Consider the following 144,179-nt stretch of genomic DNA (forward strand, 5'->3'; position numbering starts at 1 on the left):
TAGTGCTCTTCTTCTCCCTAGAATCATCAGTTTGAACAACATTCTGTGTATGAAAATGCCTTCACACGTGCTGAGGATTCCAAGTAAGGGATTACAGCACCTGAGTAAAGCATAAAATTAGAAAAGATTCAATGAGGAGGATAGGAGGATAGATGCACATTACACTCATCACCCCCTCCCCAAGCCCAGGCAGCACAGTGGAAGGTAAGATCCCCACCTCACGGAAGGAGGATAGTGATGTCACCATCTGACTTCATGGCAGACCCCAGAGCCAGCCCATTCTAGCACCAGAACTACTCTGGTAGTCCTAGGTGGCTCCCTGAAGACTCCTGCGAACCCAGACCCCCAGATCATCCCAGCATCTGGTAATTCAGTAATCCAAATCCTCTCAACAAAGAGAAGCTCAGGACCAGATGGTTTTACGGTAAATTTTACCAAACGTTTTAAAAGAGCTAACACCAATCCTTCTCATAGTCTTCCAAAATTTGAAGAGGGAAGATTCTCAGACTCATTTTATGAGACCAGGCTTACTCTCATTCCAAAGCCAGAGGAGGACACTGCAAGAAAAGAAAACTCTAGATTAGTATCCTTGATTAATATAGATGTAAAAATTCTCAAAAAATTATTAGCAAACTGTAAGAGTGCTGGCAACACTGATTCCATCTTTAGCTGTCCATCTTGTTCATGCCCACACAGAGAACTCCCTTAGTTCTGCATGTCCCAGGCCTCCTGGAGGTTAATGCGGACCCTGACTGGAATGTGGGAGGGCTTGTTCTGATCTTCCCTAAAGATGGTGCCACTTTAGATAACTACCTGTGACCTCACTACCATGTGCCTTGATCCATAAAACTAGAGGTTAGGGTCTGATAGAAGTAGAGAAAGGACAGAGAACAGATGCTGCATAACACCTGAACTCCCTGTCCACTTGATTAACCCCTGTCAGTAAGTTACCCTGGATAAAATTCTGTGTAAATGGTGTGGAGTAGCTTGTTTCTTTTTTTTTTGGTCTAAGTCTGGAGGATACATTACTGACCCTCCTTCACTTTATAACACAAACTGAATTTAATACCATATTTAAAAGTATCATATATCGTAAGTGGGATTTATCTCTGGGATGCAAAGCTCGTTCAACATATGCAAATCAGTAAATGTAATATATCACATTAATAGAATAAAAGGTGAAAAATAATGATTATTTCAATAGATGCAGAAAATCGTTAAAATTTAATGTCCTTTCATGATTAAAACCAAAAATTGAATATGGAATATATCAACATAATAAAGGCCAAATATGAAAAACCTACAGCTAACATCATATTCAATGGTGATAGGTTGAAAACCTTTTTTCTAAAATCAGGCACGTGAGAAGGTGTCCACTCTCACCACTCTTATTCAACATAGTACTAGAAGTCCTAGCTAGAGCAATCAGGCAAGAAAAAGAAACAAAATGCATTCAAATTGGAAAAGAAAAGGTATAATTTTATCTGTTTGCAGATGATATGATCTTATATAGAGAGAATCCTAACAACTTTATGGGACTCCGGATAGCTCAGTCTGTTAAGCACCTGCCTTTGGCTCAGGTCATGATCTTAGGGTCCTGGAATGGAGCCCCATGTCCAGCTCCCTGCTCAGTGGGGAGTCTGTTTCTCCTTCTCCCACTGCCCTGCCCCCTGCTTGTGCTCTCTCTCTCTCTCTCAAATAATAAAATCTTAAAAAAAAAAAAAAAAGAAAAGAAAATTCTAAAGACTTCACCAAAAAAAAACTGTTAGATCTAATCAATGAGTTTGGTAAAGTTGCAAGATACAAAATCAATATACAGAAATCAGTTATGTTTCTATACACTAATAACAAAATATCTGGGGAAAAAAATCCCCTTCACTGCAGCATCAAAAACAAAAAATACTTGGAAATAAATTTCACCAAAGAGCTAAAAAATCTGCACATTGGAAAATATAAGACACTGATGAAGGAAATTGAAGAAGATGCAAATATAAATGGAAAGATGTTCATGTTCATGGGTTGAAAGAATTAATATTGTTAATATGCCTATACTACCCAAAGCCATCTATACATTCAATGCAATCCTATCAAAACTCCAATGGCATTTTTTACATAAATAGAAAAAAAAAAAAAAAACCTAAAATTTCTATGGAACCACAAGAGACCCCAAATAGCTGAAGCCATCTCAAGAAAGAAGAGCAAAGTTAGAAGCATTATACTTCCTGATCTCAAACCATACTATGTAGCTAGAGTAATTAAATCAATATGGTACTGGCATGAAAACAAACACAAGCCAATGGAACAGAATCAAGAGCCCAGAAACAAACCCATATGTATATGGTTAACTAATATTTGGCAAGGGAGCCATGATACTCAATGAGCAAAGAATAGCCTCTCCAATTAAAGTGATGGGAAAACTGGATATCCACATGCAAAAGAATGAAATCAGACTGCTAATAACACTACTCACAAAAATTTAATCAAAATGGATTAAAGACAAAAATGGAAGAGGAAGATCAAAAGCTATAAAACTAATAGAAGTAAAATAGGTTAAAATCTTCTTGACATTGATCTTAGCAACAATTTTTTTGGATATGATACTAGAAGCACAAACAACAAAAGCAAACATAAACAAGTGGGACTATATTTAACTACAAAGCTTCTGCATAGTAAAATAAGCATTCACCAAAATGAAAAGGTAACCTACAGAATGAGAGAAAATATCTGCAAACCATCTTTTCGTAAGGGGTTAATATCCAAAATATATAAGGAACTCATACAACTCAGAAAAAAATCCAGTTAAAAAATGAGCTAAAGACTTGAATTGACATTTTTCAGAAGAAGACATGCAAGTGACCAACAGGTCCATGAAAGGTTCTCAACATCACCAATCATCAGGGAGAAGCAAATCAAAATCACAGTGAGATACCACCTCACACCTGTTAGAAAGGCTATTATCAAAAAGAGAATAAATAATAAGTGTTGGCAAAGAGTGGAGAAAAGGGAAGCCTTATGCACTATTAACAGGAATATAAATTGGCGTAGCCACTATGGAAACAGTGCGGAGTCTCCTCAAAAAACTAGAGCTACCATTTGATCCAGCGATCTCACTTCTTTTTTTTTTTAAATATTTTATTTATTTATTTATTCGACAGAGATAGAGACAGCCAGCGAGAGAGGGAACACAAGCAGGGGGAGTGGGAGAGGAAGAAGCAGGCTCACAGAGGAGGAGCCTGATGTGGGGCTCGATCCCATAACGTCGGGATCATGCCCTGAGCCGAAGGCAGACGCTTAACCGCTGTGCCACCCAGGCGCCCCCAGCGATCTCACTTCTGGGTATGTATCCAAAGGACTCAAAATCACTATCTTGACAAGATATCTACACCCCCATGTTCATAGCAGCATTATTCACATTAATCAAGATATGGAAATAAGTCTGTGACTGGATAACTGGGGAAAGAAAATGTGTTATATATAAAACAGAATGTCATTTATCCATATAAAAGAAAGAAATCCTGTCTTTTGTGACAATATGGCTGGACCTCAAAGACATTATGCCAAGTAAAATAATTTGGACAGAGAAAGACAAATATTGTGTTTTCATTTATATGTGAAATCTAAAACTGAATTTTGGAAATAAATATTAGTATGCTGGTAGCTAGGGGCTGCAGAGAGTGGGGGAAATGTGGAGAGATGTTGGTCAAAAGTTACAAACTTCCAGCTATAAGATGAATAATTTTCAGGGATCCAATGTACAGCAAGTTGATTAGTTAACAATACAGTATTACATACTTAAAAGTTAAGAAAGAAAATTATAAAACTCACCACACACATAAAAAATGGTAAGTATTTGAGCTGGTTGATATGTTACATATCCTTATTGTGGTGAACTTTTCACAGTATAATGTATATCATATCATTGTGTTGTAACTTTAAACTTATGTTATATGCCAATAATGTCTCAATAAATCTGGAAAAAGTGAAATCCCTCATTATGTATGTATGTATGAGCATTGAATAAATTGTGCAAGGTTGTACATTAGACCTTGGAGAAATAGGGTTACCTAAATGAGGCAGGAATAAAAATGGAGATGAAACGAAACTTTTTCCACTATTTTTAATTTATAAAGCACACATTTATTGGTTTTGCAATTAAAAAATTGAGTGCAATAAAAAATAGAAAAAAGGTAGTTTGTGAACATCTAGAGAATTATAAAATGTTAACATAATTTCAGAACAATAAGAATTGTTCTCATCATACATCTTACTTCAGATTCTCTAAAACCGGACACTGAAATAAAGATTTGTGCTCAAGCAGTTTATTGGGAAGTGTACTAAAATATTCTTGGGAATGGGAAAGTGAAACAGGGGAGGGAAGGGAGTCAATATAGGGTATGTTATCAAACACTTGGGCACTGTGAGTTATACTGGCCAAGGGCTACAAAAGTTGGGGTACTGATATACCAGCCCTAGTCATATGGACACTGATTCCTGAGAGGGACATTAGATTTTGCCTTTTGAAAAACATTATGCATTATACATTAGCTTTTGTCTTCTGAAAAATTATTCTAATCAGGGTCCTACATCACTTTAGATTGTCTCGTCTGCAATTTGTAAACATTTAGTTCAATGTCTATGTGTGCATGTTTTCTCTTTTACTAAAGTGTAATTTAATAATCCACAGGTACACAGGTGAGTCTAAAGGCAGATAGACTGATTTCTTATACATACTTTGATGCCTTCTGTCTTTTAATCTAATAGCTGTCATATTATATATATATATATATATATATATAATCTTCTATGTTTATATCAATTCCTATTTTTAAAATAATTGTTCTCTTTTACAGATTTGGTTATTTTATTATTAGACACAATATCTGCAACATTTTGAAAGATTAAATACGTTTCAACATTTTAAAATTATCTTTCTATTCTCAAAATGAACCATGTCCATTTGAAAACTTGAGAAGCCTTTCTCAAATATTTGAAGTTATCTTGTTACCCAGTCTTTGTAAATGAACTACAAATAGAGTAATTTTTAATAATGAATCTATTTTTTTATTAAATTCCCATTTAAATTTTGTTGGCTTTATTGTTACATGAAAGGAGGAAATCTTTAGATTGATTGATTTGATCAAACTTTCTGGGCACTTGCCATATTCTTTGCTGACCGTCGATTTCACAACCAGCTGACTTCAAAATGACTAAGCAACAAGATGATTTCTCTCTTCCTTCTGTCTCTTCTACAGTCAGCCTTGTTTAGAATCTGTTTATTGATATTTCCATTGTAATACAACATGAGGTTGTTTTTACAGTACAGTGTCCAATAGGTTATTATTTCCTTACATTTGTTCAAGGACTAGTGAGATACATTTCTTTAAGTAGCCACAACAGAGTTAGTAGGAATATGGAAAATGGAAGTGATTAATAAGAGGATAGGTTCAAAGACTATTCTATTTCATTTTGAAAATGGCTGGAGAAAAGCTATGTATGCAAGGAACTCTGGTCGTCTAATTGGATCAAAATAATTAAAAACCTTTTTTCCCCTGTATAGCTCTAGCAGAATCAAAACCAGGAAATCTCTTAGGTATTCTGAATTGTAAATCTCATTTCTGAAGATGAATCTAGCAATGATAACACAGTGAGAAAAAGAACTAAAATGCAAATAGTAATAATTGATTATATGACTTACGCCCATTGCTAGTAACATCAGATTTCAAGAAGAATAAAATTCAACTCCCTTTCAATTCCTACTGTTTATATTTCCGCCAATCATAAACCTTGCTGACCTGGTTTTGTCATACAGTTCGTTCCCCAGGAAAACGAGACAAACCTGTGGGAGCTGAAGTGAATTTTACCTTCCCCGTATTCACTTTAATCCACATCAATATTTTAAAAAGGTTAATGGACAAGTGGTTATCCTGCTGTGTAGAGGTCTGTAAATAGCCAGACTAGGCCCTCTACTGGGAGGGGCTTTTTCGTTATAAGTCTGTTGTGAAAGAAATCCAATTCAGCCTAACTTTAAAAAATAGGAGCATTTACCATGTCTAATAACTGGGACCTCTGAATCGGATGGATCTAGGGATAAAAATGAGGTCATTGAGTTATCCATTTATGGGCTTTCTTCCCTCTACTCCCCTCCCCTCCCTTCTCTCTTATTCCATCCATTTCTCTTTCCGCCGCTCCCTTCTGTTTCCCTCCCATCCCCTTTCCTTGCCTCCTCCCTCAGTCCTCAACACATTGCTGTGCTGGCCTCATCTTCTTTTACTGAAGCCAGTTTTATAGCCCTTGGTTCAGCCTAACAAACTATGTTGACCTACGAGTTTAAAAGAAAACAACTATTTTATAATTTTTCATGATTCTGTGAGTCAGGAATTCTGACAGGGCACAGAGAGATGGCTTATCACTTACTCACTTGCTGAATGCAAGTTCTTGACTATCCAGGATGCTTTCTTCACTTATAGGTCTGGCAGTCCAGCCAAGATGGCAGAAATCATCCATAATAATGCTAAAATAATAATGAAATAATAATGACCCCCCCCCCACATTTTAATAAGGAAATTTGTAACAGCATTCTAAGTGTTAGATTTTATTAATCCTGTAGTTATACATCCTTTTCAGTGATTCTAAGTGATTTTATAGAAAGGACTATTTACTCTTTATTTTTAAAATTTACTTGTACCTATGGAAATATCGTGTGGTTTTTCTTATTTAACTTAGTGTGATATATTTTTTTAAGAAATTTTATTTGAGGATAGTTGACACACAATGTTACATTAGTTTCAGGTATACAATGAAATGATTCAACTTCTCTACGCATTATGCTGTGCTCACCGCAAGTATAGCTACCATCTGTCACCGTACATTATTATCATATCATTGGCTATATTCCCTATGCTGTGCCTTTTATTTCCATGACTTCATTCCATAACTGAAAGCCCATATCTCCCACTCCGCTTTACCCATTTTGCCCACCCTTCCAACCCTCTCACTCTGGCAACCATCAAACTGATGGTTTCTGTATTTACGGGTCTGATTCTGCTCTTTGTTCATTTGTTTTGATTTTTAGACCACATGTGAGTGAAATCATATGGTGTTTGTCTTTCTCAGCCTGACTTATTTCACTTAGGATTATACCCTGTAGGTCTTTCCAAATTGTCCCAAATGGTCCCATCCCATCCTTTTTAATGGCCACATAATATTTCATTAGGGGTGTGTGTGTGTGTGTGTGTGTGTGTGTGTGTGTGTGCATATGTATGTGTGTGTATATATACACAAAACATATTTCTTATCTATTCATTTATTAATGGATACTTTGCTTCCATATCTTGGCTACTGTAAATAATGTTACAATAAATGTAGGGATGCGTATATCTTTTCAAATTAGTATTTTCATTTTCTTTGGGTAGATACCCAGTAGTGAATGATTGATCATATGGTATTGCTATCCTTAATTTTTTGATGAACCTCCATATTTTTTTCTACAATGGCTATACCAATTTATCTTATGAATATAGAAATTCATTACTGACTGTATTTTACTATTCTTACAAGTAGGGTAAAACACAACTGCACCTTGATGTATTAAATTTTAATGAAAAGTTAATTTTGATTTATTAGTTATTTAAGATGTTTATATTCCCAAGTGAGATTTTCTATTCTTTTTCTTTCTTTTTTGGCTGGGATTATATTAGGTCATTGTATCTTTGCAAAATTAAGTATTCTTTCAACATTTTTCCTTCTTAAAGTATGATATTTTCTTTGGAAATCTTAGAAGAAATTACCATAAAACCATCTAGTTCAGGAGCTATTCTTTGAGACAATATTCTCAGAATGTTTTTAGTTCTTCCATAATTGTGAGTTTTGAAGTATTTTTACTGCTAGAGTCACTTTTTTATAATTTATATTTTTTACAGAAAAAAGATTCATTTTATTATCATGGATTTGATGTTATAATCTTCCCACTTGCCTCTTTGTACCCTAGCTGGGTTACCTATATGGACTATATGAGTGAGATCCCTTACTCTTTGGCTTCTTGTCAGGTTCAGTTAATGAGGAGCCCCATCAGGATATTGGAGTAGAAGGGGCGTTAGGTACTCATTATCCTGGTTTCTCACTGCAGTTCAGCTCAGGGTATCATGGTTACTGATGGTTGCTTTGGACTCAACACTCTTTGTAGGGTATTGCGTTAAGGTTTGTGGTTTCCTTGTACCCTGCATATATCTTTACTAAATTGTCCTTGAATTGCCTTAATTTTTGTGTGCCATATGTGTTGTGCTGATATAGAATTGAAGGTAAAGTCTGTCGATATTCATATTTACTTTTGTCATTGCTATTTGTGAGGGTTATTTTATGTGACAACTTAACTGGGCCATAGCATGCCCAGATATTTGGTCAAACATTATTCTGGGTATGTCCAAGAGGGTGTTTCTACATAGGAAGACTGAGTAAAGCAGATTTCTCTCCTTCATGTGAGTGGTCGTCAGCCACTGAGATCTATCTATTATCTATCTATCTATCTATCTATCTATCTATCTATCTATCTATCTATCATCTACCTATCTATCATCTATCATCTGCCTATCTATCATCTGTCTATCTCTTGATCTCTGTGTGTGTATAGTATTTTATCTTAATAGTAGCTTTTATTATATAAAGTCATTTTGTTATTGTTTTTCTAATATTAAGTTGTAAGAATTCTTTATATAATTTGAATATAAACTCCTTGTCAGATGGAACATTTGCAAATATTTTTCCCATTCCACTGTCTTCTCATTTCTTGATTTTTTTTTTCTGTGCAGAAGTCTTTTAGTTTGATATAGTCCCATTTGTTTATTTTTTATTTTGTTTCTTGTGCTTTAGGGGTCATATCCAAAAATCATTGCCAAAACCCATGTCAAAGAATTTTTTCCTATGTTTTCTCCTGGAAGTTTTGTGGTTTCTGGTCTCAAGTTTTTAATTCATTCCAAGTTAATTTTTGTGAGTAGTCTAAGATTGGGATCTCTACCACCATTCTTGTTTAATTTCCACCTCTTGGGCAATTATCATTCCAATTCCTAAATCACTTATTTCAATTTTCATAACTTAGTATTTTATCTCTTCTATTTTGTTTTTTGTTTGTTTGTTTCTTTTCCTTCCCTTTCCTTTTTGCAGTCTTTTTATAATATTTTGAGTTGAATGTTTAGTGTATTCTGCCTTTTTATCACTCACATTTAGAGAGGACAAGACATTTTATCTGAATACAACTTTCAATTACATATAACTTGGGCTACATCTTATAGATTTTACTATTCCATAATTTACTTTGATGTGATCATTAATTAGGAGAGGAGATCCTTCTTGAAAAAAGCTAAGATACACTAATTTTCCTACTAACCAACTTGACTATCTACAAGCATAATGTACATAAAACATGTACAGGATAGTATTTTTAAAATATGCGATTGATTGGGTTTTGAGAAGTGAAATCTCTTATCACTTTATAGTTTTGTACATTTCAGACAGAGTGTGGTCAATGTAATTTGCTTTTCATCATCAAACTTCTATTTGTTGCATAAAAAATGACAAATTTTCTGATTTTTCTGTGTGTGTTAAGGAGAAAGAAAGACCTGTGCTTTGTTTTCAGGGTACAGAATTCTAGATCTAGATGTAATATCTTAATTTAACTTCTTTATTATATTATTTCAATTCCCCATGGCCTAATTTATTTCTGTCTACTTGATTTATCATTAGTTGATAACAGTGTATCAGCACAATACATAACCATTAGGAGAGCAAAGATAATTTGAATAATAAAGCCACAATGATAAGAAGAATCCTAAACATTTGTCTAACCTATTTTGTCTCTCATAGACAACTTGCCACATAAACATTCATGTCACATTAGTTGTACTAGTTTCCTATCGCTGCTGTAACAAATTACCACAAACTTAACAGCTTAAAACAATACACATTTGTTCCCCTACATTTCTGGAGGTCAGAGGTCTGAAATGGCTTTCGCCGTGCTAAAATCAAGATGTTTCTGTAGGTTCTGGGGAAGAATCTTTTCCCCTTGCTTTTTCCAGTTGCTTGAGGCCATCTGCATTCCTTGGCTCATGACCCCATCTTCCAACTTCAAAGCCGGCAGCTGGTATTGTCAGATGGTTATTTCTGTCTTTCTCTTTGTCTAACCTCTGCTTCTGTTGTTACATTTTCTTCTCTGACTTGCCTACCTCCCTCTTTCACTTATGTGGACCTTTACCATTATGTTGAACCCACCCAGATAATTCAGAATAATCTTTGATCCCAAGATACTTTAGTTTAATCATAGCTGCAAAGTCACTTTTGACATGTGAAATAGCATATTCATATATTCCAGTAATTAGGACATGGATCTTTTTGAGAGGCCATGATTCTGCCTACCATACCAGCCACTTCTGAAAAATTTTCCCAAGCCTTTCAGGGATGTAGATCATATATCTACATTGCTGCAGGCATTTGCTTTTTATCATGAATAGAATGTATATATGCTGACCCAATGTTATCATCTATTTTTTTTATCTCAGAAGAAATGTTTAATAAACTGAATTTTAGAATCATTGTATGACTATATGATGGCTTTGACCTTTGGACAACTTCCTTGTGTTTTAGTAATGGTATCTTTTGGCTTTCATATGTTAATCTGCAATACATTTAATATACAATGATAATGTTTATCATGTTTTAAAATGTTCCAGAAAGTCTCTAATTATGATTAGTAACCTGCTAATTGGCAGTATGGAAAATATAAACTCATTGTAGGCTTTACAAAGGTAATTCTTTAATTAATTTACCCTTTTCCTCTGTCTACCAAAGAATAATAATATAAATGCCTTTCTTTCTGTGGTTTAAATGGACTATTTTTTGCTTCTTAGAGCTAGGAAGGAAGAAATATGACATAATATTTGTCAAAGATATATGACTAACATATGAATTAAGCATAGAAATGGCATCTTTTATTTTTTTTTATTTTTTACAGATATATGCAATCGAAATTAGGCCGATTAAAAATCCTGCAGTAGTCTTTAAGTGTTCAAGGGAAAGGAAGAGTCATCAATGCAGGAAACTTCATTGTTGTCTTAAGAAATTGCCGCAGGCATCCCAAACTTCAGCAACCATCACTCTGATTAGGTAGCAGCCATCAGCATTGAGCCAATACCCTCCACTAGCTAAAAGATTACAACCTTCTGAAAGCTCAGATGATGGTTAGTATTTTTTAGAAACAGGGTATTTCTTAATTAAAGTAGTCAATTAAAATATTATTCTTTAGATATAATGCTATTGTACATTAATAGACCATGATATAGTATAAACATAACTTTTATATGCACTGGGAGACCAAAAAATTATTAGACTCATTTTATTGCAATATTCACTTTATTGTAGTGTTCTGGAGAGGTATGCCTGTATTGATCTTTATTTTTTTCCATAGTTCTTCAAATCAGAAACTTCTGGGCATTCTCTTTTAAAACATTCTTTCATTTGCTCATTTATGGAGAAAATATTTATTTATCCTAGCCCTGATAGCTTACTATCTGAAGGCCTAACACTGTTTGACGGGGGGAAACATCTAAGATTGATCTGGCCAGAAACAACAGCAGTAGAAGTATCTTGTGAGTATTTAATCATTTTTTGAAAACTAAATTCACCATTGCAAATCTTCTAAAGGTCAAAGAAATAAGAAGATATGAAGGAAAACAAAACAAAACAAAAAAAACCTTAAGTCATATCTTGATCTTCACGGCTTTCCTGTTCAGTTACACAGGGATTGTTAGTATCAAAATATGACCTAAAAGGTGTGGGGGCATTCAAAATATACCATAACTGCTTATTTTTAATAGAGCGTTGTTGGGAGAATAATATAGATCTCAATAGTAATGGTATTACATGACTTTTTCTTTCTTTCTTTTTTTTTTAAAGATTTTATTTATTTATTTAACAGAGACAGAGACAGCCAGCGAGAGAGGGAACACAAGCAGGGGGAGTGGGAGAGGAAGAAGCAGGCTTCCAGTGGAGGAGCCTGATGTGGGGCTCGATCCCATAACGCCGGGATCACGCCCTGAGCCGAAGGCAGACGCTTAACAACTGAGCCACCCAGGCGCCCCTACATGACTTTTTCAATGGACAAATTGGAAGGGTCTAAATTTAAGCTAAAGAATTCCTCATTTTATTGTCAAATATTAAGTGGAAAACAACACTATCTAAACTGGATAATAAAGAGCTACCCAAGCTGTGGGACTAGGACACCTCTTACAGAATATAAAGTGGTGGGTAATATGCAAACAATGAATCATGGAATACTACATCAAAAACTAATGATGTACTGTATGGTGACAAACATATAATTTAAAAATATATAAAAAAATAAAGTAGTGGGTAAACTTTACACCGTGAACTTATGAAGTATGGACTTTTGGAATAGTTTCCACTTGACCAAGTAAAAATGGGAAATATGTAGGAGAAAGAAAAAGTGAAGAAGTAGGAGAACTCAGAAGAGAGAAGATGATCATGAGCAATTTAAAAGCCTCTTACTTTACATATTTTCTTAAAAGCTTATATTGAGTCACCAATACTGCTTTTTGGAAAAGGTATTGGTAGGTAAGAATTAACATTGTTTTTTAAGCCCTACAATTATTAAAACATTACAAATTTGAAGGATTCCCGGCATAAAAATTTGTTTTAATATTAAATACATACCAAATGATATTTATAACACACGTAGTTTAAAATAAAATATAACCAACAGTAGCATATTAATGCTCAGTTTAAGAAATGAAGCAATATCGATATACTTGAAACTCCTTGACTCCTTTTGCAATCTGATCCTCCTTTCTCTGCCTGTAAATGATTATATTCTCAATTGCACTTATATAAATCTTTTGCTCATGTTTACAATTTTACATTCAGTGTTACATGCTTATGAATGTCACATAAAATTGTGTATTGCTCTGAAGATTGCTTTTTAAAATTACTGATAATGAGTTTCTAAGGTTCATCCATGCGCATTTCCATAGGTTGTTCAATGACAGGGTAGAATATTCTAGTCTATGAATATACAACTATTTATAGCCCAAGCTCTGTCCATGGACATTTGGGTTATTTCCTCTTTTTTTTTCCTATTACAAAATAATGTTGTTCCCAAAATTCTTGGGTGTGTCTTCTGGTGCATAGAGGGAAGAGTTTTCTGCTGTGTACATCAATAGGAGTAAAATTTCTGGATCACTAGGAGTAAAATTTCTCAGTTAACTCATTTCAGTTGACTAAATATGCCAAATTGTTCTTCATATTGGTTACACTCCCCCAACATTCTTTTTTTATTTTAAGATTTTATTTATTTATTTAATTTATTTATTTATTTGAGAGACAGCATGAGCTGGGGCAGGGGGGCAGTGGTAGGCAGAGGGAGAAGGAGAAGCAGGCTCCCACTGAGCAGGGAGCCTGATGCGGGGCTCAATCCCAGGACTCTGGGATCCTGACCTGAGTCGAAGGCAGATGCTTAACTGTCTGTGCCACCCAGGCGCCCCTCCCCTCAACATTCTATAATGGGTTTTGATCTACATCATTTTGAATTTGGTATTATCAAATAATTTAATTTTTATCCATGCAGTAGATATTAAATATTGTCTATTTGAAAACTTTAATGTGCATTTTCCTGATTACCAGTGAGGTTTAATATCATTATTAGTTACTTGTTTTTCTTTTACGTGTTTTTTCATAATTTTCTGCACATATACTATTATGCTTGTCTTTGTCTTATCGATTTGCAGTTCTTTTTGTACTTTTGATACTAAACATTTATCAGTCATGTATGTTGTAATACATTTTCACTTTACTTATATGTGTATTGATGATTTGATATTCTTGATTTTGAGTAGTCAAGCTTATTAATCCTTACTTTTATTATGTTTCTCATGTCATTTTGTGCTTTGTTGTAAAATTTCTTCTTTATTCTCAAGTCTCTCAAATATGTGCTGTGACAGTTTGATTATGTGTCAACTTGGCCAGGCTACAGAACTCAGTTATTTAATCAAACACTAATCTGGGTGGTGCTATGAAGGTATGTTGTAGATAGACTAAGATCTATAATCAGTTGAATTTAAGTGAAGGAGGTTGCCCTTGAATAATCCAGATGGGCTTTATGCAATCAATTGAAGTGGGCTTGATCCAATCAATTGAAAATTAAAAACTGGGGTTTCCAGGAGAAGAAAAAACTCTGACTCAAGACTACAGTTTTAATTCCTGCATGAGCTTCCAGCCTGTTGAACTGCTCTGGATTTCAGACTTGCCATGCCAGTTCCCACAATCACCAGAGTCAATTCTTTTTTTTTTTTTTTTTTAAGATTTTATTTATTTATTTGACACAGAGAGACACCCAGCGAGAGAAGGAACACAAGCAGGGGGAGTGGGAGAGGAAGAAGCAGGCTCCTAGCAGAGGAGCCTGATGTGGGGCTTGATCCCAGAACGCCGGGATCACGCCCTGAGCCGAAGGCAGACGCTTAACGACCGCACCACCCAGGCACCCCCACCTGAGTTAATTCTATAAAATTAATTTCTCTTTCTCTCTTTCTCTTTCATCTGTTGCTTCTGGTTTTTTTTTCTGGAGAACCTTATGGATATATGCACTTATATTATTTTCAGAAATGTTTGTTATTTAATGACTCACATTTAGATCTTTTAGAAAACTAAAATTGATTTTGGTTGCATAATCAAGTAGGGATAATATTCCCAATATTATTTATTGTATAGCCTCTCTTACCAACTATAATGTATCAGTTCTGTCATAGACCAAGTTTCAATGTCCATGTGAATGTGTAACTGATTCTCCATTCTATGCCATCATTCTTTTCATTTTTACTGAGGAATTACCAAACTATTCTAATTACTATAGCTTTAGAAAAAAACCTTGGTATCTAGTGAGACCATAAAAATTGTAAAGTGCCATAAAATTATACTTCTGAGATTTTGATCACATTAAATGATATGAATCATGCTAGAGAAAACTGATAATTAAACATACTATACATTTTTACCAATAAAAGTTGATTACATAACCATTTATTTAGGAATTTTATAAGTTTTTATATATGGGATTTAAAATTTTCTCTTTCACATTCTTACATGTTTTGGGGTCTTTTTAATCTGCTTGCTATTGGAACTAGTACCATTTTTTAAATCACATATTCTGTCAATATAAATTTAATTAACTTTGTATTTAGATTTTTATATCTAGAAAACTTATTAACTTTGTTATTATTCTTTTGGGTTTATACATATATAATTATATCTGTGACTAAAATAATTTAATTATTTATTCTCTAATCATTATTCATTTTATTTCTTACAATGTTAAGTCCAAGGGTAAGGGTGAATATCTAGGTTTTCTTCTAATTAAAAGAGAATAATCTGAACTACCACTATTAAAAATTATATCTGCTTTAGGTTTTATTGAGCTATCTATTTGTAGATTAGGGAAATTTTCTTGTATTTACAGATTGATATAAATTTTGCATGGATTCCTTTTAAAATGTTTTTAGTGCCTTTTCTGCACCTGTTGATATTTCATTTGATTTTTCTCTTTTATTTAAAAAATAAACTGTCTTATTACCTTTCCAAGACAAGACTAACTTGGTCATTATATATTATGGTTTTTTGATCAATGAATTTAGTTTTCTATTCATATATATAGGATATCTGCATCTAAATGTGTGAGATTGACCTATAGTTTTCTAATTTTATAACTTTATATCCTTTTTAAATTTAATTAATTTTTCAGTTTTATTGAGATGTAATTGACATATAGCATTGTAAGTTTAAGATGTAAATGTGTTGATTTTGTGCACTTATGTATTGTTAAATAATTACCACTATAGTGTTAGCTAACACCTCCATCCTATCACATAATTACCAATTGTGGTGTGTGTGTGTGTGTGTGTGTGGTAAGAATATTTAAAATCTATCTCAGCACCTTCAAGTATATGGTAAAGTATTATTAACTGTAATCACCATGCTATACATTAGATCTCCAGAACTTATTCATCTTATAACTGGAAATTTATATTCTGACCAATACCTCCCTATTTCCTACCCCCTACTCTTGGGCAACCAGCATTCTACTCTCTGTTTCTGTGAATCTGGAATTTTAGATACCATATATAAGTAATATCATATAGTATTTGTCTTTCTTTGTCTGACTTATTTCATTTAGCATAATAGTCTCAATGTCTATCCATGCTTTTGCAAATGGAAGGATTTCCTTCTTTTTGTAACTAAATAATATTCATATATATGTGATAATATATATTCATATTATATATATGATACATATTCAGACATGTATTAGTAACATATGTGTTAGATATATCACATATCTATGAATCTATAACACATATTTATACATATGTGATATGTATATATCACATTTTCTTTATCCATTCATCTATTGTCAGGTATTGACAGGTTGTTTCTGTGTCTTGGCTATGGTGAATAATACTACAACAAACATAAGAGTATAAAATATCTCTTCAATATCCTATTTTCATTTCCTTTGGAGATATATCCAAAAGTGGTATTGCTGGGTCATATAGTACTTCTATTATTAATTTTTTTAAAGGAGCCTCCATACTGTTCTCCATACTGGCGGTACTGAATTACATCCACACCAGCAGTGCACAAAAGTTCCTTTTTCTCCACGTTCTTGCCAATGCTTGCTATCTTTTGTCCTTTTAATGAGCCATTCTAACAAGTGCGAGGTGGTGTCTCATTGTGGTTTTAATTTGCATGTCCCTGAATATTATTAATGTCAAGCACCTTTTCGTGCACCTATTGGCCTGTCTTCCTTTTTTCTTTTTAGTGCAAAAGGTCCTTTTATTTTACCACGGGTACAAGACCTGTGGGCAGAAAGAGCTGCACTGGGATTGTGAGGGGTAACTGATCAGTTAAAGGAAAGGTCTCCAGAACCTTGGAGGGCTAGATATTGTTAAGATAAGGTTGCTTTTAGTCTTTACTGAAACATCAACAGTAAGTCAGACATGAGTTCCTTGAGGAATGTCACATTCTGCATATCTCAGGGATTTACCAGTGGGCTACAAGGTGTAAAGAGATTTAATTTTGGCTACATTTTTCTTGCCTTTGTTCTTCTCATCATTTCCCCCCCTGAACAATTGTTGACCCTTAAATCTTTAAGGTTGCTGAGGGTGAAAGGTCTTATCTTCTGAAACTTCTTCCTGCTGAATAAGGGTATAGAGATGTTCCTACCTATGGGTCAACATTGGTCACTTGGGAATACAGGAGTTATGAAAGTCAGAGGCAGCTGAATCCAAGGTAGACATCATATATGAATCTCCTGTAGTAGAAGGGATCATCTGTTGGCTTGCAGTTATGGCAGTGAAGGGGTCTCAGCACCAGGCAGAGAGATACCAGACAAGACAACAAAATAAGATTAATATAATTATGAGAAAAAGGAAGCCCAATAAAAAGACCTTTGATAGTTGACCAAAATCCTCCTCTAGTCCAGGAGTTTAACCAATTATTAAAGGAGAGGGAGGGATCATTTAAAGCATCAATTTGAGTATTTATATCTTTTAGCAATTGTGTTACTTTTTTGTGATAATTTGGAATACATACACAACAGTGTTGCATGCCTTCTTTGTAATCAGGTTTTTTGTTTGTTTGTTCTGTGTTTACAATTGAGTTGTATATGTTTTGGATATTAACCCCTTATCTGATATATGATTTGCAAATATTTTGTCCCATAGGTTGTCTTTTAATTTTATTTTGCTTCTTTTGCTTTGTAGAAGCTTTTCAGTTGGGTGTAGTTCTACCTATTAACTTTTGCTTTTGTTGCTTTTGGTGTCACATCCAGGAAATGCCTATTAACACTAAGGTCAAGGATTTTCTTCCCTATGTTTTCTTCTAGAAGTTTTATAGTTTCAGCTCTGTGTTTAAATCTTTAATTCATTTTAAGTTTATTTTTGTGACTAATATATAATAGGAGTCTAATTTCATTGTTCTTCCTGCGGCTATTCAATTTTCCCAACACCATTTATTTAAAAGACTATTCTTTCTACATTGAATATCTTGTCAAATATTAGTTGACCATCTATGCAAGGATTTATTTTTTGGGCTCTTGATCCCATTGGTCTGTGTGTCTATTTTTATGCCAGTGCCATTCTAATCTGATTACTATAGCTTTGTAGTACAGTTTGAAATGAGGAAGTGTGATGCCTCCAGCTTTGTTTTTCTTTCTCAGGATTGCTTTGACTATTCAGGGTCTTTGGTTATTCCACACAAATTTTAGGATTGTTTTGTCTATTCCTGTGAAAATGTCATTGGAGTTTGATAGGATGCACTGATTGCAAAGATGGCTTGGGTAGTATGAACATTTTAACAATATTAATTTTTTTGATCCATGAACATAAGGTATCTTTCCATTTGTTTGGCCTTTTTAGTTTATTTCATCAGAGTCTTATAATTTTAGTGTACAGATCCTTTACCTCTTTTGTTATATTTATTTCTAAACGTTTTCTTATTTTGGCTGTTATTATAAATTGGATTGTATTCTATATTTTTTCAGGTATTTCATTATTTAGTATATAGAAACAACTGATTTCTGTGTGTTCATTTTGTATTCTGAAAATTTTGAACTCATTGACTAGTTCTAACAGTTTTTGGTGGTGTCTTTAGAATTTTCTGTATATAAGATCCTATAATCTGCAAGTAGAAATAATTGTATTTTTTCCTTTCCAATTTGGATTTCTTGTGTTTCTTTTTCTTGCCTAATTGTTTCTGGCTAGGACTTTCAGTACTGTGTTGAATAGGAGTTGTGAGAATGGGCACTCTTGTCTTGTTTCTGGTTTTAGAGGAAAATCTTTCAACCTTTCACCATTGAGCATGATGTTAGGTGAGGGTATATATGGCCTTTGTTATGTTTAAATGTATTCCTTTTATATCCAATCTATTGAGTGTTTTTATCATGAAAGAATGTCATATTTTGTCAAATTCTTTTTCTCCATCAGTTGAGAGATCATATATTTTTCATTCTATTAATATGTACCACATCCATTGATTTGTGTATGTTGAACCATTCTTGCATTCTAGTGATAAATCTTACTTGATCATGGTGTATGAAAATTTTAGTGTGCTGTGAATATGATTTGCTAATATTTTGCTAAGAATTTTTATATTTATATTCATCAGGGTTATTGGTTTATAGTTTTCTTCTAGTTTTTTTATATGATGTTGGTATCAGAGTAATTCTAGTCTCATAAATATGTGTGATAGTATTCTCTCTTCTTCACATTTTTGGAGAAGTTTGAGAAGGATTGGCATCAATTCTACTTTAAAATTTGGTAGAATTCACCAGTGAAATGATCTGGTTCTGAGAGCTTCATTGTCGGGGGGATTTTGGCTACCAATTGGCTACTTGTTCAGATTTTGGATGATAGGCGTGAGGATGACAAATCCCTGATACCTAGGAGGTTACCAAATAGTGGTATGAAGCAGCTGCTGTGATGTGATCAGTTACTATAAGTAAAATTTATCAATGGAATTTAGAAATGGTAGACCTATTTCCTGAGGAGTTGGTTCACTTGATATATACAAAAACACAGTATAGTGAGAAACAAGCCAATATGCTATACTTGGTTAATTTTTTTTTTCTGTAATAGATAAAATGAAAGTAAAGAATGGAGTTGGGATAGGTCTTGGCATCAGATTTTAGCCTGTCTGAGCTATGACCACTTGCTTTAGGGCTGTTTCTAATGGGAGAATGTGTTCTGGAAAACACAGATAGCACTTCTATGATCTATGGTCATCAAGAAGGTAGGCCAGGTAGCAGGTGCATGTTTATATGTTTGCAAACCCAAGAAACTACTGAAACTGGGGTTATCTTGTAAAAGAGTTGTTTCATTTTGTGGTTTAATATAATCAGCTTCCTGAAGAACCTTTACTAAAGTAAGTTATGAGAGTAACTAACTTCAATGCAAACCTTTTTGGTTTTAGTGCTATGGAATGGAGGAGCATGTTTGTGTTAATGCAGAACTTATATTTTGCTATTGAACAGTCAAAACTGGCTGCTGTACATTATTCGAACACACAACAGGTTTTTCCAGAAGGAACAGCTACCCTGGTGGACTGAGTAAAAGACACTGTTAAGTTGGTTTATCCTGAAAAATGGAATTGTCCTTTCCTTCCTTTAATTGATAAGTGGAACTCCCCAGATAAAGTGGCTAATATGCTGCACATTCAGGGCATGCTGGATTGGCTTTATGATTAGTGGGATGTTCATCCATTTAATATTCTTTTACCAAGTCATGGTAAATGCTTTGATTAAGTAGGCCCTTTTTGCATGGGTACTCCTTGTCACCTGCTGTAAAAATCAAGCAAAGATCCAAAAAGCTGTATCAGATTTGTTGTCTCAGTTTTCCCTATGAGACTTAAAGATTCTAAAAAATATTAGAATGATTCACAAGGCAATGGGGAATGACAAAGAGAATGGTCAAGAGATTCATCCCAACAGGTTGAAAGTCTTTAAATTGTTACTAAAGAATGGAAAGAATAAAATGACCATTGGTGAGTCCAAACAAAGGTCTTCAGAGATTTGATAGACAGATGGGATCCAGTCCTGGTCCTCCAAAATTGAAGAGCCCTAAGTGAATCTGTTCTATTAATCCTAATTTGGAGAAGTTAAAAAACACACACAAAAAAACAAGAAACAGAAGGCAAAGATCACAATGAGAAACCTGAATTTGAATTACCAGAAAGTGATAGTCTGGTAATTAAAGAGATGAAGATTGACCAGTTTCTTTGCTTGACCCTTGGCTGGGGCCGTAACGCCATATGAACATGTGTGGAAAAAAATGAACAGTGATTTGAAAAGAAACCTTCCTGGAACTTCTTGACATAGAACCCCTGTGCACTGTGATTCTAAAACTTTTTGGTGAAATCCTAACAGGGACCACAATTATAATGAGGGATATGGACATGTAATAGTATGGGATTAAGGTAAAAATTTGGATAAAAATTGAAATATTTGAACAGATTTTATGTGATGTGGTTTTGTCTCTTTTACTGAGATAAATATTTATGTCTGACTAGAAAATATTTCTCTTATCTAATATTGTAAAATAGAAGGTACATAAGTTTGTCCTTCAACTAGTATTAATTGGACATGCTAAATGAAAGTGTATAGAATATTACACAGTTGTTAATTGGAAAACAGTATTAGATACCTGGTGGAGAAAAATAAATTATCACTGTAGTTAGTGATAAGTTAGAATTTGGAGTACTGATACTGTCAAATTCTCTGTGCACTTAACCTGTGTGACCCGTGAGAAAGGCAGATGACTCATGAAGACGAAGAGTAGATTATCACAGCTTGAATGAAGTTGTACTTCCTCTAGCATCAGCAGTCCCCCATGTGGTTTCAAAAGTGTAAAAAATACAAGGTAAAGAAGACTGGAACTTGATGATTAATCCTACAAATGCTTTATGCTCTCTTCTCATATTATAAAAGAGCCAACCAGGTTGCTGCCATGTGGGAAGCATCCCAATTTACCTTTATTACATTGCCACGAGGCTATTGAATTCACCAGCTTATTGTCACAATTTGGTTAGAAGAGATTGGGACTTAAAGCAGGTACCAAGTATAGTAATACACTATCTTGATGTTATAATATCATAAACTGAAGAACATGCTAGGACAGCCTTAAATGTAATGGTGACACCCATGACTAAGTCTAGTTGATAAATCCAGGAACGATCTTAAGACTCACTTAAATGGTGAAATTACTATAGGGAATAACCTGGGCAGGAGACATCCATGATATTCCATGGGCAACCAAAAGTAAACTGCTGTATTTCCTACCTCTGACTCTAAGCAAGAAAAACAGCACTTTGTCAGTATGTTGGGATTTTGCAGGATACAAACTCCACAGCTAGGAATATTGTTAGCTCCTATCCATAAAACTGCCTGAGAGAAAGCAGTATTTGATGGGAGTCTGAATAATACTAGTGCATGTCAGAATTTTAAAAAAGCAAGTGTCTTAGTCAATGCTTCTGGACCTTTATCGTCCACACTCAGATACAATTTTAAAAGTATCTGTAACTTGCATTTCCGTAGACTGGAGGTTATGGCAAAATCCCATGAGTGCCTCTCAGCAGCAATAGCTGGGAGTTATACCAGAAAATATCTAGATGTGGCAGTATGGTCCAAGTCATTTAAGTAACAATTATTGACTTGCTATTGGGCATTACTGGAAACTACCCGTATTACTGAGGATCATAAAACTGGCCCTAAAACCTAAAACACCTGTAATGTCCTCAATAATGTCAGAGAAACACTCTAAGAAGGAAGTCAGTGTCCAAAAGAGTTCCATAATATAATGGAAATTGTTTATATAGAAACATGCTACTTGAGAAATGCAAGGAGGTATTTACCATATTCCTGAGCAGATAACATCTTTTCCTCTAGGGCTGACTTGAGACCATCTTGGTTGGCACCTGATATAGCCATATGAGTGGTGTCCTGTGAACAGATCTCAATTGATCAAAAGAAAACTGCTTGGTTTATGGACAATAGTTGCAAGCACCCTGTTTGAAAGGCCACTGCAGTCTGACTGACTCCTGTAGAAACTCTGTTTGATGAAGGTAACAACAAATCAACTCTGTGGGCTGAATTGCATGCCGTTTTCCTTGGAGAGATGGAATAACTGAATGAGAATAAGAACCCAGGTGTGTGTTTGTTTATTTATTTATTTATTTATTTATTTATTTGAGTAAAGCAATAGAAGTTTATTAAGTGAAGATATAGGTAAAGCTCTCAAGAGTGAGAGGGGTCCCAATGAGGGTCTTTAGAATTGGTCTTTTATAGAAAGCTAACCAGGGAACTTAAATCCTTTTAACATCTCTATTGATAACACCTTCAATGGCTTACTTCCTTTTTAGGGACTGGTTATGTTTAGATGTATATAAACTTATGAACAGTGTCCAATGGGCTGGCCATATGTTCAAGAAGATGAGCAATGGAAAACTGTGCTGTTAGAGGAATGTCTGTATGAGGCATGGAGCTAGGGAAATCACCATGGGAATCTATTTGGTGCATTAGGTAGGATGTCTTAATACGCATCAGAAGAACCCTTTTTCAGGATCAAAAGCTGATTGGCACCAGCAAGTGGGTATCCTGGTGCAGTTGCTGGAGGGGTCAGCCAGTTCATGAAAGAGAGGAAACGGAGCAGCTATAGCAATGCAGAGATGCCTGCTGCACTCTCAGAGACGCAAAATGCCAGCAAGACCTGTCCTGTCTGCCACCAAGAAAGACAATCTGCAGATGGCTATAGGATAGACTCCCCAGGTGCAGGGCCCTGAGACATAGCTGGTAAGTAAATTACATCAGGCAACTACCAGTAGCCCTGGGATGGTATAAATGCGTTCTGACAGGAATAGACAAATTCTGGACCAGGTTTTGCATACCCGATGGTTGATGCAAATGCTCACAACACTATAAAAAAAATTGGAACAGAAGATACAGTACCAATTTGGACCACCCAGTTATATTGCTTCAGATGAAGAAATACATTTTTATAGTTCATAGCATTCAACGAGGTGCAAAGAGTTATAACATCAAATGGACATACCACATCGCATATCATCTTCAAAGAAATTGTTTGATAGAAAACTGGGACAGCCACTTGAAACATTTGTTGTCTAAAGTGGGAGGATATAAAGGCATGAAGCCCTGACTTACATGCCTTTGTAAGTGTGCTTGTACTCAGTATGACGGGCACCAATAGAAGGAATTCACCCCAAAGGGAGGATTCCCCTACTTTTTTGGGGAATCTGGGGAAGAGAGTATGAGGGAAGACTATCTGATTCTTCCCCACATCATCTGAACTTTCTTTCTTTTTTTTTTTTTTTCCTACTCATGCAATGGTCTTGAGACTATGGTTGCAACTGTGGGTGCTGGAAGCAGGAATGACCCCTAAGCAAGAAAGTGTAATCACACATTTAAACTTTTATGCCAGAATTTTTAAGGGCCTGAGGGGGTGAAATGTGCCCTTGCCCCATGTGGAAAAATTGGAGTTGTCAGTAAACACAGCTATATTGTCTAGTGGTTGGGATAGTCTGCTAGTTCTCTACCTAGGCAACCCTCAACAGTCCGGATGAGAGTGGGCTGAAGAGAAGATAATTGCTAGACTGGTATTACTGTGTGGGCAAGCACACTGGCTGAACCTAACATTCCTTCCAAAAATGGAAAAGTTTGGGTTAAAATCAATGTCAAAAAGAAGGAGAAATGGTAGCTAAAAGTGAAGGTTATGCAGAGAGGGGAAAATCCATATGACATTGGTTCCTCGAAAAAGGCTCAGAAAAGAGAATGAGGTTGTCTCTTAGTACAAATATGCCAACTGCCTGAAAGTATGAAGCCACAGGTGCAAGGTCACCACTTTTTTGAAACCTGGCAAGGTTGAGTGGAAGCCTAGAACACTGCATCATTCAGGGAGACATTTTGGTCATACACTATGATGTGTCCTGGACCAATTTTTGATGACTGAATACAAATCTAGTCATCTGTCAGTATCATTTGATTCTTATTATTCAGGTTACATCTACTTCAAAAAATATGATTTGTAAAGAAATTTTCAGGGACTACTTTCTTCTGGGCCATTGGACCATTCTTTGTACAACTCCTGGCAGATTGATTACTATAAACTATAAATCTTGATCAAATTCTTAGAAAGGTGCTGGTCATAATAGACAAAATACAGCAGCTGCATTCTGACATGCTAATGTGCACTGTTCTCAAATACATATTATCCTCGTTTTTATGGGTGGCAACCTACTGAAAAGTTTTCTCGTTTTTCTTTTCTGGAGCAGGTTTATTTTTAGTTCATTTTTCTACTGTGCGTGTAACTCTTCAGCTAGGATTTTGTAGGGGTTTCCCATTAGGTTGTCAACATTGAGCAGGATAGTTTTCTCTTGTCCCTCATTCTCCTTCAACACATGTGCATCAAAACAAAAGCTCAACTTTGAGATTTGCAATATGCCATATGGTGAAAACCAGCATCACAGCTGATTTTACCTAGTAGATTTCAGCTATCCCCAATTTTTGATTCCTGATTAGTGCTTGTTTTCTCACTATCTCTTCTTTTTCTTTTTTTCCTCGCTACTTTTTATTCATTTTTTTCTCTAACTTTGGAATTTTGGGGTTTTTAAAAAATATTATTATGATGTGAGTTGTTGCATATTTATTCAAAAAGAATCATGTAATACCTTGTTTTCTCATTTACAAAAACATGGAGGTGTAATTCTGATTGTAGAGAACAGTAAACATTGAATGATCATACATAAAATATACTACCATTTTGTATACATATTATTCCAATCATACACATGCAAACATGCATGCATGTACATAACACCAGTTACTACATAAAAAACATTTTGTCAAGTTATTAAGCTTTTTTCAGAAACTTAATTCTTTATATCTTCTTAATTTTCTTATTGTAAAAGTAATGAATGTTAATCTGGGAAACAGAAAATACGGATAGCTAGAGAAAGAGAATTAAGAATTACCACCACTTGTTCATAGTAGCTGTCATTTGATCTTATGACAAACATGAGTTTATACTAGACATGCTATCTTGCAGCTTACTTTTTTTTTACTTAACAAAATATTGCAGATGCCGTTTTTAGCTATTGAACATATTTCCAAAGTATTTTAAATGATTCATAGGATTCCATTTTATGTAAGCAAGATACCTTTAAAACCAACCCCATATATTTGGTTTATCTATTATGAAATTATTATTTGTATAATGTATACATTTCCTTTACATGCATTGCATAAAATGGAACTGTTTAAAAATGTGTTTCTTATGTTTTTATTTTACATTATGCTATCATAACTCTCCTTGCATTTAAGTATTTACCCACATCTCAGATTATTTCCTTTGTATAGAATTCCAGAAGTAGAGTCATTGACACTCAAAATAGGAATGTTCTTAAGACTCTTAGTGACTATTGCCTAATTGTTTTTCACAGAATCTGTGCAAGTATCACTTCTCACCAGGATTTTTTGACCATGCACGTTTCAAGTTATGTTTTCCCTTCATTAATCAATTAAAAAGAAAATATTTGCTTATATTTTTACTTAAAAATCATTTTAAAGAAGTATTTTACTGTTTGTATTTCAATTTATTTAATTACTAGGCTAAATGCTTTTCATATCCTGATAAGGCATTTATTGTTTTTCTGCTACTAATAGTTAAAGAAATTAATTTTCTACTTGGTTTTAGTGCTTTTATTCTCATTTTGAGAATCTACATTAAGCCAAACTTTCATAATATTTGTGCAATTCTTTTAGTTCTTTATTTGCTGTTTAGTTAATTTTTAAATGATGTGGCAATGCAAAAACTTCAGTCTTTATATTCTCAATTTTTTAGTTAAATTTTGTTTCTCTTGTCATTTCTTCTATTGAATTTTGGCTGAGAAAGTCCTTCTCACCTTATATTATTGGCATTTTTCATTTAAAAATATATTCCAGTTGAAATATATTTTAATATATGTTATAAAATGTGGATCTGACTTTATATTTTTAATAGGTGGCCAAAAACTAGCCCAGGTATGTGCATGTCTTTAAACTCAGTTGGAATCATGGGATATGCCTTTTATTTTAGAATTTTGGAAAATTAAGAGCACAAAGCTAAAACACATGTATAAAAAGAAAAAGTGTTTTATTCTACCTTTACCATCGTTCATGTTTAAGTATAATATGACTGCTCAGCTTATTTTATATGCCTGCATCATCAAATAAAACACGACAGATTTTATTTCTTTCTAAGAATTTGTAAAGTTCTCTTTCTCTCTACTCTTATTTCTTCTTGACCAGTTTTGCCAGTTATAATATAGATTGCTTGTGGATGGATCTGTCTGAAAGGATATTTATATCTGAGCACAGCTAATTCTAGGCACAGATCTAATGTCAAAATAAAGTAATCAGTATATATCCTTGTCCCTTGCCTCTCTCCACCAGTTTCAGCTTCTGTTTCAGGGAGCAAAAATACAGCCCCTTCTTCTTCTGCAGTGACAATCCAGGTGAGATAACAGAGTGTTCAATTAGCTGAGCTAATGGACCAGCTCCCCCAGTTAAGCAGTGAGAATGGTTTTGAAGCCTTCATGCTTCCTGTTCAATTTCATTCTCTCTGATAACATTTTTAACTGCCTGACAAATCCTCTTTATTTAAAGGCATTCTTCCTGTACCTTATTAGTCAGAAGATATTCCAGTTAAATTCCCCCAAATGTCAACTTTGTTGGGCACCAAGTAGAAGACTTTGCATAAGTCTCACATACATTACATTTCTCCAGCCCATCATCTTACCTCTTCCATGTTTGAATTCATTCAAAGTGAGGGGAGGGCAGACTGCCAACTCTGAGAGAAATCCTTGCCATAGTCCTTCCCATAGTTTGCTCCAGATCTACTGTTTTCATGGAGAGGAAGCTTTCAAATGTCTGAGAGAAGGAAGTAAAATTGTCACTTTCCCTGAAATATACAGTGTTGACAGCAAGTGTGGTAATTAACAGAAAATAAGGAATGCAGACGCAGCAGTGGGACTGGTGGTTAGAAGCCATTCTTTTAACTCTGTCGGTGCTGGAAGAAGCTGTGATGAGCTGATGTGTTGTGGCATATGGAGGAAGATGTGAGTCTGACGATAGGCCCTAACACTTATAAAGGCTGACACTCCCCTCTTCTTTCAGGCTTTGTTTCCTTATTTTTATTTCGTATGGTTATTATGAGAATAAAATGAGTGATGTGTGAAAGGGTTTTATAAATCAAAAGTGTTGTATGAAATAAAAGGACATGTTGTTGTTATTCCTGATGTGCAAACAATGCGGGAAGGAGAGGATTTTATTTATAGACCTCTTCTAGGAGGCTTGTGGAGTCAAGTGAGGAGGACAGAACAAACAAGACCAGAATTACAGATTGTCAGTCATCCTACAGGTTATATTAAGGCATGTCCTTTAGAACCTGGTCAGAACATTTAGAATTTTATTTACTTTGCTTGAAATAGGTACCACGACAGCATGTGATTTTCTTACTAAGTAGATGAGTCCTAAAATCTAAGTCTTTAGGGAGAGGCTCATATGTCTATCTATCATCCATTGATTCATCCAAATGATTAATATGCATCCTGTCCTGATTTCCCGTGATGTACCAGGTTAAGCTATATGATTGCAAAGATTAAAAAATGCACGATTTCTGCTTTTGAAGGAGCTCAAAGCCCTAAAGCAGTTATAGATCTAGGTGTTCTTTTTTTTTTTTTTTAATAAACAAAATCTCAAAAGAAGGCCAGATAAATAAAATCAAAGATGATCTAAAAAACCACTCTTAGCTATAAATTTAAAGGCAATTCTGTATCATTTGGAGAGGTCTTTGATTTATCTGTTGTTTCATTTTATTTTCAGGCTATTTAATATTACTATAGGGTGGCGAGTATGTAACTCCTATTTGAAAGCTTTCAGATCTATTTAAACTTTTCTTATGAAGTCAAAACCACATACACTAGTTGAAATAATTATGCTTAAGCATCTTCCAGTAAATGAGGCCAAGTTCCTAGACTCAAAAACAAGATTATTGAAATGAGCCTAAAGCAGAACTTTCCAAAATACATTGGCCCTAGGCAGGCTCATGATTTAGTGTCTATTCAAAATATTTCCTTTGAGAATGGGTTTAACATTTATTTCATGGGGCTAAAGGAAACTTGGGTAAGGCACGTTTTGTTGTTGTTGTTGTTTGTTATTGTCCACTCTAGGGAAGGGAATTGATCATGTTATATTTCATTACTTATGTGAAAATTCATGCATGGAGATTGGAGTTAAGTGGCAACAAATTTTAGATATACTGAAGTTACATTTTAGTACTTTTTATAGATTGGTTTAGTTGGCAGCTGCCCAGCTGGCTTGCCCTTAATCTGGCTCAGAAAGAGCCATATACATTCTTCTTTTATGCTTTACCTTTTCTCAGAGAAAAAACAACACCCATCAGGGTAACAGATCTCAGTGTTATCAGTCTTCTTTTTCTTCCACTCACTCACCCTTGTGGAACTATAAAAACAGCTATAAAGTACAGGGTTATACTTAAATTAGGCTTCTCTTTTTTTTTCTTCCCTCCTTTCTTTTCTTCCTTTCTTCCTTTCTTAAGATGAAGAGAAATTTTATCAGAAACTATTTAAAAATGACATAAGAAAGTAAAAATGACTCAAGAAAGTAAAGATAATTTATATTTTAATGCATTTCTTTTCAGTTGCTATGTAGTATACCTACATGTACATATAGGTAAGGGTGTGTATACATTTTTACAGATTTGCCAAATTATTGTTTTGTAACCCTTTTTGTTTGCTTAAAATATAAGCATTTAAAAAATATTTTTCTACAACATAATATCTATATTCCAATGCATGACTTTACTAAGGTTGATTTACCAAGTCCCTGATTTTTTCTAAATGTACATTATAAACTGTATTGTTACATCTTATAGTTAAATTTTAATGTACGTAAATAATTATTTTATTTGGCCATACATTATTATAAATGGAATAACTATGTCACAGAATATTCATATATGAGGCATATAATGGCAGTACAAATTTCCAAATTCTCTTCTAGAAATGTACACATTTATACTTACATATGATCACCTGCAAATTTGCTCAAACTCCTATTTATAAAAAAAAGATTCTGCAGAGCATTTTCCTCTTTTTAAAAAACATAATATTCATAACAGAAGAAAAATTAATTTAACTCACTTTTTTACAAGTATGACTTTAATAAATGTTCTACTGATTCTAATGATATAGTCATGCAATGTCTAAAAAGACAGTCTAGTTCAGAATTTAAATATTAATTATAATTGCTTTCATAATGTGAATTGATAAGAAGTAACAAATATGAACAAAATCAAAGGAAAATAAAAATAATGCATTAGTAGCATTAGTATGAATTAAAATTAAATAAGGTACCATTCAGGGTAGAGAAAGCTATGCATTATGGCAGAAAGAGCACAAGTCTTATATTGCTGGCTCCACTGCCAGCAAGCGCCATGCACAGTCTTCTGCAAAACTGTTAGCTTGTTTAATAATCAATTTCCTATCAACAAAATTCTGACAATGATAGGGGGTTTTTTGTTTTGTTTTACCAAATTTGTAGGGTTTTTTGTAGGACTGCTAAAAATGCACTGAAAATGATAAAGCATGTTGAAATATGATATGTGAATAATAAGTCTGATTATGCTTGCAACACGAAGTGAACCAGTAGCAGCAGCAGCAACAGAGTATCAGAGCAGAACATCAAGCCCCACCCCACTCTACTGAATAAGAATCTACATTTTAGCAAGATCCAGTGATTTTTTTGTCACCTTAAAGCTTGAGAAGCACTGGCTTAGAAAAACCAAAGAAAAAAATTCATCTCTTTTAAACAAGAGATATTTACCTGAACTTTCTGTCAATCTCTTTTCCAAAGGCTGATGGTAGAATGAACATACTAATTACAGTACGAGGACCAGAATAAAATTGGGTGAGTTAAGAAAGGTCAGACAAACTATGTTTTAGAGTTGGCCTTTCCACTCAGAAGAAATATGCCTATTTTGAGTTAGGACTTTTTGAGCATTAAAGAATTATTAACATCAGGTGGTAGCAATTAGATCCATATATGTTGAGATCAAAGTCACCTATCCTGGTGATGGGGTGGGGAGGGGGAGAGTAGATGAGTCAGGGACAGCAATGAGTCCTTCATTGGTTAGGTTCCCATAACCTTTTGCACTCAACTTCATGGTGGCACTTACCATGCTGATTTTGTGAGATTCTGCATTCTTGTTGATATTTCCATTAGATTATACATTTCCTGAGGGCAGGACTGTGCTTTATTTATTGTTGAACCCTGGGAGACTACCCTAATATCTTGCACATAATAGGCTGAATGCAATATTTAGTAGTAATATTGGACAGAGCAAATTTACATGGAAAAAATCACAATATTTGCTGAATTACACGTCCAATCAACCTAAGAGCATACAACAAATGATTATTTGGAATCTCTATGCTTTTTTTTAAATCGAAGTGTAATTGACATATAATATTCTATTAGTTTCATGTGTACAGCAGAGTGATTGGGCATTTGTATACATTGCAAATTCATTACCAAAATAGGTCTAGTTATAATCTGTCACCATACAAAGTTAATACAATATTGTTGATTGTATTTCTCATGCTGTATATTATATCCCCATGACTTATGTATTTTATAACTGGAAGTTTATACCTTTTGAGCCCTTCACACATTTCATGCTTCTCCAGCCACCCACTCTGGCAACCACCACTCTGCGTTCTGTATCTGTGAATCTGGGTTTATTTTGTTGTTTGTTTTGCTTTTTAGATTTCACTTATAAGTGAAATAATGTAGTATTTGTCTTTCTCTGTCCTACTTATTTCACATGGCATAATACTCTCAAGATTCATTCATGTTGTCACAAATGGCTAGAATGCATTCTTTTTTATTGCTAAGTAGTATTTCATTGTATATATACCACATCTTCTTTATCCATTCAACTATCAGTGGACACTTAGATTATTTCCATATTTTGGCTATTATAAATAATGCTTCAACAAACATGGGGATGTATACATCTTTTCAAATTAGTATTTTTGTTTCCCTTGGGTAGATACCCAAAAGACAAATTGCTGAATCATATGGTAGTTGTTTTTTAAATTCTTTGAGGAATCTCCATACTGTTTCCATGGTTGCACCAGTTTACATTCCCACCAACAGTGCAGGAAGATTCCTTTTTCTCCACATGCTTGCCAATACTTGTTACTTCTTGTCTTTTTGATACTAGTTATCTCACTCATGTGAGGTGATACCTCATTGTGGTTTTGATTCGCATTTCCCTGATGATGAGTGATGTCTAGCATCTTTTCATATTTCTCTTTGCCATCTCTATGTCTTTGGAAAAATGTCTATCCAGACCCTATCCCCTTTTTAAATCAAATTGGTTTGGGTTTTTTTGTTATTAAGTTGCATGAGTTCTTTATATATTTTGAATATTAACATCAAATATCAAATATATGATTTACAAATATCTTTTCATTCAGTGGGTTGCCTTTCCATTTTGTTGATGGTTTCCTTTGCTGTGAGGAAGGTTTTTAGTTTAATGTAGTCCCATATGTTTATTTTTGCTTCTGTTGCTCTTGCCTTTGCAGTCAGATCCAAAAAACATTGCTAAGAATGATGTCAAGGTGCTTACTGACTATCTTTTCTTCTGGAAATTTTATGATTTTGGGTATTAAATTCAAGTCTTTAGTCCATCTTGTCTTAGTTTTTGTGTATGGTGTAACATAGTGGCCCATTTTTATTCTTTTGACTGCAGCTATCCAATTTTTCCAACATCATTTATTTCAGAGACTGTCTTTTCCCCATCGTATATTCTTGCCTCCCTTGTCATAGATTAATTGACCATGTACGCATGGATTTATTTTTGGGCTTTCTTTACTGTTCCGTTTATCATCATGTCTGTTTTTATTCCAATACCATATCATTTTGATTACTATAGCTTTGTAGTATAGTTTGAAATCAAGGCTTATCATACCTCTGACTTCGTTCTTTCTCAAGATTGCTTTGGCTACTTGGGGTCTTTTGTGATTCCATACAAATTTTAGAATTATTTGTTCTAGTTCTGTGAAAAATGTCATTGACATTTTGGTAGGGATTGCACTGAATCTATAGATTCTTTTGGCTAATAAGGACATTTTAAGAGTATTAATTTTTCCAATTCATGAACATGCTATATCTTTCCATTTATTTGTGTCTTCTTCAATTCCTTTCAACAGTATCTTATATTTTATAAGTGTACGGGTCTTTCACAGGTTAAATTTACTCCTAGGTGTTTTATTCTTTTGATCCAATTGTAATTGGGATTGTTTTCTTTATTTCTCTTTCTGATAATCCATTATTAGTACATAGAAATGCAATAAATTCTGTATATTAATTTGGTATCCTGAAAGTTTACTGATGTCCCTCCCTTTTGAGGGTAGATTATCTCTGCCCTATTCTTGGTCAAATGATATATTTATGTCCCCACATTCTACTGCAGAAGCATAAATCATCTCTGAAGACTTTCTCTGACAGATTCCTTTTCTCACTACCTACCATGGGCACATAGTGTTTGTTCTAATCAGACTCTTCTGAGATTAAATTTTGAGTGACCGATCAAAGATGGAAAAAAATGGCTATAATTTACTTCAGCAAAGGCTCCCTGACTAGTCCATGTCTGCTAGGAGTCCATCCTTAATAAATCTTTTATTCTAGTTAGCTGGGGTTTCCTGGGTTCTTGCCATTGCCAAGAAATTTCCACTGTTCTTCCTATTGATTATGACAGCTCTCATTAGCCACTGTTCACCTAATTTTCTTTTTCTTATAACTAAAAATCCCTAATCATTCTAGTGGCTAAGAACATAAGCTTCAGAAGCAGATAACCTAGGTTCATATCTTGGTCTTCCACTTACTAGTAGTTGAGTGAAATTTCCTTTATCTCTCTTTGCATATTTTCTCAGCTATAAACAGGTATATTAATATCTAGTACCTAGGGTTGTTCTAAGAATTACATTAGGCAACATAGATAAGATATATAATATAATTTCTTGGAACTCAAAAAGTTCTCAAAAATCGATAATGGTAGCAAGTTAATTGAACCTTAGTTTCCTCAACTGTAAAATAGGGAATAATAATACACTTTACATATGTTTTCTGGGAGAGTAGAAAAAAATATGACATGTATGGATTTATGTAAAGCATTATAACATGCCTGGTACTCATGTGTTATCTTTGGTGGATGATTCTGTAATGTTCCTTGGCTTGGCATGATGTCATCATGATCATCATGGGTATCTTTGTTATCATCAACATCTCACATTCGTATAGGAAGCATTTTGTTTTAAATATTATAGACAATATATCTGTAGTAATGAAAAGATATTGTTACTCATCTTATAGGTAAAGAATCTCAAGGTCAGAGGATTTAAGTGATTTGCCCAAAGTTTCTCAGCTAGTAGTAGGTAATCAGGGACCTAAAACCACTCATGTCTGAATCCAAAGCTCATGCTCTTTGTTACAAGGCTCTGAAGGGGAATGAAAAGTTCGCAGTTTGTCCAATGGGCCTGTCTTTCAAGCAGAAAAAAATGTCTAATTCTGTGAAGTGTATTAACCAACTAACAAAAAAAGAACCTTTTTGTCAAGGTCTCTGGTCCATCTTTTGGTTCTGAATTCTTTAAACCAGTTGAATTTCTCGCTTATTATTTGAAATACAGAGCATATCGTGTCACACACACAAAAATGTAAGAAGTTTCTAAGTAGAAGATGGAGTAGTTACCAAAGTTTAATTTTCTGTAAACTTTATGTGGAAAAAAAGGCAGTTCTTACAGCATTGTTTTTACAAAAAAAATAAAACTGAACGGTTAAATTTTGTCAAAATCTGTGCTTCTAAGTGCTGGAGCTATGAAAATTTGCTGTCTTTATTAGACAAGGTATCATGTAAAGGGTAAAGTGTATAAGTAAACATTTACTCTAGAACACAACATCTCCCAAAGGAAGGCTTTTTCTACATCTCTTTCTCATAATTTAACACTATGTCAGGGTGTTTTTATTTCTTACCGACTGAAAAATAAGAGTGATTTCTGGGGACTTGAAACTTACTGGGTTCAGATTCTGAAACTTAAAGGAATTTCCTTCATGTTGATATTTATTTAGTCTTTGAACAACTACAAACTTTCAAAACATGCAATATATGCACATGAAAGCTTAAATAGGTGATTTGAACCATGTACCTGACCTGTTTAATGGAATTTCTATGATACATTTTTCTCTAGGATATATCAATCCTTCTTAAAATCAGGGTTTTGTTTTGGTTTCTATATACAACTATAAAACTGAATAAGGCACACATTTATGTATTCACTAAACAAATACATCTTGATTTTCTTCTTTGTGCCTTGTGATAGGCTATGGCTGTGGATAGAAAGATGAAAGAGAATCAGTTTCCAAGAAACTCACAGTCTATAGGAGAAATTGCAATAGAGGCAATTATATTAAACTAGGTGATCTGTTATGATAGAGACACATAATTGCTTGGCCTGGGAATACTGAGGAACATTTAATCTGCATCTCATATTTGACTATAATATGACAAAGCTAACCTTCAGTCAGAGTTGAGTATTGATGGGAGTGTGAAGGAAAGCTATGTTCCTAGGCTTTAGTGTTAGGGTGATCACAAAATTCATCATTTAATTGTATTGTTTTCCACACATTGTTATAAGATTGATATATAGCCTAGTGTTTAAGAGTATAGCTTCTGCAATCAGATATTTTCATGTCTAAAACCTGTTTTACCACTGGCTTGGGCACATTTTTTACCATTGTAAAACTTCATATTCCTTAATTTTAAAAGGTAGATGGTAGTTGTTTCATCTCATATTAGCACCATTTGGGTATTAAATCAAACAATCTGCATAATAAATGTTTAACACATTTTCTGTCATGTGGTCAATAAGTGACAGCTACTATTACTGTTATTGTTATCATCAGTAGTATTTCCTCTCATAGATTGTACTTTTGTTTTATTGTGGATATGATACAGTTTTTTAATGGTAGAAAATTTGGAAATAAGAAAATGTAACCAGCATTTCTTCTGGAGGAAAAGAAGGATTCTTGTGCTGGCCATTAGGTGAAAAAAGGAAGCATATGAGGTACAGGCTTTCTGAGCAGCTTGGAAAGATGGCTGCTTTAGAGGAAAATGCCAGCCAAAGGATTTTCAACTTCCATATAGGGCATAACACTTGGTCTAACATAATGCCATTTTTATGGTTTTAACATTTGTCCACAAATTCCCCAATGCTCTCTATTTAGGAGGTAAAGCCTAATTCTCTTACCTTTGTAGGTTGTGTGGCCTTATTAGAAGTTATTCACTTCTAATAGACTATGGAAGAAAATGACAGTAATTCAGACAGTAGGTAATAAAAAGCCTCTGTAGATTCTGTGAAGGTTTTTCTGATTTGTCTTTCTCGGATTACTCACATTGTGAGGAAACTCTGTAGCCTATACAAGGGCCCATGTGGCAAAGAACTGAGGTCTCCAACTAATAGCCAGTGATGAACTGAGGCCTCCCAAGAACTTGGGTCTGAATCCTTCCCTAGTCAAGTCTCTGGACTGCAGCCTCATGAAAGTCCTGAGCCAGAGCCAGTCAGTTAATCAAATACCCCAACTGATTCATTCTAATTGATCCCAATTTATCTTGTCTTTATATATTCTCAGACACTTCCATCTCATCCATTAAGAGATTGTTACAAAGGAATTTTGAGATTCTTGTGAAACTAGCTCTCCTTCCCCTAGTGTTGGGAGAATACCTTTGCCCTACTTAAATATCTTTTTGGCAAGAATGCCACAAAATGATGTTGTGCCCTTCTCAGTGTATCACATGATATCCATATGTCTCGTTGATGATGCTAACTTTGATCACTTAATTGTGGTGATGTATTCCAGGTTTTGCTACTATTAAGTTATTATTTTTCACTTTATAATTAATAAGTATTTTGAAACTATACAAATATTCTGTTTTTTTAATTCATATATTTGCCTATTAATTTTAGCTTGGGATAATTATTACTGTGCTGTTTGCCAAACGGTGATTTTTCTATTTCTATCATTATTTCTACATTTATAATTGGAATTCTAGTATAAGGAAGAGCATTCCCTTCTCCCCTCTAGCTTATTTATTTAATTACATTTTAAAGATTTTTGGGTACTATTTTTGTAACTTACTTGCAAATATGAAAATATTTCAAAGTAAAAAGTTAGAAAGTTTTTAAAATCTTAAAAAATCTCTTAATGTTTAGTCAAGGAAGCCATTGAAGTGTCTTATAACTTTAATGTAGTGTAGGGCTATTTGTAAATTTAGATGTTTTCAAGTAATATGTACATCACTGAAATAGAATTGAGATGGTATTGTCAAGATCACCATTGACTCTGCCAATTATGATAATATGATTTCTATTAGAGGATAATCATCATATATAAAAGTTTGAGACAAATATTATAGTAGTTATTTCTTTCAATTATTGAAATCTATCCTAGTAAATTTACTTTCAAAGTGAACATCTCCCAATTCTAAATAATGAACAAATTTGTTTTTTAAAAAAGAACAGTATATTGAGGAGTCTTTAATTTTATCCCAGCTTTTCCAGTGCTGCTACAAGCATGAGGCATAGAGAAATGGCCAAAATAAAAAGGTCTTAAGTTTTTCATATTTTAAAATCTTTTATCTTAATATTCTAGATAGTATCAAGGAAACTAAAATTGATTAAACGTATACCATTTAGCTGCCTCTGTTATTCTATCTGTACATATATTAGACAATGTTTATTGACACTGATAGATATGTTCACTTATTAGATTAATGGATCCTCAACACAACTGCTATGGTGAATATTATCTTTATTTTAGATGAAAACATGAACTCAGAGAAGTTAGGTATCTTTTCTCTGTCTCCCTGCTAGAACTATGAGGATTGTGATTTGGAAACCACATAGTTTTTCCTTTGTATCACAATATCTTAGTCTATAATTCAATAAAGATCCATGTTTAAATTATGACGTATTTATTGAGATTGTAACAATTCTATGTATTTAGTCTCTGTTTTCTAGTGTTTTTTCTTTTACTAAGCTCTTTGTTGTTTTTTTCAAATTAATATTGTAATTTCTTGCTCAGAGTGGAAATTGAAACAAGTCCATTTTCTTGAAATGTAGTTTTGATGCAACTGTTTCACAAAGAGAAAAATAGAAAGGAAATAAAGATTTCCGTTACTGTGTTTATGATTACTTGACATTATTAGAAACTGACTATGTTTGGTAAAGTATGTTTTTTATTCTTTATAATATATTATTAAATATATTGGCATTTATCTTGCCAAGTAAAATGTAAGAGGAAAAAATAAGCTGAAAATATTTTCCTTTAGCTGGAATGTTAGTATCTCTATTTTCACTTGATCAGGATTAGTTGGCAAGAGGTGCCCTGGTGATGGCCCTTGGCTTTGTTTTGGCAAGGAGGTCTCAGAAAGATTTCCCAATTAGTTTGGATGCAATGAAAAGTGATGAAGCAGCATAGCTGGTTGGATATATGGAACAGGAATGCACATTAAAGGGAATTCATGTTGTACAATATACTTTCAAAAAGAAGATGCTTATTTGTACAGCTAGAATTGCAGTACCCTAATGTTTTCCTTTCCAAATGATGTATGATTATTTGTAGTCATCTGCATTGTTTCTAAGTTGAAAATATTGTAAGGACAGTGTGATGGTGAATTTTATGTGTTAGATTGATTGGCCATGGGGTGTCTGGATTAAACATTATTTCTGGGTGTGTTTGTAAGGGTGTTTCTGAATGCAAATGGCATTTGACCATATGGACTCTATATTGCCATCTTCAGTGTGGATGGGAATTATCCAGTCTGTTGAGAGCCTGAACAGATAAAAAAGATAGAAGGAAGGAGAAATTCATCCTTTATACTTGCCTCACTGACTGAGCTGAGGCATCTCACCTTATTTTCTCTGGCCTTCACACTGGAATCTAGATCATTGTCTCCTCTGGTTTCAGGCTTTTGGACTTGTACTGAATTATACCACTGGCTTTCCTGGGTTTTCAGTTTGCAAATGGCAGATTGTGGGACTTTTTGGCCTCCATAATTGTATGAACCAGTTCCTCACAACAATTTCAATATAATAAACACATATATATTATATGTGTAATATATATTATCATATATATACATATATTATCTTATATATACTTATTATATAAAATATGTGATAGATGATAGATAGATATCTTATTGGTTTTATGTTCTCTGGAGAACCTTGACTAATACAGGCAGGAACAAAATATTTTAAAACAAATGATCTACAGCACTTTGTACACAATTGCTATCCGATTAAGTATTTATTGACACTGACTAATGCCTTTGTCTAGAGTCAGTGAATTGATGTGCAATACCTTCAAGAATTAAAGTTAGAGTAGATTAAATCTGAGAGTTATTCACAGCATCCTGGCAAATGGCCTGGTTTCCCCTTCTTTGTTCTGTTTCTATCTGCATTACCTTGTGTTTCATTTTTTAAAACTGCAGGACTCTGATGACACTGTTCCAGTCCCATGTATAGCTCAGCAAACCTTTTAGAGCTAAACGAGCAAAGACATGAATCAGCTCATTAAGCAGATGCTGGGCTCTGGGTCTGAAAGAAATGGACAACCTAGGTTATAAATATTAATTGGATAAAATAGCAGTCAGGCAACACTCCTAATTTTGAAAAATGTGCAATAACAAAGGGTGTTATAAGTACATGTTAAATAAGCCACTCTGAAGACATCCTCTGAGAAAAATTCCACATAAAAATGCACAGAATTGTAACTTGTTAGGGTAATAGAGAGAAATACTCTGATTTTCCAAAGTATTTTTAGAATAGACACCTTATTTTTCCTTGTAATTCAATCAATTTAGAATGTCTATTCAGGAGTAATGTCAGTAAGAAATCAGAATAGGAAGTCTCAGCCCTTGTCTCCCACAGAAACACCAATTTAACAACAACATATGGACCAAAATACTTTTCTGAGAAGTTTTGAATCCAGTTAAGAAGTTGCAGTACTTCAGACAAGCACAAAACCAAAAAAAGCCACATTGAAATGGGTAAAAAGAACAATCTCACTTTACCCATATCAGCGCCACCTCCAAATGACCATAATTCAATGACTTGGTCTATGACCTATCTCTCAAGGAAAAAGAGAAAGTGGAGTGTGCATTCATTGCCCCAGGACTCTCACTGCATTGCCTGAAAAACGAGTTTCTTTCTTTTTTTTTTTTTTTAAGATTTTATTTATTTGTTTGACAGAGAGAGACAGCCAGCAAGAGAGGGAACACAAGCAGGGGGAGTGGGAGAGGAAGAAGCAGGCTCCTAGCAGAGAAGCCTGATGTGGGCCTTGCTCCTAGAACACTGGGATCACGCCCTGAGCCAAAGGCAGACAATTAATGACTAAGCCACCCAGGCACCCCTGAAAAACAAGTTTCCATCTTACCTCACCAGAAGTACTAACAGAACTAGCATAGTTTTGGCAGCTAAGAGCAAGGAAAAGTATAGTGTCTTGCTGTTGCTGGCAGAGCTGTGAAAGATTTGGAGAATGCGCAGAATCTGAGGCATAGAATCTTAGGGAGATGAGCAGACCATGCCTCCAGCATCCTGGTGTTTGGGTATGTTTCCAAAGGACTGGTTTCTGGCTTGTTGCACATGGAGAGCTGATGGGATGAGCATTGTTTGGGTGCCTAGGGACACTTAAAAACAAAGTGAAAAGGCAGGAAGCTTGCTATACCCTGCATTGTTCTACAAGATTGGGGCAAGGTGCAGAACCTGAGGCTTCTTTCCAAGAAGGGAGAAAGAGTGCAGCATGCCTCCAACATCCTGGGTTGCAGTAGAGCAGCCAGACACCCAAGGGAACAAGAGATTATGGACTCCTGAAAAAAGTTAAAATTCTTAAATTCCTATAATTAGGAATTCGTGCACAAAAGCCCACAGAAGATACATCCATAAAAAGGGTTTGAGAAGCTCCCAGAATGTATAGCTCAGGTGATTCGTGACTATCTTTCCCAGTTGAAGCCAACTGGTAAAGACTGGGACGAATAGCTGTTTCTTCAAATATGTAGATATCAACACAAAGCTACAAGGAACTAAGAGAATCGGAAACATGACCGATCAAAGGAACAAATAAATCTCCAGTAGCCAACCTAAAGAAATGGAAATCTATTTATTATTTGACAAAGAATTCGAAATAATCAAAGAAGCTGATTTATAAGAGAATTATAAATGAATTATAAGAGAACACAGGTAACTAAATGAAATTAAGAAAATGATACATGAACAAAACGAGAATATCAACAGAGATATTATTATAAAAAAGAACCAAAGAGAAATCTGGAGCTGAAAAGTATAGTAATTGAACCAAAAATATTGCTAGAATTATATAGCAATTGGCTTTATCAAGCAGAGGAAAGAATCAGCAAACTAGAAGACAAGTCATTTGAAATCATCTAGTACTAGAAACAAAAAGAAAAAAAAATGGAAAAGGGTAAAGAAAGCCTAAGGGATAGACAGATTACAAGCCATCCAATACATTATGGATGAAAATTTCCAAATCTGGGGAGGAAAATGGATACTCAGATTCATGAAGCCAAAAAAATTTCAAATATGATGTATCCAAATAATTCTATGCCAAGACACATTATAATCAAAGACAATTTTGAAATCCGTAAGAGAGAAACAACTCATCACATACAAGGGCACCCCCATAAAACAATCAGATTTCTCAGTAGAAACCTTGAAAGTCAGAAGGGGTATGGATGATATATTCAGAGTGTTGAGGAAAAAAAAAAAACCTAAGAATACTATATGTGGTAAAACTGTCCTCCAGAATGAAGAGAAAAAAACTTTCCAGGCAAACAAAAGCTGAAGGAATTCATCACCTCTAGACTTGATTTACAAATAATGCCACAGGGAGTCCTTCAGATTGAAATAAAAGCCATTGTACAACACCACAAAAGTATATGAAAGTGTAAAACTCACTGGTCAAGGTAAACATGTAAACAAATACAGAATACTTTAATGCTGTAATGCAGCTGTATAAGTCACTTTTAAGTCTAGCCTAAGAGTCAAAATACAAAAGTATTAAAATAGCTATTATTACAAAAATATGTTAAGGGGACCTGGGTGGCTCAGTTGGTTAAGCCTCTGCCTTTTGGCTCAGGTCATGATCCTGGGGTCCTGGGAAAGAGCCCTGTCCTGCCTAGGGCTTCCCTGCTCAGAAGGGTGTCTGCTTCTCCCTCTGCCCCTCCCCCCACTCATGCTCGCTCTCGCTCTCTCAAGTAAATAAATAAAATCTTTTTAAAAATATGTTAATGGTACACAATATAAAAAGACAAAGTGTGACATCAATAACATAAAATGTGTGGAGGTAGAAGGGAAAGTCTGGAGTTTTATATGCAATCGAAGTTGTTTATCAGTTTAAAATAGACCATTATAACTATAAGATGTTTTATGTAAGCCACATGGTAGTGAAATACCTAGAGGAGATGCGAAAAAGTGGGGGAGAAGAGATCAAAATATGTTCTAAAAAAATTGAATGATTCACGAGGAAAGAAAGAGAGGACAATAGAGACAAAAAACTATAAGACAGAAAACTGCAATAATAAGTCCTTCCTTGGTAATGATTGCTTAAACATAAGTGTATTAACTTTTCTAATAAAAAATATAGAGTAGATGAATGGATTTAAAAAACCGAAACTCAAGTATATGATGTCTACAAAAGACTCACTTTAGCTTTAAGGACCATATGGGCTAAAAGTGAATGGATAGAAAAAATCCTATATGTGAATGGTAACCAAAAGAGAGCAAAGGTAGTATATTTACCTCAGACAAAACATATTTTAAGTGAAAACTGTCACTGACAGAAAGAAGATCGTTATATAATAACAAAGCAGTCAATTCATCAGGAAGATATAAAATTATAAATATATATACACCCAACACCAGAAAACCTAAATATATAAAGCAAATATTGATGGATATGAAGGGAGAAATAGACAGCAATACAACAGTACTAGGAGACTTCAATACCCCCATTCAACAATGGATAAAACGCCCAGACAGAAAATCAATAAGGAAACAGCATACTTGAATGACCCTATAGATCAAATAGACCTAAGACACATATATAGAACATTCCAACCACCAACAGCAGAATACACATTCTTCTCAAGTACATATGGAACAGTCTTTAGGATAGATCAACTTAGGTCACAAAAAAACTGTTAACAAACTTAAGAAGATTGAAATTATACCAAGTAACTTTTCCAACCACAACGCAATGAAACTAGAGATCAGTAACATACGAACAACTAGAAAATTCACAGATATATGATAATTAATGTACTCTTTAAAAGAATTGATAGATCAAAGAAGAAATCAAAAAGAAAATTTAAAATCTTGAGGAAAATTAAAATGATAATATACCAAAATTTATGGAATGCAGAAAAATCTTTCTAAGAGAGAAGTTTATAGTGATAAATACCTACATTAAAAAAAGAAATATTTCAAATAAAAACTTTGCACCTTAAGGAGCTAGAAGAAAGAACAAGCTAGCCCAAATTGACCAAAAGGAAGGATAACAAGTATTAGAGCATAAATAAATGAAATAGAAAAACAGTGGGAAAAAATCAAAACTAAGGGTTGGTTTTTGAAAAGATAAACAAAATTGAAAAATCTTCAGCTAGAAAGGTCTAAAAAAAGGAGAGAAGACTAAAATCGTAAATGAAAGGAGACATTGCAAATGATACCACAGAAATACAAAGACTATAAGACTTCTATGAACACTTGTATGCCAACGAATTGGATAATCTATAAGAAATAGACAAATTGCTAGAAACATAGAACCAACCAAGACTGGATCATGAAGAAAAAGAGAAAATAATGAACAAATAGAAAATATGAAGAAACAAATAAGAAGAAGATGAGTCAGTAATCAAAAACTTCCCAACAAAGAAAAACCCAGGACCAGGTGACTTCCCTCACTGGTGAATTCTATTAAACATTTAAGAAAGCATTAATATAACACCTTGTTATATGTCAAATAAATTTCAATTTAAAAAACCCAAACATCTTTATTACATGTACTTTAACCATTTCTCTTAATGCATTACAGAAAAGCTATCACATTCATTATCTGAAATAATGCTTATGTCAAAGTACCTTGCACAGAACACTCATATACTCGTGGTTAATAAAAATAATAATAATAATAATAATTCTTCTCAAACCCTTCCAAAAAATTGAAAAGGAGAAAATACTTCAAACTTGTTTTACAATGTTAGAATTACTCTGATACCAAAGCCAGATAAGGGAACTACACAAAAAAAGAAAATTACAGTCCAATATCTCTTGAACATAGGTGCGAACATTCTCAACAAAATACTGGTAAAAAGAATTCAACAGCACATAGAGTGGATAATACTCTATGATCAAGTGGAATTTATCCCTGAGATGTGAGGATGGTTCAACATATGCAAATTAATAAGTGTGATACATGACATTAATAAAATGAAAGATAAAAATCATATGATAACCTCAATAAACACCAAAAAAGATTAGACAAAATAAAACATCTTTTCTGGATAAAAACTCTCAACAAGTTGGGTATAGAAGGAATTTACCTCAACATAATAAAAGCTAACAATTGTTAGCTAACATCATACACAATTGTGAAGGATTAAAATCTTTTTCACTAAGATCAGGAAAAAAGACAATGGTGCCCATTCTCACTACTGCTATTCAACACAGTAGTGAAAGTCCAAGCCAGAACAATAAGGTAAGAAAAAGAAATAAAAGGCATCCAAACTGAAAGGAGAAGTAAAAATTGTCTCTGTTCGAAGAGAACATGATCTCATACAGGTATACGTCATTTTAATGTGCTCACTTTATTGCACTTTGCAGATACTGCCTTTTTTTTTTTCACTAATTGAAAGTTTGTGGCAACCCTGAGTTGAACAAGTCTACCAGCACCATTTTTCCAATGGTATTTGCTTACTTCATGTCTCTGTATCACATTTTGTTAATTCTCACAGTATTTCAAACTTTTTCATTATTATTGTATTTGTTACAGTGATCTGTGATCAGTGATCTTTGATGTTACTTTTGTAATTATTTTGGGTGCCATGAACCATGCCTATATAAATTGATAAATGCTGTGTGTGTTCTAACTGCTCGAGTAACCCACCATTCTCCCGTCTCTCTCCCTTTCTGTGGCCTCCCTATTCTCTAAAACACAACAGCATTGAAATTAGGCCAGTTGATAACCCTATATTGGCTTCTTAGTGTTCAACTCATACATCTCTAACTTTAAATCAAAAGCTAGAAATGATTAAGCTTAGTGAGGAAGGCATGCCAAAAGCTGAGATAGGGCAAAGCTAGGCCTCTTGTGCCAGTTAGCAAAGTTGTGAATGCAAAGGAAAAGTTCTTGAAGGAAATTAAAAGTGCCACTTGAGTGAATTCATGAATGGTAAGAAAGCAAAACTGCCTTATTGCTGATATGGAAAAAATTCTAGTGATCCGGATAGATCAAATCACCCACAACATTCCCTTAGACAAAGCCTAATCCAGTGCAAAGCCTGGACTCTCTTCAATTCTTTGATGTTTGAGAGAAGTGAGGTAGCTGCAGACTAAAAGTGTGAAGCTAACAGAGGTAGGTCCGTGACGTTTCAGGAAGGAAGCCAGCTCTATAATATAAAAGTACAAGGTAAAATAGCAAGTACCGATACAGAAGCTGCAGCAAACTATCTGGATTTAGCTAAGATAATATATGAAGGTGGTTACACTGACCAACAGATTTTCTATGCAGACTAAACAGCCTATTACTGGAAGAAGATGAGATCTTACACTTCTGTAGCTAGAGACGACAAGTCAATGCCTGGCTTCAAACCTTCAAGGACAAGTTGACACTCTTGTTAGGGTCTCATGTAGCTGATAACTTCAAGCTGAGGCCAATGGTGATTTACCATTCCAAAAATCCTGGAACCCTTAAAAATTATGTTAAATCCACTCTGCCTGTGCTTTACAAATGGGACAGAAAATCTTGGATGACAGCACTTCCGTTTACAGCATGGTTTGCTCAATATTTTAAGCCCCCTGTGGAGACCTACTGCTCAGAAAAAAGTTACTATCGAAATATTACTGTTCATTGACACTAACTCTGCTCACCCCAGAGCTCTGATAGAGATGTACAGTGATATTAATGATTGTTTTCATGCCTGCTAACACAACATCCATTCCACAGTCCATGGATCAAGGAGTCATCTTGACTTTCAAGTCTTAGTATTTAAAAAAATGCATTTCTTAAGGTTATAGCTGCCGTAGATAGTGATTCCTCTGGTGGGTTTGGGCAAAATAAATTGAAAACCTCTGGAAAAGATTCACCATTCTAGATGCTATTGAGAACATTTATGATTAATGAGAAGAAGTGAAAATACCAACATTAACAGGAGTTTGAAAGAAGTTGACTCCAAACCTCATGGATGACTTTCAGGGGTTCATGACTTCAGTGGAGGAAGTAACTGCAGATGTGGTGGAAATAACAAGAAAACTAAAATTAGAAGTGGAGCCTGAAGATGAGATTGGATGGCTGCAATCTCATGATCAAACTTGAGCAGGTAAAGTTTCTTCTTATGGATGAGCAAAAAAAAAAAAAGTGTTTTCTTGAGATGTATACTTCACTTTGTGATGATGCTGTGAAGATTATTGCAATGACAACAAAGGACTTAGAATATTACATAAACTTAGTTGATAAATCTTTGGCAAGGTTTGAGAGGATTAACTCCAATTCTGAAAGCAGTTCTACTGCAAGTGAAATGTTATCAAATGCATCACATGCTACAGAAAAATCATTTGTGAGAGGGATAGTCTATAAATGCTGCAAACTTTGATAAGGTGTTATTTTAAGAAATTGCCACAGCCACCCCAGCCTTTAGCAACCACCATCCTGATCAGTCAAGAGCTATCAACACGAAGAAAACATCCTCCATAAGGAAAAGGAATATGACTTATTGAAAGCTCAGATAAAGGACAGCAATTTTTAGCATAACATTTCTTTTAATTAAGGCGTGTGCATTGTATCTTAGAAATAATGCTATTGCACACTTAATAGGCTATTGTAGAGTGTAAACATATATTTTTTAAAGATTTTTTAAAATTTATTTGAGAAAGAGAGAGGGAGAGGGAGCACAAGCAGGTGGAGGGGCAGAAGGAGATGCAGACTTCCTGCTGAGCAGGGAGCCCAAAGCAAAGTTTGATCCCAGGCCCCTGGGATCATAACCTGAATCAAAGGCAGACACTTAACCAATTGAGGCACCCAGGTGCCCCTGAACATAGATTTTGTACACAGTGAAAAACAAAAAAAACCAATCTTTTGAATCACTGTATTGTGATATTTGCTTTATGATATTGGTCTGGAAGTGAATCACAGTATCTCCAAAGTATGCCTGTATATAATATCACGTCGTCTATAAATAGTGACAGCTTTACTTCTTTCCAATTTAGATGACTTTTTTTTTCTTACCTAATTGCAGTGGCTGGGATTTTCATAACTGTATTGAATAAAAGTGGTGAGAGTAGGCATCCTTTTCTCTTCCTTTTCTTAGCGAAAAAGCTTTCAGTTTTTTCTTGGGTACAATGTTAGCTGTTAGCCTTTTCCTATGTTGAGGCACGTTCTTTCTGTACCCACTTTGTTAAGAGTTTTTGTTATAACTAATTGTTGAATTTTGTCAAATGCCTTTTATGCATCTATTGAGATGAACATATGATTTTAATTCTTTGTTTCATTAATATGGTATATCGCATTGATTGTTTTGTGAATGTTTATCCTTGAATCTCTAGACTAAATCCTACTTGATCATGGTGTATGATTATTTAATGTATTGCTGAAATTGGTTTGCTAATATTTTGTTGAGGATTTTCACATCTATATTCATCAGGGATATTGGCCTTTAATTTCCTTTTTATTGGTGGAGTGTATCTTTCTCTGATCTTGGTATCAGGGTAATGCTGACTTCATAAAATGAATCTGGAAACATTCTTTCCTCTTAAATTTTTTGGAATAATTTCAGAAGCATAGGTACCCTATTTCTTTTGGTCACATTTGTTTTTTCTAGGGATTTATCTAAATGGGATCATAATATGTAGTCTTTGGTTTCTTTCACTTAGCATAATATTTTATGTTTATTTGTGTTGTTTTTTGTTTAAATAGATGCTTCTTTTAAGTTTTTGAGTAGTGTTCTATTCTATGGAAATAAAACAGTATGTTTATTTACCAGCTGGTAGACATTTAGAATGTTTCTAGTTTGGGCCATTACAAATAAAGCTGTTATGAAAATTTAGAACAAATCTTTGTTTGAACACAGGTTCTTTCTCTCTCTCTCTCTTTCTTTCTCTTTCTATAAATGCTTAGGAAAGAGATTGCTGAATCTTATATGATGAGTATGTATTTAAGTATATAAGAGACCTACAAACTGTTTTCCATAGTATTATGCCATTTCACATCCCCACGAGCAACAGAACTCCATCTGCTCCACATCCTTATTGATCCTTAGTATTGTCAGACAGTTTAATTTTAGTCATTCTAATGGGAATATAGAAGTATCTCATTGTGGTTCTAATTAACATTTACTTAATGACTGATGATGTTGGGCATCTTTTTGTGTATCTTCTTTGGATAAGCATTTATTCAAATCTCACCCATTTTTATTGGGTTTGTTGTATTTTTATTAAATTGTAAGAGCACTTTGTGTAATCTGGTTATAAGTATTTTTCATACATATGCTATGTGATTATTATTATTATCATTGCTTTTATTCTATAGATTTTCATTTTCTTGATGAGTATCTTTTCATTTTCTTTGGATGAAGTCTAATATATCAACTTTTTTTGCTTTTGTGATCTGTCCTTTTCCAGGACAGGAAATCTACTTAGGAAATATTAACATAACCCAGTGTCATGAAGATTTTCTCCATTTTCTTGTAGACCTTTTGTAGTTTTAGCCTATAGTCTAAAGACAGTGATGAACATTGATCTAATTTTTGTGTATGGTGTGATGATCAAGGTCCATTTCTTTTCAGAATATATGAACAATTGTTCCATTACCAAATATTGAAACTACTGTTCCTTACTCACTGAATAATATTGTATGTTTGCTGAAAATCAATCACTGTGTATGCATGAGTCTATTTCTGAACTCTATTCAACCCCACTGCTCTCTCTGTATATCCTAGGTTAATACCACTCTGTCTAGAATTATTATAGCATTATAGCATGTCTTGAAATCAAGTAGTAGAAATCTTCCAATTGTGTTCTTCTTTTTAATAATTATTTTAGCTATTCTAGTTTTTTTGCATTTTCCATAGAAATATTAGAATCAGCTTACAAATTCCTTTCAAAAGTGTTTGCAGAGATATGGGGGAGATTGCATTAAACCTATAAATTGATTTGGAGAAAACTTAAATTTTAACAGTAATGAGTCTTCTAATAGTTCAGAATCGTTTATTTCTATTTATGATTTCTCAAATGTAATTCAGCCAAACTATCATTTTCAATGACTCCTACTCTTTAAATCTTCTAGATATATAGTGAATTTCTAAGATAAATCTATCAAATATTACTTTTATGGTATTCACACAAATGATATAATTATATTTCCTGTCTTTTAACTAGCAAAATCACTATGAAGTCCTGAGTATTAGGGACTGAACACACTAAACATATTTCTAACTATCAGTAGTGATGAAATTCTACTTGGAAGAGAATATGGTATTTGAACTCATATAAGCTAGACGGTCAGTTTTTACTTAATTTACATTTACTAAGTACCTCCTGTGTATTAAATGTTGTTTTAGATACTAGAGATATCATAGTTAACTAAGACCAAATTCTCATACTAGTGATGCTTTAGTTCTGAACTTTTATGCTGGTAAAGTATCAATTGATATATCAAGTTGATTATATAGTCAGGTAGTAACAATTCAAAGCAAATCGTGGAGCAAGATCAAATCATTGAAGAGTACTCTGAAGATTATACTTATTAATGGAGAAGAGGCTTTAAAATTATAGTCATAAAAATATCAGCTTCATATAGATCTATGTATTAACATTTTTGAAAATCTGATATTGAAAGGATGGATGGCTCTAAAATATCATTTGTATCTCCATGATAACATTAAGGGAAAACTTTGATAGTAAACTAGTTTAAAATCTATCTAACAACACTAATCATTAAAGTGACCTTAATTATATAGCCTGAAGTTTGAAAATATGGAATAAAATGTAGTGGAAACTATAATGTGATTCACCCTGGGTTTAGCTTTAGATTCTAAAAAGGATGTCATAGTAATTCAACTAAAATTTTGCTTGAGCTATGTCTAATTGATGCTGAATCACTAATTATGTGATTGGGGAGAGTGGACGTTTCATTGTATGTTTCTGGCTACAGTGACTTACATTAAACCTTTCTGAAAAACATAAAACTGAATGGCGTTGTTGGCATTAGAACTAGGGAAATGCAACAGAATACTTAAAAGAAAGTGAAACTATCGTTAATGCTGTGGATATTTATTTATTTATTTATTTATTTATCTTAATGCTATAGATTTTAAAGAGATAAGTATTAATGTTGCTAACATTATCCCCCTAAAAATAGCCCTACATTACTAATTTTCAGTATAGATTTAAGAACACTTTGGAAGGCAAACTTTGAAATTCATTTAGGAATATAAATTTTTAAATTAATATTTATTACTTAGTGTATATATTTTATTACATAGGTTATTTTATTTAATACTTTCAGCAACCCAATAAATGGTATTACTGCCATCCACTTCATAAAGAAGAAAACAAAGTTTGGGTAAATTAATTTATTCTTGTAGGTTCACAGCTGGTAAGAGAGAGAGCTGGCTTTTGGGTTCAGGCACAGCTAGATTCAAAGTTCATGTTCTTTCACCTTGCACAACTCTGGACAACAGTTAATACACAGTGAATGATAAATAGTAGAGCTTATGAAATTTTATCATTCTAAAAATGAATGTTTCCAAAATAAACCTCAAAAGCCATATCATTATCAGTAGCTTTGCTTAAGGAGTTGAAGGAAATAATGTAGTATGTGATAGAATGTAGTTGGTTGGTTGCCTTAGTTCCTTCTCTTACAGAACTAGAAATTGCTTAAATGCTATTACCTGTTTTAAAAGGGAATACTTCTGGGGCGCCTGGGTAGCACAGCGGTTGAGCGTCTGCCTTCGGCTCAGGGCGTGATCCCAGCGTTGTGGGATCGAGCCCCACATCAGGCTCCTCCGCTATGAGCCTGCTTCTTCCTCTCCCACTCCCCCTGCTTGTGTTCCCTCTCTCGCTGGCTGTCTCTATCCTGTTGAATAAATAAATAAAATCTTAAAAAAATAAAAAAATAAAAGGGAATACTTCTGACGGTCCTTTATACCATTACGGTTTTAATATTTTTGATTAAGTTATTAAATATAGAATTATGAATTCAAGGATAACAAAGTTAACAAGCTTTGTATTATCGTCGCTACCAAACTAGCACAAAAATAATGCTATCAATGTTTTAAATGAGAAAAAAATAAAATTAAGAATATATATTAATGTACCGCTGTGAGAAAATTGAATAATAAGCACAGCACTAAAGCACAATAAAAATAAAGACATATAATAGAAATTTTTGGGCCAAAAATAATAGGAATATAAAGTAAATTTTATTTAGCCTTAAAATAACTTTGAAGTGCTTATTATTGTAAAAATAGAAAATATTGAATTTAAACTTATTACATCTGTGGATAATGAAATAGTTCTTGTTGCCATTTTGTAGAGTCAGTTAAATTGAAATGTTTTTAAATTTGAGGAAAAGGATTGATGAAAATGGGGAAATGAGTTAAATTTTAGATTAAATATAATATATTCAGGGAAGGATGTTAGGATACTTTTATTGCTCCAAATAAGATTTATAAGGGGCTGAGAATAGACTAGTGCAGATCCATCAATAGCACATTATCAGTAGGAGATACTTTTTAACATAGCCCAGAAGATTAGGGAAGGACACACAGAAAGTTAAAGAAGATATTCAGAAGAATAACAGGAGAGTAGATTTATATGGTAACTTTCATAAAGTAATGACTTTGAAGTGCCTTTAAAAAGAGAAAGATAGCAAGCCAACTGTTTTTCATGTACATTTAAAGTAATAGGTCCAATGGCCCAGGAATACGAAATTGTGGAGGAGAGAGCTACTTCTTCACAGTACACAGGGCAAAAAAATGAAAAGGGAGGTATGTCCAGATTGATACCAATCCATAATCGATGATCCATGCTAGACTGCTGAACTGGACTTGCTAAATAAATGGAAGCGAAATTTTAGAAGCAGTTCAAGGCAAACAGGGATGTGCTCCATATCTCTCCCCTGGCCAGGAGAAACTAACATAGTATTAGCAAAATAGAAAACTAACTCAGTTTCTTGGAAATGATGGAATAAATTAGACTGCCCTTTCCTTCCAGTTGCAGTGGGTACAATATTTTGTTTGGAAACACACTTAAGTTGTGTTCACTTCTCATCTGATCTCTCAGTTAGTCCAAATCTCATGATTTGTCTGGAAGGCAGCAGTATCGCTGGCTGAGGGTTGGAGCTTTTAGGAGCAGCGACTGGCCCATTTGTAGGCTGCACTATGTAGTGATTTTATGATGCTATAGTCTAATCAGAGCAATTCAAAAATTATTTCAGCACTGACGTGTAGCAGGTGAGGATTTAAGTTTATAGACTCAAAAAATAAAAGTTTAAAACAACAGATCTCTAGAACATATTCATCTTATTTAACTGAAACTTTATGCCCAGTGATTAATAACTCTTCCTCATCCCCTCCACCAGCTCCTGGAAACCATCATTTCACTCTGATTCTTTTAGATTGCTCATGTACGTGGAATCATGCAGTATTTGTCTCTGTGTCTGGCACATTTTATTTAGCATAGTATCCTCAAATTTCTTGCATGTTGTCACATTAATGCAGAATTTCCTTCTTTTTTAAAAGCTGAATAACATTCCATTGTCTATATACCATATTTTCTTTATCCTTTCATCTGTTGAATGACATTTAGGTCGTTTCTATATTTTGACTATTGTGAATAATGTTGCAAAGAACATGGGAGTGTTAGTATTCCTTGGAGACCCCGATTTCAATTCTTTTGGATAAATACCCAGAAGTAGGATCTCTGAAAGCTTCTTTTCGAGAATTATAAAGATTTTTCAATTCTATCTTTCAATGTTCAGTTCAAAATTTCAGTTTTCTGGACTAGTTTGAGCACCCTTTCTCACAGTCCCTGGCCAGCTCCTGTGCAGTACGTAACTCCAGAAAAGCCCTATAGAGACCATGCTGTGCAAAGTGTCTCCCAAAGCTCTGCACTGCAGTGCCCTCCTATCTTGTCAGGATGAGAAAAATAACCTCAGCCAGTTTGGGACTGCTATACCCTATTCTTCCTGAGGGTGTCTCTACATAAAAGGGCATGGGGATCAGCATCTGATTTTTTGTGTGTCATTTGCCCATGCTCACATCTCTGAAATATTGTCTCATGGTTCTTTGCTCAGTGATCCTTGCAAGTTGTTGCTATATGGGAAATTCTATGAGGAAGGATGGGTCAGGCCCTCTGTTGGATGTAGGGGTGAAATTACAGTTCATAATTGATTGACAATAAGGGGAGGTTTTTTGGTTTTGTTTTTTTTACCTTAGGACTCTCAAGGTTTTTTATCCAGAGATTTTGACGTTACATCAATAGTGTTATTTCTTTGGACTCTGCCAACAGCATTTGCCAGCAACTGCTGGCGGATTAAGAACAAGTTGATAATTTGACACCTAAAGTACTAAATGAATTTGTTCTGCTAATCCTGGTTCAGTATTGCTGTAATTTTATAAAATTTCACTATAATTTATTGTTAACTCTGAACTGAAGCTTAACACATAAATAACTGATTTTGATCATGTGTATTCTTTGAAGCTATAATTAGAATTACTACTTACCAGTATTGCATTTCTCTCTTCTGGTAAACTCAGTTCTTATCTCTATCTATCTATCTATCTATCTATCTATCTATCTAATCTATCTATCTATCTATCTATCCATCTATCTCTTTGTTTTTGGGTAATAAAAATTGTAACTCGAACTGACTGATTTTTTTTTATTTTAACCTGAGACCAATATTTAAGCATGAATCGCCACTCCTCTAAACCTTCTGGTAAGTAACTTTCACTCTGGGCAAGTCACTTAACCTTTCTGGATAAATTTCTTTATATGCAAAAATAATTTTGAAACAATCTCTAAAATTTCTCTGAAATCTATAATTCTATGAATTTATGATGTTCATCTATTGACATGCTGATACTTAAGTATAGACAATTACTACGTGGAAGGTTGCGCAATGTCTGGCCTCAGAGTCAGAGCTGCTGTAGTAGCTACAGTACTATTTAAGGCCACGAAAGTGATTTAATCAGAGTACCTCTTGCTCAACAGACCAAGTGCTGTAATAAGTAGTAGCAAGTTTAAATAGGAAGCCTCATTTAGAGGTAAGATCTCTATTTCATAGCTAAATAAATAACAACAAAAGTCAAAATTCACAGAATAGGAAACAAGGAGTCTTACAAAATGATTTGTAGAAATTAGAGAGGAACTAAGTCTTCCAGGGTCTTATATCAGTGTCAAGAAATTAGTAATAAAGCAAAAATTAAGACACATTGAGATGTTTTAGGCAAAAACTCAGGTTTGAAGTTTAGGTTAACTACTTATGACAGTGAGAGTGGATCTGGAAAGGCTACACCAGTGGAAGAGAAAAGGAAAGAGACGGGTCTCAATTGAGGCAGTGGATGAGGAGACAGGATCACAAGCAGAACTAGCTATGAGCAGCTGTCAAAGAAGATGTCAGGGGAAATTACAGAATAAAAGACAGACACTGCATTCTGAAATTCTTCATTCATACCTTTCCTGTATCTTCAAACAGATAGTCCACAACTTGAGTTTGAGGCTATGATACCTATTTCTTTTTTTTAATCTCCCATAACTTCTAGCAGAGACTGGACTCGGTTTTTGCTCAGTAGATAGTTTTCATCTGTCTTGACCAGTTACACCAGAATAAGATCTCTATGAGCCAGTATTTTGACCTGATAGTATTTTGTATACTTGTGTGTTGTCACCCTTTTCCAGAGGTTTCCTGACATAGTATTGGCAATTACTAGAAGCTTTGTGAAATTCGGCCCTCCTTATTATAACATCAATAAACCTGACTTGATAATAGCTATTGACGTCAATAAAGTTTAAGTGTTTTACCACAGTCATTATGTCATTGGTGCTAATTGACATTAATACTAAACCCAATTTATGACTATTTTTATTGCTGTTTTATGAACTCATGTTCTCTGTGAAGGCAAGCAAAACACTGCATATAATTTCCCTGTTCCCTCTATCTCAGTATAAAGAATATAGTTGAATCTTTTTGGAGTTTGAAACTTGTCAGTTCACTGGAAGTGTGTTAAACTATGGCATAAATGCATATGCACATAATGTTTCTGATCCATTGGCATTGACTAGTGGCTCTCAAACTCACAGGCCTATGTAAGTAGCATAGTTCATGAAATAGTCTCATTGGTTCAAAAAGTCTAATTAGTAATTTAAAACATACACACACAGTTATGTGGGAAAATTGTTATTCAGTATATGCCAGTTGGGAAGTCAAATCCTTTAAGATATGAAATTCAAGGTAAATAAATAGTTAATAGCATCCTTGGAAATTTAAAAAAAAAAAAAAAAAAAAAAAACGATCCCAGACATAGGATAAGTCAAGATCTCTGAATGCATGCCTAATCAGAAAACAAGTAGCTGGAGAGAATTTCTCAACACATATTCATTAAGCAACACTATTCATCAGGAATTGTTTTTGGTACCCATGATACATCAGGGAGCAGAACAGAAGCATATCTCTTCTTAGTGGAGCTTATGTTCTGGTGATATTTTATACGTTACTGCCAAAAGGCAATTTATTGGATTGTAGTGGGTTGTGGAGTTAAGAAATATTGATAATCTAGAAAGAAGGAGGAAGTGTTTCAATGATAATATTAAAAATGACTATAGAAATCAGAATGCGATAGAGATTTCTGGGTAGCTGTCATAAATGCCCTGCTTCTATTAGTAATTTTCTGCAAAGCCTGTCTCCTTTTCTAACAATTTCTATTTCTTGATATGAAGACCCTTTGCAAGGTAGGGTACTTCTCATTTCCAGAGAACTATATCATTCCTCTGGTGACTGAAGTTATTTTGTGGGTGGCCTATTTTATGCCTCTTCTCTTCCACATAAGTGAAATTGTACTATATGCTGTGTGCTAAGTATTGATTAACCGTACTATGAAAGAGTAAGAAATGATACATGCTGATGACCTGCATGAGGGTTTACTTCTATTAAGCTATATGCTCTTGTTTCTTTTAAGACAAAGTATCAAGTAAAAGTTCTGTTGGAAATTATATCTCTGGAATCTACTCCTTTCAGAGAGAACAAAGCCATAAACTATAGGCGATTTGTGGCTCTTTCATGAAAGCACCGTGACATCAAAACTGGCTCCATTTTATTTTATTTGGATGAATAACAATATTTTAAAATAAAATTTCATTCACTGAAATGCTCATAGAGATGCTAGAGTGTCACAAGAGTTAAATACTTAAAAAAAAAAAAAACAGGTGAGGTGGCGTACTGAATTATCCTGATAATTATAACTAAAAGAACATGCATTTTGTGGAGAAATTTGGCCACCACGTTACAGATCACATGTCTACATAAAATAAATTCATAAGGTTATTATTGAATTATTTTCATTTGTTACCTCCATAGACATAACTTTAAAGCAAATAGAGCTAATTGCATGCATATGGTATTAATGTTTAATCACCATGGTATTTTTCATTATCAGTGAATGTTTTATGTGAATTTTGTTTTTGGAATTTTTCTTCTGACAACCACAAAATAATGAAGAAAATACATGATAAAATATTATAGGGGCCCCAGGGTGGCACAGTCAGTTAAGTGTCCGACTCTTGGATTTGGCTCATGTCATGATGTAAGGGTCTTGAGATGGAGCCTGGTGTCAGGCTCCAAGCTCAGAGAGGAGTCTCCTGGAGGTTCTCTCTCTCTCTCCCTCTGCCCTTCCCTGCACTCACTTGTGTGCGCTCTCTCTCCCCCTGTCAAAAATAAATACATCTTTAAAAAAATATTATATTCACGTTTATTTTGAGGTTGGCCATGGTCACAAAGGGACTCAAACTGTTTAAGTAGGTCTCTGATTTTCCATTATATATAAATGTGTATGTAGTTATTTCATAATAATAATAAAAAATTTCAATATTTTTTACATGCAAGTGTTCTACTCATGTAGTAGTTTCAGTATTTTATAACAGATTGTGAAAACACAAATGAAGTATGAAATGAATTCATTTTATAGGATGAAGGCGATAGGAGTTGTCTTATTTAGTCTATCGGGTAGTTTACTTTATAGGTAGAGAACATGTGTTCTTTATGTTTCCCAGAGGCTGTGGTAAGGAAACTGCTCAGGGACAGATTTCTGCCCAGTTAGTGGTTTCAGGGGGCCAGGCTACACCTCTCAGGATTCTGTGTAGGAAGGCTGAGAAGAGAATCAGTGAAAAGATGGGATGCCATGCAAAGCATGACCTAACCCCTCTCCTGTAACCTCCAAAGCTTTAGTAAATTTAATTAAAATCACAAGATGCATGACTTAGTGATTTTTTTTTAATGGATACTGAGACAAGATGGCAGGAGCAGAGATAAGGAAAGAGTGGTGAAGTAAGTATGCATGAATAGAAAATAGGAGATTTATACCATCCTAAATTGTGATAATAGAGTTTGGATGAAGTTCACAAGAGAAAAGTTGGCTCCATTTGACATGGCTTCAATTATATTAAGCAGGAACCTCCTTTATTCTGCCTACCGATGGCTCTCTTCTCACCTCTGTGACTTGACTTATCTTTTATACTCAATACTTTGTCAGATGCTCTGCTTTCATAAAGCAGACTTCCAGCAGGTATCCAAATAGTTATAATTTCTTACTTCTATGTATTGGTGCTTCTGTGCTAATTTTCTTATTTAGTTTAGCAATGCCGGGTACATGTCTTCTGTCCTGGCACTATGTAGAACAGTTGTGTAATGGTGACTGTAATAACAAGTTACATTTACCACAATGCGACCTTGACTTAGTAAGAAGTGAAGCATTTTACCACAGCTGCTTTCACCAGCAGTGCATGCCCCTCCAAAAGAATCAGCATAAGATAACATGTGTTTTTTTTCTGTAATTCAACTGATTTAAATAAATCCAGAGGGTATGTACAGTTAAGGAAGTGTTGTTACACATATGAGTTTATATACTAGGAGTTTGGATTCAGAAGACTGGCATAATCAGAAGCTTGTCAGTGCAGATCTTTAGGGCCATATTCAATATTTGTGTCTATAAATCTAGTTTGGCAGATTTAGTCAGTTTTCCAGCCAGCTGTAGAAAGGCACAAAATAGATATATTGAAATAAGAATGATTTTTCAGGTCTTTTGGTGTATGTACACTCCTGGAACGTCCCTTTCTCTTTTCTTCTTTTTCATTAGAGGATTATTTCTCTCTCCATTTAGAAGCTCCTCATTCAGCAACTTTTCTTGTAAGAAAGGCCACCTTACATGATGAGCGCCTGTGTCTGCCCATACTATGATGTGAGTAGCAATCTCTCTCATTTAACAAAGTAAAATGCAGTAAGAAAACAAGTCTAATCTTTCTAATAAAACAAGTATTAAATGTAGCAGGGTACATTTCTTCCACATTGGAGATGTCTAATTAAATAGATGTAAAGAGAGACAGATTGAATTAAGAGATTCGTTCTCCCAGATTGTGTGCTACTTGGCCACAATTAAATTCTGATTTTATCTTTGGCTATGCAGCCTTGCTTGGATTGTACAAGACTATTTGTCCTTCACTGCGTTGTGTTTTGCAGTGAGGCCACCAAAGAGATCCCCGGTCTTTAATAAGAAAAGGAATCTTTTTAATGTTTAGGGACCTTGAGACCAAAAATATTTGTTTCAATGGAAATCATACCTGAGAAGACCTGGGATGAATGTGGCAATGCAGGACAAATACTGATTTAGAGAGTAGACCGTTCAAGTAAAGGGAAGGAGCAGAGATGAAGAAGCCCTAGAGCATGGGAAATAGAAATAGCCAGAGCCCAACTACCTCTTCCACAACTGAGAATCAGCAGGAACTAAAGAAAACAGAGAGGAGTGGTGACTCAGCAACAAACCAGATTAAGGCTCCTGAACTCCCTGGTATCTTTCTTCCTCCCTCATTTCCTTTCTCCTTATCTTCCAGCCATCCTTCATAGACCCTCTTTCCAGTATTTGTTGAGCAATGCCTTATTGCCAAACTTTGGGCTAAGTGCTGGGGATATAAGTTGGCAATGACCTTAAAAAGCTAACTGATACCTATTTTAAAAGTATGAGAGGGTAAGGAAAAGATTAAGAATAAATTAACCCTTCTTGGATATAGGGGGAGAGCATGGTCCTTATAGGGGTTTGCAAGAGAGCTGGTCTGATTAGAACCCAGAGTACTTGGTTGTGTGTGTTGGAGAGAGCAGTGCAGCAAAGGGGTGCATTACAAAACATAGTGTAGAGAAACAAAGTTTGAAAGATAAACAGGGACTGGTATAAAGCTGATCAAAAATATATAATAATTTGGACATTATCAGGAGAACAATGGAGGCCTGCTCAAGTAGTTTAATTAAGAACTGACATGATTAGTTTTGGATTTTTGCAAGATAATTTGGCTGCCATGTAGAAAGAGGATCAAGAGGAAATGAAATTTATCTATTATTCATTAAAGTATTAAAACTGGTCAGGGAGCATCTTCACAGACAAGTCATCTCTTCATTTACTTAAAAAAACTAAAAGAGATTTAAGGTTTTGTTTTGTGACTTAGAAACATCATAGATTTAAAAAAAGGGAGAAATACTATAGTTAAGACAAGAATAGGAGAAAGAGCACCCATATTTGTGCATGGATGGGGCTTCTCAGATTTGAGAATTATTTTTATAGCAATTTCTTTATCCCATAAATCTCTAGACACACACACACACACACACACACACACACACACACACACTTTCTGTCACTAAAACAACAATTATTCTCATTTCCATTTGTTCTTTAAAAATTATTTTTTTTACATAATTTTTTAAGAACATGATCCATACAATGGTTTCTCATAGTTACTTGTCATGGTTAGTTGTCATGTTACTTTCTATATCTAAGAAGGGTTAATTTATTCTTAATCTTGTCCTTAGCCTCTCATACTTTTAAAATAGGTTTCAGTTAGCTTCTTAAGGTCATTGATACCTTATATCCCCAGCGCTTAGCCCAAAGTCTGGCAATAAGGCATTGCTCAGTAACAAGGCCTATCTCTCATTTTAGAGTCATCCTTGGTTATGAAGACCAAAACCTTTTCAGCCTGGCTAACACTAAGCTCTGAGCTATTGCCTAGAGATCCCCAACTGATAATAGTTATTCGCCATATTTGGTTTATAAATATACTGGTTTTCATCACAGGGCCATTATTTCCTGCTTAAAAATCTTTGTCAATAGTGTCAAGAGGATAGTGAGAAGAACGACTTCAAGGGGCTGATAGGAGTTTGCACATTGGAGCTTTTCTCTTTCCCAGACCAGTCATGGAGTCTGCATTTGGCTTTGCTTCCTCAGGAGAATTGTGTGTACTGCAGAATTATCACACAATTTAACACAGCTGGAACTCTGGCCTCAAGAGAAACCAGAAAAAGATTGGGGAAGATAAAGGGTAGGCAGGTCAAACATAGACTAAGAAAGGGTCCTGGAGAATAAAGAATCTCATTATAAGTTCAGGGATATTTTAAATCTCTGAAATTTTCTTTTCATACTCAGCTAAATTCTACTAGGATTGCAAAGTAGTAGTATTTGATTATTAGTCTCCCTGTGACCACATTTAATTTAGTTTTCTAAATGATTTTCTACCTTACTACCTCTTCATCTTTGCACTTTCTTTTGAGTTGCAGAGTATAAAATATTTGTCATTTGTCATGTGAAGACAATGAGGTGCAAAAATATTAAATAACTTATCCAAGGTCATATAATTAATGAATAACAGAACAATGATAAGACTCCAGTAAAACTCCTAATCCTAACCTCTTTTCACTCAGTGATGATCAAAACAGATTTGGATATAATCATTAAGTTCTGTAAAGAATTAAAAACAGTCATTTGATCCATTATGTGGGGTTTGATTATTTGAGCATCACTCCTCACCCCCACCACCTGTGAAGACTGAGCAAATACTAGCAAAGATGAGGAAAATATTTGAATATGGGAAAATTTGATTTTGTGAGGAAATTTCTTATCAACAACTGATTTTCTTGTTTTTCTTCAGTAGTTTTCATCTTTCTATTTCCTTGATTTCTGCTCCTATTTTATTCCTTCCCACTACTTACACTGAGTTTAATTTGCTCTTCTTTTTCTAGCTTTTTTTTTTTTTAAGATTTCATTTATTTATTTGAGAGGGAGCAAGAGAGAGAAAGAGAGTGCACAAGAGCAGGGGGAGGGAGAAGCAGACTCCCCGCTGAGCAGGGAGCCCTGACATGGGGGGCTCCACCCCAGATGCTGGGATCATGACCTGAGCTGAAGGCAGAGGCTCAACCAACTGAGCCACCCTGTTGCTGCCTTTTTCTAGCTTTTAAGGTAGACGTTTAGGTCATTGATTTTATATATTTATTTGTTTCTAATATAAATATCTAAAACTATAAATTTCCTCTGAGCACTGTTTTGGATACATCCTACAGGTTTTGATAAGGTGTATTTTCATTTTCAACCAGCTGAAAATAATTCCCAATTTTCCTTGATATTTCTTTATTTGCCCATGTATTTTAGAAGTATATTTTAGAATAATATCCTTATACATTAATATCCATACATATAAGGGATATTCCAGATGTGTTTTGTTACTGATTACTAATTTAATTCAGTTGTGGTCATAGAACATACTTCTTATGATTATAATCCCTTTTAAATTTATTGAGAATTGTTTATGGACCATGTGTATCTTGGAGAGTGTTTCATGTGCTTTTGGAAAAAATATGTATCCTCTAGTTGCCGAGTGGAGTGCATTAAACTGTCAATTGGATTCGTACTTATTTTGTGTCTACTTGTTCTGTGAATTACTGAAGCAGGAGTTTTGAAATTTCTACCTCTTATTATGAATTTATTTATATCTCCTTACATGTCTGTCAAGGTTTTTCTCCTTGTATTTTGAAGCTCTTATTTTAGTTGCATAGACATTAGGGTTTGTATTTCTTCTTGAAGAGTTGACCCTTTTAAATGTATGGTCAATTCTTATTATTCATGGTAGTTATGTTCTGTAATGTCACTGTGAATACTGAATTAGTGGACACTGAGCCATTGCTGCTAGGGAAAATATACACATATATGTGTATATATGACATCAATTAAATCCTAAAAACAACATGTCCTGGTAGATTCTACATAACAGAAAATATGGCTCAAAAGTCTTAAATGACTTGCATGAGGCCATGCCACCAACAGGTGCCAGAGTTTGAAATTTAAGCCCTATCCTTCTGGCCCCAGAGATGGAGTTTCTTGTACTACACCACATTGCCCTTTACCATCTCTTTACTCTGGTGTATGAGAGCTGGGAAACAAAGGAAAAATATTACTTTGTTCAACCTCAGCTAGGAATGTGCATGGCAGAAGACTAAAATTATTCCCCACCCTGCACATGTCCACCAGTGACCATAAAAGTATGGGGAATATTGATTTTCAGGTTATAAATAAATTTTAGCCAGTGTCAGATTCACAATATGAAATCCACACATACTGAGGATCAACTGTATCTTAGAAAAAGTTGGTAGGTAATAAGTAATATTCTTTGTTCTGAAGTCTCTTTTATCTAACCTTCAAATAGTCATTTTACTTGTCTTAAAACTAGTGTTTTTGCATGGTTGATCTTTTTCCATTTTTTTTTACTTGCAATTTAACTATATATTTAGTGTGAGTTGTTTTTAGATAGCATATAGTTGAGCCTTGAATTTTTATAAAATCTAACAACTCTGTCCTATTAATGTTTTATCCATTTACATTTAATGTAATTACCATTATGTTTTTTATATACCATGTTGCTATTTATTTTCTATTTGTGCCATCTTTGCTTATTCCTGTTTTCCTCCTTTCCTTTTTGAAAAAAATTTTGCCTTAAGTGATTTTTATTATTACGTTTGTCTTTACTTGTCTCTTACTGCTATACCTCTTTTTTTTTTTCTTTACTTTTTTTCTCTTGGGCAGAGGCTCATGTGCATCTTTGAGCCTCTTAAGGAGTCTATGAGGTCAAAATTATTTTCACAGTAATGCTAAGAGTTATTTGCATTTTCCCTCTGTTTATTTCACAAATGTACCATGGGGTTTCTGAGAAGATATATGCCATGTCATGTTACATCAGATTAAAGGTGAAGGAGATTTGAGAATCTTTCTTCTTAGGCCAACATTAAGAAAATTTGCAAAATGTGAAGTAATGACATACTTTTCACTCTTTTTTGTTTTGTTAGATATAGTAATTTTTCATAAAAATACTATACTTTGTTAACATGAGTCTATTATTACTATTTTTAAGCAAATATTTAAAAACTAATATATAATGTGATAAAAACTGATAGATAAAATCCATACAAATAAATTCTTTAGAGTCCTCAGTAATTTTAAGACTATAAGGCTTTGTGAGATCAAAAAGTTGGAGAAATTCTTCTGTGTTTTATCAAATGAGTGTCTAACTTATTACCGTCTGCCTGAAAATAATATACTATATAGTATGTAATATAAAAGCATTGCAATAATATCCTTTTTTTCATCTTCCTTTTTCTGTGTTATTATTATTTTTTAATTTAAATTCAATTTAATTAACATATACTATATTATTAGTTTCTGAGGTAGAATTCAGTGATTCATCAGTTGCATACAGCACCCACTGCTCATTACTTCGTGTGCCCTTCTTAATGCCTGTCACCCACTTACCCCATCCCCCCACCCACCTCCCCTCCAGCAACCCTCACTTGTTCCCTATAATTAAGAGTCTCTCATGGCTTGCCTACCTCTCTGTTTTCCTCTTATTTTATTTTTCCTTCCCTTCCCCTATGTTCTTAAATTCCTATATGAGTCAAATCATATGGGATTTGTCTTTCTCTGACTGACTTATTTCACTTAGCATAATACTCTCTAGTTCCATTCGTGTCCTTGCAAATGACAAGACTTCATCTTTTTGCTGGCTGAGACATATTCCATTGTATGCATATACTACATCTTCTTTATCCCTTCATCTGTCGATGGATATCTGGTCTCTTTCCATAGTTTGGCAATTGCAGACATTGCTGCTATACACATTGGGGTATATGTGCCCCTTCAAATCACTATGTTTGTGTCCTTTGGATAAATACCTAGTAGTGCAATTGCTAGGGCATAGGGTAGCTCTATTTTTAAGTTTTTGAGGAACCTCCATACTATTTTCCAAAGTGGCTGTACAGCTTGCATTCCCACCAACAGTGTAAGAAGGTTCCCCTTTCTGCCCATCCTTGCCAACATCTGTTGCTTTCTGAGTTGTTAATTTTAGCCATTGTGACTGGTGTGAGGTGGTATCTCATTATGGTTTTTATTTGTGTTTTCCTGATGCTGAGTGATGTTGAGCATTTTTTCATGAGTCTGTTGGCCATTTATATGTCTTCTTTGGAGAAATGTCTGTTCATGTCTTTTGCCCATTTCTTGACAGGATTTTTTTCGTTTTTGGGTGTTGAGTTTGATAAGTTCTTTATAGTATTTGGATACTAACCCTTTATCTGCTAAGACATTTGCAAATAGCTTCTCCCATTTTGTAGGTTATCTTAGTTTTGTGGACTCTTTCCTGTGCTGTGCAAAAGCTTTTTATATTGATGAAGTCCCAATAGTTCATTTTTGCTTTTGTTTCCCTTGCCTTTGAAGGTGTGTCTAGCAAGAAGTTGCTGCGGCCAAGTTCAAAAAGGTTGTTGTCTGCATTCTCTAGGATTTTGATGGATTCCTGTCTTGCATATAGGTCTTTCATCCATTTTGGGTTTATTTTGTGTAATGTGTAAGAAAGTGGTCCACTTTCATTGTTCTGCATGTGGCTGTTCAATTTTTCCAACACCATTTGTTGAAGAGACTGTCTTTTTTCCATTGGATATTCTTTTCTGCTTTGCTGAAGATTAGTTGACAATAGAGATGAGGGACCATTTCTGGGTTCTTTATTGTTTTCATTGATCTATGTGTCTGTTTTTGTGCCGGTACACATAGTCTTTGTGTACTGCTTTGTGTTAGAGCTTGAAATCCAGAATTCTGATGCCTCCAGCTTTGCTTTTACTTTTCAACATTCCTTTGGCTATTTGGGGTCTTTTCTGGTTCCATACAAATTTTAGGATTGTTTGTTCCAGTTCTGTGAAAAATTTTGGTGGTATTTTGATAGGGATTGCATTGAATATTGAATCTTATTGCTCTGTGAAAATACAAATTTCCTTCAGGTGTCATTTTTCTCCTGCCTGAAGAATTTCCTTTAACATTTCCTACAGTGTGACCTGCTGTCAATTAATTTTCCCCAACAGGGAAGTCTTCAGGAGTTACAAATATAAGATAGTTTTGATGAGTGACTAAATTAGAGACATAGCAAATAGAAGAGAGATATTTTAGAACCACAGTTGGTAATATTTGGCAACTAATTGAATGGATAGGGTAAAGTGTGACATGCTAAAGTGCCTCTTCTGGGGTGCCTTGGTGGCTCAGTCAGTTAAGTGTCTGCCTTTGGCTGGGGTTGTAATCCCAGAGTGAAGGGATTGAGTCCCACATAGGTCTCTTTTTGCTCAGCGGGGAGCCTGCTTCTCCCTCTGCCAGCCACTCCCACTGCTTGTACTCTTTCACTCTGACAAATAAATTAAAAAAAAAAAAACTCAAAAAAGCAAATATTGGGAAGGTATATCCAAAAGTATTATTATTTTTAGATGATAAGATTGTCATCTGGAAAAACCAGAATTCACTGAAAAATCACTATCCTTAATACATGAGTTAATGTGTACATGAAATCAATAGCTATCCTGACTACAAGAAATAATCTATTAGGAAACATAATGGCAAACAACAGCAGCAGCAGCAACAACAATTAAAATTATTAAAGATTTATTTATTTATTTTAGAGAGAGCGAGCAGCAGCAATTAAAATTATTAAAGATTTATTTATTTATTTTAGAGAGAGCGAGTGCATGCATGAGTGCGCGCAAGTTGGGGGAAGGCCAGAGGGAGAGGGAGAGAGAGAATCTCAACAACTCCCCACTGAGCATGGAGTCCAACAGGGGGCTTGATCCCATGATCCATGAGATCATGAGCTGAGTGGAAATCACAAGTCAGATGCTTAACCAATTGAGCCCCCTAGATGCCCCAACAACAATTAAAATTCTTTATCAAAATAGAACAACTAATTAAAATACCTGAGGTAAGGAGCTACTAATAAGAAATGTAAAAAGCTGATAAAAAGAAAACTGTAAAGGACTTGAAGGAAAAATTAAATAATTAAAAAGATATATCTTGGAATTTGAGGCTTCATATTGTAATTTGCCCATTCTCTCCAAATGAATCTATAGGTATAATTAATTCATAATAAAAATTAAAACGGATTAATTTGGTAACTTTATTCTAAATGTTTGTTGTGAATGAATGAGAGTATGATATAAGCCAACTTTTTTAAATCCTAAGGAACCTTGTCCTCTCAAATATTAACATATATTATAAAGTCATAATGATCCTAGTACAGTAATGATTATTCAGATTAGTGTAATAGAATGAAAATCATGACCACATTTAAGTTTATATCAGGATTTATTATATGATGAATATGGGCCAACTTGGAGGAAATGAGAGATTAATAGTATTGGACAAGAGCTATTGTTTGGAGAAAAAATAAAATTAGATCTGTATTTCATAATACATGTTAAGATAAATTCCAAATAACTTAAAGATTTGAATATAAATGTAAAACCACAAAATTACTAGAAGAAAAATACAAGTAGATATCTGTGTGATCTTGAGTTTCAGGATTTCTTAGCATAATAACAAAGAAAAAAAATTAAGAAAATTACTTATTTTGGCTCATTTAAAATACATGGCTAAAAATATTTAAAACCAAATACTATAAAATTCCATTTATGAATTTAAAATAAAACCAACAATTCATAAAATCCTGTGATGGACAATGGCTAGATATAATTAATATGTGAATTCAATTTACTAATCAATATGGAAAAGATGTCTATACACTAAAAAATTGGGCAAAGCATATAAACTGGTAATTTGTTAAATAGCAAAAACATTTCATGAAGTGACATATGAGAAGATTTTTTGGCTTCAGTAATAAAAGGGGGCTATTAGGGATAATAATTAAGCCACTAGAAATAGCACATAGGATAAGTTAGACAAGAAAAAATAAAACCCTAGAAGAAGAGCAAGGAAAATGTCAAAGATAAGATGTGCAATGAGTTAAACTACTTTTTATTATAAACGCTTCACTCCTTTGAGGGGAATATACTTTCTTCTACAATGAAGACAGTCTGAGCCATGTAATTTTCTTTGGCTAAAGAAATGTCTACTTCAGGCAAAAGTTCTAAGAGCCATTTTGTTCTTTGCAAGATTTTCTTTTTATTGGCTACCATGTTGGAGATTGCACCAAGCAGAGGCTCCTGGTGTGTCATACAGCAGACCTGCAGCCAAACCACAGTGGAAATGTAGTCTTGGTGAGAAATAGACCTTTATTGTTGTCAGCCACTGAAGTGATGGGTTTGTTTGTTACGTCAGCATGATCATATTCTGGTCTACTTTATGTTTTACGTTTTTGGTTTCCTGTGGGAAAGTTGACTGACACATAGAGTAGAGATTCTAAACAGAAAAGATAATCTACCTAAAGAATGTGTACAAAGAAGAGAAGATTTGGTAGGAGAGAAGTCGTAAAATATTGGTTTGATATGAGTAGAAAGATTTAATAGAAAGTGATGAGAAATGAATGTAATAAAAAGGAAAAAATAATAGTAGAGTGTGAAATGCCTGAATGAGAGTTTGTATTTAATTGAAGACTTGAATGGCAGTGCTTCAGTTTGGAGACTACTACTTTTTTCTTCTTCCTCTTATTATTGTTTCTATTTATTATTATTGTTGTCATTGTTATTATCATCTGAAGTATTTATATGGGAAAAGGGATAGTTATAAGGGAGAAGTGGCTCTCCAAATTATCAGTGGATAAATATGTTCCATACTACCACTGTTCCAAATACACCAGTCATAAAACTCACATGACCCTTTGAGTTTTTACCAATGGAATCCTAGTAATACTTCTTGACATGTCAACTGTCCATTTTCCAAAGTGTCAAAAGAATGGAAAGATATCCACAGAGAACGCAGGTGACAGAGAAGTTATGTGGAAGCTTTTTAAATCATAAATAAGACTAGCATGCAGGTGCCCACAGTTCTAGCCTACTGCTGGACCTAATAAAATACACTGGCTCTGCAGTTATGAAGTTTGGAGTTGCTATTTTTGCACAAAAATTTCAGACCCATGGTGGGAGACTGAGACATAAACTGTGTTTGCCTCTTTGAATGGTAAATGACATGCTCCTTTGCAGTGTGTTTAGTGTGAGAACATTGTGAGGCTATGTGCAGGTCACAATTACTGGTAGTAGCTTAGCAGCTTTGAGATATCCTATGTGTGAGTACCAACTGCTTCCATGACTTTCTTTTTCACTATTTAATTCACTTTTTCTTTTAAAAAAAATATTTAAATTCAATTTAGTTAACATATAGTGTATTATTAGTTTCAGGGGTAGAATTCAGTGATTCATCAGTTGCGTATCAGGCCCAATGCTCATCACATCAAGTTCCCTCCTTAATGCCCATCATCCAATAACCCCATCCCCCAACTCACGTCCCCTCCAGAAACCCTCAGTTGTTTCCTAGAGTTAAGAGTCTCTTATGGTTTGCCTCCCTCTCTGTTTTTATCTTATTTTTCCTCCCCTTCCCCTATGTTCATCTCTTTTGTTTCTTAAATTCCAAATATGTGACTTTACTCTTATTCATAACCACCTTTTCTAACCTTCACTGTATTGTCTTTGACTTCCTTAAGGTCTGTGGATACCATGTTTCTCTCTTTAGCCATTGTTTTTTTCTCTGCATAATCTTTCTGGTGGTTCTCCCTGGAGTTCAGTATGAGATACATTCGATAATGCCTATGTTTGTGTCTCTGGATCATACTTTTCTAGTGAGATCCAGGATTGTATCTTTATTTCTCTGATATCTCAAATTCGAGTTGTCCTAAATGAGTTTATAATTGTTTCCCTAATGCACAACTAATGGTACTATCATTCACCAAAACACTAAGTCAACAGCCAGGATATCGCCCATAGTATTCCTTTTCTTTGCTTCTTGTAGTTTATTAGTTTTTAAGTCCTATCAAGCATATTTCTTGAGTATTTCTTGCATTTATCCTCTCCTCTCCATTTCCATCTGTATTGGTTCTTATCACCTCTCATATAGATTATTTAAATAACCTCAAAAGGTCTCCATGGTTCCAAACTTCTCCATCTCTGATTTATCCCCTCTCTATACCAAGAATTATGATTCTAAAACATAAATCAGGTCCAATTATTTCACTTCTTAAAAGCTTCCAATATTTATACGTTACCTAGTGCAAGACATTCATATTTATGCTTACACAAAGCCCTTTGTGGTCTGTTACCTTGTTGAATTCTTTTTATTTATTTATTTATTTATTTATTTATTTATTTATTATTTTTTTTTAATGATTTTTTATTATATTATGTTAGTCACCATACAGTACATCCCCGGTTTCCGATGTAAGGCTCGATGATTCATTAGTTGTGTATAACACCCAGTGCACCATGCAATACGTGCCCTCCTTACTACCCATCACCAGCCTATCCCATTCCCCCACCCCCCTCCCCTCTGAAGTCCTCAGTTTGTTTCTCATAGTCCATAGTCTCTCATGTTTCATTCCCCCTTCTGATTACCCCCCCTTTCTTTATCCCTTTCTTCCCCTACCGATCATCCTAGTTCTTATGTTCCATAGATGAGAGAAATCATATGATAGTTGTCTTTCTCTGCTTGACTTATTTCACTTAGCATTATCTCCTCCAGTGCCATCCATGTTGTAGCAAATGTTGAGAACTCGTTCTTTCTGATAGCTGAGTAATATTCCATTGTATATATGGACCACAACTTCTTAATCCAGTCATCTGTTGAAGGGCATCTCGGCTCCTTCCACAATTTAGCTATTGTGGACATTGCTGCTATGAACATTGGGGTGCATATGGCCCTTCTCTTCACTACGTCTGTATCTTTGGGGTAAATACCCAGTAGTGCAATGGCTGGATCATAGGGTAGCTCAATTTTTAACTTTTTAAGGGACCTCCACACTGTTTTCCAGAGTGGCTGTACCAACTTGCATTCCTACCAACAATGTAGGAGGGATCCCCTTTCTCCACATCCTCTCCAACAATTGTTGTTTCTTGCCTTGTCTATTTTTGCCATTCTAACTGGCGTAAGGTGGTATCTCAGTGTGGTTTTGATTTGAATTTCCTTGATGGCCAATGATTTTGAACATTTTTTCATGTGTCTGTTAGCCATTTGTATGTCTTCATTGGAAAAGTGTCTGTTCATATCTTCTGCCCATTTTTTGATTTGTTTATTTGTTTCTCGTGTATTGAGTTTGAGAAGTTCTTTGTAGATCTTGGATACCAGTTCTTTATCTGTAGTGTCATTTGCAAATATCTTCTCCCATTCCGTGGGCTGCCTCTTAGTTTTTCTGACTGTTTCCTTGGATGTGCAGAAACTTTTAATCTTGATGAAGTCCCATAAATTTATTTTATCTTTTGTTTCTCTTGCCTTTGGGGATGTGTCATGAAAAAGGTTGCTTTGGCCGATGTCGTAGAGGTTGTTGCCTATGTTCTCCTCTAGAATTTTGATGGATTCCTGTCTCACATCGAGGTCTTTCATCCATTTGGAGTTTATTTTTGTGTATGGTGTGAGATAGTGGTCAAGTTTCATTCTCTTGCATGTAGCTGTCCAATTTTCCCAGCACCATTTATTGAAGAGACTGTCTTTTTCCCACCGGATGTTTTTTCCTGCTTTATCAAATATTAGTTGCCCAAAGAGCCGAGGGTCCATTTCTGGGCTCTCTATTCTGTTCCATTGGTCTATGTGTCTGTTTTTGTGCCAGTACCATGCTGTCTTTGTGATCACAGCTTTGTAGTACAGCTCGAAATCCGGCATTGTGATGCCCCCAGCTTTGTTTTTCCTTTTCAGCAGTTCCTTGGAGATTCGGGGCCTTTTCTGGTTCCACACAAATTTAAGGACTGTTTGTTCCAGTTCTTTGAAAAATGTCCTTGGTATTTTGATCGGGATAGCATTGAAAGTGTAGATTGCTCTGGGTAGCATGGACATTTTAACTATGTTAATTCTTCCGATCCATGAGCATGGAATATCTTTCCATCTTTTTATGTCTTCCTCAATGTCTTTCAAGAGTGATTTATAGTTTCTAGAATATAGGTCCTTTATGTCTCTGGTTAAGTTAATTCCAAGGTAACGTCTGGTTTTTGGTGCTATTGTAAATGGGATGGATTCCCTAATTTCTCTTTCTTCGGTCTCGTTATTCGTGTATAGAAATGCAACTGATTTCTGAGCATTTATTTTGTATCCTGCCACGTTACTGAATTGCTCTATAACTTCTAATAGTTTGGGAGTGGCTTCTTTTGGGTTTTCCATATAGAGTATCATGTCATCTGCAAAGAGAGACATTTTGACTTCTTCTTTGCCAATTTGAATACCTGTGATCCCTTTTTGTCATCTGATTGCTGTTGCAAGGACTTCTAGTACTATGTTGAATAATAGTGGCGAGAGTGGGCATCCTTGTCGAGTTCCTGATCTTAAGGGAAAGGCTTCCAGCTTTTCCCCATTGAGAATAATATTTGCAGTAGGCTTTTCATAGATGGCTTTTATGAGATTGAGAAATGTACCTTCTATTCCTACACTCTGAAGGGTTTTAATCAGGAAAGGATGCTGTATTTTGTCAAATGCTTTTTCGGCATCGATTGAGAGGATCATATGGTTCCTGAGTCTTTTCTTGTTGATATGATGAATCACGCTGATTGATTTGCGAATATTGAACCACGCTTGCATCCCAGGTATGAATCCCACCTGATCGTGATGGATAATCCTTTTAATGTACTGTTGGATTCTATTAGCAAGTATCTTGTTGAGGATTTTGGCGTCCATATTCATTAGGGAAATCGGTCTGTAATTCTGCTTTTTGATGGGGTCTTTGCCTGGTTTGGGGATCAAGGTAATATTGGCCTCATAGAATGAGTTTAGTAGCTTTCCTTCTGTTTCTATTTTTTGAAATAGCTTTAGGAGAATAGGTATTATTTCTTCTTTGAATGTTTGGTAGAATTCCCCAGGAAAACCGTCCGGGCCTGGAGTTTTGTTATTTGGAAGGTTGTTTATCACTGACTCAATTTCTTCATAATTAATTGGCCTGTTTAAGGAATCAATTTCTTCCGGTTTCAATCTTGGTAGTTTATAGGTTTCCAGGAAGGATTCCATCGCTTCCAGATTGCTTAGTTTATTGGCATATAGCTGTTGATAAAAATTTCTAATAATCCTTCCAATTTCAATGGTGCTCGTCGTGACCTCTCCTTTTTCATTCATAGTTTTAATAATCTGGGTCCTTTCTCTTTTCTTTTGGATAAGTCTTGCCAGTGGTCTGTCAATTTTATTGATTCTCTCAAAGAACCAGCTTCTAGTCCTGTTGACCTGCTCTACTGTACTTCTGGTTTCTGCTTGATTGATTTCAGCTCTAATTTTGGTCAACTGCTTCCTCGTGCGTGGATTAGGCCTGTCCCTCTGTTGCTGTTCCAGCTTCTTGAGGTGAGAATATAAAAACTGCATTTTAGATTTTTCTATTCTTTTGAGTGAGGCTTGGATGGCTATGTATTTCCCCCTTAGGACTGCCTTTGCAGCATCCCATAGGTTTTGGACTGTTGTATTTTCATTCTCATTGGTCTCCATAAATTGTTTAATTTGATTTTTGATTTCCTGGTTTATCGAGTCATTCCTGAGCAGGATGGTTCTTAGTCTCCAAGTGTTTGAGTTTCTTCCAAATTTTTCCTTGTGGTTGAGTTCCAATTTCAGAGCGTTGTGGTCTGAGAATATGCAGGAGATAATTTCAATCTTTTGGTATCGGTTGAGACCTGTTTTGTGTCCCAGAACATGGTCTATTCTTGAGAATGTTCCATGGGCATTAGAATAGAATGAGTATTCTTTGGTTCTGAGGTGTGGTGTTCTATATATATCTAAGAGGTCCAACTCGTCGAGTATGGCATTCAAAGCCTTTGATTCTTTGCTTAGTTTTTGCCAGGGTGTTCTGTCTATTTCTGATAGTGGAGTGTTGAGGTCCCCTACTATTAATGTATTTTTATTTATATGTCTCTTTATTCTGGTTAAGAGTTGGCTTGTGTATCTTGCTGCTCCCCTGTTGGGGGCATATATATTTATAATTGTCATATCTACTTGTTGAATACTTCCCTTAAGAATAATATAGTGCCCTTCTGCGTCTCTAACTATAGTCTGTAGTTTAAAATCCAATTTATCTGATATGAGAATTGCTACCCCAGCTTTCTTTTGAGGTCCATTTGCGTGAAAGATGGTACTCCATCCCCTTACTCTCAGTCTGAATGCATCTTTGGGTTTGAAATGAGTCTCTTGTAGACAGCAAATGGATGGGTCATTTCTTTTTATCCAATCTGCAACCCTGTGGCGTGTTATGGGATGGTTCAAACCATTTACATTAAGGCTGATTACTGAGAGATATGATTTTAATGTTGCCATGTTGCCAGTAAAGTCTTTGTTTGTATTGGCTGTGACTTTCTGTTCTGTATCACTCTTGGGGCCTTTTTACTTTTATAGAACCCCCCGTAATATCTCCTGTAGGGCTGGTTTCGTGGTTACAAAATTGGTTAGTGACTGGCGATTCTGAAATGTCTTTATTTCTCCATCAATTCTGAATGACAGCCTTGCTGGATAAAGGATCCTTGGCTGCATGTTTTTCTCTGAAAGAGCTTTAAATATGCTTCCCCAACCCTTTCTCTCATTCCAGGTCTGTGTAGACAGGTCTGACGTAATTCTGATGCTTTTGCCTTGGTACGTGAGAAATTTCTTTGCCCTGGCCGCTTTCAATACTGTATCCTTGCATCTAATATTTGCGAATTGCACTATGACGTGACGTGGCGTAGGTTTGTCGTGGTTGAGCTTGGGAGGGGTCCTCTCTGCCTCTTGGACATGAATGTTTGTTTCCCTTGCTAGATTAGGGAAGTTTTCAGCTACAATTTGTTCAAATATCTCTTCTAGACCTCTGTTTTTCTCCACCCCCTCGGGGATGCTGATGATTCTAACATTGGATCGTTTCATTGAGTCAGTAATCTCCCGTAACCTACATTCGTGGGCGTGGATTTTTTTAAGACCATCTTCTATTTTCATTTTTTCCTCTATTAACCCATCCTCCAATTCACTAACCCGTTCCTCTGCTTCTGCGACCCTGGCCGTCAGAGCCTCTAGTTTTGCCTGCATTTGGCTCATAGAATTTTTAATTTCTGTCAGATTCGCTCTCATTTCTGTCCTTAGGGATTCTATATTCTCAGTAACCTTTTCGTTAATAGTTTTTTCAATTCTACTCATCATTTTGACCATCGTTACTCTGAATTCCATTTCTGATAATTTGGTTACATCCATATCCATTATTTCTGTGGCAGAGGCCACAGACTCACTGTCTTTTCTTTGCTGGGGGGGGCTTCTCCTTCTTGTCATTCTGATGAAGAGAGGTTGCGGGGTTTCCAGAGCCCAAATTATTGACTGGGTCCCAGGCCGTGCCCCTTGTTTTATAGGGATCTTAGGGATGTGGGCTTCTTCTTTAAAGATTTTATTTATTTATTTATGTGGCAGCCAACCAGCGAGAGAGGGAACAGAAGCAGGGGAGTGAGAGAGGAAGAAGCAGGCTCCCAGCGGAGGAGCCCGATGAGGGACTCCTTTCCGGAACGCTGGGATCACGCCCTAAGCCGAAGGCAGGCGCTCAATGACTGCGCCACCCAGGCGCCCGGGTTGTGGGCTTCTTGATTTTTCAGCCTGCCTTCTGTGTTCTGGGGGAGGGGCCTGCCACGCCGATACTCAGGCAGCCCTGTTTGGGTAGAGTCTCGGCGTCCCCTGCGAGGGGGGATGGGGATGGGCACTCCCTGAGCCGGTATTTCCAGGCTTTTGTTCTCTGGCGGCTTTCCCTGGCGGTCTGCTGTGCCTCTTCTGAGAGTCAGAGCAGCAGCGGCCGAATTTCAGCCTCTGTCACAGATCAGAGGGATTGCGGCCCGTTCTCTACTAATGTTCTGGCCACTTTAACTCTGTTTCTGTTGGTGCTGCTCAACCCTGCAGCGTCCCGGGATGTGCGCCCCACACCCGGCGTCCCAGCCCTCACTTCCAGGGCCGGCGCGTCTCTGTCCTTTGTGTTTCTAATGCCGCCAGCCGCCAGCCGCCAGCCGCCCCGCGCGCTCCCGGATCTCCCGGTCTCAGTCTGGATCCAGTGAGTGCACCGGGATTCCGGGGTTCCGCGAGATGCCTGGTGGCGCGCGCACCCGGCTCACGGTCTCAGTCTGCTGTTTTGCGGGTGCCGACCGCGAGCCCCGCCCGCTCCCCCGTGTAAGTGGCTACCGCTTCCCGGCGCCCAAACATGGTGGCTCCCTCCCCCTTCCGTTTATCTTCCGATATCTGTGCACAGTTTCATGGCTCCCCACTTCGTACCTCAATACTCAGCGCTGGAGATGTTCATTTGTAGAGATCCAGATGCGTCTTCCTGCGTCTCAGGCTGGTTCCGTGGTTGTTTAGGCTGGTCTGGTACGGATCCAGCTCGACTCGGAGGACCGGCTGAAAACGGTGTCTCCTACTCCTCCGCCATCTTAACTCCTCCCCTCTACCTTGTTGAATTCTAAGCAGCATTTTCACTCATATCACTCCATGCCCCTAGAGCAAGCACATTCTGCTGCTTCACACCTATTGGCTATGTACATGCTTCTCACTCTGAAATAGCCCTCTACCTACTGCTCACCTACCAGTCAGACTCCTACTCTCACTCACAATCAACCTGAACACTCCCTCCACAAAGCCCTGGGTGGAAAGTGCTTGTATGTTGGGTTGTTACTGTATCTTCCTTCCCCTACCCTCATTTTAGCCATTATCACAGGCAGTCCTTTGTTTACTGATCAATTTTTACAATAGATTGTTCCTTTAGGAAAAAAATATGTCTCTATATATCCAGGACTCTGCTCAGTACCTGGCACATAGTAATCAATAAAAAAGTGCTAAATATATGAGGGAATAAATAGATGCATAGATTTTTGGTAAAATATCAGTATATCTCTTCTTCCTGCTGTAGTAAGAACGATAGTTTGAGAATATCTTAGAGACTTCTTAATTTTATTTGCCCATTAAATTAATAAAATCATGGCACTTTAAGCTGGTGGGGTAGCAATGGTAATGGGTAAGGGCTGAGGACAGGCAATATTAGACTTCTTATGCTTATTTATACTCTTATGGATAATTATAAATCATTTTTTTCTTCTGGTTAGTGTCTTACATGCTCAAAGAGAGACAAAAATGATTGATGTTAAAAAGTTTTTCTTTGATTAGAATTTAAAGATTCTTTAGGTCTTCTGAGGAAAAAATATTTATTTATTTTTCAATGTAGAAATAAAAGCAAAATCCGTATTTTTTTTGAATCTGTATAAAATTTGTTCTTTTGATACAGTAACCTACATTTAGGTTGGTTTGAAAGTTGTTTCTATTTTAGGCAATTCAGACCTTACAAGTCATATAATGATGCATCTCCTCAGTTCGTGGGACCTGCAATCATAAAACACTCTTGGAGGTGAAACACGGTGGTGGTAGGGGAGTTGTTTTTATTTAATAAAAAATATTGTTATACAAAAAGCAAAACTATTATTTCAAACAAGGCATGTAAGGATTTGGTTAGATCTGACTCAAATGAAAATGAATAAACTAATTTTGATTCAAAAGCTGCAGACTTTGCTTAGTTGTGAAATAAAGGTTTTGTGAGGTTGTAGCCATGGCAACCAGCACTGAGGGAGCTAAGCTTCCAGTGCCTTTGTCCTCCATCACTGTCAGGTTATAGATCCCCTATCTAGAGGAATGGTATTGGCAGCTTGGTAGCGAGAAATCACCAATTGAACCATTTACCACCATTAAGTCTGTATTTTGTATAATTAACTAATGATTATAATTCTTAAGTAACCTCCTATCATATTAAAAATTGGAACTGTTTCCAATAGAAAACCCAAAGCTTTTGGTCTGCCTTTTAATACATACATTTATACACACACACACAATATATATATATATATATATATAATATATATATACACATATATACATAATATATATTATGTATATATACACGTATATAATATATATTATGTATATATGTAGCATATATTATATATATGTTTTCTCAATTCATTGTGTTTCTATATGAGTCTGTTTGTGTTGGAGAGCAGGTATGGTCATACCATGAAGAGTGTCCTGTCATTATTTCTTTCACCCCTGTCTTGATTACTCCCTCAACATGCCCACACAATAAGTTGTTAGCATGGTAAGAGAAAATTGATGGCACAACACTTTGCTCAACGTAGGGAAAAGACCCAGGAGGACACACAAAACCTTTCAGGAAGTTTATCTGAAATTCCTTTGAGTAAAGATTGGGTCTACTGCTCCTGAAAGGCTCCTAAATGCTGGTAATGGTTTTTGAAACAGAATGGTAGTTTGGACTTTCCAAAGCCTTCTTTTTACTTCTTCTCTTCCACTTACCTCCCTTCATTCTCATCCCTACAATAAGCATATAATGAATTCTTATAGATTGGTTGTTAACCTTTCTTAATGATAGTGAAGGTAGGAAAGAATGTTGGAAATATTAGAAAAGTGGAATAATAGTAATATTATGATAATTTCCAGATCTTTATGTGAGATTTTGTGCTGAATACTTTATATACTACTAGTTGTTTTAATTTTGAGTGATCCAATGAAACATTATTATCTTCATATTACAAAGGAGGAAGTTGAGTCTCAGGTAGGTTTAACAACTTGTTACAAGGTCAACAACTAGCTTGTGTCAGTACTAGAACTTGAACCCAGACTTGTCTGGCTCCAGTGTCTGGATTTCTTAACCTCTTTATTGCCTCCCATCTGCAGATCTATAGGGATTTTTAGCTTTCAGATTGATGTTAACATGCAATTTCTCTTCTCAATAATTCCTTTTGGATTCCTATTTTTTATGAGGCTAGGTTTATTAATTTAGTCAGTAAATATTTATTGAATGTCTACTATGTGTCAGGTGATATTTTAGACATTTAGAATATTTGTAAGAAAGATTAGCACCCTGACCTTAGGGATCCTGTGATTTAATGGAGGCCAAAATTCAAATAGAAAAACAAACAAATAAAGAAAAATTTTAGCGGCAGTTATTCATATTCTGATGGAAAAAAAAAGAGATAGAATGTGTCTTGAAGTGTGTATATATAATCATGGGGGCGGGCTATTTAAGAAGATGAGCCCATTAAGGAATAACTACTTATGAAGGAAACAGTTGCTCTAAAACCTGAGTGATGAGAGTTAGACATCACATTGTGGATTAGGCTAGAAGACTAACCAGGCAGAAGTTCTGAAACACACCTAGCATGTTTCAGCAATCAAAAGAAAGTCAGTATGAATCAGGCAAAGTCGAGAAAGGAAAACAGAATGGTACAATCTAAGACTGGGGAAGTAGACAGGGGTCAGATCATATGGGATAATGCAGACCATGAGTAAAAGATTAGATTTTATTTTTAAAGCAAAGGGGGAAATTTAGAAGATATTAAGCAGGATAGTGGCATGATCTGATTTATTCCTGTAAAACAATGACTGTGACTGTTGGGTGGAGAATGGATTATAAAGCAATGGACAAGAACAGGAGCAGGGAGATCTGTGAAGAAATTCTTGGTGTAATCTTGATTAGAAATGATGATAGTGTGGATTAGGTTGGCGATAGTGGCACTGGAGAAAACTGCACAGATTCAGGATACGTTTTGAGGGCACTGCCAATAGGTCTTGCTGGTAGATTGGGTATAGAAGTACGAAGGATAGGGAGGAATTAAGAGCAATTATTGATTAAGGGCAACTCTGCAGTTTTGGACTTGAGTAACAAGGTGGATGACTGTGACATTTACAGAAATGTGGACAGCTGAGCAAAAAGCAGGTTATAGAACTGGGGATAATTGAGAGCTTCATTTTAGGATTAAGTCCAAATTCTTTAGCCTGGTACCCACAATGTGTATTTATGTCTAGTTAGGTGCTGTCTACGTAGCAGTATTTAATAAATGTTTATGGGGTTGACCTGTGGAAAAGTCAGTATGCTTACCTAGTTTTTCTCAAATTCAAGTGAAATCATTCACTGAGAAAAGCTTGCTGATTCAAAAATCGTATTGCCCGTTTGGGGAAAAGGTCAATTCTGCCCCATTAATCACTAAATAGGCATAATCACTTACTCTCTAAATTGTAAAATTGCCTCCTCATAATTCGCCAGACTTCTGCAAAACCCCTATTAACCCACTGCAAGAAATATTCACTTCCTAAGTGAATACAATATTTGTATATCAGCTGTAACTAGAGAATCCCATTGTCACTTTATGAAAATTAGCTTTCTTTTCCCTTGAGGTATATTGCAGATTCTTGCAAATAATATAAAATGTGACCTATGTTCCATATGATAAGGGAAATATCTCCAATCATCCAGATTGCTCAACAAGACAGACTTATTTTTTTCACTCTTATTTTAATTGCTGTAATGTCAGCCTCAGAGCTCATTAAGTTTTTTAAGGCACCATATCTTGGGTGTAAAATATTTTTGTTGAGAAAATGAATTTTTTCCTTCCTTGAGAATAGCTCTCTAATTAGAAAGCACATACCATTAGTGCAAGTATATCACATTAAACATACACTCTGATGAATTGATAATTCATCTCAATCTCAAATTATAATCATTTTATTACCTTTCTGCAAAAATGAAACCTCTAGTGAAAGGAGAAAAGCATGAAGATATTTTGAAAAATAAGACTGCTCTTGGCTCACTGAGGTCTCCTGAACAATCATAGTTGCCTAGATGGTTTATAATAATTTGATAATTTTCCCTGATTCTGTCAGCAGCCAGTCAGCATTTGAACCTACTGCCTCCAACCTGCCACCCTATCAAGACTATTACATAACTGTTTAAAAATTATTTTGCTATAATCTCAAAATTTTTAAATTGCTTTGAAGGGGCTGCAATAAAAGTTGCATCTGTTATCATTAAAATATGCTCCATTTATTCTAGATGTTGGGGTGATTGTATGAAGAGCGTGGTCTATATCTTACGCAGACGCTGAATAGCACCAGCAGAGAATGATCGCCTGCTGTTGTCACAGAATCAGCAGTTTAAAGCAGCATATAATACATTAGCTTTCAAATTTTCTTCATTAGAAACTCTACAAGTTTAATTTACTCAACTGTATGGAGGTTAAAGACCTGCTGGTAAAGCACTCATCATTAACAGCGATTATTCATCCTCACTTTTGAGTAGACAGATTCCACTTTTGGAGATTTTTCTCTGCTAGGGAGAATTAATGGGAGCTGAGAAATCACAGTGGGAAGCTCCAGGCCACTAAAACTTGAGACGTAAAAATGGAGAGGACCCTAGGAGTCTCTCTCAGGTGGGCAGCGTTGTATCCTTGTCAGAAAAGAGAGGCAAGAAGGGAAGCAAGAGTGATCTAGATGGCCTTATTTCCCTCAGCTTGACCCTCAGGTTTCATCCTGAATTTAAGCCCTTGACCTTCCTTTAAAAAAACAAAACAACAACAACAACAAAAACATTAAGTTTAGAAAACTTGAAACTAAATTCGGCCCCATTGAGATACAAATCATCCACAATTCAGGAATGTATTTCACAAGGACCTGAGCCATCCCTTGGAACTGTAATCACCAAGAAAGAGAACACTCCAGTCTCCCACTCTCTCTGTGAAGGTGGGAGCCCAGCTCTGATTATCAACAATTAGCAAACAGTGTTGGCCTAATTACATTAATCAAACTTGTGCCTACTTTTTGGAGATTTTTTTTCAGAAGATCTTTTAAAAAGCTCCAGTCTTAATTGGGAGATGGATCTAGAATATTCCTCTCTACTCTTTCAAGCAGCGAGAATCAGTGAGGCAAGCATCAGTCTTTCAAACTGGATCCGGGTTGGTGGTACAGCGGTGAGCACAGGTGACTTTCAAACTGGATCCAGTGACATTTGCATGAGAATCACTTGCACAACTAATGAAATGTGGATTTCTGGACGATTCCAGAAAATTAAGCTTAACCTATCTGGGCATGGGGTCTCAGAATCTCTAAAATTTCTCACTTCTTTCTTTTACACCCTAAGATCTGAGTATAACTCTGCACAGGAAATCATTACAGTAAACATCATAATAAAAAAAAGTAGAATGTAAGGAAAGTCTTGAAAATATAGAACTTCAAACAATGGAAAGGAGAATTTTAATTCTTTTTTATAGTTAAGAAAGCATTGAGGTAGAGGTTTTCAAGATACATTGTAGTGAAGAAAAAAAAGATGTATTGTACTGAGTCAGAAAAGTAATCGTAAAATCACTTGATTTTTCTTCCTGTGTGCAGTTTTTCCCATAAAGAACCTCATCAACTGAGAATGTATTGTGCTCTTCCAGAATTTTTCTCACTTGTTCATCAGAACATTCAATGATTATGTTTAGTAATGCTACTTTGTGTATCATTCTGAAGCTCTAACTGCAACTAAAATTTATTTCTTCTTACTCTGGACGTTGGGTTGTGGGAAACTAATGTTATAGTAGAAAAAGAAAACTCTTCCCTTTTATATTTATTTGTCTGAGAGAAAAATTACACTTAAAAAATTTTAAAAGTTGTTTTTAATCCTTTGATTTCTGGAACAAGGATGATGGTGTCCAGAATGAAAAATTCCCCTGGTCAACTGAATCTTAGCACAGTGATTTGGTTAATTTTTAGAGCCCTTTCTCTGGACAATATTTTTTCTCTTGATCCCTATCATTATATAACTTCCATCTCTTTAAAATCTGAAAAAAAAGTTCCATTGGCAACTATTACACTAGACACTATGAATTTGTTTTATTATTTTTTTAGAGAGAGAGAGAAGGGAACAGGGGGAGGGGCAGAAGGAGAAAGAGAAACCTAGGCAGGCTCCATGCCCAGAGCAGAGCCCGATGCAGGGGGGTGGATCTCAGGACCCCGAGATCATGACAGCCAAAATCAATAGTCAGATGCTTAACTGACTGAGCCACCCAGGCGCCCCTAGACAGTATGAATTTATTATATCGCTTGCTTCTTTCTGATATTTCCACTGTAGGAAGTTTTCCATTATGGAATAAAGTATTTTTCACCACCAACAAAAAGGAGGAAGTCATTCTGATAGCAGGAAGGCCTTTCTGGTGCCTCTAAGATTTACCTGTCTCCTCCTACCACACCATCCTCTCTAAAACCAACGTTTCCCTGAGAACAACTGTACATCCCAGGCCATTCTCCTTGGTACAAAGAAAGTGGCCCCCTCATGGTAATTAATACAGAAAACCATGAAGGAAAAGAGGCAGAAAACCAACTAAGGGAATGATGATAAACAGCCCTCCAGGTGGGAACTTTTCAGTCTTGTTTCCCTATCGTTTTTCCCATTTCCTACCCACTGTCTCAGGATGACCTACTTGGATATGAATGTAGATTTTCCCTGCCACCGCGTCCTACTGTGTGGGCACGAGAACTCTGGCATGGAATGCAGGACCCGTGGATTATCTCTGACCTGAATGAGGGCCCTGTATGAAACGCCACACTATACGGGATGGAACGCTGGAAGAAAGCAAACCCGCTAAGGAGAAGACTTCTCCATACACAGAGATCTTCTGATAATGAGCAATCACTGCGGCAATACAGGAAATGGTAAGTAGGTTGACTTTTTTGCTTTAATGTTCTCCTTGTTTGCATCTGTCCTGGTGTGGAAAGCCCCCCCTCTGTGTGTGAAGCTACCCTGCAGCCTTCAGTACAATTAAAGGCTCAGTGAGCAACTGAAGCTTAAAGAGCTCAAACAGAGCCTTCGTTTTTAGGAGTAGATGAGCAGGGGCTCTGTAACACACGCAGATGGGGAGAAACACGGTGGCCTAAGACACGAAAGCTTCTACCCCCCAGAAGAAGATGTTTGAATGCTCAGAGAAATGAACTTTGGATGTTAGCGATGCTTACAAATTGCCTATGTAACTTTTCTTTTTTCTTTTTTTTTTTTTTTGTAAGGCTGAAGATGGGAGAGTTTTGCTGATTAATGTAATAAAATTATGAGATTCTATGTGGTTGTAGGATAGAGGGATAGGGTGAGCAGTAAGTCGTGAGAGAGTGCCGACTAGAGGCTTTTGGGAGGTGATCAGAGAAAACAAGAAGACATGGGCTCTGCAGACGGACAAGAATAAGAACAGTAATAAAATTTTGCATCTGACCAGGATCTGAGAAGTGAGGAGGCAGAAGTGGATCAGTGGAAGCCTTCGTGTCTGGCAGAGTAATCCATTTTTTTTTCTTCAATATTTATTGAACAAGTGCTATAAGTCAAGGGTGCTGGATCCTGAGGCTACTGAGAAGAATGAGACATGCTTAGGGATTTCCCAGGCAAAGAAAGGGAGAAAGAGTAGCTCAGATTGAGGAAACAGAACACCCAAGGGTATGTTGTGGAAGAGAATATTTTGTGTAGAAAACACTGAATATTTCATTTATGGGGAGAAGACAGAAATGGATTGAGAGAAAAATAGGGAGGAAGATGCGGCAGACCAGCAGATGTGTAGGAGGGCAAGAGAGGTCTGGAGTTCTGCACTGGACCAGTGTTGGCAGAAGTGATAGGTGGAGGGTGTGGATGTACAAGTCAGAAGGTCAAGAAGGAACACCAGCCACATGAAATCAGGTGCACTTAATTCTGAAATGTAGCTCCAGGCCATCACATGCTTTTTTGATATTCACTGAGACTCCAAATCACAGAAACTAAATCCAGATTGTTAAAAAGCAAGTTCCTGCATATATGTACTTGGAAAAGATGATTTAACTATGGGAATTCACCAAATCACCAAAATCAATTGCGCTTTTATGGGCATGGTACGATACTATGCGCACTTAGTATGGTGAAGCACTTATTGTCAAGAAGCTTATAATTAAGCAAGGAAGAAGTTTGTGCACTTCGATTATTTTAAGAGGCTGTAGCATGCTCGTGTCTCAGGATAGTGATCCAACCAAGGGCCTGCTAGGTACGAGGCAGTGGGCCCAAATGTTCATTGGGAATTCCCACACTAAGTGAAGTAGAGATTATTACCTAATTTTAAAATGAAAAGCATGCTTTAATAGCCTATAAAACTTCTCCAAGGATACCCAGATAATTTTTTTGTGTCAGAGCCAAAATCAGTTCAAGTTTACCTAACACTAAAACCTGCCTTTATCCTCTAATGTGAGCTGCCTCAAATCAAGTATAATATAAATATTTGCAATATAAAGAAGAAACCTAAATTTTTCTTTTTTTTTTTTAAGGTTTTATTTATTCGAGAGAGAGAGAGAGAGCGCATGCGACAGAGAGCACAAGTGAGGAGGAGAGTGAGAAGCAGGCTGCCCTCTGAGCAGGGAACCTGACGTGGGACTTGATCCCAGAACCCTGAGATCATGACCGGAGCTGAAGGCAGACGCTTAGCCGACTGAGCCACACAAGCACCCCATAAACCTAAATATTTCTTATGCTACGTCTTGTTTAAAGAGTGCTGTGAGGACTTTTCTGGAAGGAAGGGACTCCAGGTGCAGAGACTGGTGTAAAGAAAGGCTATGTAACTGATTACCCAAACCCTCAGCTGGTGGCTTATAGCTTGGTCAGTTAACTATCATCCTGGATCTCTTAGGAATTGAATCAAGAAAATGACTCTCTTACCACTCTTACCACGCTCATAAGACACCAGTGTAAAAGCCACAAAAGCCACATGTTACATTTATACTAGGCCACTAATCAGACTAGACATTCACTTCTGATGCACACATATTCTTTCCTCATCAAAAATTACAGAGAAATCAAGCAGAAAGTTGCTTGTTAACAAAGCTAGGAGATGGATGAATTTCTAAATGCCTATCTAAGATACTATCAAGATTAACTGCGTTCATCCAGTAAGGAATTATAGAACACCTTGACATGAACTATCATATTTAAGTACTGTGCTAGGTCTTGAAGGACAATCTGGAATCAAAAGATCAAACATCACAGTTACTTTCCTCTGAAGCTCTCAGTCTGCTGACAGAGGCGGCCAAGAAATAGACAATTCATTTCTTAATGGATACACCTGGAGAGCCCTTTGCTCAAGATGGGATCAGGTGGGGGACGTTACGGAGGCCCTCTGGAGTACGCAACACCTGAATTACATCATGAATGATGAGCAGAAATTCCCTGAAGGAGGAAGGAAGGGGTATAAGAGGAAAGGGAGAATTCAGATGGAAACAACAGCTCAGCTCGGGACCGGGAGCACCGAAGGGCTTGGAATCTGCAGACTGTAAGTAGCTCATCTTGACTAGAGCCCGGTCTAAGCGTGGTGCTGGGTGCAGGGACATGAGGCGGGGTTAAATAACAAAGAATACATAGTGTTCATTACATGCTGGTATGTTTGTGGGAGGAAAGCAGAATTAACTTTGCAGATAAGGGGCTCCTTTCTCTTTCAGAGCCAGTTTTTACCTTGGGTTTTTTGTTTGTTTGCTTTTGTCGTGGTGTTATATGTGTATATTAACATTGTCATTCAAGTTTTATATTTCTCCATTTAGTTTGTTAATGCTGTATTTATGGTTTTTTGAGTGCAATGTTTACATTTTAACTAAGTTTTTATATTTGTTGATTCACAGTTGTTAATAGCCTTTTTATTCACGGTGGTTATACCATCTTTTTTTTTTTAATATTGGATATTTGTGATAAAAATCCTTTGTGGTTTTTTTTGTTGGTGTTGTTTTGAGATTTCATAACATTATGTTTAGATGTAGGTGGTTTTTAAATTTATTACTCTTGTTACTTTGAGTATAAACTTTGGCATTTAAGAAAAGTTCCAGAGAGTTACCAGCCATTACCTCATTTTATTCTAAAACTTTGATTAGATGTTTTATAGAGCTTTTTACTCTAAATGTCTTTCATATTTTTTTTTTTCTATGCTGCCTTTTGGGTAATTTCTTGAATAAGTCTTGCAGTTTTCTAACATTTTCCTTGGTTTTCTGAAATCTCACATCTAATATGTTCGTTGAGCTTTAAATTATCATAATTTTCAGTTCTGGTTTTTTTGGGTTTTTTTTTTCAAAACTGTTTTGGAGATCTTACATACTCTTCTCATTTTTAGTATTCGGCTCCTATTTCCTGGAACAAATAAAACATTAGTTTTTAATTATGTGATGAATCTAATATTTGAATTCTTACAGTTTTGATTCTAATGACTGGTTGTGGTTGCCACTGGTTTTTTGCTCTTGGCTTATTTCCTTATGAGTTTTGTGATTTATTTACTGTGCTTATATTCCTGGAAATTTTATTGTTTGGGATCTTTAGACACCTGAGTCAAAAGCTGGTGCTCTAGAATGTATTTTCTACTGTTTTTGACAAGCACTTCAGAGTATTACCATTCTGGGATTAAAGGTCATTGCTGTTTACCATCATAAGGGCTACCTATGGTTTTGTATTTTGAGGGGAGGTTTTGTTTTTGTTTTTTCCTAACCCAGTGCTAAGATTTGAGACAGGTTTTTTTCATACTTCCACTTCAAGGAAAGACATGGATTTATTTCTGGTCCTTCATTAAACTGACAGGTGATTTAGGTTGACAATTAAATGTGGTGGTCTTCTTTTAGACTGTTGACTTCAGGAGATTCCTAAACTAAGTCTCTTTGCACTTGAAACTCTTAACCCCCACCTGTAAAGCATGGAAGTTAAAAATCAATAGGAATTGGCAAGGACTCTAAAAATCGAAGACCAACTTCAGTGTTCTGTTTACCTCGGTGGGTTCTGTTTTTACTAAGATTTTGGTCTCAGAGGAGCTCTTTTTATTGTTGAAGACTAATAAATGCACTTAAAAATAAGCTTTAAAAACATATTATTCCAGACATTTTAAGTTCTCAATGGGAGCATATTAGCCCGATATATTGCCATCATTGAACCACATGCGTTTTTATTTGTGGGTAGCTGATAGACTGTGTGTGTGTGGGGGGTACAGCTGGCATTCTTAGAATTCCCCCCCTTTTTTTTAATGCATCAACACATGGTTAAAATGTAACTCATCAGAAAGAATACATCAGCTTCTTTTCCTTTCCTGTACTTGATGAATATTGTAATATCAAACTGCGACTAGAAATAAGGTAGTATTAAGATAATAGGTAGAGAAGTTGGCCTATATTGAAAGCAGGGAAGAAATAAACTCTGGCATGGAGCTGTTACTCACTGAGTACTCAAATAACAGAAAAGCAGCCAATTAAGCTGAGTTTATTACTCTTCAGATATTCCACTAATGGTTTTCTGGCAGATAATGATGTTCTTGTTTGTCAGCTTTTAGAAAGGATGAAAAAACCTAAGATAAAAAAGAGTGGGTCCGGTTTTATTCTAGCCACCTGTCATCCGTGTAGATAGTGCATCTGCAGTGTGATTTCATGAGGGAGCAGTGGGCAGAAAGGTGGAGACTTTCTGTTACGTGGATGAGCCAATAGGCCGCAATCTCCAACGGGAAGATTAAAATCCTTCAGTTTGGCCATTTAACCCTGTGGATTCAACAGAATCCATTCAAAGCACAATGATGCCATTATTGCTGACATTGTAGAGGCCCAGCAGAACGAATGGGGGGAGGGGAAAGAATCGTACCTCCTTAGAACTGTGAACTAAATATGTATGAAATATCCCACACCTTGGCTTCACCACCTCCTCAAATCTGGCTCAGGGGATATTTGGAAAATACAGATTTGACAAGTGAAACATAAATATCCTATTTAGTTTCTGGGTAGCTAAATATATTTTTGTTGTTAACCTAGAGAGATGGCAAAAGAGAAAATCAACTATTTAAGTACCCTGTGGGTAGCCTGCTCAGGAAAATGACAAAACAAAATAAATGGCCGTTTTCATATTGCTCCCCAGTGCAGCTAGAAAGGAATGGTATTATTTCTTGAGTCTGACATAAATACTGGATTTCCAGATCGCTAGATTTTATACGTGTATTTCCAAGTGTTATGTTTTTTTGCAATGTTCTTTGAAAAATTAACAAAAGAAAATGACTTCAAGGTGCACAAAATCAATTTTTCAAATAAGTGATCTGTGGGGGAGAAAAGGAAATATATTTGAGGAATTAAAATTGTAATCATCACAGATGTTTTTTGAACAATATTACATGGAACTTATAAACGTTCACTAGTTTTTCTTAAAACAGCAAATATCTGGATCAGTTATATAGTTGATAGCTGAAAAGATGAATTTCTATGTAATTAAAATTCCTTGTAGAACAGAATATATTTGCAGACAGCATTCATGGAAAATAGTAGTGAGATAGTTTCCTCATTATAAAGTGATTTCACTCTAAGGAAATCCAATGGCAACAATGCCATTGTAGTCGCCTATTCTTTCCTGGTTGGAGGATTTTAAAGTTGTCTGTCACTAAGATATTAAAAACTCCAGTGATTACAGGAATTATTAAGCTCAAAACACTAGATCTGTTTTTAGGAGAATACTTTTGTTACCTGGTTTATTTGATTTGTTTAACTAGGTTTTCCTAATCTTTATGTAATCAGTCCATACATTTATGATTCATACACTGAATACACCTTGAAGTCAGTTTGCAAGGAATAAAACATGGTGCTAAACAGAATATAAAATCTGGTTTTTAGTTGTAGTTCTTCAAAGAGCAAGCTGTGCAATCTCTCAATTTTGAAGACTATTCTGGACTTAAGCTTCTTGACCTATGAATGGAGGAGATTGCACCAAATGTCTATTCTCATCTAAACTTGATAAAGTTTAAGAAGTGTTATTAACTAGGATGAATCAGTTGCAAAAGACAGATGGCTGTGTCCAAGGTTTTCACTGAGGACCTCCACAGTCAACTTTTTGTTGCCCATCTCTTGCCTTCCAAATGCTTTCCTTTGCTTCTTTTCCAGGCCAGCTATTTTCACGCATTAATTATGAAGTTCCAGATTTAATCATTCTACATACAATGCCAGAGAAAGAGAATATCTCCTTTCTAATTCTCCAACGAAATCCTAGAATTTTTTTTTTAAAGATTTTATTTATTTATTTGACAGAGATAGAGACAGCCAGCAAGAGAGGGAACACAGCAGGGGGAGTGGGAGAAGAAGAAGCAGGCTCATAGCGGAGGATCCTGATGTGGGACTCGATCCCATAACGCCGGGATCACGCCCTGAGCCGAAGCCAGACGCTTAACCGCTGTGCCACCCAGGCGCCCCACGAAATCCTAGAACTGATACTGACTTATCTGACTTGGGTCATGTGCCCATCCCTGTCCTGTGGCCAAGGGAAAAAATTTTCTGATTTCTTAGGCATGGGTCATGTCTCTACCCTTAGGTTGAGGAGAGAGAAATGCCCCTTCTTCTCAAGCCACTCAAACAAGATTATTTGGCTCCTATAAAAGAAAATTGAGGTTTTTGTTACCTCAGATGGAAAGGGAAAAGGTGTACCTAGAAAGCAAAACAGATTCTCAGCACAGATGCTCCTTATTTGAATAAAACATCAAACTCACTCATTTTAAATCGTATTGACATTGACAATATACTTTGCTATGTTTCTCTAGCTTAAAATAATTTTTCAAAAACAGCAAATTAGTGTAGAAGGAATGATAGTTTTAAAATCAGCATTTTGCATACTTCAATGTAAATAGTTTCTTTCAACAATAATCATTACCCTAAGCTATAACATTTAACCACAAAATGCCATGTGAAAATTGAAGTGGATCTTGAATTTAAAAAAAAAATGCTATAAAGTCCCTTTTTGGAGTAATAGGGAAAACTTAATATGGGCTACATGTTAGTGATATTAGTGATGGTTTTTGATACTGGTGTTTGGTTATTGGGGAGCATGGCTCTATTAGTCAATCTATACTGAAGCATCTTGGAGGCGGGTAGCTAGGATCTGCAACTTATTTGAAATAGTTGAGCAGAATAAATATAACACATACTTCTGTGTATATTCACATATGTATCTATATCAACTAAACATAGAAAAAGAAAAAATCTATTTCATTTTTAAACAATTTGAAATTGTGTTAACAATGAACATATTAATATACTTTGGGAATGCCTTTATGAATCCTATCACTCTAGTCCTTACATCCTTTTTGATTCTTCTGTCCTATCATATTCCCTAAGTTAAAGAAAAATAAATAGTGCTCAGAGATCACAGTTCATGTGTGAAGATTCTTTGTTGTCAATTCATAACCATATTTTAGCCATGCCAGTTACTATTAATAGTCAGTTATTTGCCACTTCTATTCAGTGAATTGTTCCAAAAGAATCAGTGAAATTTGGAATGACCTCTTCTGCTATGTAACATTTATAATTTTTTGAGCATTTGCTGTATGACAGCTTAACATTAGATGACCTAATACCCACTGGAAACCAATGATTTAAATAAGAATTATTGCCCTAATCCCTCCCCTAGTCAAATCTTCATCAGATGTCTCTTCACTGAATTTCTACTCCAGGCTCCCAATAGTTTCCAATACTGTAACTGTTGAAAAGATCCTCTCCACAGCAACTAGAAGGACCTTCCATAGGTCAGGGACAGGGATTTCTGTAGTCAGAAAATCCTCAGCCTTGGTCAGTGCCTGGCATACTGATTGGATGGATGAATGCCACTTACCTCTTTCAAACATTTTAATGGCTTACCTTTGTGCTTAATACACAAAGCCCTTACCTTGGTTCACAGGGCCTTCCATTAGTTTTTTCTTTGCCTATCTTTCTTCTTTGTACTTAATTCCTACTATCCTTCTCTGCTCAACCAAACTAAGTTTGTTGCTGCCTCCACGTTTATCATAATTTTTGAGGGGGCAGAGGTGTATTACCTCTACCTGAAATCATCTGCCTCCAGATCTTCCCTTGGTTGGCTCTGTCTTTTCATATACATCTCAAGTCAGTGGCTCTTCCTTAAGCCTTCTTGACTGCCACCCAGTCTTAATACCTCTACCTAGACACTGTTGATCACATCATCCTCATTTGTTTTCTTCATAGCCCTAATGATTGCGCTTATTTTGAATGAAGAAAACATGGCGCATAGAGGTCAATAGCACATATTTGTGATGATTTGAACCCAAATATATGTTGTTACATTTTATGCACATTCATCTTATGTATGAATTAACTCTTACGTTCCAACCAGAGCCAAAATTGGGCACATTTATCTTTGGGTATTTTCTCTGATTCTGTTTACTGGAGTACATTATACCCTCAGTTGTAGATTCAAGTAGAACAATGGAAGAGCGAAATATTCTTATTTCCATTGAAGTACCACTTCTTAAAAATTTTTCTGATATTTCAGGCTGGCCTAGTCTATACCTTCTCTTGTTTTCTCTTGAAAACAGTGAGAAACCAGAAACTGTAATTAAAATTCACCCTAGAACTTCAGTTGTAAGGGATAATTCTGTGCAAAGCTCTCTTTAGAGATGGACCAAGAAGGTCCCATTAAAAATTCAGATTACATGTGTTTCAGTCCTTTCTTTTTCCTAATGAGATATATGAAATTACACAAATGTGCTACTAAATAGAAAGCATTACAGTTGTTTCCCCCACAGACACACACACAAATAGAGTAGGTTTATGTCATAAACTCCATATCTATTCTAAAGTCCTGGTATTTGTAACAGTTCAAAAATCTTTGACCTACATTGACTCAAAATAAATTTAAAATAGTCCAAGGAGGAAGGCATGTCAAAATATCCCTTTTCAAAAGATTAGGACATCGAGGCACAGCATGGTAAGAAAGCTACATAGGGAACACATCTATGTAGTGATGGAAAACAAACTAGACCAATCAGAGCTGGAAATTAGGTCTCTTGATTCCTTATCCAGGATTACTCTTTTCATGTGAGATAGATAGGATATAGATAATAGTACCAATAAGTAAATGTTTTTAGAAAAAAGTTAAATGGAAGTATTTTAAAAAGTAAAAGAACACAAAATCAGACTTTAGAAGGTTTATGACCTCAATATTTTGAATGAGATGCAGAGAGAAGAACTTTTCATTGTTGTTAAGCGCCTAAAAAGAACAATAGAAGTAGCCATATTATTAGGCATTTGAAACGAAGCTGTTAAAGCAAAATGCCTATCAGAGTAAAGGCCTGTACTAAATCTCACTTTTAACATTTATGAAAACTGTACCCTTCCTGAACATCAGGAAGTATCTCTTTTTCTTTCTCACTAACATCATAATTTAGACTTAAGTGATCATTGAGTCTGAATAGGAGTAAATTTTACTGTTTGATTCTTCCCACAAATGATATATGTGGATAAACACTTAAAATTCAGCTAATAATCTATACAGTTTTTCCTTCATAAATGTTAAACTTTCTGATGAAGATGATAATATAAAGATGAATTTATGAGTTAGAATCCCTTTAGCAAACGTGGCACAAATTAGAGATAATCAAAAACTTATTTTCAAGGGTGTGAGGAGGGTACAGGGTAGCCTTATTCTGAACTCCTTCTGGACACAAACCTGAAGCTAGATGCAAAGCCGGTCTCTGAGGGCAATAGGCAGGATGGGGAAGGGTGAAATAAGACTGGAATAAGCAGAGTGAAAGTGTCCAGCAGAGTGATACTGGTAATGATGATGATGGTAATGATAAAGCTAGTATTTACTGAGTAGTTGACATCTACGTACCTCTGTACTTACCTTTTCACATTGTTCGGCTCAATCCTCACATATACTCAAGAAGTCAGTATGTTTTCCGGGTGATAAAACTAAAATTTTGAGAGGTTACTTGATATCTAGTGAATTTCTTAAAGGTGCATTTGCGATGATCCTTTACCTTAGGACAGAGAGTCCATGAGGAAAGAAGAAACAAATGTCAGTCTATGGAAGCATGAATTCCCCCACAGGATATTGTTATGATCATTTCTTTTGGAAAAATAAAGTAATACTGGCATACGTATTGGGTATATATTTTGATTTAAAATATGTAATAAAGGACAGATAGCTTTTTTATAGCTAGCTAGACCTGAGAAGAAGAATGTTTTGATAACAAAATTTGCCAAATGAAGTCTTACTGGATAAATGCAGTACATAAGCCAATAATGATGTCTCCTAGCCTACCACCAGTCTTCTGGTTAAGCAGTAAGGGAAGAAAAACCAAGGAGATAGAATTGTTGGAAATAGCAACTATAGAGGAAGGAAACCAGTAAGAAGTTAACCCTATTCATGCTACTTGAGACCTGAGACCTAGCCCTTTATTACTGGGTCTCCTGCAATAGGAAAAAGGGAGGATCCACACAATGGACCCATCCTCTGTCAAGTCATGAACACCACTGTGTTCAGCCTGGCCAAGACTGTGGGTGTGATGATGGGTGGGGGAAAAGGAGGGAACGAGTGAATGCTTTTGTTTTCTTTCTTGCTTGGAATATTCAACAAACTGACTTTCCTTACTTCTTTACTAAGTGACTAGAATAAACATGGCTAAAATTGAGCCACATTTGCAGAGCTAGAAAAGATCTGGAAAAGATAGCACAGAAACCCTTATTGTGGCAGTTTCCCAGGACCATTAGATAATAAATATTGGAAATGGATTTTGGACCCTCATGTGCTTTCAACGTTCATCCGCTTGCTCCTTTGTCCCATTCTTTTAGCCTTTCTTCTGCATCTACATGAGGGAAGCAAAGTACAATTAAGAAATTACTAGTTTTTGTATAGTAATGTGAAAATTGGTTACTCTCTTCCACATTCTACTGTGTTCTATAAGGATACATAAAATGGGTGTGAACAATAGCCCCACAGCGCATGGAAATGAATGATTTATAAAGGAGAAATGTAAAAACAATTTTATCTAAGATAAGTGGCACTAACTCCTTTATCTGGGGACTTTATCATAGGCCTCTTTAAACTCCATATAAGTTGCTTATATCCTGTAGTAGTATCCTATTTGACCAGAAAATATGAACAATGCAGATAGACCCAAGTCCTTCAAACCTGATACTCAAGGACTGTGAAGGTTCATGACTCAAAATTAACAAAACCATATCCACTTTTGCTGTACCCCTGCCAGTCCAGCTCCTGCCTCTGTAAGTTTTACTTCTCTATAAAATGGGTATAGAAAGCTTTAGGGGTTTTCAGGAGATTGATCAAGTAATTTGTAGAAAGTACTTTTAAATCCTCAGAGATTCTTACAATCAATTCATTGTAGATATGTCTCTATGGTTTATTTGACCAGTTGAAAATTTGCAGGCCATATCATCACAAAAAAATATCTGTTCTAGTTTACTACTTGAGAGATGGAAGCATGTGTCCTGTGTGCTATTTTATTGATAGAACATTTTGGTTGAGCTCCGTGGAGAAATGGAAACCATGAAAGACATGATTACTTTGCTAGAATGACACTTGTGGGAACTGCACCACTTTATGGGTCTCTTAGATGTTACCATATAACACAGCAAACCCTCCCACCCCTTTTTGGGGGAAAAAAAATAGACACTATGACTAGAATAGACAGAATTTTCTAATCTTGTCTTTCTACACTTTTCAGCTTTAAAGTACTTGCTATTAATTATGTGCTGAATTATTTTTAAATGTTTTGAGAGAGCGAGAGTGCACACGAGCAGGGGAAGGGGCAAAGGAGGAGAGAGAGATAGAGAGAGAGAGGCAGATTCTTGACTGATGCAGGGACCCTGAGATCATGACCTGAGCCGGAGGCAAACATTTAACCTACTGAGCCACCGGGACGCCCCACATGTTCTGAATTCTTAAAGAGCCTAATGTTGACAGTACTGTCCTAACCCATCTCCATAGGATGTCTTGGCTTCCTCTAGAGCATGCACTCACTTCTCCATGTATCCCGGTGAATCTGCTTGGATTAAAAACAAATCAAAACAGCTCACTGATGAATGGAAAACAGACGGCTGATATTCAGCTTTCCTTGCTGGCTACGGTCTGTGCCACGAAGCATTACTCACAAAATGGGCTTTCTTCCTGGCGTTGTTTTCCTTCACGTTTCAGTTACTGAGTCTGTGAATATGGATCAGAGCTTGAAAAAGCCCGTGATTTGCTCTGAAAAAGATTGCATGAAGTGCATCAGTGCTTTCCTGGCTGAAAACATCTGTTAGGAGGCACAAATTTAGCTTCTCATTGTTGGCTTCCCTGAGTATCAGACAGAGTTTATTATTTAACTGATGACTGGGGAAAAATGGGCTCTTGCAACAATCCGGCCACAAACTGAAGAACGTTTTTGTATTTGTTATTTAAAATACCCTGAAATGGAAGGATTTGGGAATGAAATGTTGACCTATAGCCCTTGCCAGCTAAGAAATCAACTCTAAGAATATTTTTAGAAATACATATATTTCCTCTTTAACTGTACACTTCAGGAAGCTACTTTGCTTCCTTAAGAACAAGACAAAAATTATTCAAAAATTGTGTTTTAAAATATGAAGTATTTGGGGGCACCTGGGTGGCACAGCGGTTAAGCGTCTGCCTTTGGCTCAGGGCGTGATCCTGGCGTTATGGGATCGAGCCCCACATCAGGCTCTTCTGCTATGAGCCTGCTTCTTCCTCTCCCACTCCCCCTGCTTGTGTTCCCTTTCTCCCTGGCTGTCTCTCTCTCTGTCGAAAAAATAAATAACATCTTTAAAACAAAATATGAAGTATTTGAATTTGGTTAAGATAAAGGAAAAAGGATGGAATTGCTTTAGGAGTTTTATTGGAGAGTGAAAGGTAGTACACTGAGATCAAATTACAGTTAATAAATACCCCAGTACACCATAATAGACACTGGTGGACCCCGTCGCATGAAGTATATAGTATTAGTTATTAATGGCAGCATTCCCAAAATTCGGTGCCTTACCTAAATGTTGAGGAAACTGGAATGGAGAATAACTTAACATCCTCCACAAAATTGCTAAAGGATGCAAATGTTCTTGAATATATTATTTCATTATATTCTAGAAAAGTGTATTTCCAACCATGTGATCATATATTTTACTGTCTGCAAATAGCTTATTCTTCTGTTTCTCTAGCCTGGTGCAGTGGTGTTCAAACCTGACTGCTCATTGGATTACCTAGGAAACATTTTTAAAACCTACCTGAGCCTAGGCCCCAATCCATATGTGAGTCAATTTTTCTTTCTTTTTTTTCTAAATTATGTTATGTTAGTCACCATACAGTACATCATTAGTTTTTGGTGTAGTGTTCCATGATCCACTGTTTGCGTGTAATACGCAGTGTTTCTTACATTGTGATGGAGGCCTGGATAAGCAACTGTGCACTTAAAGACTAAAGTTTTTTTGTTTGGACTTCTTTAGCTGAACCCTGAAGTAAATAGACATATACTCCCTCAGTCCCTTTGAGGGATACAAACAAAGTCGAGGTTATCCATTCTTTCTTTTCTCTTTAATTCACTTTTTATTTTCATTTTATATTAAAAATTTTTTAATTCAGGTTTAGTTAACATATAGCATTGAATTAGTTTCAGGTGTACAGTACAGTGATTGAACACCTTTATACATTACCTAGTGCTCATCATGATAAATATAGTATTAATCCCCTTCAACCATTTTACCCATCCCTCTACCCACCTCTTCTCTGGTAACCATTAGTTCATTCTCTGTAGTTAAGAGTCTGTTTCTTGGTTTGCCTTCCTCTTTTTTTTTGGATTTTTTTTTTTCCTTTGCTTGTTTTGTTTCTTAAATTCCATACATGAATGAAGTCATACAGTATTTGTCTTTCTTTGACTGACTTATTTCACTCGGCATTGTACCCACTAAATCCATCCATGTTGCTGCAAATGGCAAGATTTCATCAATTTTTTATGGCTGAATAATACTCCATTGTATATATATGCCACACCTTCTATATCCATTCAGCTATTAATGGACATTCGGGTTGCTTCCATATTTTGGGTATTGTAAATAATGCTGCTATAAACATAGGGGCGCATATATCTTTGCAGATTAGTGTTTTCATATTCTTTGGGCAAGCACCCAGTAGTAGAATTGCTCGATCAGATGGGTAGTTCTATTTTTAATTTTTTGAGGAACCTCCATACTGTTGTCTACAGTGGCTGCAACAGTTTGCATTCCCACCAATAGGGTAGAGGGTTCCCCTTTCTCTGAATCCTCACCAACACCTCTTGTTTTTTTGTGTTGTTGATTTCAGTCCTCCTGACAGGTGTGAGGTGATATCTCCGTGTGGTTTTGATTTTTATTTCCCTGATAATGGGTGATGTTGAGCATCTTTTCATGTGTCTGTGGGTCATCTGTATGTCTTTTTTGGAAACCTGTCTATTCATGTCTTCTGCCCATTTTTTTAACTGCATCATTTATTTTTTGGGTGTTGAGTTTGAAAGTTCTTTCTATATTTTAATATATTTTATATATATTTCTGTATAACCCTTCATTGGATATGTAATTTGCAGATATCTTCTCCCATTCTGTAGGTTGCCTTGTAATTTTTTCCCCCTTCACTGTGCAGAATCTTTTTATTTGATGTAGTCCCAATAGTTTATTTTCGTTTCTGTTTCCCTTTCCTCAGAAGACCTCAGATTTTGCAGCATCCTAAAGAGTTCTGAACCATTTTTATTTTTATTTGTCTACATTATTTTTGATTTGCTCTTTTATTTCTTGGTTGATCTATTCATTGTTTGGTAACACATTATTTAATCTCCATGTCTTTGTGTTCTCTCCAGATTTTTTCCTGTGGTTGATTTCTAGTTTGATAGCATGTGGTTGGAAAAGATGCATGGTATGACTTCAGTATTTTGGTATTTGTTGAAACTAGTTTTGTGGCCTAACGTGTGATCTATTGTGGAGAATGTTCCATGTGCACTTAAAAAATGTGTACTGTCATGTTTTAGAATGGAATGTTGTGAATATATCCATTAGATCCATCCGCATGTGTCTTCAGGTCTGAAATGGGTATCTTGTAGGCAGCCAACGGATAGGTCTTTTTTTAATCCATTCTACCTCCCTATTATTTGGTTGGAGTGCTTAGTCCATTTACATTCAAAGTAAGTATTGATAGGTATGTGTTTGTTGCCATTTTGTTACTTGTTTTACAGTTGTTTTTGTAGTTCTGCTCCATTCCTTTCTTTTCTTCTCTCATGGTTAGTGGATTTTCTTTTAGTAATATACTTGTTTTCCCTTTTCTTCTTTTTCTTTCTTTCTTTTTTTGATTTTTTTTTTTTTTTTTTTTTTGCTTTGTGGTTACCATTAGTTTTATATATAACATCTTATGCATTCAGCCCTCTATGTTCAATTGATGCTTAAGCTTGCCCTCATTTTGTACTCCTTCTGCCCCCACACATTTTAGGTGTATGTTGTCATATTTAATATCCTTTTATTTTGTGAATCCCTTCTCTGATTTTTATGGGTACACTTAATATCACTGCTTTTGTGCTTCCTACTTTTCTTATTCCTATTAATGGTCTTTCCTTTCCATTCACGTAGTCCCCTTTAACATTTCTTGTAGGGCTTGTTTAGTTGTGATGAATTCCTTTAACTTTTGTTTGGGAAACTGTTTATCTCTCCACCTATTCTGAACGATAGCCTTGCTGGAGAGAGTATTCGTGGTTGCAGGGGTTTTTTCTTTCAGCACAACGAATGTATTAGGCCACTCTCTCTGGCCTGCAAAGTTTGTGCTGGATCAGCTGATAGCCTTATGGCGTTTCCCTTGTATGCAACTATTTTCTTTTTCTTGCTGTTTTTAAAGTTGTCTTTTCATCAGTACTTCTTGCCATTTTAATTACTACATCTCTCATTGTGGATCTGCTTGGGTTGATTTGGTTGGGGGTTCTTTGTGCCTCTTGGATCCAGATATCTGGGTTTGGGAAGTTTTCAGCAGTTATTTCTTCAAATAAAAATTTCTCCTCTTTGTTTCATCCTTTTGGAATCTTAAAAATCTGAATGTCAATATGATTGATGGTGTTGCTGATTTTCCTTTGCTTATTTCCATTTGTTAATATTTTTTTTTCACTCTCCTGTTCAGCTTAAATGCTTTCCATTACTCTGTCCTCCAGATCCCTCACCTGTCCTTCTGCTTCTTATAGTCTATTCTTTCTAGTGTATTTTTAATTTCAGGTTTTGAGTTCTTCATCTCTGATGGGTTCTTATGTTTTCTTTATTGAGGGTCTCACCGAGGTCCTCCACTTTTTTCTCAAGTCCTGTGACTGTCTTAAAAATATTACTTTAAATTCTCTATTAGGCATATTACTTCATTTTGTTGTTTCTTGCTGTGACTTTGTCCTATTGTTTTATTTGGAACATTCAGCTGTCTACTCTTTTTTTTCTAAGTCTATATATCTCTTCCTGTGAGTTAAAAAAAAAAAATCCACTAGGTGTCCGGCTCTTGGAAGTAGTGGCTTTGTGAAGAATAGGTCCTGTAGTGCCCTGCTGTGCAATGTCTCCCGTTCACCAGAATCTGGTGCTTAAGGGTGTCTCCTTTACATGTTATGTACGCCCTACTGTTGCAGTAGAGCCATGTTTGCCTCCAGTTGAGTCATCTGCAGTGGCCCTCTTTGCCTGTTAGGGGCAGGGTTTGATCCTTGTGTGGTTTGTAGGGCAGTGTGGAGCTTCCTTGGGCTTGAGTTGAGTTAGACCAGGCATTTGCCTAGGATGCAGTAGCACGAAACTGCAGGGAGCTTTCCTTGTGTTGTCCCCTGAGGAGAAGCGTTGGTTGGTGGGTGCAGCCTTCAGTCAGACCAAATGTCTGACCCCAGCTTGCTGCTGGGGCCACAGTCAGACTGGTGTGTGTAGTTATCGTCACCTCTTCTTGGGTCAGGAATCACTTTGTGGTGATGCTGACCCCTGTCAGGGCTTCTTGTATACTGCCAGACTTGTGGTCCCATGTTGGTTTGGCCCCGGTTAGGCATCTATTAGAGGGGGTTAGTCTGCAGGCGGATGGGGGGGGGGGGGCAGTGTGCCTGGTGCCGGCAACATCGATACTGGTCCCCAGTCTGAGGGGGCCTATGGTTACCTATGAAAGTTTCTCCAAGGCAGGCCTGGTTGGAGAGGGCTAGCAAGCTAGGTGGAGAGTGTTTGTGCTGTGCTCAAACTACAGGTGTCCATGTATCTCTTCTGGGGGGCGCAGGAGGATAATGGTGACTGCCAGGTCTTTCATTCTTGGAGAAGTCTCCAAGTGATCCCTGCCCCTCTTAGCACATGCTCTGAAATTAGTAAGTAAATATACTTCCTATATGCCCCAGGCATTTTTCAAGCTGCTGCTTCTGTGTTATATCTCAGTGGAGCTTTTTGTTGTGCTGTCTCTGTAAGGGTAGGGACTCCACCTTTCCAACTCTCCCAGGGCTGAGCCCACTGGTTTTTAAAGTTCCAGGTGTTAAGCCCCACTGATGGTTAGGCCCCTCTGGTTTTCAAAGTGAAATGTTACCAAGATCTGTCTTCCTTGTGTAGGTCCCCCATGCCTGGGGTGCCTGGGGTGGGGGTTTGGTCCTCTTCCTGCCTGTTGCATGCCTTCCAACTTCCTTTGGCCTATGACTGTGTCTCCACCCTTTCTAACCTCTTCGATATGGTGTCTTCTCTACATTCATCTGTGGAGAGTCTATTCTGCCAGTCTTGATGTCATTTTTCTGGGTAACTTACACTGATGTGAGTATTACCTCGTTGCATCCCTAGGTCTAGGTGAGTTTAGGATCCTCCCATTCAGCCGTCTTCCCCAGAAATCACCACTTGTTGTTATTTTTAAATGGTTTCAAGTGAGGTTGTGGATTTAAATGGAGTTGAAGTCAAATTCTCCACTTCATCAAACTTCTTGGTTTTTATTCCTTGATTCAACCTCTTTTTTTATAAGAAATATTTTGATCCTCCTTATACTACCTTGAAATAAATTTTATTCATAATGTAATATATTTTAAAAAACTAAAAACATATCCCTGAATGAAGATAATAAAAGGAAAGTAATTTAACATGAAATAATGTGCTGCTTACTATTTTTAGACTAAATACCCAGGTATGACTACACTGGAAGATGGTGTAAAGCAGCCAGCTGCTTGTACCTATAATTAACCTTGGAATCACTGAATGCCACAGCTATGCATGCACATGATACAGGTGTGTTACACAGGCAGCTTGTGTACCTTGAGCAGCACTGTAGTCAAGTACATAGTTTTTCCAAAGGTGAAGCTCTTGATACATTTCTGAACAAAACAGAATTTTCCTCTTGATTTACATGTAGTTGCAATAGCAGAAAACTCAGTGTGTATTAAAATTTTGCAGAAGATAATTTATATGTATTAAATGGAGTTACATTCTGGGCTGTAATTACTATAAACAGATCATTCACTTACCTGACTGTTCAGAGCATCCAAAAGCCATGTGGAGTGCCTTACTCTTCTTCTTTGCATGGGACTCTCTGGTAAATTTCAGAAAGATGAGAATATCTAGCCCTGGCACCCTGAATGAGAGTAGAATCCCCACCCCCATCTTGGGATAACCAAAAGTTCCCCAAGAAATTCACCAAATATAATGTAGGGGATAGCAGGACCATTGTCAAGACCTACTATAATGCAGTAGACTGCCTAAAGATCTCCCCTAAGGCTAACTCTTTATATGTGAGTCTTGTGGTTTTATCTTGCAGGCATACTGTATAGTGGTTAAGTGGGTAGCTAAAAATTATTGTTATTATGTGCTTAGTCAAGATCTATTGTTATGCATTTAGTCAAGGAGCATATCCTCTGAAGCTTTCTGTGTTTAAAGTAGTATCTCTTAAAATAGAGATTAATTACACAGAGGCAAAAGGTGAAGCTGTAGAAGAAATGTGATGCTGATCTCACTCCATTACTTTAAAGATTGGAACCCAGTGACACATACTGATGTTCTAGAAGAGAATAAAAATCTATTTTTCTGTCTAAGATGTTCCTGTGACACTTGAAAAATTCTTAACAGGGATTTCTCCTTGACTGTATGCTGGCACACAATGAAGCTAAAAATAGTTTGTGCTTCAGGCATTCTTTTTCTCTAAGTGACACTGCAAAGGAGAGAGTGACAGGTGTTTCCCTTCAGTTACTTAGAATGTGTTCTCCCTTTTGTTTCTGTCCTAAACAATGGCCACCAAAGAAGTCCACTTTGAATTAAAACTCTGAAAACTGAAGAAGTGGGGTATTTATCCTTGTCATTTTTCCCCACTATGATTCACCATTCACTTTTTATTATAACTAGGTTTATTTAATATTAAAATATTTTATCTCTCAAAATATAGAACACATTTATACTTCAGTTGTCAAGGAAGCATTCTTTTACATTGTTCATGGCTGTGTGTTGTTTTGACCTTTGAGAATTTCACCTGCCCATTGGTAGTGAGGAAAGGCACTATCAATATTGTTAACTTCCAGGAGAAATTTAATTTGATTAATTAGAAATAGAATGCATATCGTAGCCTCTAGTGTATCCTAAACTTACTTCATTTCCTACCTGCCTAAAGTTCTTGATAGGGATTAAATTTTAAAGGATGCGATTGGGGAAAAAAAAATTTTTTTCTACCTGGGGAAAATGTTGAAATAAATGTTTTTTGTTCAAACATCATATCTCTTCATACCAATGACAGGTAATTTTCACAGGTGGAGACTTGCTCTTCCTCTTTTTTCCAGTTTAATATGCCTTTGAAAAATAGGTTTTGGTGTCAAAATGGATATTTTTCTCAAGTAAAAATACTTGTCAAATGATACAAAAAACTTTGGGCTGGTTGAATTTGGGAAAAGTTTACATTTGCAGTGGTTAATAAAGAGTAGAGTTGTCTTATAAAAATTGGTAGTTTCTCAGATGTAATAGAGGAAAAATGTAAAATTGGACTGAGAAGGAAATAAGTTAATACCCCATACTCTTAAAACATAAACTAAATTCTGTGCCAAGTCTCAAATATATCCAGGTTCCCTTCCTATAATGATTAAAAAAAAAAAAAAAGTAACAAATACCAAACACAAAAATAGAAGAACCAAAGTGATAGTAAGCTTTTAGCAGCTGACAAACTCAAATATTACTGATCAATACAGGTTTTCTCAATGACAATAATGAGAATGAAGTAAGAGGGCAAAATAAATGGGTTATTTAGGAATAGAGTTTTTACCAACTGTGGGGTTTTTAAAAATCTATTTTTTTAAAATAGAGCAAATCCATTGGTATTCCTCCCATCAAGAGATGAAGGCTTCTTTGACTGTAGGCTGGAGTTAGCGATGCTTCTAACGAGTAGAACAAAGCAGGAAAAGGCACATGAAGAGATAGAAGCCACTGTGTTGTTTTTCTGGCCCTATCTTTTTTGTTCTTTGTCTTGAGTCGTTTTCTTAGGGAAAGTCAGCTGCCTTGTTATGAGGGCACTCAAGCGTCCCTGTGGAGAGGCCCATGCACTCAGGCACTGAGACCTCCTGTCAACATTATATGAGAGCCATTTAGGAGTGGATCCTTAAGTCCAGGTCCAACTTTCAGATGACTGCAACTTCAGGACCCTGGCCCAAAGCTCCTGGACTTGATCCCTCTTGAACTCCTGGTCCATAGATACTATTAGACAATAGATGTTTGTTGCTTAAAGCCACTCATTCTACAGTAATTTTTATACAGGAGTGGATAACTAACACACCAATAATAGGTCTTTGATATTCATTGATATTTAGAGTACTTTAAATTTGATATATTGCAAATCCAAAGTATTCACTAGCTTAATGTGCCGACTAAGATATCCAGGGAGGTTAAGGGTATAATTTGATTAGTTTTAGGCAATCTTGCACAATTTTTTCAAATTATATACTACTCTTATGTATTCTTTCTGGTTTACAAATAGATATCTCACTGTAATTAATAATAACTCCATCCTTTTATGATGGAAAAAGAATTGATGAGAGATGCCAGGACTAAAAATGGTAGTAAATTCCACGGGTAAGTTCAGGAACTCTAGAGCCGGGCTATGGGGATTCAAATCCTCCCTGCAGTACTTACAGCTGCATGACCTGGGGCAAGTCACTGGTTTCTCTGTGCCTCAATTTCTTCCTCTATGAAATATTCATAATAATACTACTCTCTTCACATGAGTTTACAAAAATTTGCTGATGGATTTAACACCTAAAAATTAGCATTATAACTTACCACATTAACAGAACAAAGGAGAAAATAATCTAATTCATCTTAATATATGTAGAAAAAGCACTTGATAAATGCCATATCAATTCACAATTTAAAAAAACCCTTTCAAACTAAAAACAGAAGTGAATATCTCTAATATGTAAAAAGAGCATCTACTATACATTGAAAAAAATCTTGGATTCAAAGAGAAAATGCTCAACATTTCAGCATTAAATTTGGAAATATTTTTAAAAAGCTTTGTTCTTTGTGTTACTGGTACCTTAGAAATGTAATTTAATGTTTTATTGGCTGGTTATAAAGCAACTTACCTCAGTGCAGTTACTAATTCTAATTAATCTATAGAGTGCTTATTTCTTCACCTGGGTGATAGGGTGTTTTGGCAGAGGGGAAAAGGATGATAGAACTCAAAACAGCTCTTAAACAACTGTTTGGAAGTGGCATACATCCCTTCTATACACGTTTTATTGGCAGAAGCAAGTAAGAACCAAGCCTGATATCAATGGAGCATGGAAGTATAATCACCCCAGAGGAGAGGCAGAGAATATTTGGAATAATTACAAAATACACTGCATAGATTTTTTTATATTGTGCCATTTATAAACAAGACAGAGAATCTTAAAGTGAACCTCTTCATGCTAAAATTACAGAGGGGGACTTGTCAGTGACTGTGACAATTTACAAGAGTTTTTTTTTTTTTTTTATCCCTTATTTTGTTATTCTCACACAGAAATTCATACGTTAATCTTCAACCTTTCTTGGAAACTTTAAGTCTTTGTATCCAAGATTTCTGAATATGGAAAATTGTGCCTATGGAATAATCTATAATAAAGTAATACAAATATTTGTGTAATTCTTTATAGTTTACTGGCATACTTTCATGTTTATTTTATTGAGAAAGTTATGATAAAGTTGGACACCTCATTGCCTTTTTCAGTTATGTTCCCAAGTAGACAGAAAAATACAAGTGAAAATATGGCCAATGCTAAACTCCTTTCCCCAGCCCATAGCCTGGCTCTAGAGTTCCTCAGAGTCTAACAATGTCTGACACAAGGAGGGACTCATTTATGGAATGAAATAAGATTTAATTACTTGTTTGAGGTCCTGGTGCTCACAGTTGTTGGACCCAAGACTGAATGTAGGACTTCTGGCCCCAATAGTAGATTTTGCTCCTAACCATCATGGCTTTCCTAATAGTACCTGGCTACGCAAGGGCAGAGAACGTGGAAACCCAGAGATGAATAATAAATGTATTTTCTCTGAAACTGATCAACGTTTCTACTTTCAACATGCTGGCAGGTAAACAGTTGAAGAAGATAAAGCATGGGTCACTAGGAAGGCAACTGCTGAGAAGTCCCTGCCATAAAATACCACCAACGTGCCCATCTGTTCGATATTTAGACACACATTTTTCAAAATTAACATATTTAGATGCTTTTAAATGAAAAACATATGTTTGGAAAGATATTAGAATGTGCTGCTGAAGGCTGATAAAGTCTAAGTTCTCAGAGAACATCAATACCTGAGTACCTTATTCTGGAAAGAGTTTCTTAAGCTAGCAGAGAAGTTCCCAAAAGGGAAGGTCTGCAGTTGTCTGAAAGGATAAACTTGAACTGTGTAATTTCAGTGGCCAAGGCCTTTGAGCATAAGCAGCATTCATCAATTGGTTTTTTATCTTGAACAAATTGATATTATAACTGAAATAATTTTCCAAAGTCAGGCCAATGTTCCTCTTTCAGATGAACGTAATCCTCACTAAGCACAATAAAACATTTTCTCAATGCCCCTCTGTACGGTGTTTCAAACTTCCTGAGTTTAATTTCCTTGTCTTAATTTTTTGTATTATCTGTCCATGTTGCCACTCAATACCCATTTTTCCCATCTGCTTATGGACATCTAAGTGTTCTGGATGGTAGAATCACAAATACAAGTGTCGTCTTTATCTTCCTGAAATTAACAATCTGTATAATAGAGGAGAACATACGAAGTAGCTTCATATTTTGAACAAATTAGAATTCCTTATATTAGCACCTGTTTTAGGTCAGCCAATTGTGAGAAACGCAAAGAACTGAATCCATCATCTTTGCTGGAAAATAATACCTACAGAAAACATGAAATGATAACTATATTAAAAGACTAAATTCAGTGCAAAACTAAAAATACACAATATTGTGAAATAATCGTATTGCTCATGTATAGTGTGTATTCTGTAATATAATTGTATTGCATACAATAGTATAAGGGTGATCAAATACATAATTTTATTGCTAAGTGATTTAAAATGGATTTTAAACACTGAGTTTTGGTAGAGACAGAACTCAGAGCTGCTGTAAGTAGGAAATCTGATGAAGGAGGCAAAGACTTGAGATATTCTTTGACTTAAGAAGTAGTGTCCAATTTTAAGAGAATACAAAGTAAACGAATGATCTAGGCTATGGAGAGAGTAAATCAGGTGGTAATTCCAAAGCAGATTAGAGATTTAATTCTAATTTAGATGATTGGGATAATATTGGAGGGAGAGGCTAAGCAGTGAGACAGGAGATCTATTAAGAATAGGGAACCGAACACACTATGTTGGTCCGTATGCCACTTCAGTGTATTCTTGAGAAGGACTTTAACCTCAATGTTTAAGTGTTTTCATCCCAGCCTAGGGATGACACCTGTAAAAATTGGATGTAAGTCAAATAAAGATAAACAAGAAAGCAAGGCTCTGAAAATAGAGCAACTCCTTTTTCAATCTCCAGTGCTCTTCCTCTTAACTTTGTTTTTTCAAGATTCCAAAGAGAAATCCTCCATTCTTTTCAAGCAGTTGTCATTTGGATTAATCAGATACTGTATTGGGCAGATAAAGATAAATATTAAATGTGTTGGTAAAATAAGCCTCTGTCCTACTTGATTCTACATTAATTCTAATCGTTTTGTCTTTAAAAGGAAGCAGGATGGAAATGCAGGTGTATTCCAACATACGGATGCGATAGATGAACCCTCACTACCCCTTTTGCAATTGCCGCCAAGGTCTTTGTTTTGTTTTCCTTTTCTCAGACTGTAGGAGTTCCCGAACAGGTCACTATTCTTGCTGCCTTTTGCATTGCAATTCCTCACGATCAGGTGCATACTAAGTTTTTATCTGCCTCTTCAGGAGCACGTTCATCATGAGATAATCTACTTGAACTAGAACTTGACTTCATTTCCTCCCGAATACTACTCAGCCCAGGTCACCAAAATTTGGCAGATCAGTGTGATGTCAAACTACCCATTTTAAGGGTTTGAATGTTGAAGAGTCTCAATAATACATGGGCATTTTTACCTCCATAATTTCTTTAAAGCCACTCTCTGATTCAGGCAAAATGACTGATAGGTGTCCCACCTTTTTTAGTCACTTTTTATCCTCTACTGACAGTTTGGTTTTTTTTTTTTTTTTTTTTTAATGGAAGTATAGTTGACACGCCATGTTGTGTTTTCCGGCAGTTTCTGAATCTAAAATTCAGAAACATCAAACATCCACTTAATGTGAGTCATTAATTTGCCTTTTACTATTGCAGAGCAGATTGCCAGTCCAGTGACTCATTAGTGAGAGGGACATTTCTCCACCATTCATCTCCACTCCAGTAATGTTCCCTGTGGGCTGAAAATGCACAAGGTTGATTCACACGGAAAGGTCACAAAAGTGCCTTAACTCATTTCTCACTGAAAATGGAAGTATAGGATCATACTGTGAAGGGGTCTGGTATACATCCACTGACATAGAAACATCTTTAATTAATCTGGACATACTCATTGAGAAGACCAGAGAGAGATGATTACAACTATTGATCTATTCCTTTCACTCTGCTAGACACAAAAGAATAAGTGAACCTTCTTGTCCTTAGGAAGTACAAGTTTAATAGAGAATAATCACACACACACACACACACACACACACACACACACACACACACTAAAGTAGGTACGGTATCAGAGGTGTAATGCATACCTAGAACGGCACTGGGATCTCAGTATGAACTCAGTACATGGCAGTGTCACCATGTCACTAAATCTCTTCATTCAATATAATGTTTTCATGGAGGAAAAAGTGATTGAGTCTATTCTGTTGGATTAAGGAAGGTTTCCTTTCAATTATCAACTGTTCAGAATTAGCATGATGTTAAGTGTAATTGACTTTGATTTTTATAATAGAAGAAATGGAGATTAAGAGTAGCTTATTAACTTTCCTCAGATCACATGACTATCAGGTGGTCGTGTTCAGGTTTGGATCTAAAACTGTCTGATACCCAGAACCATCATCTTTCCAGCATGCCGCCTCTTTATCCTTCATTACCATTGTGAAGATCCTGTGAAGACTACAAGCAGATAGACTGTTCATTTTTTATACCCTTAAAGAATATACAAAAATGTGTAAGAAATCTCCTTCTTCCTTTAAACACACACACACACACACACACACACAAACACACACATAACATTTAACAGAAACTTCTTTCAACCAAGAAGAGCTAGACTTTGCAGTTTCAAGGTTTCAAGCAAGGTCACTCTTGAATTTTTTTTGAAGATAGATGTGGTTAGAGTTGATTTCTATACCATTTTTAGTAGCACACTGCAGGCTCCAGTGAATATTGAAGATGGTGATAAAAGAAAAAGGAAATACTTGTGAGTAGTGCCACAACTCTTTTGGGTATGGAAGTATTCCATAAGAGAAAAAAAATCCCTCTGGCCCACAGAATCTTAGGTGATTAGTCAAATAATGGACATTCTCTTGAATTTTGGGGGAGTATTTCTCAAATCTTTAAAAAAATCATAAATTCGATTTTGCTTTAAAATGCTTTGTGTTGATAAAGCCTCATGACCTAGATAAAAACTGCTGGTAAAATTGTGTGATATTTTCTATCACTCTGGTAGCATTCAGCTGCTTATCTTTAATAAAGACTGTTTTGTTTCTGTGAAGATCAGGTGAAAGGAGCATAATGAGTTCTGGGTATTTTTCAAGGGAGCAGGCCTCGCTGCCAGAAAAATAATGGAGAAGATCGCAAAGGGACAAAATACTAGTAAATGATTCTTTGCACAATGTGGTAGTAAACGATTTTTTCACTCCTCAGTTACCTAAGTCAGTTAGAAAGATATTAGTAAAGTGTTTCAATGTGAGGTGTTAATGACTAATTAACTAGTTCAACAGTCAACATTCAATACACAATTAAATATTATGTACTAGGGGTGATGTACTTTGCTTCTGGATCCTGTGGAAAATGAAAAAAAATTTAGAAGCTTCCTGCCCTTAAAGAGCTCAACAATTAACCAATTAAAAACCATGAAAGTAAGGTATTGGTTGATTCTTGCAAAAATTATATTATATATATATATATATAATCACTATATATATATATAATCACTATATATATATTACATATATATAAAATGTATTAGGCACAAGCTTTAGGCCTTGGGGATGGAGTGGTGTATGAGATGGACCGATGTCTCCTTTCATGGAGATTACAATTTCTTGGAGGTGTCCAACAACAAATTTCTAAATACATGTATCTGATTATTAAGGAGAAGCATTAAAAAACAAGTGTACCAGCAGAGGTGATACATGTGCCAACTATGCAAAAATCTGAGGCCAGTGTGTTCTGCTAGGGACAGACAGCAAGCACAACCATCTGGAAACAGGTATAAAAATGGAGTGTTCAAAAAGTGTCAAAGTAGAACAATGTGCAGGAGCTCAGTGGACAAGGGACCCCATGGGATAGGATGCGGTCAAAGAGGTGGGCAGGACCATTTCATGAAGGGTCTTGTGGGTTCTGGTATGCAGTTTTGATTTTTAATCCAGTTGCCATGGAAAGCCAGTCAAGGGTTTTCTGGTGGTATGAAATATGTACACGTAATTACACGCATAATAGGATGCTATCCAACTGAAATGAACAACCTAAGAGCTATGATTGTTGAGAGGCTGGACACTTCTTTTATCAGAGAATTTAGGATGATTTCATAGGGAAGTTTGCCTCAGAGCTGAGTGCTGAATTACACATGAAACTTCATGTGCTGAGGAAACGGTGTGAACAGAACTCTCAGGCAAGAAATCCTAAGATGCTGACAACTGCCTCAGATATATTTGCTTCTTAAGAAGGGAAAATACTTGAGCTCAAAGAAATGAATGTTCAATGAGACATTGTAGGTGCCAGCAGCAGGCGGAAATGTGCTGGTGACTAGAGTTTGAGAGTGATGAGGTTGGGCTTTACCCCTCAAGCTACACTAATGGCAGCTGTTTACTCTGACACCCTGGAAACTGACCCTGTTGTTTGCTTTGACATCCTGAAGGACAACACGATACAGTAAATGTCAGGATAAAGGTGTTATGTTTCAGAGATCTGCCGAGGTCACAGGGAAAGGTCTGTACATCTTCAGACTAGAAGAAATTCTCACTAGTGAATATAAATGGGCTGCCCTCTACTGCCTTTTCTGTTCCGGTCAGTGATTATGCAACAATGTGGCCTGCATATGGAACGGCGACTTAAGTGCTAGAGAAAAGGAACTGAAAAGGTCTTGGCTTTAGGTTATGCAAATTATTTAGAAATAATTGAAGCCAACTTTGGTAGCCCTGTCTCAAGAGATGCACCCATTCATTGGAGGTATATAATACAGGGATTATTATTTGCCCCATTACTATTATTCCTCCTGGGGGGAGACTGAGGCAGAGATCAAGGAACTTACCCAATATCTGCAATGATGCCACAGCTAAAACTTAGTACTTCTCTCTCATTAATTCATTTAGTAATTGTATATTAAGGATATATGCATATGGTAGGCAAATTTCTAAAATGACCCCCCAAGAAATCTGTGTTGTGTGTACCCTTCATAATCTACTCTTCTTGAATATGGGCTTGGGTGAGACCTGTGAATATCAAGGATAATAACAGATTTGAGTTACATTATATGGAAGGTGATAGACTAGTTGCTCCCAAGATTGTTACATTATATAAGATTTCATAATAGTAGATTTGAGGGAGATTGTCCTGCTGGCTTTGAAGAAATAAAGAGCCATGATGTGAGAGAGACAAGTGGATAGGACTTGAAGTCAGCCTCTAGGAGCTGAGAGTGACTTGCAACAGCCAGCCCTCAAGAAAATGAGGACTCAGTCTTAAAACTGCAGGAAACTTCATTCTGCCGACACCTGAAATGAACTTCGAAGAGGACTTGAGCTCCAGATGAGAACCTAGCTCAGTCACCACCTTGATTTCAATCTTCTCAGACATTGAGCAGAGAAACCAGCTATGACAGGCTAGGAATTCCAACTTGGAGAAATAGTAAGATAATAAATGTGTGTTTTATGAAATAACAAAATTTGTAGTAAAAAGCTGTGCAAAAAAAAAAATCAGAGAGAGAAAAAGAAATCTAACCAATGTACCAAGTAGTTTGCTGTGTTAGGACTAAAATGGTGAAGAAAATAGCCCTAGTTCCTGTCCTGTGGGATTCATGGTTTGGTGAACAAAGAGCACATTTTAATGCAGTACATAGCTATGAAAAAAGTAAAAAGTGGGGGTGGCGGGTTAAGGAAGAAAGTCATCTAGTCATTTAGGGATGGTGATAAGGAAAGATTTTTTTACAGGCGGGCTAAGAAGGGAAAACTTAGCCAAGGAAATAAAGGGCCTATGTCAGGGAGGGTGGAGGCAACGTTCAAGTATTTTAGCCTGGGAGTAGATCTACAAAGGTTCAGGAGAAGGCTGAGGGCCAGGGTATTCAATGAATTCCAAATAACTCAGAGCTGTAGAGGAAATGTGGCGAGAGACAGGGTTACAACGTAAGCAGGACAAGGTCATGAAGGGCCTCAAATTCCATGCCGTGGAGTTTGGACTTTCTGGTGAATGAAGTGGGGAGCCAGTGAAGGGTTTGGAGTGAAGGAGTGCCAGCTTCAGATATGTCGTCATTGCACTCTGCATTTAACTCTGCAGGGTAAAGTACAAGAGACTGGTTAAGGGGCAGAGTCACAGCCTCGAGGACAGATTGTGGTAGTTGGAAGTAGGGCCATAGCAGGTAGGGTGAAACAAAGGTGTGCAGTGCCTCCTACTTTTTCACAATGTAGATATTAAATCACCTTAACTTCTGACATGATGGATGCGGTGGTTTAGAAGGGTAGAGCTAGAAATGTAAAAACTCACTTGCCCACTGAAACCTTTTTAAAAATAGGTTATAGGACCAATATGTCTAGACTGGGGGGGGGGGAGATGGAATCAAATATTCTGCTTATCTCCAGTAAAGGAAAAAAAAGGAAAAAAGACCAAAAAAACAAAGAACCCCTCTCCAAAAAAAAAAAAAAAAAAAAAAAAAACCTGCCTTTCTATTGATTCGCAATGATTATTTTTTCAGGAGAAAGTGCTATCAGAAGAGTGGTCACTCACAGCTGTTTATTGATCCTTCCAGGGACTGAGAAATGATAAAACGCTCTGACCTTTTTAACTTTATTGCATCCCTTTGGCATTTTGATGAAAAGCAATTAGTTCCTTCCCTTTTTCCAGTAATAGCAGTTCCAAATTCAGATCAAGCTCCCCAGTTAGAAAATCATAAGCTAGGGTGGAGAAGCGAATGGTCAGCTGACAAGCCAGAGGAAGATAAATGTTGGTCCTTTATGCGGAGGCCACTGGACAGCAACTGGGGAATGTTCATGGGAAGACTTGAATAGTAATTGGGACCTACAAAATGGTATAGACGTTCTAATGGATCTATTGTTAATTCTTTAAATACTGAGATCATAGTAATTTATTTATGGTAGCAAAGGAGCTGAAAAAGCTTATAATTAGTTGATTGATGAAAAACAATACCGTGGGTTTTGTTAGCCATCAGCTTTGGTTTCACCGAAGGTACAATACAAACACTTATTCGTATCCCCTAAATGGGACTTAGAGTGATTCTCTACAGCCCTGAATAGGGGAATGGCTGCAGCCTTGAGCTTCATGTACAGCTATTTTGGTAAATGACAGAGGCGAAGCTTCCAACAAGCGTATCTGAAATCAGAGGTGGTTTGACAGCCAAGGAAGGCTTTGATCATGTGATAAACGAGTCAATAGGAAGAAATCTCTCAAGTGAGAGAGCTGTAGTTCTATCAATTATGTTGCTCTATAAATCAGGGGAAGTGGGGAAGGAGCCAGAGGTTGCTTCTGCGCTTCCTGCCAGATGGATTTTGAGGGAGAAAGCCTCAGCTGCCTTCCAGGATTCTGTAGCACAGGTGAACTCTGAGCTGAAGTATGCTGATACAGGTAGGAGTACTAAGAAAATACTGAGGAGTTTCCTCAAACTTCTATGGAAAACAGTCTGTGGTGGAGAGAGATCTGATATAGATTGAGCAAAACAAATACAGAAATTCAGTTACAAACCCTCTCCTTCCAATGTCAATCTAAAACCCACAGCCAAAGCCACGTGTTTTGTTTAACACCTCTCAAACTAGTCACTCACTAATGATGGTTGAGACCAAAAGGGACCTGAAATTCCAGAAGCATAGTGTCTTTCACAGGGGACTGTCTCCTCAATTAAGTCTCTGTGGGTTTTTTTTATTTATTAAAATGAAAGAGGTTGAAAAAGTGACCCGTTAGTGAACCAAGAAAAAGTGGTGGCACAGAGACCTCTTTTTCTCACCCTCATCCTGGATAGGATTCATCAAGCCCAAGCTTCAAAGTCTAGGAAATCTCACAGGAACAATTAATGTTACAAGATTTCTAACACGAAGATCCATCTAAGTAAACTCTCTGTAAGCATATTCATCATGGAATGCTAAATTGCTACAAGTCAAGCCCCTGGTTTTCTGAGCTGGAGCACATTCCCCGACATACGTGACTGTTACTTACTGGCTCACCCCCTTCTCTGGGAGACAAGGAATCAGTTCTAAGATGCCATAGAAAATGTTTAGCCCCTGGATTTTTGTCATCTTTATAAACCTCAGTCTCCCACCTCCCCCACGTCTGGACCCTACTGATAAATTTTTCTTTATTAGGTCAAAATAGGTATAAAAAGTAAATTAATTGGTATTAGGATTCACATAAAGAAGAGACTAAATTTTCCAAAGTGCTCTTCTCTGTACCTGACTAGCCACAAAATGAAATAATACCTAATACCTCATGTCCATGGGCACATAGTGAATACCGATCTTGAATTATTAACTATACTGCCCTGTTAGAACCATCTACAGTTCGATGTCCTTTGATAAAAAGAAGATGAAAGAGATAAGGCTTTGGATCAATTAGAAATGCATGTTCTTGGCAGTTAGAGAAAACCATAGTGGCTTGGAGGAAAAAAGTTTTCGTTTTTTTGTTCTTCTGATGTGTTGTCCAGATACGGTCAACAGCTGACATTGATTCATGGGTTCAACAATGTCAGATCAACATCATTGTGATTGTCTTGACCTTTCCTCATCTCAGAAGATGGCTTCTTGGGATGTCTTGGTAGCTCAGTTGGTTAAGTGACTGCCTTCAGCTGAGGTCATGATCCCAGGATTCTGGGATTGAGCCCTACATCAGGCTCCCTGCTTATTGGGGTCTGCTTCTCCCTCTCCCTCTGTGCTCATTCTCTCTCTCTCTCAAGTAAATAAATAAAAAATGAAATATTGGGAGGGGAGGAAAAAAAGAAGATGGCTATTTATAGTAGTTTGCTAGGGGTACCAGAAAAAAAAAAAATCTTAAACTGGGTGGCTCAAATAACAGAAATTTATTTTCTCAAAATTCTGGAGATGACAAGTCAGATCAAGGTATCAGTAGGATGGGCTTTTTCTAAGACCTCTTTTTTGGTTTGTAAATAAATGTATCTTCACATGGCCTTCCTTCTGTATGTATCTGGGTCCTAATCTCTTCTTACAAGGATACCAGTCATATTGTATGAGGGCCTACTCTCATGGCCACATTTTCCTTTAATTATCTCTTGGAAGACTCCATTTACAAATACAGTCACATTCTGAGGTATTAAGGGTTAGGACTTCAAGATGTGAATTTGTGGGGAAACAAAATTGAGACCATAACACTGCTGAAGCTTAAATTCCTGAATGAGAAAAAGGACCATGCCATCCAGGTCTCCCCACTTTGAAGCCCTCTCCACCAGCAGGCTCATGGCCCAGATGGAAGTGGAACACATGAAGCTTCTCTAGATAAAGGGGAGCAGGGAAATAGATTTGTTATTAGTTTAGCTCAATCGGTCGATTGCTTGAGATTGGGTTCTTCAATTACACAAAATCCAGTTTTATTAGAAGAAGATGGTAGCATGCATATTGTATATATAAAGAAGAGCTTTGGTTTCAGGGGTGAAAGAAAATAGGGACATGAAAAGGCAGGAAAGATTACACTTTCTGAACTTGTTTAATTTCAGTCTATTCTGGGGTTAGGGGTAGAGGTATAGCTGACACTAGACACAAGTATGAAGGGTCATTGGTCTTTCTGTTATTTCACTTCCTATCCCTCCCCATGCCTTCCCAGGGGCTCCATGCCAACAAATCTTCTGTGTGTCCTCCAGGCGAAGCTTACTCTGAGGAAATCATCTGCTATCAGCATGGACTCTCTATAGTACCCAGTATAAATAAATTTAAGTCATTGAAATACCCCTTTGCAGGAGATTGCATATTTTTAAGCTTTACTTTATAATGAAAGGCTTTGCTCACAATTCCAGGGATTTCAGGCACTGGTACACAAATGAGGGAGCTTTAGGGTCAGAACAACTATTCTTGTGCCCCAGAAATCATATTGAATTAGTAGCTGACTTTGGAGATGACTACCGATCCTGCTTAGTCAGAAGGTTGACCCTGAATATTGGCTGGAAATCTGGTAGCCCCAAAATACTGCATCTAGATTGGGCCATTTTATTTTATTTAATTATTTTAAATTTTATTTATTTATTTATTTATTTATTTATTTAATTAATTTATTTATTTAATTTATGCTGTGTAACAAATTACCACAAATATAGCCGTTCAAAACACCATCACTTACTAATGTATAAGTTTAGTAGGTGTGCTGTCTGTTGTGGATTTGGCATCTTACAGTCTGACAGGCTTGAAATCAAGATGTCAACCAGGCTGCGCTCTGATCTGGAGAAGCTGGGAAATGGTCTGCTTTCAAGCTACTGGTTGTTACCAGAATTAATTTGCTTGGGGCTGTAGGACTGTGGTCTTCATTTTCTTACTGGCTATTGTCATGGATGTTGTTGTCAGCTCCCAAAAGTCACTCTTAGGTCCATGCCACACAGCCCCCTCCATCTTCAAGCCAGGTTCAAATCTCCCCTGAGCTTCCATCTCTGACTACTTCTGCTATCAGCCCCAGAAAACTCTCCCCTTTGAAAGAGATCACATGATTTGATTAGAGCAGATAATCTGTTTTCAAGTCAACTAATTAACGTGAATCAGATCTAAAAAATTATTTTGGTGGTGCCTGGGTGGCTCAGTTGGTTAAGTGTTCTTTCAGCTCAAGTCATGATCCCAGGACCATGGGATCGAGTCCCCCATCGGGCTCCTTGCTCATCAGGGAGCCTGCTTCTCCCTCTGCCTGATGATCCCCCTGCTTGTACTCATACTTCCTCTTTCTCTCTAACAAATAATAAAAAATAAAATCTTTAAAAAATAAAAAATAAAAAATTCTCTTGGGCATGTAACGTAACATAATCAGAGGAAGAGCACCAGGGGACAGAGATCATACGGGACATCTTACAATTATACTCACCACAGTCATCCCTCCCGAGGGAATGTCCAAGAAGAAGTGTCTGCCTTTTTGTTGTTTTTCGTCTTTGTGTGTGTGTGTCTTGTTTTTGTTTTGGTGTCTTGATCAGTGGTAAGGCAGAAGAACTAAAAGAATGGTATATACAGATTTGATTAACACAGTGGTTTAGTTCAGGGATGAGCCATTTGAGATAGTTAAGTCATGTGAAGGAGGGAGGAGGTGAGTTAGAACTTTAAAGCTCTGTGAAAAAAAGAAAGGAACCATGTTTGTTTTGTTGATTCTCACCTTCCCAGTGCATAATCTAGTAAATCAGAGAGTGAGCACTCAGCAACTATTTGTTAAATAATTAGACTGTGTGTTAGTTAACGTCCATTTTGTTAATAAACATTCATCCAATCATATTCATTTATGAAAGCAAGCTTCTTCTAATTACCTTGATGTTGGCATTGTCTTTTCTCCTGATGGATCTTTGTAAAACAGAGCAACTGAAAGTACACCGTTATGTTAAAACCTCTCAGAGATGGACATAAGTCCAATCAAACAATATGGTCAGTCCCATAACCATGGAATGGGAAAGGTTGGTCCTTCTGAAAGGCACTGCAACATCACATGACAGCAGATAGCATGAGTAATCGTAATACGGGGAGAGGGCAGCATAGCTGGCAACAACGATGCAGTCTATTACAGACTGTCCTTAATCTATTGCTTAATAATTGTTCCTGTGCCTGTGTTAGCGGACTCACTAAGGTTTGGCCTACAAGGAAAATTCATACAGGTAGGAAGGATAGGTGAACAAGATTTTCCTACTTTACCAGTGTGAGCTGTCTCTGCTGGGTGCTCTTAGACTGTGGACAGCATAGTATGCATATGGCAAAATCTTCCATTTTAAATGCCCCATTTGGCCAACCTCACTGCAATCTATGAATTTTACGTAGAAGATTTGATTTCTCACTGTTAAGATATACTTCAAACCTACTCTAATTGCAATAATGGCATTAATTTTAACTCAAAGATTACAAGAAAATGTATGTGTAGCTCGATCTGTATTTCCTTAAATAAGTATATATCTTCTCCCTTCTTACATTCAGGCAACGTTAGTCTTAAACTATAGCAACATACAGTGAAAAAAAATATTGTTCTCTTACTTTTAATGTGTGTTCATTTCTCAAACTTAGAAGAAAAGTTGTTGTGGAAATAACATTTTAGTCAATAGATTGCTAACATATTATATGATGTCTTGCACCTTGGGTAATGTGATGTATGGAAAATTACTTAGCTATTAGTCTTCAGCAGAAGCCAAATGAATAATGAGAATTGGTAATTCATCTTATTTTCAAGGATTTTCACCACTATCTGTGTCCTTGGGGCCACTTTAGCAAATGTTACACTTTAATGTTTCCTGATCCAAAGTGACAAGAGGCTTTTTTTTTTTTTTTTTTTTGTCTAAAATTTAAAAGAGGATTGAGGCTTGGCTGAGCTATGCATCTGTAAAGACAGGGAGGCAGAAACAGAACCGTTTGTTTGCGTTTCTTTTCAAAGGTGACAGCTAGAACAGTGGCTGTTTTCCCCTCCCTGTGGGCAGCTGCAGTGCTTGTACTAGCAAATAAAAAGTGAGTGCCAGCCTCACCTCCCCACATTTCCCGTGGTCCTTGTCTTGATGAGCCAGCTCCTGCCATAAAGAGAAAAGTGGAACTTCTCATCCTCCTCTCTTTCTGACGGGCACCAATAGTACTGTTCCGTTTCTGTTAGTTGGAGATCAATCTCCTAAAATCCTTACTGAAAAAAGAAACAAATTAATGAAGTAGGTGGGAGAACATTCCTAAGGATGGGTATCAGAAGCATGTAGTTTTCCGGTGGTCACATGTACCCTGATGGTTTCAGATCATCTCCAGAATGAAAGAAGATCGTCCCTCGATGTTTCCTGTACTCAGTGTTTTCTTGCCTCTCAGGTTTATTACAGTTAATGTGATCTTTCTTACTCTGGAAGAGCTTGGGCTGAAGGGTAAAGGGAGAACTGAATTAAGCAATAGAATTGTGTGGCAAACAAGCTAGCTGTGAAGCAAGCCTTATTCCGTTCGTTCCTGAGCGCACAAATCACATTTTCCAGGCTTGCTTACAATAAGGTAAAAATCTCGAGTTGCAGCAAATTAAATATGAGCAGAAATTAATGGTGCCGCTGTCTAGAAACCTGTCATAAAGCTCACATTAGCAGTCCTTCACTAGTTGGAAACAGATGGGCACAATCATCTTGGACACCACATGGGGAAGATGGTGGAGTTAAAAGATGGAAGGAGGCTGAGTACCTGAATCACTTCTTGAAAAAGTATCCTCTGTTGATCAAGAACTCTTATTTTGGACTTTATTTGAAGTCATAATGGTCCCAACACAATAGTTTATATATGTTTTGGACTCTGTTACTGAATTTATTTCTTGATACATAAACAATTTTATTGTCTCCTTAGATGTAAGAATACACAAGTCATTTAATGTGTACACATTTTTAAAGAATATGATGAGGGGAATGGGACAGATGGAGAAGAACAAGGGATGGTTACCAAGTAGCTACGTACCTAAATCCGAACTTTAAATAGAGTTAGCATGGCAGATTCTTCATTGCTACCCACTGAGGTTTACAGATTCTTAAGCCTTGAAATAACTACAAATTTGACCAACTTTGATAGCATTTCAGTAAACTGTGCAGATTCCCAACTCTAAGAAACTATATAAATATTAGTTTAAACCATTAATTTTGAGGTAATTTTTTTTACAAAGTAATAGACTACTATAGGTTAGATCTACTAAAGCTGAATGTATATACCCTATCACTCAGTACTTGTAGCCATCAAAAATGCAAATATAGATATTCACAGAAGACATAAATAAGATTGTTCATGGCAGCACATTGAAAATTCTCAAATGTCCATTATATTAAATGACCACCAAATGTAATGGATGAGGTATTCACAAAAGAGAAAATTATGCGGAATTGAAAATGACCAATAATACAACTAAACACAAGGATACAATTCAGAGGCTGAGTACTAAAGAGAACCTAATGTGTCATTTAATTTATGTAAAATTAAATGTTTTCTAATCCATATAATATCAGTTTGATTACCCTTAGTGTAGAAATCTATGTCATGGTGTTACTGTGGGGTAGTCATCAAATTGTTTGCTGTAAAGCTATTAGACTGAATTAAGGGGTATACGTTAATGCAGGAAGGTGTTCACTCTAAGCTTCTCAATGAGAAGTTTGGCTTAATTTTGTGTTTTTGAGTTAATTTGATTTTAGTATCTTAAGTCAGAAGTTGTGCTTCTTATTCAACAGCACTCATGGTATACCATAAAACTTGTCCACAGTCAGAACTCAAATATTCATTTACTGCCTAAATTAAAGAAGCCACAAGAGAATCTATCCCAATCCATATATTTTAATACAGGTCTTAGGGAAGGGCATTTCTGTGTTCTAGCAGGTTGTACAAATAGAGACAGCAACTGAAGATGGTATGTATTCTTGTGTGTGCATTTTGTGGCGTTGAGCTACATATTAGAATCTGACTTAGGGGCATTTGAGACATTAAATGTGAGGGAGAGATGCAATTGAGATGGGACAATAAAGGTAATGCCTCCAGTTGGTTAATAGTCTGTGGACATTTTTTTTTTTTTTTTGTCTATTGAACAATGTGTTAACTTCGTTAGACATTTTATCTGATACGTAGGCTCCTTCTCTGGTGGTGTGAAGGTCACATAAATCCTGACGCATTCACAGTGAGGAGACAACCTGCCAGGGCCTTTACAGACCAGGCAGGTGGTTGGCGACAGGATGCCTGGTGATCTGAAGCCTAGAATTGCAATTGGTTACTGATTCTGCATGCAAGGCTCAGGGTTTGGATTTTGTATTTCCTGTCTGGGAATGACTTTCCAAAAATGAGAGATACTGGAATAACCCATAATACTTTTAAGCAGTTCTTTCTTTCTTTTGTTGCCTTTTGTATATGTATGTGCATGTGATATGCTTTAGATTACACATCAGCAGCTCTTTCTTTGTTGCTGCAAAACAATATTGACAACTACCCACTTAAATGTATTAACACCAACTCAGCTGTCTCAGTGGAAACAGAACTGTTTACAAATGCCAAAATGTAAATATAGATGAGGGAGGCTGAGTAAGAAGAAGGGAGCAGGAGGAGAAGAGTTTTTAAAAAAATTTGTTCTCAAAATAAAAGAATCAGGACTTTCCCTACTACAAAATAGCAGTTAATTTGATATTTTATGCAAAGTAATTAATGTGATATAAGAGGAATTAATAAACTGGCAATGGCTCTAGATGCTTTGACTAACACAACATAGAAATGGAAAGATAGCAATTGAATAATTAATACCTAGATTATAGATTATCGAGGCTTTTACTTTGTCTTCTCTCCTTCTGGGATTTTAGGCATTTACCACATAACTATAAGATTATAGCCAAAATTTAAAAAATATAAAAAGATTGAAGCTCAAATGAGTTCCATTTATCTGCTTGCTAGGATCTATTTTAAAGTGAAGTGAGGGATATCTCAAAGCAGTTGACTAAACTGGAGAATTATCTATAGATCTGTAATTTAGTTTTTTTGCTCTTCACGCTCCCATCTACCATTAAGAGTAGTTTAAAAAATTATTATGTGAAAAGCCTGGCCAAATTATTTACCACTTTTTATTTCATGTTTTATAGATCAGTGAGAAAAGATGGGGAAGCCTAATGAAATACAGTCTTTAAAAAGGAGGTGTTTCTCAATAAAACTGGGCGGTGGGGTAGCCTGGGTGGCTCAGTCTTAAGCGTCTGCCTTCGGCTCAGGTCATGAATCCAGAGTCCTGGGATCCAGCCCCGCATCTGGCTCCCTGCTCTGCTGGGAGCCTGTTTCTTCCTCTCCCACTCCCCATGCTTGTGTTCCCTCTCTCGCTGGCTGTCTCTCTCTGTCAAAAAAATAAATAAACAAAATCCTAAAAAACAAAACAAACTGGTAGGTGGCAGGGAGGGAAGGAAGTGAATGATAGGAAGATACATTTGTGAATGCAACAGTAGACGAGTTAGGCAAGCGCCCCCTGCAAGGTTAAGTGTGGGGTGAAGGTAGGCTCTAATGCTAGGGTAGAATGTATTCCAACAGGCTCAGTTGCAGAGCCCTGAGGTATGTGCTGGTGGGCATTCCAAGAAATTTATAAATCTCTAATTATGATTGAGATTGTAACTAAAAATACAGAGGAACACTGTATCGCCTCTGGAAATGGAGCTTTGATACAGAGATCAGGTATCCAGGCTGTTAAAGTAAGAAGTCTTAGCTTCCTAGTTGCACACTGACAAATTTTGAAAAGGCCTAAAGTAGCCATGGTGGTCCTGGCATTACATAATGTGACATGATAGATAAAAGATGAGATGCTGAGTGACAAGTGTTCAGGTACTTACCTTCTCTTCCTACTCCTTATTGTGCCCCTTCTTGGACAGAAGAAGTTCTTGTTAACTGGATCGCATTCTGTATGTCTTCCAAGTTATACAGAATCGGTGTCCTGAAAAACGGGGAAATAAAATCTAGAGAGTTGAAATTGATGTACAAAATAAGAAGCTGAGATGGGAGAGAAGGGGAGAGGAGAAGCAAGTAAGTTTGAAGACTGAGAGAGAAGTCAGGAGAGAAGTTTAAAGAATGTCATAATGAAGGAGAAGTGGGAGCATTGTCATGCCTGTAAAAACAGTTAAAAATGAACTAGAAAAATGTTTCAGAAGTTTGGAGATGAAAAGAGTAATTAAAAGGTGGTTTTGAACCTGTAGGTAAGGGGATTATGGAAATTGAATTAGAAGACTTGGATGAATGATACATAGGTGAGCCACTTATGACTGACAGCATGAAACTTCTGGAGTAGTTGGGGGGGAAGTATTCCATGTAACATGGGAAAGAAACATGAAAATGAAGTTTTGAATTGTATATATGGGCTGATCATTGCGTGAAATTAGGGCAATACGATTAACTTCTGAGACCACCATTTTTCTCATTAGTTAAGTGGGATAATAGTAATCACATGAAAATAAGTACACTAGCACAGTGCCCAGTATATGCTGGTTTAAACAAAAAGAAGAAAAAGAAGTCTGCCTACGCCTACGACTTCTATCATCAAATACTCTTTGACAGGATTGTAAGCCTTCTTTTGTTTCAATGACATCTATGATCTATAGCTGATAAGTAATTATTAAGTATCTGAGGAGATTTTAACAGTGAGACATTTGTAAAATGTTATAGTCATTTGCTGAAGAAGAAGAATCTTTATTATACAGCACAGCTCTTAAGAGCTGGTGGTTTACTAAACCATTAAAAGGACCAACTTCTTAGCAACTGCAGTTTTGCAAACGTAAGACAAATTACTTGATGCTTTAAACAAATATTCTTAGTCCCATCCCTATTCCATGCATCTGCTTTATCTACTTCCTAATCTGAATTGATTAGTGCCTTTAAATTTTAGAATTCTTAATTTTAGGAGTCATAGAAAAGATGGTGTTAGACCACATTATAGCACATGAGAAAGGGATGCCAGAAAGTAGTTGGCTGAACTCAGAGCCTGAATGTAAACTCTATGAGGTCATTTTTCTGCTTTTCCCTCCTGATCTATTTTCAGTGCCTAAAACAAGGCTTAGCCACAAATGGGTACTTGACAAATACTTAAGAGGATTGTTGAATAAATGGGTTAATCATAGAATTACCATGGATACTGTCCAGTTGGGTTATCCTATAGTTGATAGTTTTCTAAACTTAACTCTTCATAGAGGAGCACTGTCTCACAAATGTAATGGGAGCCATATATGTAATTTTTAATTTTCTAGTAACCACGTTAAAGGAAAAAACCGGTAAAATTATAGTAATATATTTGATTTATTCTAGCATATCCAAAATATTATTTCAACAGGCAATCAACGTATTGAGGTATTTTATATACATTTTCGGTGCTCTTCGGAATCTTTCGTGTATTTTGCACTTAAAGGACATTCAGACAAGCTGCATTTTAAGTACTGTACGTTAGTAGTATATTGGGAATTAAACTTTTAAAACAGTTAAAAACCTGATTTGAAAAAGAGAAACTCAAAGCAAAAGGTTAGATTTAAAACAAGACAAGTAGTTAATAGAGAAAAGCATGAAGTTCAAAATTAGGCAGAGCTTGTGAATCCTATTTACTAGCTATGTGACTTTGAACAAGATAATCCAATGAGTCTGTTTCCTCTTGTGTAAAATAGAAATAATCATTTAGACCTTGATGAAGTTTTGGTTATCTTAGAAATAATGTGGAAGGTATCCTATAGGGTCTGACACATAGGTGTTCAATAAAGATTATGAACAGTTGTTGTATTATAATTATTTAATATATTTTTATGCTTCTCAATAGTTGGTAATTTAAAAATGAGATTACACCTTCTTTTTAAATGGAAACAAGTAAGGCATGACCCCATTACTGGGTTACTTACCTGGTGTTAGTACTATCAAATTTTCTCCAGTTATTCTTGAATGTTTATCACAGGATGCACTCCTACATGTTCCATAAAAAGTCCTCCTATGCCTTACAAATTACTGTCATGGGCCTGAGGATACCCCTGGGTTTCCTGCTCTGCCAGGACAATACTCTGCTAGTGTTTTGCCTCCATGACTACTCCAATACACACTTTTCAGAGAAAGAAACTTGAGAATCACAAAGGCAGTCCAAATGTTCTCCACAATGGAGAAAATTTTTTTGAACATGTAAGCACCTAGACATTTATCACCCACTAGTTTCTCTGAAAATTAAATTACTCATAAATGTACTCCAGCAAATAGAAGACCAAGTGATAGTTTGAGAGAAACGTAATATATGAGAAGTAATAAATAGAGAGGCTATGAAATGAAGTTTACTTGTTGGATAAAGATTTAAAAATAAAGAGCTATAATTCATTATTTTTACTTTGCATTATTATCAATCAGTAACTTTTTAAAAAACCAGTAAGTGGGGGATTAGTAAAAGGAGGAAAATAAGCAAAAGTTTGCTAACAGTCTTAGGTCAAGTGAAGAAAGGGTTCTAGATAATCACTACTTTTTGACAGTAATATGAAACTGTTTTCCAGTGATAGCTATCAGTTTTAATATTAACATTAGTAGGATACAAATAAAAATTAAAACATCCAATACAGCAGAAAATAAAAAAAAAAAACAAATAACATATGATTAATATAGGCAATAATAAATTTTAAAGAAACATGATAGGTAAACATCAAAAAATAAGATAGAGTACCAGAATCTGACTAAACTCCTTTATCTTTTTCTTCTTGGCACATGAGTAGACCCCATTTTCCATCTTTCTGTGCAGTTTGCCATAGGCATCTGACTTCTAGACAATAAGGCATTAAAAAAAAAACATGTGTCACTTCCAGGAATGGTACCAAAAATTCCTTCATGAAGGCTCCTTGATACTTTGTTGTTTTGTCAGACTAGATAAGACTATGACAACTTGGACTTGACTCATTGAAGATGGCAAAACCAACCTCTATTAATGAGTCTTTTAATGATTCTATGGAGCAGCCCTCTGTTCCTTACTACCTGGGACTACTCAAGACTATTACATGAGAAATAAATATTACATTTAAAACATTACATCATGCTTTTGTCTATTTTATATACAACTACCATTTACTTTGGTAATATTATGGCGGGAAAAAAATCAAAAATAGTAACGACTATAGTAAACACAAATGGAGTAATTTCCCAAATAAGCCAGATTTAGGAAAATGTACTATTGCTTGTTGTGATTGACTTTCCTGGGTCTGGGGAAACAGGTGGCATCTTGAAAGTACATTTATGTGTGAGAGAGGGAGGCAGTTTTTCTATGAAGGAAACATACACTTCAGCTATCAGTAATCTTGTGGCAGGAGATACTGAAGGACTAGTTTTATTCTTTTTTATCCTTCTGATTGATGGTAGATTATATTTTTTATCTATTTTTCATACTTCCTAATTGTGTTTAAAACATCCGTATCACCTGCAAGAAATATTAAAGGGGATCTTTAAGCAAAGAGAAAGCCCAAAAGTAACATGGACCAGAAAGGAACAGAGACAATATACAGAAATAGTGACTTTACAGGTAATACTGTGGCAATAAATTCATATCTTTCAATAGTTACTCTGAATATAAATGGACTAAATGCTCCAATGAAAGATACAGGGTATCAGATTGGATAAAAAAGCAAGACCCACAAATTATGCTATGTGCGAGAGACTCATTTTAGACCCAAATATACAACCAAATTGAAAGGGTGTGGAAAACCATGTATCATGCTAATGGACATACAAGGATTGCCACCCCAGCTTTCTTTTTATCAGACAAATTAGACATTGAACCAAAAAATGTAATAATAGATGAGGAAGGAGACTATACCATAATTAAAGTTTCTATCCAAGAAGATGATTTAACAATTAGAAATATTTTTGCCCCTAACATGGGAGCAGCCAATTACATAAGCCAATTAATAATAAAATTAAAGAATTGATTGATAATAATTGATAATACAATAATAGCAGGGGACTTTAACACCTCCCTCACTGCAATGGACAGATCATCTAAACAGAGGATCAACAAGGAAACAGGGCTTTGAATGGCACACTGGACCAGACAGATTTCACAGATATATTCAGAGCATTTCATCCTAAAGCAGCAGAATACACATTCTTCTCGAGAGCACATGGAACATTATCCAGAATAGATCACACACTGGGTTATAAATCAGGTCTTAACCAGTACGGAAAGACTGGGATCGTTCTCTGCATATTTTCAGAACACAATGCTTTGAAACTGGAACTCAATCACAAGAGGAAATTTGTAAAGAACTCAAATACATGAAGGCTAAAAAGAATCCTACCAAAGAATGAATTGGTCAATAAGGAAATTTAAAAAGAATTTAAAAAATTCATGGAGACAAATGAAAATAAAAACACGGCTGTTCAAAATCTTGGGAATGCTGTAAAAGTGGTCTTAAGAGGGAAGTATATAGCAATACAAGCTTTTCTTAAGAAACAAGAAAGGTCTCAAATACACAACCTAACTTTACACTTAAAGGAGATTGAGAAAGAACAACAAATAAAGCCTAAACCCAGCAGGAGAAGAGAAATAATAAAGATGAGAGCAGAAATAAATGAAATAGAAAGCAAATGAACAGTAGAACAGATCAACGAAACTAGGAGCTGGTTTTTTGAAAGAATTAATAAGATTGATAAACCTCTGACCAGACATACCAAAAAGAAAAAGAAAAAGGACCCAAATAAATAAAACCACGAATGAAAGAGGAGAGATCGCAACCAACACTGAAGAGATACAAACAATTATGAGAACGTATTATAAGCAACAATATGCCAACAAATTAGGTGTTGTGGAAGAAATGGATGCATTATTGGAGACGTATAAATTACTGAAACTGAACCAGGAAGAAATAGAAAGCCTAAACAGACCCATAACCAGCAAGGAAATTGAGGCAGTAATCCAAAATCTCCCAACAAACAAGAGCCCAGGGCCAGATGGCTTCCCAGGGGAATTCTACCAAACATTTAAAGAAGAATTAATACCTATTCTTCTGAAGCTGTTACAAAAACTAGAAATGGAAGGAAAACTTCCAAACTCTTTCTATGAGGCCAGCATTACCTTGATCCCTAAACCAAAGACCCCCACCAAAAAGGAGAATTAGACCAATATCCCTTATGAGCCTAGATGTGAAGATTCTCACCAAGATACTAGCCAACAGAATTTAACTGTCCACTAAAAGGATTATTCGGCAGGACCCGGTGAGATTTATTGCTGGGATACAAGTGTGGTTCAACATCTGCAAATGAATCAGTGTGATACACTACTTAAAGAAAGGACAAGAACCAAATGATCCTCTCAATAGATGCAGAAAAAGCATTTGACAAAGTACGGCATCCTTTCTTAAAACTCTTCACGGTGTAGGCATAGAGGGAACATACCCCAATATCATAAAAGCCATCTATGAAAAGCCCACAGTGAATATGATTCTCAATGGGGAAAAACTGAGTGTTTTTCCGCTAAGGTTAGGAACACAGCAGGGATGCCTGTTATCACCACTGTTGTTCAACACAGTACTAGAAATCCTAACCTCAGCAATCAGACAACAAAAAGAAATAAAAGGCATCCAACTCAGCAAAGAGGAAGTCAAACTCTCACTCTTCTCAGATAACATGATACTCTATGTGGAAAACCCAAAAGACTCCACCCCAAAATAGCTAGAACTCATATAGGAATTCAATAAAGTGGAAGGATAAAAGATCAAAGCACAGAAATCAGTTGCATCTCTATACACAAACAATGAGACAGAAGAAAGAGAAATTAAAGAATCAGTCCCATTTACTATTACACCTAAAACCATAAGACACCTAGGAATAAATCTAACCAAAGAGACAAAGGATCTGTACTCTGAACACTATAGAATGCTCATGAAAGAAATTGAGGAAGATACAGAGGAATGGAAAAACATTTCATGCTCATGGGTTGTAAGAACAGATATTGTTAAAACATCTATGCTACCCAAAGTAATCTACACATTCAGTGCAATCCCTATCAAAATACCATCAACATTTGCACAGAGCTGGAACAAACAATCTTAAAACTGTATGGAACCAGAAAGACCTTGAATCATGAAAGGAATGTTGAACGAAGAAAAAAACAACAACAAAGCTGGTGGCATCACAATCCTGGACTTCAAGCTTTATTACAAAGCTGTAATCACCAAGACAGTATGGTACTGGCACAGACACATAGATCAATGTAATAGAGTAGAGAACCCAGAAACGTACCCTCAACTCTATGGTCAACTAATCTTCAACAGAGCAGGAAAGGTTATCCAATGGAAAAAAGACACTCTCTTCTACAAACGGTGTTGGGAAAATTGGACAGCCATTTGCAGAAGAATGAAATTGAACCATTTCCTTACACCATACTCAAAAATAGACTCAAAATGGAAGAAGTACCTAAATGTGAGACAGGAAACCATCAAAATCCTAGAGGAGAACACAGCAACTTCTGTGACCTCAGCTGCTGCAACTTCTTGCTAGACACATCTCCAAAGGCAAGGGAAACTAAAGCAAAAATGAACTCTTGGGACTTAAGGTAAAAAGCTTTTGCACAGCACAGGAAACAGTCCACAAAACCAAAAGACAACCGAGAGAATGGGAGAAGATATTTGCCAATGACATATCAGATAAAAGACTAGTACGCGAAGTCTATAAAGAACTTATGAAACTCAACATGCAAAGAATAATCCAATCAAGAAATGGGCAGAAGACATGAACAGACATTTCTCTAAAACAGGCATACAAATGGCCAACAGACATATGAAAAAATGTTTACCATCACTCAGCATCAGGGAAATACAAATCAAAACCACAATGAGATACCACCTCACACCGGTCAGAATGGCTAAAATTAACAAGTCAGGAAAGAACAGATGTTGGCCAGGATGGGGAGAATGTGGAACCCTCTTACTGTTGGTAGGAATGCAAGCTGGTACAGCCACTCTGGAAAACAGTATAGAGGTTCCTCAGAAAGTTGAAAATAGAGCTACCCTATGACCAAGCAATTGCTTTACTGGGTATTTACCCCAAAGATACAAATGAAGTGATCCAAAGCGGCATCTGCACCCCAATGTTTATAGCAGCAACGTGCACAATAGCTGAACTATGGAAAGAGCCCAGATGTCCAACGACAAATGAATGGATAAAGATGTGGTATGTATATACACAATGGAATACTACTCCACTATCAAAGAGAATGAAATCTTGTCATTTGCAACAACATGGATGGAACTAGAAGGTATTACGCTAAGGGAAATAAGTCAATCAGAAAAAGGTAATTATCATAGCTCATGTGGAATTGAAGAAACAAAACAGAGGATCATAGGAGAAGAGAGGAAAAAATAAGATGAAATCATAGAGGGAGACAAACCATAAGAGACTCTTAATCATAGGAAACAAACTGAGGGTTGCTGGAGGGGAGAGGGGTGTGGGGATGGGATAACTGGGTGATGGACATTAAGGAGTGCAGCTGATGTAGTGAGCTCTGTGTATTATATAAGACTGATGAATCACTACCTCTACCTCTGAAACCAATAATACATTATATGTTAATTAATTGCATTTACATTTAAAAAAATTTTTTAAACGAATGAAGAAAGTATTCGTATCATTTTGTTTTTACATGAAGTTTTGGGGCTCTGAATTTCCAGTGCTGCCCTTCGATCTTCAGCTGAGTTAGTTTCATTATCTTTTTAAAATCATTATTTTTTTTTTCAAATCATATTTAATTTCTAAGAGCTCTGCTGCTTTCATAGCATCTAGCTCTTGTTTTACAAATCTTAGGACACAAATTTTAATTATTTAAAAATTTGTTTCCCACATAAACTCTCTCGCTTTGAGGGTTAGACTCGGTGTTCTTTGACTTCGATGGCTTTCTTTCATGCTGTTGTTTTCTTTAAATGTTTGGTGACACATCTTTGTCATCTGTCCATTGTGTAAGGTTTTTAATAGAGTCATATCTTTTTCTGGAATGTGTATTCATATCACCAGCAAATATTCTCAGTTTCATCGGCAACACATTAGAGTCTGATAAAATTTTGAGCTTCTGTGAAAGAACAGGGTTGGAACATGTGATCAGGTTGTCTTTCTTTTTGGGATGAGCTAAGTTAGGCTTCTCAATTTGAGACATCTTTTAGCTTCAGTTTGGCTCCAACATTTGCTTTGGGAATATCTAACAGCCGTTTCGCTACTTTATTCAGAAACCTATTCTGTGTTTAACTGGAAGGAAAACATCAAAACCAGCAGCACTGAGAGTAAGAGACCATTGCAGCTGTTCCACAGACCTTCAATTAATTATCTAACTGACCATTCAGCTCTTCCAGCCTCTGCTGCATCTAATTGGGGTAATTCCAGGTTTCTGTCAGGAAATCAGCTTTTGAGTGGTCCTGTCTTTAATTATTTTGTATTGAAGTTTATCATCCAAGTTGGGGTCCACTGTTGATATAATTTCCCCTGTTTTATCTGTAAAGTTCTTAAGTTCTTTTCTCTGTCTAGTATGGTATTGTTTTCCTATGGACTTAGTTTATTTTGTGTATATTCTATTATTTTAACCTGGGGATAGATGGAAGGTAAACCTAAATGCTCATTTGCCTTTCCATTGTCACCATAGAGTTCAGGTATTTCTTGCATTTAATCAAATGTTAGTTTTCAGCCTCAAAATGCTTAAAATCTTTACTCTCACAATTATATCTGAGGTGATAAATGACACCTACGCTAGTGTTTGTTTTTTGTTTTTGTTTTTGTTTTTTTGAGAAGAGTCACATTGATTTTGCTATTTAGTAAACAAAACAAAACAAAAAACTGGCTGTGCTTGTGTGTATACTACTGAATTTACATGTGGCTGAAGGTGATAGAAGTCCCGTTTTAAAGACATAGGGACCCAAAGAAAACCTACCAGATTTACTTTAGGAATGACTTTCTCATTAGATTCCTTGAGAATGTCTACTACCGTCAGGTATAAAATTTTACAGTTATCTTCTTTTGCTCTTCCTTGTCTTCGTCCTTCTCTTTTTCCACTTCTCTTTCTTCTTAAGTTGAGGTAGTTCTAAGAAAACATTGGGAAAAAGCTCCTTGAAACGGGTCTTGGCATTGATTATTTGGATATGGCACCAAAAACATAACCAACAAAAGCAAAACCAACAAGTAGGGCTGTATCAAACTTAAAAGCTTCTGCACAGCAAAAGAAACAACAAAATGAAACAACCCATGGAATGGAGCAATATATTTGCAAACTGTCTTTCCGATAAGGGGTGAACATCCAAAATAAATAAGAACGCTTACAACTAAATAGCAAAAAAAGAGATAATGAAATTAGAAAGTGGGCAAAGAACTTGAATAGATATTTCTCTATGGAAGGCATATAAATGGCCAACAGGCACATGAAAAGATGTTCAATATCACTAATCATCACAGAAATGCACATCAAAACCACAATGAGGTATCAGTTCACACCTGTTAGAATGGCTATCCTCAACGAGAAAAGAGATAACAAATATTGGCAAAGATGTAGAGAAAAGGGAACACATCTTGTGCACGTTTTATGGGAATATAAATTGGTACAGACATTACAGAAAATTGTAGAAGCTCTTCAAAATTAAAAAAAAATCATTATCATATATTCCAGCAATTTTACTTATGGGTGTATAACTAAAGGGGAAAAAATCAAGATCTCGAAGGGGTATCTGCACCCCCCCCCCATTGATTACAGCATTTTTCACTGTATAATCACCCTATAGGAAGAAAAGGAAACAACCTAAGTGTTCATCTATGTATCAATGGATAAAGAAAATGTGAGATCCACACACCCACCAACACTGGAATATTATCCAACCATGTGAGAGAAGGAAAGCCTGCCATTTGTGACATGCATGAACTTTGAGGATATTGTGCAAAGTGATAGCGACCAGTAGATGCAGTCCATTCCTTGGTAACTTCTGTAATAAGCTAGTATAAAAGTGGAGAAAGAAGTAATTATCTGCCAGGTAATTTAGTCATTTGAAGTCATAAAAGTAGAAAAAATACCTACACAAATTGAAAATAAATTTGTGTGCATCGATAATGTGTATGATGAACTATAGTCCAGGACAAATTTGTATGGTTGAATTATAACACTTGGGAATTACAGGTTTGAGTGGCTTTTCCGTTCCCTGTCTCATTTCTCTCTGTTTCAGCTTCCTATAACTATTGAATAGCAAAAGGTTTATTGCAATATGCCGTAGTGAAAACTTATTTACATTCTTAACATATGGGTCTATTTCACACTGTGACAGGAGAAAGAGAATACATAAAGATGTTTTATTTACTCATGTCACTTTTAATCAGAAAGTAAAATAAATAGGTGAAAAAATTTCATGTAGTGCAAGTAGATGGTTTGATGTTTTTACTTAAGTAAATATGATTGGCACCAGATTTTATTAATAAATGTAAATGGATATCTGGTAATTAAAGTATACATGTCTATCCCTTCTAGGTAAGTATTTGTGTCATATCAAAGGAAAAAATGGATCATAAGTAAATGAATTCTGTTTTCAGACATGTTATCTTCTCCCTGTTGCACACGTTGTCATAGCAACAATTGACTTCATATGGCCTGACTCAGCTACTCAGCAACCAGAAAGGAAAGAAACGTCCTGTTGTCTATAATCTGTTGTTAGAGGTGATGTCTTTAGATTGTGCAGTAATAAGAGGTGAAGCTTTAATGTACTGGATTTTCTTTGTGATTACAACAAAATCAATAATTACCTTGTAGATGCAGGGCAGTTGTCATTTTGGAGTTTGGGTGATAATTTCTATAGGTGAGGAAGAGAGTGATTTTAAGGATGTTAGGGGTTTTTGTAGAAGATAGCAGCAGGATACCTGTAAATAGTTATTTACCTAAACTTTTTTCTGTGTAACTTAGAAATGAGCAAAGACTAGAGAATACGAGATTTTTGAACAGAGAACTGTTGTAGGAACACAGAAAACTCCATTCTATTTTTCTTTGTTTCTCTTGTACAAAATTTTACAGCCCTTTATTACGTAGAGAAATTCTTTTTATGTGAAATAAAATCAGTAAAATACCCAAATAAGGGGGAAAAGAATACCCATTTTGGACTCCGTAATATCCATTATTGATATTCTTCAAAATAACCTAGTAATGAAATAGTAAAAATTTGCTACTCAAAGGTTTGTATACTTTTATATGTGTACTATGTTGAAAAGATAGACATTGATCTGAATAAAATCACAAATAAGACTTTATTTTTTATGGCCTTGGGCAAACTAAAAAAAAATGTAAACCTTTAAAGAATTAACTTAAAAATGTTAGTTTTAATTTCATTTATTTGGTTTCTAATTCCTGAGTGAAATGGATTTGGATGTCTATTTTTTTTAAAGTTTTCCTCTCAGTAGACCACACAGTCATTACAAACACCTTTAATCTCTGCAGGGAATATAAGCAGGGCCTGAGGGTGGTCCTTACATGAGAAAACGCTTGGAAAAAATAATATTTTGCTCACTTTTTCATTTCACTATTATAGCCATATTTACTACTTTATCTAGAAAACATAACACTTCAGAATATGAACGCTAGTCCAGTAAGGAATGCGATTATGAATAGAAACAGAAATCGGACTTAACCGGTGACATCTATGTGGTGTGTGCGTTGTCAGTACCTCATTCTCTGCCTGTGGCTGTCCTAACACAGAGACACCATTACCCCCGAGTCTGAGTTTGGCCTAAGAATTTAAGAAAGTGGTCCTGGCAACCACTTGGGGGCTTTTTCTGCCATACCATGTTAACTTAAATTTATTTAGTGAAAAAATAGCTAGGGAGGGAAATTAAACACCTGGAATGTGGTTAGTCCTTCCCTTCCAAACCATTGTCTTGATTATATTTTCAGTCTTCCAGTCATTCACCTCACTCGGATGATTTGGTTTAGCTTTTGAAGACGATCTGAAAGACCCGGGTTTAGTCACTTCCTATCATCTATCTCAGTTCTGTCATCTGTGAGTTCTGTGCTTCAAGAATACTGAATCAGATTAGTAGAACATCAAATGCTTGGAGCTTCTTGGGAAAATGACCCTACATGAATACAAGGCAGTGTTACTCACTTTTTAAAATGATTCAGTCCTTACGGTTCTTAGTTTCTCCTCTAAAAATTTGAAATGTTGGAATTCATGGTATCGATCTTGGCTTAAAAACTGGCTCTGAATTAAACTGGTTTTGAAGCAAGTTAGGCTGTGAACAATGCCAAAATTAATCTGAAATTTTATACTCCTCCTTTAAATTTACTGCACTGTCCCAGAGTAGATTCTTATTATTATCCCCACTCTTCTGTATCTTTGGGCATTCCACTAATGATGAAATTCAGACAGAAGATTGCCACATCCCTCATATTATCTTCTAAAGGTGAAATATCCCCAAACTCATGTTACTTTATTTGGCCTCAGATTTTATTGCATGTAGACAATCAGCGGACCTTGCTGCCTATATCTATTTAGAGCACAAAATTAAACAGTTGAGGGCCTCAGCCCCGATACTGGATGTGCTCTGCCCCTTTCCACCCCTTGTTTCCATATCTTCCAATACAGAAAGCCTCCTTTCTTAATCATAATACTCTCCCTTGCTCCTTGGTGTCTGGAATCGATGTAAGGATAAATGTCTTTTAAAAATTAAGGGAGAGGCCAGAGACCAATGGAGGAAAATCCATCTTTTTCTGGGGTTCCCCTGCAATCTCCAGAAGTTCTTCTAGGGAGACTAGAGCCCTGTGGACTTGATTTCCGGAGAGTAAATCTATTCTGTAGGTGTTTGTGGAGGGAGAGCACTTTGTTTAGTGGCTCACAGTAAGTGGGAAGAAGGGGAGGTCCTTCCTATACCTGAGTCAAGATAGATTAGTCTCTTCAACTCCACCAACCCTCAGTCTTCGGAAAGCCCATCAGAATGAAGAGGTGAAACGTTTTTTTTAGAAGACTACTGTGTGACTCTAATGTTCTACCCTTCATTCCTCTCCACTGAGTTAACAGCACTGTGTTCATCTCTATTAATGAATTATCTATTCCTCACTGAAAATGGCAAGTACCTATATGCTCACGTAGGTGTGCTTGCACATGTTTGTGCATACAGGTCTTTTACCGGAGAATAATACAATTGTAAGAGCATAGGCTTTACTTCTATGTTCCAATGGTAGACAAAGAACATGTTATCTTCCTTTAGGAGATGGGGAAAAGAGTATATTTTATATAATTACTGTGACATTGAATATAACAGCATACATTAAGTACATGGATATAGTGAATAGTGTGTAAGTGTTAGTTTCATCCCTAGGCCCCATATCTGGGAAGTGTTTCTTTGTGGTAACCTGATCTGTGCTTAATGCGTTACTTGGCTAATAATGCATTATAAACTCTTTAAATACTTAACATTATTCAATTTCTCATGAAGATAAAGCTAGGTTGTTGTGCTTATCTTGTCTGGGCTTGACTAATCTCACTTGAGCTTGATCATGCACTCAATGGGTCAGCTGAGGGAGATTAAGTGTAGAATGAGCTTGGAAATGATGACTGGGTTTAACTCCCTATCTCTGTCCTATCCTTTCAACAATCTAGCCCAAAGATAGGGATTCAAGAGCAAGCCTAACCCAGTTGTAAAATGGGCAAGGAAAAAGAAGCAGGTGCTTTTTAAGCTTGGATCACATTTGCTAATATCTCGTTGGTCACATAAACTCAAGATGACTGAGCCCAGAATCCATGTGAAGGGACTGTAAAGCTACGGGACAAAAGGCATGAATAATTAGGGGCGTTAGTACAATCCACCTAACACCCCTGTAAAGCCTTTCTTGAAGAGCACTTTAATCAGTCATGGTTTGGTCAGAGAATCATAATCTCTACAACTCATCAACTGATACATAATAAGGGATTTACTTTAGGAGTAAAAACTTTACATAATTCTAGAAGTAGGTTGTACAGGCCTTTCTGTCTCGTGTTGATTCGGAAGCTATTTAAGAAGCAAAGCAGGATGTGGAAGAAATCTGTGATACCACTCAGGAAGATGAATTGAGATCCATATCTATCTCTAGCCACCTCTAAGCTTGGAAGTAGGGGTCACGACTCCCAAGTAGTGGTTGTCTTAATCACAGGCTATAAATACATTGGCCCAAAAATCAAGCTGAAGAAGAGGATCTAGGGGAGAGCTGGAGGAGCTGCTAGTTTTGCTATTGCCTTAGTCCGTTCCTGAGCTGCCCGATGTTCTACGTCACACTGCACAATATAAAAGTATACTGCTTCACTTCCATTATCCAAATCTCGTAAGGTGACTTTTGTGGCCAGTATTAACCTGGAACTCTACAGGGAGGGGAATTCTCGGGAATGTATGTCAGTTTAGTGTCCTCCACTATTTTGTCACGGTCTCTTTTTGCCTCATATCACTTGATATTTGGTTATTTTGAACTTGTCTTTTCAAGTGTCCTCACATTCAGCCCCTCATGCTAATATTTTAGGTTGCTAATTCACTAAATGTGACAGAAATGATGAAAAAATAAAGTTATATGAAAGCATCTGAATATTTGGCATTTTTTAGCTGCTTTTCCTGTCTCATAATTATGGATAAAATATCCCTGTGATTTCCCCTTTGCTTCCAGATTTAGAGTGTGTTTATAACACGCTTTTCCAACCTCAATAATAGAAGATGTCTTATAAATACAAAGATTCAGACTGAGAATTTAATTTCAAAAATAATGATCACAACTCTAACCAAGGGGACAGATGATCCAACTAAGTGTATTAGGGATTTGTTATCATTTAAAAGAAGAAATGACTGCAATGGCTGAATAATTAAGTTCCTTAATTAATGAAAAATTATAGTGAAGCTCTTTGACTTCAGTGTTAATTCCCACAATTCAATACATAGAATTTACTCTCAATAGAGATGATAGACTTTCTAATCTCATAGTAACTAATGATCTAATAGTATTACTGTTGTTTCTTATTAAATATTTTACTATAGCAATAGCCATGACTAACCAGTTCAAAAAAAGAATCCTATCTCTGTGTATCTATCTATCCTATTTTAATAAAAGTTCTTGGCTTGAAGAAGAGAGGTCTAGTTTTAATTTTTACAGGGAAATCAAAGTCATTATGATCCAGGTAAGTAATACTGAGAAAAGGGATCAAATGGAATTGAAAATGAAGATATAGTTTATGAGGGGTTAATTCTAAAGGTAATAAGTTACCTCTGGTAGTTGATGCAGGTGTGATGCAGGAGGGGAAAAGGGAATTTCTTCTTTATTTTCAAGATAAATGCTTTGTAAAGATGTAGTAGGTTGAGATACAGATGAGTATTCTTTTTATTGTTTATTTTTTAATTGTAAAAACTGTAACAAAATTTGTGATGTTAACCATTTTTAAGTGTACAATTCAGTGGTGTTAACTATTTTCACATTGTGCAACAGATCTCTAGAATATTTATGTTTTGTAAAACTAAAATTCAGTACTGACTGAACAAGGGTTCTCTTCAGCTCCTGGCATTCACCATTCCACTTACTATTTCTAGGAGTTTGACTCCTTTTAGATGTCTCAAAGAAGGATCATCCAAACACTTAGACAGTATTTATCTGTATGACTGGCTTCTAACACATTTAGTTTTCTCAAGTTTCATTCATGTTGTAGCATGTGACAATTTATTTTCAAGGCAGAATAATATTCCATTTTATATATATACCACATTTTTTATTCATTCATCTAGTAACAGACATTTGGGTTGTTTCCACACCGGACTATTGTGAATAATACTTTAGTGAACATGGGAGGTGCTAATCATTCTTTGAGATCCTGACTTCAGTCTTTTTGGATAAATACCCAGAAGTAGGATTATTAGATCTCATGTTAGTTTTATTTTTAATTTTTTGAGGACCTCTATACTGTATTCTGTAACAACTATGCCATTTTACATTGCCTTCAACAATGCACAGGGATTGGAATTTCTTTGTCTTTGTCAATTTGTTGTTTTCTGTGTGTTTTTTTTTTTTTGATAGTAGCCATCCTAATGGGTATAAGGCATTATCTCATTGTGTGTGTGTTTGTTGTATTGAACTATAATTAATATATAGTCTTTTATTAGTTTCAGGGGTACAATATAATGATTGAACAATTCTATACATTTCTCATTTTCATTAAGATTATTGTATTCCTAAACCCCTTTATTTCACCTCTCCACCCACCCACCTTCCATCTGGAAACCACTAGTTCTCTGCATTTAAGAGTCTGTTTTAGGGTGCTTGGCTGGCTCAGTTGGTTAAACATGCAACTCTTGAATTCAGCTGTGGTCATGATCTCAGGGTCGTAAGATCAAGCCCCACTTTGGGCTCCATGCTCACCAAGGAGTCTGCTGTAGATTCTCTCTCTCCCTCTTCTCTCCCCTCCCCCCAACACGTGTGCTCTCTCTCTCCCTCTCTAAAAATTAATAAATCTTGGGGGGGAGAGTGGTTTTTTTGGTCTATTTTTTCTTTGTTCATCTGTTTTGTTTCTTCAGTTCTACATATGAAGGAAATCAAGTGGTATTTGTCTTTGTCTGACTGACTGACCGACTGACTGACTTCACTTAGCATTATACCACCTAAGTCCATCCTTGTTGTTGGGAATGGCAAGACTTCATTCATTTTATAACTAGTAATCTAGTGTGTGTGTGTGTGTGTGTGTGTGTGTGCGCGCATGCACACACATACAAATCACATCTTCCTTACCCACTCATCTATGGATGAACACTTGGGTTGTTTCCATATCTTGGCTATTGTAAGTAACGCTGCAATAAACAGCAGGTACATAATGTCTTCTCCTTTTTATTTATTTATTTATTTATTTTTTAAGATTTATTTGACACAGAGAGAGAGAGACTGGGTGGAGGGGCAGAGGAATAGGCAGAGAGTCCCAAGCAGACTATGTTGAGCACAGAGTCCACCCTGGGCTCAGTATCACAATCCCGAGATCATAACCCAGGCCAAAACCATGAGCCTGATGCTCAACCAACTGTTCTGCCCCGGTGCCCCTATATAATGTCTTTTCAAATTAGTGTTTTTGAATTCGTGTTTTCATTTTCTATGGATAAATACATCATACATGAAGATAAACTCAGGATGGATTAAAGAGGTAAATGTAAGACTGGGAACCATAAAGCTGCTAGAAGAAAACACAAGCAGTAATTTCTTTGACATTGGCTGTAGAAACATTTCTGTAGGTATGTCTCCTCAGGCAAGGGAAACAAAAGGAAAAGCGAACTATTGGAACTACACCAAAATGAAAAGTTTTTGCACAGCAAAGAAAACCAGCAACAATGCAACCTACTGAATAGGAGAAGATAGTTGCAAGTGATATATCAAATAAGGGGTTATTATCCAAGGTATATAAGGAACTTATGTAAATCAATCACAGAAAATAATCCAATTAAAAATGGGCAGAGCACATGAATAGACATTTTTCCAAAGGAAACATACAGATGGCCAACAGACACGTGAAAAGAGGCTCAATATCACTAATCATCAGGGAAATGCAAATTAAAACCACAATGAATCAGAATGGCTAAAATCAAAAAGACAAGAAATAACAAGTGTTGGCAAGAATGTGTAAAAAAGGACCCTAATGCACTGTTGGTGGGAATGCAAATTGATGAAGCCACTGTGAAGAGCAGTATGGAGGTTCCTTAAAAAACTAAGAGAAATACCATTGTGGTTTAGATTTTAATTCTAGTAATTATGATATCATGAATCAATGATGAATTGCACATCTTTTCATAAGCTTGTCAGTCATTCGTATATCTCTGAAGAAATGTCTATTCAAGTACTTTGTTCATTTTTAAATCAGGTTTGTGTTTTGTTGAGTTGAAGGAGGTTTTTGATATATTTTGGTTGTTAATCATCAAATATATGCTTTGTAAGTATTTTCTGCCTTTCTGTAGGTTGTCTTTTTAATCTGCTATTTCCTTTGATATTTAGAAGTTTTTTAGTTGGATTCGTGCTTTTGTCTATTTTTGCTTTTGTTGTCTGTATTTTTGGTGTCACTTTTGAGAAAGGATTGCCTAATCCAGCGTCCTGAAGCTACCCCCTATGTTTTCTTACAGGAGTTTTATAGTTTTAGCCCTTATGTTTAGGTCTTTCATCCATTTTGAGTTAAATTTGAATATGTTGTAAGGTGAGGATTCAGTTTAATTCTTGTGCATGTATGTATCTATTTTTCCCACCACCGTTTAAAAATCCCATCCTTTAACCATTCATCTTAGCCTCATTGAAAATCATCTGATCATCCATGGGAGGATTTATTCCTGTCTATGCTGTTCCATTGGTCTCTCTTTACACCAGTGCTACACTGTTTTTGATTACTTAAGCTTTGTTAAATAGTTTGAAATCAGAAAGTGTTAGGCCTTCAAATTTGTTCTATTTCAAGATTGTTTTGGCTATTTGGGATCCTTTGAGATTCCACATGAACTTTGGGATTTTTTTTCCCCGTGCTTTCTACCAAAAAATACTGTTGGTATCCAACAGGAATTGCATTGAATCTGTAGATAACTTTGAGTAGTATTGACTCCTTAACAATATTAAGTCTTCCAATCCATGAACACAGGATGTCTTTTCATTTATTTATGTCTTATTTAATTTTTTCATAGCAATGTTTTGTAGTTTTCAGGGTGCAAGTCTTTTGCTTCTTACACGGAGTTTACTCCTAAGTGTTTTGTTATTTTTGTTGCTATTACACATGAAATTACTTTCTTTTTTGGATTGTTCATTATTAGTGTATAGGAATGAAATTAATTTTTGTGTGTTGATTTTTATATACTAAAATTATCTGAACTATATATTCTAATTGTGTGTATGTGTGTGTGTATGCATGTGCACATGTAATCCTCGAGGTTTTCTACATATAATATATTAAAAAAATATTCCTTTTTACTTTAAATCCCTTCTATTTCTTTTTCTTGCTTAATTTCTCTACCTAGGACTTCTAGTACTATATGGAAAAGAAGTAGTAACAATGGGCATTCTTGCCTTGTTCCTGATTTAAGAGCAATATAGATGACTTTTCTTGAGGAAAAAAAATGCATTTAATTTAGACGACAGCTTGACAGGCATATTCCTTGTCTGTCATATTATTCTCTAGTAAAATGTTCTGTGATCTTGTTTCATTGTCTTGAATGTGTCACTTAGTTGTTTTTGTTTTTGTTTTTTAATGCCTGTATCCTTTATTACAGGGGTTTTGATATACTGGATTTTTTTTTTTTTTTTTTTTAGTTTAAGTCATTCATGGTGCTTTTTTTTTTTTTTTTTTCCTTTGCTTCCCCTGGTTCACAAATACCCATGCAACAATATCTGTCTTTAGCACTTTGGTTATTTTTATATTTCAGTTTATGTAGTTTTGTCATTTAATAAAGCATCCTATGCACTTCCCTTGTCCCATATGAGCTTACCAGGGGGATACATTTGATAAATTTTGGTCTTCACTAGTCTTTATTTTTTATTATTATTAGATGAATAATTTTCTGCTACTGTTGATATCATTGACTTTAGTCAGACGACTTCACAAAGTTGCTTTGGAAACAAAGTGTGGTTTGCTCTTTTTTCATTCATTGAAAAAAGCATGTGTTCGGTGCTTATTATTTGTCTTATACTACAGTCAGTATTATGGTAGAAATCAGTGCAGACTCTCTAGAATATTTTATAAAACATCCAGGAGTTTCCAGTCTCCTCCTCCTTTATCTGCCTCTACTATACAATACAATACTTGACAAATTTCTGGCTCACATATACGCTCAAATGATTTTAGACGAGGATGGCTAGACCACACAACAGGGAAAGAACAGTCTCTTCAAAAAAAAAATGTGTTGGGAAAACTGAATATCTGCATGAAAAAGAATGAATTTTAGCCAAGTGAAAAATTCAGACATTCTGATTAAAAAAGAAAGAAAAAAGGAGACATAGTTTATACTGTCCTTCTTTATTCATTGAATGACATTGTGGTGGTTGTATCTATGCTTGTAAGCATAAGAAAAAGGCTAGCAGAACTGAAAAAATTGTCTCTGATATTGTGAAGAGGCTAAACAATCTCTTACCTCCATATATCTAGTAAAACAAGAAAAACATCTGTATGTTTAAGCCATTTTAAATGTGCATACTGTTACTTGCAGGTAATTGTTATCCTAAATGATGCATATACATAGATATAAACATTAAATTATCCAAAGTAGAAGGTTATATGTTACCAGTAAGAATAAAAGGTTCAAAATAGCTTAAAGTACGCGAGGAAGACCTCAAAGAGTAAGTGGGGTTTGAGTTGGCTTTTAAAGAAATAGAAGAACCCCAAAACATTGTGGCTTAGAACAATTACTGTATTCTTTATGAGTCTCAGTGTTATTGTGCATTTGGACAGGGATCAGTAGGAGTTGCTCATCTCTGCTCCACATGGTATCCTCTGGCATGGCTTTCACTGGAATCAGAGGATGGATCCAAGATGGCCTCATTCATATGTCTGGTGTCTCAGCTGGGATGGTCAACAAAGCTGGGACTATCTGAGATGGCTGAGCATCTGTCTTCTTGAGTTCCTAGGTGGACTTAATTAAGTTTGGTGCTTTAGTTAGCTTCCATTAGGTATCTCTCAAATCTTCAGGGTCTTTATCTCTAGTTAGCTGAAACTTCTTTACATAGCAACTATCATTTCAGAGGACAAAAATGGAACCTTCAGAGTCATTCATGTCCAGAACCCAAAATCTGAGAATGTCATTTCTGTCGCATTGTTTTGGTCAAAACAAGTCAAAGAGCCAGCTCAGATTCAAGGGGAGGGGGAAATGGGTAGGAGTAGTAGCAAAGTCACATTACACAAACAGCAAGCAGGATGAAAGGGATTGTTGAAATAATTTTTAGAAATTATCTGTTATCATGACCTTATGTCCTGGCTTTAGAGTCCTGAGTTAGTCTCATTGTTGTGGTATAATTATTATCAAGCGTCTTTACTCTCAAAAATATGCCTATTTGGATGGTCGTCTTAATTCTCAGATACTTATTATAACCACGAATTTTCTTTATAATATACAAATATTACTAAATAGTATATTTGAGAGGGTGGATTTAGGGGTTCATCAGAACTTGCTATTTATGTGACTTGGGCAGACAGAAAATCTCTTTTTCTTTGTCAGTAGAAGTGGAAGAAATAGAAAAGGGAATTCATATATCATAGTTGTAGTAAGCACTGATTACAAAATAAAAGTGTAGTGCCTCCTGGCATACAGCAGGAGCTCAGTCAAGTTACTTTCATCCTTTAAATCATAAAACCATGATAAAGTATGTGAATCACAGTAATATATAAGTGAAAACAAACAATTTGATAAAGCTATTTTATGAGCTCTAGGAAGCAAACAAAGTATTATTTTGTTGAAATTGTGTTAGTGTCCTTTCAGTTCAAATGGGGGTGTGTGTGTGTGTATGTGTTTTGCAGGGCTTTTTTTTTTTTTATTCCATATTCAAATTAGGTGCCTATCCCCAAGTCATGCAGTCAATATCTACTAAATAAGCTCCTGCTTTCTTTGCACTGTGTACAGAT

The sequence above is a fragment of the Ursus americanus genome, chromosome 7 (genome assembly GCF_024610735.1).
Source record: "Ursus americanus isolate L20-20 chromosome 7, mUrsAme1.1.p, whole genome shotgun sequence".
Taxonomy (NCBI): Eukaryota; Metazoa; Chordata; class Mammalia; order Carnivora; family Ursidae; genus Ursus; species Ursus americanus.